This window comes from Solanum lycopersicum, chromosome 3 (assembly GCF_036512215.1).
Source record: "Solanum lycopersicum chromosome 3, SLM_r2.1".
In the NCBI taxonomy this organism is placed as follows: Eukaryota; Viridiplantae; Streptophyta; class Magnoliopsida; order Solanales; family Solanaceae; genus Solanum; species Solanum lycopersicum.
The window spans coordinates 52,810,625-52,933,642 of NC_090802.1; the positions used below are offsets into that span (position 1 = coordinate 52,810,625).

At 33.8% G+C, this 123,018-nt stretch overlaps 9 protein-coding genes, 1 long non-coding RNA gene and 2 pseudogenes across 10 annotated transcripts; 6 read left to right on the forward strand and 6 right to left on the reverse strand.

Moving 5' to 3' along the window:
* The first annotated feature begins 16,974 nt into the window (after positions 1-16,974).
* LOC101247995 (metacaspase-1) lies at positions 16,975-20,401 on the forward strand. The gene is made up of 5 exons (XM_004235157.5): positions 16,975-17,660; positions 19,061-19,391; positions 19,595-19,715; positions 19,821-20,027; positions 20,148-20,401. The coding sequence occupies exons 1-5, from the start codon at positions 17,294-17,296 to the stop codon at positions 20,205-20,207; spliced, it is 1,086 nt and encodes a 361-aa protein (XP_004235205.1). The 5' UTR covers positions 16,975-17,293; the 3' UTR covers positions 20,208-20,401.
* An 897-nt stretch (positions 20,402-21,298) lies between these two features.
* LOC138347657 (uncharacterized) lies at positions 21,299-21,799 on the forward strand. The gene has a single exon (XM_069295961.1). It carries the CDS (start codon positions 21,299-21,301, stop codon positions 21,797-21,799), a length of 501 nt encoding a protein of 166 aa, XP_069152062.1.
* A 13,932-nt stretch (positions 21,800-35,731) lies between these two features.
* On the reverse strand, positions 35,732-37,252 carry LOC112941150 (uncharacterized; annotated as a pseudogene).
* A 19,372-nt stretch (positions 37,253-56,624) lies between these two features.
* LOC101250486 (hexose carrier protein HEX6-like) lies at positions 56,625-60,223 on the forward strand (annotated as a pseudogene).
* A 1,787-nt stretch (positions 60,224-62,010) lies between these two features.
* Positions 62,011-70,083, forward strand: LOC138347269 (uncharacterized). Its single transcript, XM_069295124.1, has one exon. The coding sequence runs from the start codon at positions 68,484-68,486 to the stop codon at positions 69,684-69,686; it is 1,203 nt and encodes a 400-aa protein (XP_069151225.1). The 5' UTR covers positions 62,011-68,483; the 3' UTR covers positions 69,687-70,083.
* A 3,369-nt stretch (positions 70,084-73,452) lies between these two features.
* On the reverse strand, positions 73,453-74,600 carry LOC138347272 (uncharacterized). The gene is made up of 2 exons (XR_011220045.1): positions 74,462-74,600; positions 73,453-74,176 (listed from the first exon to the last, which is right to left on the reverse strand). It is a non-coding gene; the product is annotated as an uncharacterized lncRNA (long non-coding RNA).
* On the forward strand, positions 73,706-77,576 carry LOC138347270 (uncharacterized). The gene is made up of 3 exons (XM_069295125.1): positions 73,706-73,797; positions 73,871-74,202; positions 74,291-77,576. Exons 1-3 carry the CDS (start codon positions 73,782-73,784, stop codon positions 74,783-74,785), a joined length of 843 nt encoding a protein of 280 aa, XP_069151226.1. The 5' UTR covers positions 73,706-73,781; the 3' UTR covers positions 74,786-77,576.
* Positions 75,053-77,721, reverse strand: LOC138347271 (probable pterin-4-alpha-carbinolamine dehydratase, chloroplastic). Its single transcript, XM_069295126.1, has 3 exons — positions 77,269-77,721; positions 75,611-75,806; positions 75,053-75,415 (listed from the first exon to the last, which is right to left on the reverse strand). Exons 1-3 carry the CDS (start codon positions 77,611-77,613, stop codon positions 75,324-75,326), a joined length of 633 nt encoding a protein of 210 aa, XP_069151227.1. The 5' UTR covers positions 77,614-77,721; the 3' UTR covers positions 75,053-75,323.
* Positions 77,722-84,143: 6,422 nt separating this feature from the next.
* Positions 84,144-89,701, reverse strand: LOC138347659 (uncharacterized). The gene is made up of 5 exons (XM_069295962.1): positions 88,294-89,701; positions 87,392-88,225; positions 86,285-86,449; positions 85,694-85,864; positions 84,144-84,201 (listed from the first exon to the last, which is right to left on the reverse strand). The coding sequence occupies exons 1-5, from the start codon at positions 88,902-88,904 to the stop codon at positions 84,144-84,146; spliced, it is 1,839 nt and encodes a 612-aa protein (XP_069152063.1). The 5' UTR covers positions 88,905-89,701.
* Positions 89,702-92,153: 2,452 nt separating this feature from the next.
* On the reverse strand, positions 92,154-97,711 carry LOC138347660 (uncharacterized). Its single transcript, XM_069295963.1, has 5 exons — positions 96,304-97,711; positions 95,402-96,235; positions 94,295-94,459; positions 93,704-93,874; positions 92,154-92,211 (listed from the first exon to the last, which is right to left on the reverse strand). The coding sequence occupies exons 1-5, from the start codon at positions 96,912-96,914 to the stop codon at positions 92,154-92,156; spliced, it is 1,839 nt and encodes a 612-aa protein (XP_069152064.1). The 5' UTR covers positions 96,915-97,711.
* An 8,786-nt stretch (positions 97,712-106,497) lies between these two features.
* On the forward strand, positions 106,498-109,165 carry LOC101265812 (probable pterin-4-alpha-carbinolamine dehydratase, chloroplastic). Its single transcript, XM_004253276.5, has 3 exons — positions 106,498-106,949; positions 108,412-108,607; positions 108,803-109,165. The coding sequence occupies exons 1-3, from the start codon at positions 106,605-106,607 to the stop codon at positions 108,892-108,894; spliced, it is 633 nt and encodes a 210-aa protein (XP_004253324.1). The 5' UTR covers positions 106,498-106,604; the 3' UTR covers positions 108,895-109,165.
* LOC109119274 (uncharacterized) lies at positions 106,642-110,584 on the reverse strand. The gene is made up of 3 exons (XM_019211742.3): positions 110,421-110,584; positions 110,016-110,347; positions 106,642-109,927 (listed from the first exon to the last, which is right to left on the reverse strand). The coding sequence occupies exons 1-3, from the start codon at positions 110,434-110,436 to the stop codon at positions 109,433-109,435; spliced, it is 843 nt and encodes a 280-aa protein (XP_019067287.1). The 5' UTR covers positions 110,437-110,584; the 3' UTR covers positions 106,642-109,432.
* Between the last annotated feature and the right edge of the window lie 12,434 nt (positions 110,585-123,018).

A 123,018-nucleotide genomic window follows, 5' to 3' on the forward strand; every position in this document is an offset into this window, starting at 1 on the left:
TCTATAAAGAAGAATATTGCACCGATATTGACATCTCCAATAATATTATAATTAGCTGATAATAATTTATTAGAGGCTTCTTGTATATTAACCAATAATCATGTTTATTATCATTACAGATTTAAATATTGTTAGGTGAATCAAAGTACAAAATTAGAAGTCTTGTTATTGAGATTTTAATAGTTTGATCTCACAAACGAATTTTGTGATGAATTGATTTTAATAGTTTGATTTTATTATCATTACAGATTTAAATATTGTTAAAACTTGAGGTTATTCGATGAAGATATGATTCATTTAAGATGTAGTTTGGGTCTTTGTTTGTAGGAGATGAAATTCGATTTTTGTTATGATATTTTTATAAAATTACATAACAGTAAAAGTGTGTATAGACATCTCTTGAATACACTTTATATAAGGTTTGTTGTAATATAGGAAAGCTGTAGAATTTAGAAATAATAGAAAGGGTAGAATAGTTTTTTTACATAAATGTTAGTTATAACTACTTATCAATTAGTTAGTTAGATAGGTTGTTATTAGTTAGTTAATGTAGAAAAGAGCTATATATAGCTCATTCATTGTACATGAATAACTCAATTTTTTACACAGAATATACTACTCCTTCTTCTTCTTCTTAGCTGCTTCTTCTTAATTGTTTTCTCCTTCTTCTTATCGTCATCTAATGAATCTTTCCTTCATTAACGAACATGGTATCAGAGCTACTGCTTCTCAGTAAATAATGATGAAGCTTGAGAATCCACAGAATCAAAGAATCGTTGTTGATTCATAGATTCACAGGTTTTTGTTTTAGAGAAATCGTAGGACCAAAGAATCAGCTATTGGTTCACAGATTCACAAGGTTTTTTTGTTGATTCACAAGTTTTTTGTTGAAAAGATCTTCAAGTTTCAGAGATTGTTTCAAGCTAAGAGTTACATGTTGTTGAATTACTGTTGAATCAATTTTCAAATCTCAAATGGCAATTGAAGGTGAAAATGCAGATCCCGTTCAAAACAGACAAGGTGCATATAATTCTTCACAAGTCAGTTCTGGGCAGAGTCAAGGTATCGATTATAACCATCCTTTGTTTCTTAATCATATTGATGTTAGTGGTATGAGTATTATCTCATTTCAGTTACTTGATGTTGAGAATTACACTCTGTGGAGTCAATCTATTAAGATAGCTCTACTAGGAAAAAATAAGATGGGTTTAATTGATGGAACTGCTAGAAAGGAGATGTTTGGTAAGGAAATGTGGGGGCAATGGGAAAGAGTGAATGTTATTGTTTTGTCTTGGTTAATGAATTATGTATCCAAGAGTTTACTAAGTGGTATTGCATTTGCTTCTACTGCTTTGAATGTTTGGACTGATTTAAAGGAAAGATTTGATAGAGTAGATGGCTCTAGAACCTATAGTTTGCACAAAGATATTGCTTCATTGCAGCAGAGTACTGTTTCTGTTTCTATGTGTTATACAAAGCTGAAAATCTTGTGGGATGAATTTGAGGTGTTGGTGCCATCTCTTTGTTGTAACTGTGAAATATCCAAAGGTTTTGTTGCTCAAATGAATAGGCAGAAGTTGTATCAATTTTTAATGGGCTTAAATGACTCCTATCATCAAGCAAGGAGTCAAATCTTGATGATGGATCCATTACCATCAATTAACAATGTCTATGTTATGATAGTTGGTGATGAGAGTCAAAAGGCTGTAGTGAGTGGTGTTAATGGTATTTCTGCTGCATTGGAATCAGTTGCCCTGTATTCTAAAGCAAGTAGCAGTTCAAATGTAAGTCAGAAACTGAAAAGGAACACATTGTTGATATGTGATTTTTGCAAGTGTAAGGGTCACAACAAAGAGTTTTGCTACAACATTGTAGGTTATCCTCTTGATTTTAAGTCCAAAAGAAAGGTTCAAGGAACTTCTCCTGTATATGGTACTACTGGTAGTAACAACTACAATCAGACACCATTAATACATGCAAATCTTACCTATGGAATGAACACCAATGTTCCTCCACCAGGTTGGGGAAATATATCTAAGCAGTATCAATCTTCATCAGAAACTCCTAGTGTTAATAGAATAGTAAGTTCAGCAGAGAAAGAGGTTCAATAGTTGCTTCAAGGATGTACATTTACAAAGGATCAATATGATCACATTCTAAAAATGATTGAACAGAAGTCTGAGCCTACTAATTCTGTGTGTAATACTACAAACAATACAGGTAAAATATCTTTTGTTTCTGAACACAGTAACATGTGATTATAGATACTGGTGCAGCAAACCATATGGTTTCTAGTTTGAATATGTTGAATAAAAACACTGTGCATGAACTTGAAGTCTCTAAGCCTGTATATCTACCTAATGGTACAACTACTCAGGTGTCTCACATTGGTTCTTGTAGTCTGTCAACAAGGAGTATTATATCAAATGTGCTTCACATACCTGATTTCAAGTATAACTTGTTATCAGTAAGTCAAATTACTAAGGAACTAGGTTGTTCTGTTACCTTTTTTCCTCACTTTTGTGTCTTCTAGGAACTCTACAGTGGGAAGTTGAAAGAAGTTGGTAAGGAGGAAAGAGGATTGTACTTGCTAATAAAGCATTTAACTACTCAGTGTAATGGTCAAGAAAAGGAAGTTAAGGCTGCATTTGCTGCTCATGATGTCTAGGAGACAGACATGGTGTTATGGCATAAAAGATTGGGTCATGTATCATCAACAGTACTTGCTAGAAAAGTTTTCAGTGAATAAGCAAAGTGCCTGTAGCATTTCTAAGTGCCTTGTATGTCTATATGCTAAACAAACAAGGAATGTGTTTCCTAATAGTAGCATTAAAAGTACTGTTTGTTTTGAGGTACTTCATGTTGATCTTTGGGGTCCTTATAATACACCTACTGTTGATGGCAAGAAGTATTTTCTTACAATTGTGGATGATTTTTCAAGAGTAACTTGGCTATTTTTACTCTCACATAAATCTGCTGTGTGTGTTTCCATTCAAATGTTTCTGCAATTTGTTCAAACTCAGTTTGGAAAAAAAGGTTAAAATGTTGAGGACTGATAATGGTACTGAGTTTGTAAACTCAGGTTGTCACAAGCTATTTACAGAATTGGGAATCTTACATCAAAGATCATATCCATACACTCCTCAGCAAATTGAAGTTGCTGAGAGAAAGCATAGACACTTACTTGAAGTTACCAGAGCTTTAAGACTTCAAGCACACATTCCTATTAGATATTAGGGTCATTGTTTGTTAGCTGTTGCATATATCAGGAATAGGTTACCAAGTAGTGTTCTACAATTCGATACTCCTTATGAAAGGTTGTATGGTAGTAAACCATCAATATCTCATGTCAAAACTCTAGGATGTTTATGTTTTGCTAAACTTCTAACAGAACATGATAAGTTGATGCCTAGATCAAGACCAGCAGTACTCATGGGTTATTCAGAGTTACAAAAGGGATATATACTTCTTGATCTAACTGATAAATCATTCTTCACAAGTAGGGATGTGGTGTTTAGAGAAGATGTGTTTCCTTTTGCAAAGATAGATCACTCAATACAAGAAAGAGTGTTTGTGGATCCTATACAAATCTCAGATATACTAAGTAGTGATGTACAGTGTACAAGTCATGTGGTTCCCAGGTGTCCTTCTACTACTGTGTCTCATGATGTTAATGTGTCTCATGAGACTCATACTTTGTCTTCTGTTGATGAGGTAGATCAGTCTCCAACTGTTGGTGTGGTAGACAATGAGATGACTCAAGAGACTGCAATTCTTACTACTCATAGGAGGTCTACTAGACAGAAACTCAAACCAACTTGGATGAAAGACTTTGTATCTTTGACTATTAACAAAAATGTCATGTATTCTTTAGGAAAGTACATGAGTTATGCTCATGTTTCTCCTACATATCAAAGTTATATTGCAGCCACCTCTATTATTCAGGAACCTGATTCTTATCTAGAAGCTATTCAAGATGAAAGATGGATATAAACTATGCAGAATGAAATTCAAGCACTAGAAAGTAATCATACTTGGGAGCTCACTGATTTGCCAAAAGGGAAGAAGTCTATTGGGTGTGGATGGATTTATAAAGTTAAATACAATTCATCGGTGAGATAGAGAGACTCAAAGCAAGATTAGTGGCCAAGGGTTATTCTCAACAAGAAGGAATATATTACAAGGAGACCTTCTCACCTGTTGTAAAAATGGTGACAGTCAGAACCATTGTTTCTCTTGCAGCAGCTAGGCATTGGCATATTCATCAAATGGATGTATTCAATGCTTTTCTTCAAGGTGATTTGGATGATGAAATTTATATGCAGCTACCTCAGGGATTTGTTGGTCAGGGGGAGAAAGTATGTAGACTAACAAAGTCCATATATGGTCTGAAATAAGCTTCAAGGCAATGGAATCAAAAGTTGATTGAAGCTCTTAGCAATCTCAAGTTCAAACAAAGCCAACATGATTATTCCTTGTTTATTAAGCAGTCAGTAGAGGGAACTATATTAGTGTTGGTTTATATGGATGATATGCTGATTACTGGCAGTAGTCTTAAACTAATAGAAGACACAAAAAAGGCATTACAACAAGCATTCAAGATGAAAAATTTAGGAGAATTAAAATACTTTCTAGGCATTGAGTTTACCAGATCAGCAGCTGGTATATTAATGCATCAAAGAAAGTACACTCTGGAACTTATAGCTGAGGTTGGATTGACAGCAGCTAAGCCTGCAGGAGCACCTATTGACATCAATTTCAAACTAACATCTAAACTATATGATGAGCATGTGAATAAGAAACAAGAAGAATCAGATGATCCTTTGATTGATCAAACAACATATCAGAAAATAATAGGCAAGTTGTTGTATTTGAATATGACAAGACCAGATATATCATTTAGTACTCAGACATTGAGTCAATTTTTACAGCAACCAAAAAGGTCTCATATTGATGCTGCATTAAGGGTGATCAGATATCTAAAGAAATAACCTAGTCAAGGACTGTTATTGGCAAGTGATTCAGATGGACAAGTTACTGCATTCTATGATGCTGATTGGGCATCTTGTCCACTCACTAGGAAGTCTGTGACAGGGTATATGGTTAAAATTGGTAAATCATTAATATCATGAAAGGCAAAGAAGCAAACGACAGTGTCAAGAAGCTCAGCTGAAATTGAGTATAGAAGCCTAGCTTCAACTGTTTCAGAATTGGTGTGGTTGTTGGGATTATTGAAAGAAGTAGGTACTAAGGTTCAAGTTTACAGTGACAGCAAGGCTGCTATTCATATAGCTGCTAATTCAGTATACCATGAAAGGACCAAACATATTGAAATCGATTGTCATTTTATAAGAGAAAAATTGTAAAAGGGACTGATTAAAGTGGAGTACATTCATACCAAAGAACAACCAGCTGATGTATTGACCAAAGGGTTATCTAGACTACAACATGAACACTTGTTATCCAAGCTAGGGATTTTGAATATTTTTGCACCTCCTAGCTTGAAGGCGAGTGTTGTAATATAGGAAAGATGTAGAATTTAGAAATAATATAAAGGATAGAATAGTCTTTTTACATAAATGTTAGTTATAACTACTTATCAATTAGTTAGTTAGATAGGTTGTTATTAGTTAATTAATGTAGAAAAGAGATATATATAGCTCATTCATTGTATATGAATAACACAATTTTTTACACAGAATATACTACTCCTTCTTCTTCTTCTTAGCTGCTTCTTTTTAACTGGTTTCTCCTTCTTCTTCTTATCGTCATCTAATGAAGCTTTCCTTCATTAAGGAACAAGGTTATGCATTATTTAATATTGTATTCATTCTAATTTATCTGACATGCTTGGTTTAGAAGTTGTCTTTATCACTAATGGTGAATGAATGACTAACAGTCTCATGAAGGTCTAATGTTTCTGAGACTATAAATTTTTTAAGTCTTTTTATTCATTTTTTAACTTTATGCCTAGTCAAATAGGTAGGGATATATATATATATATATATATATATATATATATACGTTCCCGTGTCAGTACGGGGTCCAATATACTATTTTTTTCTTCAAACACAACAACAAAGAAAGCTGAAAATTAGTACTTTCATGTCTCAATTTATGTTGTAGTTTTTTGTTTTTCGAAAGTTAAACAACTTAATTTTGATGGGAAAATTGCGCATAAAATTTTTGAATTTTTTGAAATTAAATCTATATATTTGTAAATTACGTAAAAAGTACTATAAGTCACAATATATAATTGACAATTAAAAATACTTCAAAATATATATAAAAAAAAGAAGTAACGATCAAAACTAAACTTTTTTTAATCTCAAAATTTAAAAAATATCACATAAATTAAGACGAATAAAGTATAATATTACTAAACAGTGCATCTTATGGAATTTGTGTACGGAATCAAATTACATTATCAACGAAAACACGAAATTTGAATTTAAAGGAAAAATCACGAAGTACACAACTACGAAGCAAATTGTACCAACAATCAAAGCAAACCACACAGCAAAATTAGACTTTAAATTAACAAATTACCACGATGAAATTTGGAGAGTCAACAAATTTTTGTATGTTTTTTTAAAAATATTTTAACTTGTTAACGTTATTTCAGAATAACTTATAGTATTCTTAACTTTCAATCATATATATATTCCATCTATTCAAATTCATGTGTCACTGATAGAATTACAAAAGTCAACAATAATTTTTTTAAAAAAAGTTAAAGTTATTAATTATTGTAATTGTTAATTACAGTATATTACGTAAATTTATAATTAAATATTTTAAATTACTAATTGTAATAATTTATAGCATCTTAAACGTAATCTTTGAGTATATGATAAATTAAAGAGCAGCTTTCACAAATAGCAAATACAAATTTTGTATTTGTATGATACAAGAGAGTTTGCATAATTGCGCTTCATATAAAACATAAATATGTATATTTCGCTATATATACAAAAAAGAAAAAACAGTCGTATAATTCGCTATACATATACAAAGAAATCAATTGTATAATTCACTATATACATATAAAAAAAAAGTAGTTGTATACAAATCAATTGTATAATTTGTGTATGTATAAAACGAGAAAGAGAGAGACAAGAAAATTGGGCAGGGGAATATTTGTATTGTATAATTATAAGTGTATAGAACAAAGATATATGTGTATGTGTATATACAATTTTCTCTCGCTTTATACAAACAGAAACACAATTTATATATTTCGTTTCTGTTTTTATAAACGATAGAAGCGAGGGTGGAGCAAGCTGTGAGAGAGGGAAACGAAAATATATGTATATATAAATAAATTCTTTTTCACTTTATTAAACACAAACATATTTTGTACATTTGTATTTGTATAAAGCAAGAGGGAGCGAGAAAGAGAGAGAGAGAGAGTGACAAGCGAGAGTTTGAGGGAGAAAGGTAATTGATAAACAATTTACTATAGGGTACAATCAAATCAAAGTATATTTATACCATTTAATTTAATTTATTAATCTGTTATTCTATATAATTTTCTCTAAATTAAAAAGAAAAATAAAATGAATAAATTATAAATTGAATAATTGACATTTCCAAAAATTAATTTAGTAAAAAATGAAAGTGAAAGAAGAAGTTGTGAGTAATACTGGCAGCGGAACCGGTACTTACCGGATTTCGATCCGGTCCGTCCCGGTCCGGTTCGGTACTGGTACGATTCGGTATCGGTTAGTACCGTTAAGGACCGTTAATTTATGGTTCCGGTATAGGTACCGGGACGAAAATCGGTAAATACTGGAATTTATCGGTTCCGGTAATTACCGATCCAGTCCGGTTAAAATATTTTTTTAAAAAAATATATCTGTTACTAGCCGTCGGGTAGCGGCTCGTGGGCCCTCCAACGGCTATATGAGTAGAATTTCATCCAATAGAAGCCCTATCCCACCCCTAACTTTTTTAATACCCTAAAGTTTTATAAATTACACTTAACCCATTTTTTTAACTTATAAATACCCCTAAATTTCTTTTTTTTAAATCACAAAATCATCTATTCATCTTCTACTCTCTCAACTCTCTACTCTCTATCTCTAATCTCTAATTCTATAATATATAATATCTTAAATTCCGGTGTTGCCTTACTTGGTCTTTGGAAATTAGATTTGGAGCTTCAAAATTCAATTTTCAACTTTCCACGTTCGGCTTTCGGCGGTCATAAATGTCTACTTTTTTAAGTAGACGTTCGGTACATTTGTTCTAACTTTTATTTTACGTTTCATTTATATTTAAATAATTATTTATTTATTTTGTGATTTATTATTTGCATAATTGCATAACATTTTTCGTATTATATTTAATCTCACGTTTAATTTTTTAATATGAATTTCGGCAAAAATATTGTTCAAAAAGAAAAGGAGAAAAAAAGTGCATTAGAGCGTGTAAGAAATATTTGTAACTTTACATCCTCCGATAATGCAAAAACGGTAGTTCTTCTAAATCAAAAACTAAAAAATCTACTATATTAAGAATAAATACGGATGATTATACACATGTTGATGATACGGTTTTTAATATTGATAGTAATTCAGGATTAGATCCTTATCATGAACATTTACAACGTTGCTTTGATAATTTTGATGAGGATTTGCCTAGTGATAATGATAATGATATTGATAATTATACTAATATGCCTACTTTTGATGATGATGATGATGAAACTGAGCCACCTACGGCTACTAATACTCCCAGTCCCGCTCCCTTTCGTTGTCCTGCCCCAGTTCCCCCAGTACATCCTAGGCCTAAGGTAGAACGTGTTAAAAAATCGATTGTTTGGCAATTTATGACACAAAACGAAGATAAAACACAAGCTATTTGTAATAAATGTAAACATATATTAAATCATAAAACTGTTGGCAAATCTGGCGGGACGGGACATTTGAGTAGTCGTTTAATGTCTTGTTGTAAAAATGAATTTTTGCATGCTAAAGCGGTAGCGGAAGCTAAAAAAACGGTACCCCCCTTCTTGAATATATAGGAGTAGGCGGCTCTAAAATGGTACAAACACAATTAAATCCGTCTAATGTTTTTGGCTCTAGTTTACTACCTTCATATAGTAGAGAAAAAGATCTTGAAGAACTAGCTAAAATGATATGTGTTATGGGTTTGCCATTTAGTTTTGCTGAAAATTTCGGTTTTATACATTATATTCAAATTGTATATAATCCAAATTTTAAAGGTTTTGCTAGAAATACAATAAAAAAGCTGTATTTGATTATCATGCACAACATTTTCAATATCTTCGTTGTTTATTTTATCATAATACTTGTAAAATAGCTATTACTTCTTATATGGGTCGTAGTGTAAATGGTAACGATTATTTGACTGTTACTGTACATTGGATTGATGAAAATTGGTATATGCAAAAAAGAATTTTAGGTTATAAATGTTGTCAAATGCCCAAAAAACCGGTAGTTATATTGCTCAACCTATTTTAGTTATTTTACAAAGTTATGGAATAGGTGATAAAATAAGTAGTATAACCTTAGATAATGCTTCAAGTAATAATTGTGCTGTTGAATATTTAAAAACTACACTTTGTCCTTTCTATGGTGATAATTATCATATTACGTGTAGTGCACATATATATAATTTGATGGTTAGAGAATGGTGTAAATATGTATGATAACGGATGTACGAAAGTTGAAAATGCATGCCATTTTATATTTAAATGTCAAGTTAAGTCTCGGCGTAAAGATTTTCAAAATCGATGTTTTGAAAATAATCTTCCACCTAGAAAAATTCCAAAAACAATGGCTACTAGATGGAATACTTTATATGAAATGCTTGTAGTTGCTTATGAATATCGAATACCCTTACAAATGGTTTGGAATGTTCATAATTCTGATATGACATATAGACTAGATGATAATGATTGGCGTGAAATAAATGAACTTATAGATTTCCTAAAAGTTTTTTACTTAACTACAAAAAGAATTTCTGTAATTTATAGTGCATCAATTTGTACTGTTTTGCCTGATATTTGTATGATTTCTTCTAAATTATATAAATTTAAAACTAAACCAAGATTTCAACAAACCAATGAAAAATGATTATAAAATTTAAAAAATATTATATTCCTATTCCTCAAATTTATTTAACTGCATATTTGTTACACCCTAAGTATAAAGATTTTGGTTCATCAAGAATGGTTGAAAAAATATATTTTAACTTAGATATTAATGATGTATTAGAAGAAATTCCTAGTTGTCAATAAGTTAAAGATAGCATAAAAATTGAAGCTAGAAAATTGTATGATTTATATAATGCTAATATAAATTTATCAAGTGAAAATGAACCTGAAAGCTCTATGGTTAGATTTGATGAAAATAATATTGATAATTATTTAGAGGATTATCTTGAACTTTCTCACGATAATAGAAATGATTTTGCTGCCTATATTAATCAAAATACAGAACCTACTGAAGATATTCTCAAATGGTGGAGAGATCGCACCAAAGGATTTCCAAAACTAGTACCGACGGTTCGAGATATATTAGCAATGCAACCGTCGTCGGTAGCTTCGGAAGACGTCTTTAGTGCAACAAGGTATCAACTTGGAGAACATAGGCATTCACTAGCAGCCGACAGCTTGGAGATATCGGTATTATTTCGAGATTGCATTAATGCCGAGAGAAGAAATTTGGGTCGTGAACCACTACCGACCAAATTTCAAGATGAAGTTGATGAAGTAATGCAGGATTATAGTGACGACGGGATTGAAGCAATGGAAGATCTTTCTATTCAACCTATTCCCGAACATGTTACTAAAGAAATATTGAATGATTTACGAAGGGATTTATATGGTGGCATCAACTATTAGTAAAAGTATGATAATTCGAGATTTAATTCAAACTAATATTTTTGTAAATGTAATTGTAAAATCAAATAAATATTAATAAAAATATAGGCTATTCGCCTTAATTTATTTTTTTAATATTGTTGTATTAAATTTAATTTTTAATATAGTCAATTTTAAATTTTATAACTTTAAAGTTTAAATTCAAAAATTTCAAACTTTAAGAGTTTGAAATTTAAATTTTATAACTTTAAAATTTGTTTAAAATTTTTAAACTTTAAAAGTTTGAAAATTTAAATTTGAAACTTTAAAATTTTGAAAATTTTAAATTAAAACTTTAAAGTTTGAATTTAAAATTTTCAAAATTTAAGAGTTTGAAATTTAAATTTTATAACTTTAATGTTTGAAATTTAAATTTTTAATTGCTTAATTATTATAATAAAAATTATATTAAATTAAAAAAATTAATTTTTTTAATTACCGGTTCGTCCCGATTACCGGTCCGATCCGGCCCGATATACTACCGGTTCTCTTCCGAACCAGGACGGAACAGTCCTATTTTTACCGATTTCCTGGACCGATCCGGTATCGGTACCACTGCCAGCCTTAGTTGTGAGGCAAAAACAAAGAGAAGTTAATGGAATTGAAAAGGTGAGTCCATATTTATTAAAATGGACTGAAACAAATGCACTGCAAATTGAAACGGGGTAAAATAGAGAGGAAAATGAGGCCACGTGCATTGAAAATTAAAAACTTTTCGGCTGATAATGGGAAAGTACAAATTATTAAGCAGTCTCCTATAATAATGTTGACATACTAATAACTCAAATGCCCATATTACCCTTGGCTAGGAAAGCAGGCATGTTGACGAAGAGTTGTTTTCCTAGCCTCTTTTATATATGATATATGAAATTTTTTCTTTTTTTAAGTGAAAAGGTAAAAGTATCATTGAAATATTTAAAATAACTCATATTTATTCTTTATTCGTTTTTAGTACCTATCTCATCTACTTTTAGATAAAAAAATATTTTTAGATAACTGTTAAATTTGGAAGGAGGGTGTGGTGGTGGTGGTGAGGCGAGACGCTTTACTTAGCATAGGGGAGGTGTACGCCTCTAGATGTGGAGCATAAGCCTTATGACTTTTTGAATTTTTAATTTCAAATATATAATATAATAATATAATAGCAAAAAATTATATATATAAAAAATACATCAATGATTTGAAATAATTACAAAGATGATCAAGGAAACTCATAGAAAATGAAACTTCTAACATTATTATACAAATATGAATAATCTAATATCTAAAATATATTGTCACACCCCTTTTTCGCACGGCGGCGTAAGGGTTTTTTCAATTTAAGTGACGTTATTAATTAAGGTATTATTTTAATTTTTTCAGAGTCACCACTTGGAATTGATTTGTTTGGTCGAACCAGAAATTCGGGTAAGAAATTATGTTGACCGAAAGGAAGGTATTAGGAACCTTTCGAGTCCCATAATTCTACCACGGTCGCTTTATTGACTTTTATATGACTTCACTTAATTTTGAATATATTATGTTTATTACCTAACAATTTATTTATATCCCGCTTTCTTTGATTTATTTTAAATTACTTTGTAAAATTGTCATATTTTATTAGTGTGTGGTTTATCGGTAGCAGCTCTTTCCAATCTCACCACAAATTGTTTATTTGTTTGTATTTAAAGACTAAAAGTAATTTAATATTTTTTGGATCTTAATATTTTATTAGTATTATCATTATCATAAGCCTAAATTATACATTATCTTAGTTTTATTTTTTCTAAAAGGAAATGAACAATATATTAATAAGGACATAAGATAAAAATAAATTAAAATAATACACCTTTTCATATAAATTTTTTACTTTTTCTTATTTTAGTCATTAACATGAAAAGAACCCAGTAATTAAAATAAATTTTATTTATTTATTTATTTTGCACGTTTTGGGTCACTTTAATATTGTTTTTTATTTTGTTTCTCTTTCTTCTTATACTTTACCTTATTTTTCTTTTATATTTTCTCCTTCTTATTTTTATACTTTTATATTTTAAAAATTTCTTTTACGTCTTTTCCTTTTATATAAATTTTTATTTTTTATTCTTTCAACATGAATAAATTAATTGATTCTTTTTTTTAAAAAAAAAATTCGCATTAAAAGAAATGTAAAGATAGTGTAGGTTTGATTTATTTATTTTTATTCTTCTCTTTTTTTAAAATAAATAAATACAATTTTATTAAATATACAAAGTGAAAAAAAGTAACTTAACCAATAAGACTAAATTTCATCTAATTATTACTAACTGCATATTGTAGAATATTAAGCTCCGAATTTTAATAAAGAACAAGATAAAAGGAAACTTTAGAGCAAGCAAGAATAAATACATGTTATATAAATTTTACTCTAAATTTAATAATATAAAATCTCAATCTATTTCATATTATAATGTAAAAATTAAACATGCATAAATTTACAACACTTTATATCATTGAAATCATATCTTGCATGATTCTGAAACCAAATAATGTAATAAAGATCAAGTGTTACCTTTTGTGAAAATTAAATCACAAAGAAAATACCGCGATAAGGACCATGAATTTGAAGCCTCGAATTCTACTATTTTTGAGTTTTTTTTTTTTTTTGCATGTGTTCCTTAGGGGAAAAAAAAGTGAAAAGTTTTCTTTTTTTTTTCTTTTCCTCTCTTTTGCTGATTTTTTTTTCTCTCTTTGGATTTCTGAAATTTTTTCTTCTCTTTTCCTTTGTACCACTTTTTCTTCTTCTTCTTCCCCTTTTTCCTCCCACTATTAATGTATATATATTTATGTATATGTGTACATGTGTATGGAAGAGTTGAATTAGTGGAGTGGGGTGTGGGGTGAGTGGAGAGAAATGGTGAAGTGGAGGTGGGATAATGGGTAGGTTAATTTTTTTTAATTATTTTTTTGTTATAAACTAATAATAATATTAATTAAGAAAAATTAAATAGATTAAAAAAATATAAAAAAATTAAAATCACTAATTTATTGAAACTTTGAATGAATAAATAAAAATATACCTTAATTCTATTTTTTTTGTGGTTTTCATATCTTTTAAAAATAAACTTAATAAAATAAGATAAAAGTCAAAATATTTATAAAAGATATTTAAGCACTAAAAAGGGTATAAAACTTTATTCCGTCAAAAATTACGTGTCTACATATATTATTATGTACAATTTATTACTAGTATTATAATAAATGCATCACGCCATCATGAATGAAAATAAATTTACTTTCAAGTAGCTAATGCATCTTCTTTTTTCAAATCTCAAGGACATGGTCTAATCACGAGGAGATCAATGATAAGTTAAAAAAAAGTAAAATTTACTATGTATTTTTTAAGAAATTGGTACGCAATATATAATCACCCTCACAGTGTTACCAAATAGTAAATATGTGATATTACAATTTGGTATTTGAGTCACTTTCAATGTTTCTATATATTAAGAAAGACATAATACATAAATATACCCTTTGACCTTACTTCAAATCACATTTATGTCCTTCAACTTGAATGTGCATAAGTAGACACTTAAACTTGTATAAAGTTAAACAAATAGACACATATGTCGTACATGACATCCTACATGTCAGATTTTGTCCTATGTTGTTTAACGTGTATTCTTTCATGTAAGACTCATATGTCTACTTGTTCAACTTTATACAAGTTTAAGTGATCACTTGTGCATATCCAATGTTGAAGGGCATAAATACATTTGTGTATTATATCATTAAGAAACTATTGAGTATCCATTTATTACAACAATTATGAGAACAACAATATTAACTAAAGAATTTATTACATAATTTGTGTAAGATTTGTTAGGTGTCCCGAGCATTAGGCTAGACGTGCTAAGGGCGTAAAATAGAATGCTTAAGGCGTAAGTCTTATGGAACTACGTCTCACATTTGAGTCCCAAAGTGTTTTGCTAGAACCCTGCCCCAAGGAAATTCCAATAAAATCTTTTAAAACACCACTCACAATTGATGGATATCTATATAAGCCATTGAAATTTATTGACATGACAGCCCAACGTGACAAAAAAAAAACATTCAAAATCATTTTCTTTTGGTGTGTTTCATAGAATTATTATTTTTTATGCCAATGCTAAGAAAAAAATAATAATGAACTTCAGTATTGGAAAAGGAAGATGATTTAAAATTAATATATATTTTTGAATAATCACAAATTAAGTTTGAGTTTAAAATTATCCAAAATTTTATGAAACGAACTTTAGCCTGCGATGCATACAGAGACTATTTGCAAGTTGCCAAATAACAGAATTTTAAATTAAGTTGCATACACTAAAAGATGACTCTTACGAAAAAATTTCGAAAAAATCTTCGAAATATGTCATAAATTAAACATAGAAATCACATGATAATATAAAATAAAATGAAATAAAATAAAATTAACTTCTTTTTATTCAAATATATCTGATCTTTTTCCTTAAATGCAGAAATTAGACTATTTTCAGAAAATAATTTTTATTTTACGTACTATAGAAAAACATTATTTTTATTAGAATAAGATATGTTGCGTACTTTGTGTTCATACGAAGTTAAAATAGAAAGAGTTATAAATTTATATATACATTATGATACTTGGACAAAAATATGTTAGGTAAGATCACTTGTTGATAGGATTGAGACCCACCATTACGTACATAAATGTAAGATTGAGTAATTTTCAATAATTTTAAGGCAATTTTCAACTACATAAGGGTTTTTATTGTTTAAAAATAAATTGAAAAGATATTCTTTAAGGAAAAAAAGTTTGATATACTTTTATTTTGTTATTTAAAATTGATATACTTCTCGTTATAAAAGTAACTCATATATATATATATATATATATATATATAAATATAACAAAAATAACTTTTAGCGATATTAAATATTGACATTAATAAGGAATGATAAAGTCTTTACCGGTATTAGTTAAGTGTCAATAGAACCAATGTAGCTAAAGGCTTTAGGGACATATACAAAGAGTGACAATTGCCGTTAAAAATACATATTTGATCATTTTTATTATAATGCATAGTATTATACAAATGGTTCATATATATCCTTCGTAAGTGAAAAAATAATCATAAATTATTTTTTATTAAAATCATATTCATGTAGGGGTATGTGTAGTCCTCCTCAATTTTTATTTCTTTTATCTATTTTTATTAATACACTAATTTGAATTTATTAGTTTGATAATCAAATTTATTATAGGTATCACAATGTTTATTTTATAGATAGGAAAATTAAATTTAAGTATAGTTGCCAAAAATATTTTAATTTTTCAACTATTAATTTTCAATTTTTTCCATTTACATTTCCTTCACTCCTTTTCTCTCTCTTATTTTTACACTAAAGAATTAAAAAAAAAATTCAAATAATAATAATCGAAAAAGTTAAAAAATGATTTATGTGTGAAAAGATCAAGTACATGATATTTTTAATAAAGATATATAAATTACTTTTGTAATGAGGGATATATCAAGTTATTTTTTTCTTTTTTTGGAAAAAAAATAAATATATCCCGAACTATCGTAAATGATGTGCAGATACCCTTTGTCACACTTTAGGGACATTGGTGCCTCTGCGTTAAAGAACTAGAGTATATATACCCTTGATACTAATGAAAATATACATATCATAAACTATTCACCCACTCGACATCGAATTGATAGATAAGATTGCGCCACGTGCGGGGGCGGACCCACATGGTGTCCGCCGGGTACTCGAGCACCCATTAACTTTGTTACTATGTGTGTGCGCGCGCGTGTGCGTGTGTGTGTAGATTTTGATAGATATTTGTATAAAATTAACATAGAGCGTACTTAAAACTCTTTTAGTATTGTTGTACCAAGGTTCAAATCTCATTGTTAACACATATTTTTTACAGAGCACCCACAACCTTAAAATCCTAGATCCGCCACTGGCCATGTGTTTTTATTTTGTCTTCCGTTAGAGTGAAAGGCATCCGCCACTGGCCATGTGTTCCTATTTTGTCTTCCGTTAAAGTGAAGGGCATATTTATTACGGAAGATATCTACGTATCTTTTAGGATATTTATTTTTTTAATACAAACAACAAACGAGGTTAAAGTTAAGTTACTTCAAATAATCAAATTATCAGCTAATTATGGTAGCCATCAGAGTAGAGAGTAGCAGTCTGAAAGAAAGTCAACACGGAGCCTTCGTCTCCTCATCCGTTCTCCTTCTTACCAACTCCCACTTCTTTTTTTCATTTCATTTCTTTTTTCTCTATAAATAAATAAATACACTCTTTTAATTTAATCCACCAATTCCATTATTAATTCATAAAAGCATCACCATTTTCAATTTATCAAATTAATTGAAACAAGAAGAAGAAAGAAAAAACATGATGATGCTTGTCAATTGTTCCAAGTGTCACACCCCCTTACAACTCCCACCAGGTGCAAAGTCCATTCGCTGCGCCATCTGCAGAGCCATCACACTAATTGCTGATCCTCACGCTGCTCCGCCAACACCCCCTTCCGCTTACAATAACCACTACTATCCCCCTTCTTCTCCTTCTCCTGCTCTTGCTCCATCTACTTATAGTTCCGGTCAAAATTCATCGTCACGAAAGAGGGCGGTCATCGTAGGTATTTCGTATACGAATACGAGGAATGAACTGAAGGGATGTATTAATGATGCTAAATGTATGAAATTTTTGCTCACCAATCGATTCAACTTTCCTCAAGACTCTATTCTCATGCTTACTGGTATTAAATCTTTTCAATCAATTTTAACTCGTTTCATCCTGATTTTGATTTACAATTCTGACGTAGTTTTCTATTGATTATGCCTACTGTGTCCCTTTTTTAACAAAGAGATTAAATTGCATTTGATAACTTTGTGAACTCCAGCTATTAGAGGGATTCAAAAAATTGTCTAACAAAGAGTTTTATGTAGGGATGGTAAAATCTTTAACCCAACTTGTCTAATCCGTTCAATCCGGTAAAGTTTGGATTGGTTATTGATTGGTACATTCGTTAGCTCAACTCATTTTTACCCATAAAAAAGATTTGGTTGATTTGTACCTGAATTGGCTTAGGACAAATCTTGTCAAAATATTTTTGAAAATCTCTTATTTGCAATTTTTATTATAGTGATAATAAAGAAAGAGAATAATTTTATTAGATACTAAAATAGTTTAAAAGAACATATAAAACAATTAAGCTTAGTAAAAATTGAGTTGAGTTGGATTTTGACCTGATATATAACCCGTTATCTCACTCAATTTGACCAAGAAAATTGGGATTGGATTATATTTTAACCCGATTATTGTCTTTAACTCATTATGATTCGTCCAAATTTAATCCAACCCGCCGAATTGCCACCCCTAGTTTATGTTTTCTATTTGCTATTTGAACGACTGCAATGACTAATAAATGTCAAAACCAACTAATATTATTCAAGTATATTTCCTCGTCCCTGGTTTTTCTCCTTGTACAAAAACTTCTGTCTTGGTTCATCCCACATTAAGTATGCTTCATTATCAATTTTTCTTCTAAAACTGTGATTAGTATTGCATAAGAAAGACAGAAGGAATAACTTGAAGAGACAGAGGGAATATCATTTAATAAAATAATTTATTAAAAGGTATACTCAATATGCCTTTGTTTTTCTTTCTTCACACCTTTATGTGACAATCACAGCTTTATCCGAAAGAGTGTGTTAATGAAAATGCTGGAACAAGCAGCTGGTGTCTGGTGTAGTTAACTATTATGCATAACTCCATCATTAATGGAAAAAAATAAGTGTATCACATTTGCTACTTAACATCATGACTTTACAATCGGAAAATGGTGTACAGGCGTCCCCAAGACAGTAAAATACTCGCGATGCTTTGTACGTGGTGGCTGATTGTTACTTTTTTGCTCTGATGTTTGATGTCTCGTAAACAATTCGTAAAGGCTAATGTCATTTATCCCCTTTTAGTTTGATTCTGAGTTAATTTTTGCGAGGAGATGTGATGAGGAGTGAGGATTTAGATCAATAAGTTTTGTGTTTTAATTATATACCATTGCATATTCTCATTTTATATGGTAATATTAATGGACTCACTATTAACTAGTCCTAACTCTGAAATGTCCATTTCCCTGTGGAAGTATACTTTCAGAAGAAGAGAGGGATCCATACAGAATACCGACAAAACATAACATAAGAATGGCGATGTACTGGCTTATGCAAGGTTGTCAAGCAGGGGATTCTCTGGTGTTCCATTATTCTGGTCATGGTTCACAACAAAGAAATTACACCGGAGATGAAGTTGATGGGTTCGATGAAACACTTTGTCCGTTGGATTTTGAAACCCAAGGAATGATTGTTGATGATGAAATTAATGCAACACTTGTTAGGCCTCTTCCGCGTGGAGCTAAGCTTCATGCTATTATAGATGCTTGTCACAGTGGTACTATGCTTGACCTACCGTTTCTTTGTAGGATGGACAGGTCTGTAGCACTACGTACTTTTTTGCCTTATGCTAGATTGTGTCTCTCAAGAAACAACCTCTCTACCTGCCAAGGTAGGGGTAAGGTTTGCGTACACTCTACTGAGTATACTAAGTATGTTGTTATTGTTGCTGCTCTCAGTATAACCTTTTCCAGACCATTTAATGCCCTATTATATGATATTTGATGTCCTTTGGTTACAGGACTGGACGATATGTATGGGAAGATCATCGTCCTCGATCAGGAGCATGGAAAGGAACAAGTGGGGGAGAGGTCATATCCTTCAGCGGTTGTGATGATGATCAAATCTCTGCTGATACGGATGTAAAATTCCTGCATCATCTTAACTTTTGAATCAGGGATATTGAAATTTATCCGACTAAATCAATCTAACTAAGCCGATTAAATGAACCTTCTGATTGATGGCAGAATTTGTCCAAGGTCACTTCAACTGGTGCAATGACGTTTTCCTTCATCCAAGCAATCGAGCAAGGAAAAGGAACTACATATGGAGGTATTCTAAATGCAATGAGATCTGCCATTCGCAGTTCTGATAATGGTGTAGGAGCTGGCATTGTGACATCGCTATTGACTATGCTGATCACTGGAGGAAGTGCTGGCATTGGAATGAGACAGGTACGTACCTTTTGCCAAACGAAATATGTTCGTTTAATTCAAATGTTTGAAACATAAATGTCTAGTTATTTCAAATCACTGTTTTGATGTCAAAATTGTTGTTATCATCTTTTGTTTCAGGAGCCACAATTGACAGCAAATGAACCATTTGATGTGTACACCAAGCCATTTTCATTGTAGCATCTTACTCATCAAGCAACACTACCAACCTAAGGTTTTTCATATTTTCATTTAGCTTTTGGGTGTTGAATTCCTGTACAGTTACCAAGAAGGCAGTTGTAGAGTACTAAGATTCTTATATTCATCAATTTCATAAAATATTAATCATTCATGTACGACTATGATTGTTGTAACAAGCCAAAATTTTCGTCAAAGGTGTTCATACTTTAGAATAAGTAACATAATAAAACCTTGCTGGTCAACAAAACACCTTAGTCTAGGCTCAAACCCACACCCCTCGAGGCAACTTTGAACAGTATTAAGCATTGAGCTATCTTCCTTTATTAGTATTCAAGATTGTTCAACAATTATTATATATAAAAAGTAACGAACGCTAAAAACACAATATTTGAAACACATTTGACCTTTGATCGAACTTATATGGCACTAATATTGCTGAGGTGGGGAAAAATAATTGACTGCACGAGCCGCAAGTGAATATATATTTTTTATATTAAAAATAATTTAAATTTAAAAAAAATAAAAATAAACCCATCAGCCCCAATCCCACCCCACTCCCTCACCTGCAACTCTCTTCTTCCTTCAGTCCCTACCCTCACCCTCTCATTCTTCCTTCTTCTTAACATTTGCCCCCACCCCCTCATCCCACCTAACCAAATCTCTTATCTCAATCATTTTAATTTCTTTAAGTATTCTCTATGAATCTTGATCGATTTACACCCTAATAAAATCTGAATTTTCAAATTTTGTTTGTGAAAGATTGAAGTTTAGATAATTTTAGAGCCCGTTTGGGCATAAATTTTGCAAGTAAATTTAGGGGAAAATTTGGCAAATTTTGTTTGTCCATATACTTTTTTATTATTTGGCAAATTTTTCAAATTCCCAAATACTAGAAAAAACTAGTATTTGGGCCAAATTTCATTATTTGGAAAGTTTTAGAAATTCAATTTTTACCCTTAACTTTTTTTCTACGAAAATAATATATTTATTGACACCAACCAATTCAATTAGCTCCCTGCTACATGCATTCTTTTGATTTCATACATTCATTTATTACAGTTAGTCTTAATGAACTAGCTACTAAATAAAACATGAATTGCATTTATTTTATTTTGATAGATAAATATTACGCTGTTGATGCTGGTCTATGGAATACAAGAGGATTTTTAGCTCCATTCATTGGAATGCGCTATCATTTGCAGGACTATCGAGGAAGTGAAAGAGAGCCTAAGAATGGAAAAGAACTATTTAACTATAGACATGCTTCTCTGCGCAATGTAATTGAAAGAACTTTTGGTGCATGGAAAAATAGATTCAGAATACTAAGACAAGGCATGAACAACTATGAATGTGACATGCAAGTGAAAATAGTAATTGCTTGCGCTGTATTGCATAATTTTTTATGTGAACACCAAAGTAGTGATGGAATATTCAATGAATATGAAAATGATGATATGGTTGTTGATGAAAGTGACGAACTACTGGCTCAGGGTAACAACATCGCTTCATCTTCTCAATCGTCTGATTCGAAAATGCAAGTTCATCGAGAAGAGATTGTTCATAAAATGTGGGAAGATTATATTAAAGAATAGGTTGAACTCTTTCAGATGAGAAAGCATAGGTTCTTCAGTGAGTGCAATATTATTCCTTTTGTTTTCTTCTCTTTTTTCCCCCGAATTTATATTAGCTGTATTTTCATTATCATGATTTGTACCAAGACCTTTTCACTATACGAATTTTTTTAGTAATGATTCTTGTTGATTTGTTGCGGAAGTCATAAATCTTGTTACGTGATATTTCTATTGTGCTATGTAATACAAATTTATGGTTAGTTTGATAGTTTTAAAAACATATGGGGTATAAATCATATTTCTTCAAAAAAATGAAATATGTTTCTCAAATTCTGTGGCCAAACACATGGTAAAATTTCACCCAAATTTTCATCCAAATAATATTTGCCAAAAATATTTGAATATTTATGTCCAAACGCTAGCTTGAAATCTTGAATAGTAATAATATATATTGAAAAGTTTGAAAAATTTCACAAAGAAGCTTGAAGAATAACGAATGAGTTATGTGAAATTAATTTAAAATTGATAAGCTTTTAGTGTAACAAAAAAACTCATATTAAATAGGAAAAATTAGACCAATCTGACATGAATTTAGTGCTCAATTATGAACAAATATGAAGAACATGATACGGTAAAATTTAATGTGCAAACTTATCATTTTTTAAAATTACTTTTAGCTTTTAATTTCTTATGTGGCATTAAAAATGACATAGAATTTTACAAAATGACGTGAAATTTCATGTATAAGTGATTGTACTATACTAACACACAAAAAATAAGAAAGGGGTTTAAAATATTGTGTTTTAGTGAGTTTAAGGATTTAATTGGCAAATTTGTGAATATAAGGATCCTAATTGACAAACTGAGCTAAGTATAAGAATCTCCCGGTCATTCTGTCTTACTCCCTCTATCCATATTTTCTTTTATATCTGTCCCTATTTACTTGTTCATTTTAACAAATTAAGAAATGACAACAATCTTTTTTCTAATATGCCCTTATTTAATTCTAAAAAATTTCTAGTACGACTAAGTTGAAATACATGCCTTTTGGAATCAAAAAATCATTTATTATACTTGAGGAGTTGTATAATCTTTTGAGTTAAGGGTAAAATTATAACTAACCTATGATAATAATTGATATCTTAATATTTGTGTCATATCTAAAGTGGACAACTAAATAGAAACTGAGGGAGTAATAAATATCAACCATCTTTGAATATTTCTAGTAGTCCAAATAAATGTCTGTATAATAGAGAATTATTGCTGAATATTCTTAATGACTGGTTATTTGGCATTGAAACAAATTTTGTATTGCCCTTTATATCTTATTTTACTGCTTTGATTGTCACAACAACAAATATTCTTTAGTCAATATTTCACGATGATACTTTGAGTTTTTACCTATAATACTCACCTTCCTTTGGTAGCATTTCAACTAAAATAATTAGTGTGTCCAATTTACAGTAGAAGATATTGTTGAATTCTAAAAAAAAAATTATATCAGAAAAAAATATTCTTATTTATACAAAATATTCTTTAGTCTTAATAAATCACGATGATGATTTGAGTTTTTATCTATAATACTCGCCTTCCTTCGATAGGATTTCAACTAAAATAATTAGTGTATCAAATTTACAGCAGAAAAGATTATTGAATTCTGAAAATGATTTATATCAGATAAATTCTTATTTATACACTAAAACTATACAAAAATTCTCTATAGATTTCATGATCAAGTATTTCTTTTATAAGATTTACCTCCCACCAACAACCCCACCCATACCACCCAAGGCTTTTCACTAATTAAAAATTCAATATTTATTATATAAACATAAAAAAAAACTAAAAAATAACTTTATCGATTTAGATAAATTTCCTTCCACCACTAATGAAATTCATCGATGAGGATTATTCTTTTGTTTCTTTAATCAAACAATTCGAGTTAAATATATAAAAGATAAATCTTAAAAAAACGCTTCTCTCTTAACTTAATCTTATGTAATAATGAGAATTCAAATTAATTAATATTTTAATATAAATATAAAAGATAAGAAGGTCAAGACAACAAGAAATTCCAATATTTTAAATATACCTTCAAGTTTATTATCATCCGTGCCATTTGTTGTCACGATCAAAATCGGGTCGCGATTGGCACCCACACTTACCCTCCTGTGTGAGCGAACCAACCAAATCTAAACCTTAACATTTCAATGTACTATCAACATAAAGTAATGCGGAAGACTTAAACTCATTTATAAAAACCAATTCAATAACTATTATTTCCCAAAATCTGGAAGTTATCATCACAAGAACATCTACTTCGAATTACTAAATCTAAGAGTATCTAAGAAGCTAAAATACATAAACAGCTAGTCCATGCCGGAACTTCAAGGCATCAAGACATGAAGAAGAAGATCCAGTCCAAGCTAGAAGCTTTGTTTTATCGAAAAAAGGTGATTTTTCGAAAAGAGTTTGTTTTATTTTAAAGTATTTTTCGACTTTAGGAGTCGCCACTTAATTTTTAAGAAAAATCAAGAAAACTCATTCTCAAAACAATTTAAACAGAAAAGTCGTTTTGAAAATATTTTTTAGGATTCGGGATTCTTATTAGCGTCTTAGGAAGGTGTTTAAGGCACCTAAGACACTCCGTTAAATACGGTTTTCAAACGACTAACTTATTTGATTATTTTTATTTTTACCCTTTGCAAATTTATTTGAACTTTTATCACGATTTACTTAGCCAAACTTTGCAAATTTGAGATATTAATCTTTTAAGATTCCGTCTTAGTTAAACTTTCTAAGCCTTAACTCTCTAAGCAGACTTTCAAATTTTAAACCTCTATCGTTTCAAAACTTCAATTTTTATTTTTTAGTTTCATAAAGCAAAAGGCGTTCGATGAGGGGGTTTGGAGTTTTTCAAACTCTAAAACTAACGACAATTCAAACAAACGCACAAACAAGTAATAAAGAGAGAGAGAGAGAGATTTGGGTCCAAGTTTTCGGGTTCTGTTCGCCTTGACCGAAACTTGGACCCACCTGCTTTTGGGTTTTTTAACCCATTTCTTTCTTTCGTACCTGTCCTAGTCTAAACATACAAGAATAAATATACGGAAAGTAAAAATGACAAGGGCTTATGCCCAAAATAAATACAACTTAATAAATAAATAAAAAAAATCTTCTAATACTCCTTCCTCGAGCACCTTCGATCTTCATGAAGTTTGAATTTTCGCACGCCTGCTGCCATTCATATTTTTACACCTATTTAAGGTATAACGTTTCTGTATATCAGTGTATACAGGCTGTATATCAGCCTGTTTTTCAACTTTCGAGAGTTGAAAAATTCTTTTTCAGCAGCGTACTTTACTGCCATCAACCCAGGTTTCGAACTAGGCCTCCTGTACATCTTTTGATATGTATATCACGGTATAAACTGTGTATATGGTTGGTATACAGCTTCTCAATATATGCAACTGTAATTTCCAGCAATTTTCCAAGTTCTGGTGAACCAGAATCAATCTCCAGCAGTGCATTTTCTGCTGTTCTTCTGACCTGTACACCTTTTGAGAGGGTTCTATGACTCGAAGAAGATATTCTGAGCCTTTATGGCTCGATGAGGAAGTGTAGTGAGATGGAATAAAGTCCATGAGGACTCGAGGAGGGTTTCACATGCAATAAAACATACAAAAGATTAGCACTTAAAGCGATAAACTAATAGAAAGTGTCTTGAACAAGACGAAGATAAAAGATGAACTACTTGGAGAAATGAGTTAGAGGGGGGATAAATGACTTCAAAAAAAATTCCGAATGATATTAAGAAATAAAATCTCACAATAAGTAGGATAAATAACAGGGGCAAGCAATGCATGTACACATATTAATAAATCTGTCAAGTGCATGAGGATACATCACTGCTGTTAGTAAATACAAGGTGGACATGCCATACTTAACCATATTGAAACACAGTGGGGAAAATGGGAGGATGTCATTATGCCACTGTTGAAATCTAATAGAGGTCACTTAGCTAACACACTTGAGGCAGTCAAAATAATTAAATTTACATGAACTTACCGAAATACTTCAAGTTCTTTTAGTTTCTAAACATCAAACAACGAAGATATAACCAACAAAATCATAGTTAAACGACAAATGATCATGGTTAGAACCAAATTTGAGCCAACAACAGACTCCTAATGATAAGGAGAGATGCATGTTATATGAATCACATGCTTAAGAAGATAGAAAACAGACAAGCTGACACTAAAGATGAAGTTAAAAACTTTATCATATGCAAATCACAAAATGATACCTAAAGTGAGATAAGAGTTCATGAGCACGGGTGATGAGGTTCATGCACAAAAGAAGGTGGAAATTAACAAGTGATCATGAGATATATTTTTTATTTACGAGAATGTCAAATGATTCATTTGGATGTAGCAACAATCTTCTCAACGTGTAGTAATCAAACAAAAGAAAAAGTCAACTTCACCCATATTCAAATTGGAGAACAATTTTTATTTCAATAATTTGTAAATCTTAATTGGCTCAAAATAGAGTGGAAATTGGTAGCCTACTATTCTTAGCAACCAAACCAATACATTAAATTAGGGAGGAAGCTGGAGGGGAAACAATGTTGACAAAATAACTGGCAGCAAACAAAGAAAGTGATACTTGAATAGTAAATCAGATTTTTTGCTCCAACCTTACTCAAATCTCTTAAAGAAATCACATAAGAAAAGACCAATATGCTATCCCACATATGTTAGATGCACTAAACGATTAATCTCAAACCCATATTAATCATAAAATCAACCTAAGATGGTATAATGAGTAGTTGAAATTCAATGGATATGAAAGGAAAACTTTGGACAGCCCACAAACTTAAGAAAAAATAAAATAAAATAACAAGCCACGGAAATATATGCAGAAACCAGGAACAAGATTACCATTGTATCGAATACGGGCACATTTTCGAATTAACACTAAGAAGATTTGCAGATTTAGAACTCATTTCGAAGGAACACCCACTAAAATGAACTCAAAAACCATGCCCAGACAGGTTACCAGCAACTTAAAACTTGAACGAATATAGACAATGAGGAGGTACAAACATGGACCTCATTATGTCAAAGAACAAATACGTGGAAGGTAAATCCAAAGTAAATATCAATTTAAGGATGATTCACACAAGTAATCGGGATATAATCAAATAATCCAAGCAGATTTGTGACTATAACAGTAAAATACTAACAAAAGAAATAGAGAAAACGATGCTCTAGATGATACTCATTAACCAAATTCTAATCCAAAAGACATAGAACCAAAGTTGAGAAGAATAATAACGAATTAACAAAGCAAAAGAAAAACGACATTACCTCTTTTTGGTCAGCGATTGAGACAGGACGAGCAGCAGCAACGAGCTTACACCACCAAAACCAACCTCGAACCACAGCGAAGGCGTCTAGCGGAATATCACAATCGCACACCCTAGACGGAATGGAAATATCTCTCGACTTCCTTTTCAACTCCTCTCAAAGCTGGACAAGAGAAAAATCGACAGAACAATCTTACGATGAAGCCTGAAATCAGTTTTCCAGCCTAACGATTCTGCTATGGGTTGAGCGATAAACAAGAAAACTTTTCCAACAGAAAGAAGATCTTTCTGAAAAATCCTCTTCCGAGCTTTTCGAACCCAAATTTCTCAACCAAAAATTGCTAACCCAAAATCCCCCCCTTTCGTGATCAAAAAACTCCCCCTTTTTATGAAGATGGGAGGGGTTTATCTAGAGGGAGAAATTTCAGGTTTTTGGAGTTAGGAGGGTGGGTGATACGATTTTCCGCCCATTTTTTGAACTCAAAATCGAAATCCCTTTGGGTCAAACCCACAAGGCAATTGCGTGTTGGCGAGGGCGACAGAGACGTCTCGCAGACCTGCTTGACAGCGGCAGGGTATGGGTCTCTGTCGTTGCGTCTCGCTCACGCGAAATGGAGGGGGGAAGGGAGAAGATTGTGGGGTTGTTGACGCGATTTCTGAGGAGTTTGGTCTGTTTTTCTGGGTTCTGTCGAGAGGGGAAGGAGAGAGCGAGCGTGGGGGAGACGCGGGAGAGAGGGAAGGAGAGGAGAGAGCGAGCGTGGGAGAGGTCGCGTGGCTGCGCATCTGGGAATTGTTTGGGAATTTTGGCTTTTCTGTTTTGCTGGGTTCGCGTGGGGTGAGGGGAGAAGAAGGAAAGGGGAACGGGTCGGGTCGGGTAGGATGGGTTCTGGGTCGGGTAGGATGGGTTATGGTGAATTGGGTTGGGCTGGAGAATAAAAGAATTGGGTGTTGGGATTAATTTGTTGGGCTTGTTTTAAAATGTGTGTTGGGTTGGTATTTTTTAAAAGAAATAAAAGGGATGTTGGACTGGGTCGAAGAGGATGGGCCGCCTGGGGGGAATTGGGCCTTGAGTCTGTGGGCTGTTGGGAATATTGGGTGTAAGGAATTTAGGCAAAATGGGTTGAGGACGAAAGTGGGCCTCGAGTAAATTTGGGAGAAGGGAAAGAAGAAGAGGGAGGGGGGTCGCGTGGGGGATGGGTTTGGGCTAAAATTAAAAGTTGGGTTGAAGATTTAAAGGAATGGGTTTAAGATATACATATATACATATATTTTATTTTCGCAAGATTTATAAGACTAACTAACTTTAAATAATTTAAAAAACTCACGAAGTTCGATAATTAATTTATACCAACGCGGGTCAAAAATTGGGTGTCAACAAGCTTTACCTCACCCTGAAATCCGGAGTAATAAAGACTGGCTAGAGTTGCGGTTGAGTTGAAGACGATGGCACGTTTACTGCACTCCACAAATAACAAAGAAGAAAACATAAAAGTAGGGGGTCAATACAAACACAAGTAATGAGTAGGTATCATCGGCCAACTCAAAATAGAAAACAATATATACCAAGTAATATCATAAAATCAACTATGATACTCAACATGTAGCATTTACAATTACCATAACCCTTGGTTACAACACCAAGCTCATCAATGAGGACTCACGCCTCCTCATCATACTCATTTGGGATTTAGTTTCATTAGATTGAGTATATTAACGTCTTTCAAGATTCATTATCTTTATTCCTCTCGTGTCGGTACGTGACACTCCGCTCCTCATATACTATCCTGGTGTCGGAATGTGACACTCCGATGCTCATATACTATTCTGGTACCGGAACGTGGCACCCGATCCCCTAATCTCCTTCTATCAATTCATCAAACCTTCTTTCTTACCAAAGCATCATCAATCTCATTATTTTAGTTCATCACGCCTTCTTTTATACCAAGGCCTCATCATTAACAAAGAGATTAGGGTTTTTCAAGATTTGGGATTCAATAACTTCATCATGCTTATATAATCACAATTATATAATTACATCCATGCAAGCATACAATTAAGCACATAGCAGGGTTTACAATATTATCAATACATATCATTCGCTATTAAGAGTTTACTACGAATATCGTAAGAGAAACCATAACCTACCTCCACCGAAGATTTCGTGATCAAGCAAGCAATTCCTCAAGATCTTTGCTATCCTCTTCGTTTCCCTTTTCTCTCGTTCGATCCCCTCTCTTTTCTTTTTGTTCTTTCTATTTTTCTTATTCAAACCCTCTTTCTTTTACCCTAATTAACATGTAATTAAGTGTAAAAGATGACAATAATAACCCACAATTTAACTCAAGGTTACCTCTTTTATCCCCCAAGAAATTGAGTTATTAATATAAACCCACGAAATATATAATTATAGCAGAAATGGTCCAAAACGCCCCTTTAAAACTTAACCAGAAATTCGACTCCGACTGGGATTACGCAACCTGTGACGGCCCGTCGCGCCTGTGACGGCCCGTCGCGCCTGCGACGGTCTGTCATGCAGGTTCGTCAGAGACTCGATTTCCTTAAGGAGTTTGTGACGGCCCGTCGTACCTACGACGGTCCGTCCTGCACTTCCGTCACGACGTTCAGAGAATCGTTCCCTGTAGCAAATTCTCAAGAGTTGAAGTGTTTTGAAACGGCGGATCACGACGGTTCGTCGTGCCTGTGACGGTCCGTCCTGCAGGTCCGTCAAAGAGTTCAGAGAGTCGATTTCAGCACTCAAATTTCAGAATTCCCAAGTGTTTTGGAACGAGACACCCTCGACGGTCCGTCGTACCCATGACGGTCCGTCGTGAGGTCCGTCGTCTTAGCCAGTTTTCCAGAAATAAAATCTGCTGCTCAAAACGACTAAACGGATCGTTACATTTGTCCTTCACAAAGTAGTACTCCCTACAAGATCAAAATTAATATCAATACCAAGAAACAAAACATATAATAAAAGCACATGCATTTTATTCAAGAATAATAAATAGGAGTACCATTTGCCTAGCTTAATTAGCTCTTATTTAAGAGTGAGAATATTGTGTACAACTAGTGCTTTCAAAAACATGTTTGGGGCGAGTTTCGGGACGGAACGTATCAAAAATGCTTTGAGGCGTAAATTAAAAATGTAGATTTATATGGCATAAGTTTTAAAATTTGAGAGTAGACCCTGAACATAAAAACATAAGTCCTGGGTGTAAAAACTAGCCCGGGCGTTTTTAATTTTTTTTTGCTTTAAATCATATTTTTATTATTGGTGTAATGATATTTCTCAAATGATAATGATATTCCTTTTTCTTCATTATTGAATATTAATACTTATCTCACCTAAAAATTATAATTCATTGAAAAATTTACTTTTACTTATTTTATTAGTAATAAAACTATAAAATTAAATATACATGTAACTACGTCCCATAGATCCATGAGACTTACGTCCCATGTCTCGAGACTTACGCATCATCCCATACCGTATAAAGCGCCTCACATCACGCTCCCGCCTTTTAAAACACTGAGGTGCAACATATAAACCAAGAAATGACTAGTATTTATTTATTTATTAAAAAGTTTCTAGCATTTATATTTATGGTTTTACCAAAAGAAAAAAAAATAAGTTTTACTACTAGATAATGACAACAAAAGAAGAAAAACAAAAAAAAAACTTTTACAAAATTACAATTTAAACACTCTTTTAAACTAATGATATATATATATATATATATATATATATATATATATATATATATATATATATATATATATAATGACTACCTTGACTTACTTAATAGAAGATTGCAAAATAGCAAATTTTCTACTTGTTGGATTATTAAGTCAAGTTAGTCAAATTAGTATTTTTACTTTAATAATCAATTCAAATATTTATTTAAGAGATTTTTTTATTTTTTATTTTTTTAAAAAATCATATTTACATTTTTTTTTTGCAGAAATAACCAATTTTTTTTGCAGAAATAATCAGATTTTCATTTTTTGGAGAAATAACCAGATTTTATTTTCTTTGCAGAAATAACCAGATTTACATTTTTTTTCTTTTGTAGCAAAAATGACCAGATTAAACTCTTTTGCAAAAATGACTAGTTTTACATTTTTTATTTTTATTTTTTCTTAAGTTCATTCTTCAAAGAAGAAAGTTACCAAAAACCTAAAAAATTTGCGATTGTTATATTTTATTTGTTTATTTTTTTTTACTTATTAAAGCTAAAATTTAAACTAAATATGATTCATAATAAACACAATCATATGAGAAGCAATATCGAATAATAAACTAATAAAAATATACAAACTAAGTAACATATGGATAAACATAATCATACGAGAATCATAATATAAACTTGGCCAAAAAAAAATCAACAATTTTTCACAAACAAAAAAAAACAGAAAAAAGAACATAAACATTAATTCAAGATTACATTGAAATGTAAAAAGAAATACCTAGAGTTGATGACAAACAAATAATAGAAGCAAATTCAATTGAATTCCCAAGACAACCCAAGAGAAATATGTTCCTTTTTTTTTCTTTTTAAGAAGAAGAAATTTTTTTTAAGTTTTTTTTTCTGCAATTTTCTTTCTATCATTTTTTTCCTTCTCCTCCTCCTCTTTTGGAAAAAGAAGGGGGTTTAAATAGGTGATAACATTAAACCTCCCACTTTTCTTGAAAACTTAAGAGCCAATGCATGCATTGGATTCTTTGTTTTCCCAAGGTGGCATCCAAGATGGCCAATGGATTTTTTTTTTAATTTTCGTTTTAAGAAAAATCAGATTAATTGAATGATTCATTTGCCCTTTTAGATGACCCATTTACTTCATTCATTAATTGAATATAGTTATATGGATCATAAGAAAATAATAGGCCCAAATGTCATGTAGATGATCCATTTCTTTTATTCATTGTTTGATTAATAGCTGATGGACCATCTGACAAAATCTAAAATAGGCCCAAATGTTGACCCATTTCATCAAGACCCAAACAAATTGACTCACTAACACAAAATCTAAACATCTAAACAATTTTAAAGATCAAACACAACAAAATAATGCAAAAAAAAAGTAAAAAAAATAAAAAATAATAAACATAAAAAAGAATATAAAATAAATAAATAATAATAATACTTCAGGCAAATCATCAACATGATAAACTTAAAGAACATTAATAACACAAATCCGACATCAAACGACTCATATGGTCAAATCAAAAAAGATAATGATGAATTTGGATAAAGATTGAGAGGGGGAAAAAGATTGACATAACTTCCGGGTAAATGAAGGTCACTGGGAAACTTTGCCGAAATTTTTTTTGACGGATTTTGAACTTAAAATTTATATCAAATGATAGCCCTTGAAGTGCTCTACACATTTATGTAAAGGATTTGGGATGGGAATGACCGAAACTTTATAAATCTAAGGAAAAAAGTAAAAATTCATGTTTGGTTTTCCTTAGATCTACGGAGATTGGCTATAGATATGGATGAAAGGTTTGTAGATTTAGGTAGAAGAGGGTGAAAGGAAAAGATGGTAAAATTTTAAAGATTTTTCTGGCAAAAAAGGTGGTGGCCACCAGGCGGTGGTGGCGGTAGCGGTGGCCAGCCGGCGGCATGGTAGTAAGGCGAAGAAGAAAGAAAAAAATCTAAAAAAAATGCTAATTTTTTGGAGTTTTGCATTTTTGTTTGGGTACAATAATAGCCCTTGGATCAAAATATCATGAATGGTTGAGATTCAATCTTGACCATTTCTATGGACCGGGTCAAGATCAATTGGGCCATCAAAATTGATCTAAATCAACCCAATTTAAACAAAATTGGGTGATTTAAGCCAATAAAAATAATAAAAACAAATACACAAAAATGCAAATAAAAATTAAATTCCTTTCTAAAATATTATAGGAGTAAAATAAACATGTCAAAAATTAGGTGTTCACAGCATGCCCCTCTTTGCTTGGAAACATGAAGAGTTTTCAAGCAAAGAAAGTGAACGAAGTGGCTAATTTTTTACTGTTTCAAACTCCGATGAAGCCATTTTAGAAAATATGACCGAACCTTGCTTCAGAGGTTGCCTACAAATCCTTGATTAAAAGGAGATCAGATCAGTGTAGTTCGAGAAACTTTGATAGTCGAAACTATCAGAAAAGGAGGTCAAAAGATTGATTCATATTGCTTGTGATCATCTACTGCCTATAGTTACAAATAAAAAAGTTAGATAACTATGTCTCTCTATATTATAAATGTTACAAGATTCCTAATTGAAGTATCTTCTTAGGATCTTGTCTAGATCTTTCACTTGCTCTGTGCATTATCTTTGAGATCGATCTTCATGCTATCTTGGCGGCTGGTGGATCATTTTTAAGTGCATGTTTTAACTTGAGTTGGTTGTTGAAATTCAAAACTCAAGATCACAAAATGAAGAACCCATGAAGAATATGTTTCCTTTAGAAAAGAAGAAAACATATGAGAATCTTGAAATAGGAAGTATAACCCTAGAATTAATATGTTAAGTGAGGCGTGTTGCCCTGAGAGTTCCAAATAAGACGCATTGTTCTAAGATTGGATGTATCCCCAAAGTGTGAATAGGGTGTGTATAACCTATGAATGTTAGTGCGTATTGCTCCAGATATGCATATGGTGCGTATTGCCCATGAATAGAGAATTGATCTATATTACATGTGAATAAGGACTGGTGCGCACTGCACATAAATTCGGATTGATGCGTATTGTACGAAATTCAGACTGGTGCGTATTGCACATGAACAAAGGATGGTGTGTATTGCCCATGAATAAAGGATGTGTGCTTGTTGCACGAAATTGAGATAAGTGCATATTGCACGAAATTCAGACAGGTATGTATTGCACATGAACAAAGAATGACGCGTATTGCCCATGAATAAAATATGTGTGCTTGTTGCACGAAATTCAGATTGGTGCGTATTGCATGAAATTTAGACAGGTGCGTATTGAACATGAACAAAGGACGGTGTGTATTACCCATGAATAAAAGACGTGTGCTTGTTGCACGGAATTCAGATTGGTGCGTATTGCACGAAATTCAGACAGGTGCGTATTCCACATGAACAAAGGATGATGCGTATTGCCCATGAATAAAGGACATGTGCGTATTGCACGAAATTCAGATTGGAGCGTATTTTTCGATACTCTCACATTAATAGGCAAAATACGAGTAGAATGAGATGAAACACCAAACATTTAGACTTTGGAGATCTTCCTTTTTGTGATGTTTCCTTTTGACTTGTATCCCTACATTTTTTTTTCTTTCTGTGTTGATCAGATGAAAGAGAAAATTCTTAGTTTAAAATGGTGGTTGGTTTGTGGCCTTGGTTCTCCAATGACTTGACCGTACTTACTACCAATTTTTCCAACTCTACTACAACTCCTTGGTTAACCAGGGGCCTTGATCTTTTGGTACTACCAAATATCATGGTGCAAGTGATGTCCCAAAGAATGATGACCTTCATGAATTTCAAGTGAAGATCTGAGGTGTTTTTAGTCCTTGGTCAATGGCTTGTCAATTCAGATACCCAACTTTACTTTTGGGAACCCGTAGTAAGCTTTGCACTCTTTACTTTATTTTGTCAAGAGATTATATCAAAAAGAAAAGAGAGAGAAAAAAGAAAATAAAAATATCAACTTTAGAGTAGGAAAGATTGGATCAAGATGACTATAAACTTAATGACAGATATTCCTTTAAAAATGAGAAAGAGAACTTATCTGGAGACATATGTCGACTTTGATTGAACCATGACATGCACTTGGACTTGCCCCTGATCCGTTTGAGTTTTTTTTAGTTCTCAAAATCTTAGTCATCGTCAATTGATCTATGTACCCTTTATGCAGAGGTGTCCAGAAATGATCATCTTTGCAGATTTCATTCATGATTTTCTCTCCCTTTATCTTAAGGTGCCCGTAGGATTTTCACCTACAAGATTTTATTATTATTTTTTTCGTCTTATGATTCCTATGAAGGTTTTCACCGACAAGACTTTCTCTCTCTCTCTCCTTTTTTTTCGATGTTGCCTTTGATGATTATATCATTTTCAAATTTGTCCAAAAAGTCAGTTGCCAAAATAAACAGAATTACAATATGACATTATTCGACATAAAAAAAACTAAAACAATGCCCAGTTTTATGTAAATACTGGAAAATTGATTTTTTATATATATATATATATATATATATATATACATATATATATATATATATATGATCGAACCCCTAAAGGGTTGCTTACGTATTCTTTCGGAATCAGGTCAAACGTAGTTCAGAAATTTCAATGAGATCTTTTTTTATTTTTTGAAGAGGTGCCTTTGTTCTTTCAACCCCAAACTTGTCGCAGGACCTTAAAATGCATTAGATGTAGTATCTTTTGAATGAATCTGCATTAACAATTATGCCCGTGATTTTTCCTTCCACATCAGTAAGGTGAAGGGCTCCTCCTTAGGACAATACTTCCTTGATAAGATATGGACCTTGCCAATTTTGGGAAAACTTTCCCTTGGCTTCTTCTTGGTGCGGGAGAACGCGCTTTAAAAACAGTTGACCTACTTCAATGTGTCTTGGTGCACCTTTTTGTTGTATGCACGAGCCATCCTTCGCTTATAAAGCTGACCAAAACAGAAAGCCGTCAATCGTTTCTCTTTTATTAATGCGAGTTGCTCTAGTCGATTTTCGACCCATTCAGTATCTTCAATTTCAGCCTCGACAATAATTCGAAGAGATGGAATTTCGAATTCTTCTAGAATCACAGCCTCAGTTCCATACACCAGCAAATAAGGAGTTGCACCAATCGAGGTACGCACTGTTGTGCGATATCCTAAAAGTGCAAAAGGCAGTTTCTCATGCCATTGTCTAGTGCCTTGAACCATCCTTCTAAGAATCTGTTTGATATTCTTGTTGGCTGCCTCCACAACTCCGTTGGCTTTTGGTTTGTATGGAGTAGAATTGTGGTGCACAATTTTGAACTGCTCGCATACCTCCTTCATCAGATTACTATTGAGGTTTGCAACATTATCTGTGATGATAGCTCTTGGGATACCAAATCGACAAATAATGTTTGAATGAACAAAATCCACGACCTCCTTCTTAGTGACTGCTTTGAAAGTTATCACCTCCACCCATTTGGTGGACTAATCAATTGCAACCAAAATGAATCGATGTCCATTAGAGGCTTTTGGCTCAATTGTTCTGATTACATCCATTCCCCATGCAACAAAGGGCCAAGGAGCAGCCATGGGGTGCAACTCTGAATGAGGTGAATGAATGAGATCTCCATGGATTTGACATTGATGACATTTTTTTCACAAAGCGAAAGCAATCTCTTTTCATGGTAAGCCAATAATACCCCGCCCAGAGTATTTTTTTGCAAGGACATATTCATTCATGTGTGGTCCACATACCCCAGCGTGCACTTCATTCATAATTTTCTCGGCTTCTTCAGCATTCAAACATCTCAATAAATTTAAATTCGGAGTTCGTTTATACAAAACATCCCCGCTCAAAAAGAAACCATTAGCCAGAAGTCTAATAGTTCTTTTTTGGCTTCTGTTGGAATGTTGGGGGCATCTCCCTGTCTTCAAAAAATTCTTGATGTCTGAGTACCATGGCTCACCATCAGGTTTTGCTTCCACTGTATTACAATAGCCATGTTGGTCCTGAACTTGAATCTCTAATAGGGTGATGTAAGTGTTTCCATAATAGAGAAGCATTGAGGCTAAAGTAGCCAAGAAATCGGCCAAATCATTATAAAACCTGGGAATGTATCTAAACTCGATGTACATGAATCTTTTGTTAAGATCTTCCACACATTGTCTGTATGGAAGGAGCTTGAGGTCTCGAGTTTTCATTCGCCTTGAGCTTGTCGGATAAGCAAATCAGAATCTCCTAACACAATTAATTCTTGCACACCTAAATCTATTGCCATATTTAGACCCATGATGCAAGCTTCATACTCAGTCGTGTTATTTGTACAAAATAAGAGAAGTCGAGTTGTTGCAGGGTAATGTTGCCTTGTGGGCGATATTAAAATTTCCCCAATCCCTATGCCTTTTGTGTTGGTTTCTCCATCAAAGTACAATTGCCAGACTTGATTTTTATTTGAACCTACTTCCTCAATTGAGTTAATCTCTTTATCTTGAAAATATGTATCCAATGGTTCGTAATCACCATCGACTGGGTTCTCTACCAAGTGGTCTGCCAAATCTTGGCCTTTCATTGTAGTGTGACTGACATATATAATGTCAACTTCAGTGAGCAAAATTTGCCATTTGAGCTACCCAAGTTAGGGCACAAAACGGTGTACTTAACCTCATAACTAGTGAATTTCTTGCTCAAGTAGTAGATAGTCTGCTCCTTCCTTCCTGTAGCATCATGTTGATCGAGAATCGCCTAAAGGAATTATCTGTTACTGAAAGATATAGAAAGAGAGGCATGTCAGGTTCAGACGGTACCAACACGAGCGGGTTGGACAAATACTCCTTGATTTTTTCAAAAGCTCGTTGACAATCTTCTGTCCATCTGACAGCAGCATCCTTCTTCAAAAGTTTGAAAATGGGCTCACATGTGGTTGTGAGTTGAGCAATAAACCTGCTGATGTAGTTCAACCTCCCAAGTAGACTCATTACTTCAGTTTTATTTTTCGTGGATGGAAAATCTCGAATGGCTTTTATTTTGGAGGGATCCAATTCGATTCCCCTTCTACTGACAATAAAACCCAGAAGTTCTCCAAATGGAACTCCGAATGCACATTTTGCTGGAAGCTTGAGGTCATATCTTCACACTCTTTCTAAGAATTTTCTCAGATCTTGCACATGATCAACTTGTGTTTTATAGTTGATGATTACGTCGTAGACATATACTTCAATTTCTTTATGCATCATATCATGGAACATAGTGGTTATAGCCCTCATGTAAGTCGCCCCAACATTTTTAAGACCAAATGGCATGACCCTGTAGCAATAAGTTCCCCATGGAGTGGTGAAAGCAATTTTCTCAGCGTCATCTCCATCCATCAAGATTTGATGATACCCCGCATAACAGTCCACAAAAGATTGCATCTCGTGTTTTGCACAATTATCAACTAGGATGTGGATATTTGGTAATGGAAAGTTGTCTTTTGGACTATCCTTGTTCAAATCTCGATAGTCAACACAAACTCTTGTCTTTCCATCCTTTTTCGGCACAAGAACAACATTTGCCAACCAAGTAGCGTAACGAATAACTTGGATCAACTTTGCATTCAATTGTTTCATTATTTCTTCCTTGATATTTTCACTCACGTCCGAATTGAATTTCCTTATTTTCTATTGGACCAGTGGAAAATCAGGATAAACGGGCAACTTATGAACCACTAAATCGACACTCAAACTTGGCATGTCATCATAAGACCAAGCAAATACATCTTTGCATTCAAACAAAAGTTGTATTATTGCCTCTCTAATTTCCTGATTGATATGTAAACTTATTTTTATTTCCTTAACATCCTCGGAACTTCCCAAATTGATTGTCTCAGTTTCACTAAGATTAGGCTTCGGTTTGTGCTCAAACTGTTCCAGTTCCCTATTAATTTCCCTAAAAGCCTCTTCTTCATCATATTCCACCTCTTGACTTGGTGATTCAAAATTAAACAACTCTTTGAAATCAGGGAGTGAATTCTGCATGCATGTCATGTTATCAAAGCCGTCATTTACAGAACTGAAAAATAGAGAATAAGAATTAAGGGAGAAATTTTTTTTTACCATGAAACTGAAATTTCATTTCATTGACATCAAAAAGGGACAGAAGGGTTGACAATAACAAAATACTTTAAACTATTCGAACCACAACCCTGAGACCAACAAAATACAAAAGAATATAAAAAAACTACCACGACTCCTTCCTTATGGGTAAAAGAATGTCTTCCCAATTGCTTAACTCAACACCTGAGCCCACGAGCTGCATATTGGCATGATTTGTGCCTCCACCAACTTGGACCACATTTACTTCACAATACAACTGACTGAGATCCTCAATAGTTTCTTCAATGTCTTCAAGAGTGAATGAATCTTTCAATTCTGGACCCTGAGGTTTGATAAAAGAATGAGAACTATGGGGAATCGGTTATGGCAATGACCAATCAATCCTTTTGTGGTTCTCAGCTTTAACTCCATTTCTCTTGCTTTGTTTGTATCCGAGGACAGAGGTGCCTTGATTTCCTAAAAGAGTAATGGGATCCACGATTCCTTGCAAATATACTCCCAAACCTTTACCCGGTTGATAACCATATTTGAGCATCGTCGTTGCTACCATTGAAGCGGAAGAAGAGATACATGATTGGATGATAGATTTTCCTTTTTTAAAGTGATCGACTGATACAACCTCAAAAGACTGGTAAACAATAAAATCACATCCTTCCTTTGCCTCAATGTATGGGACGGATGAATCTCTATAAATAGGTGAATCATTTTTCCCATGAACAGTGATTTCTTGATTGTTGTATTCAAACTTGACAACTTGATTTAGAGTTGATGAGACGGCTCCATCCATGTGGATCCATGGCCTTCCTAGTAGAAAATTATAAGATGTTTCCATATCCATTACTTGGAACACAATCGTAAAGACTATTGTCCCAATTGTCATGTTTAACTTGATTTTACCAATGGTATCCCTCCTTGAACCATCATAAGCTCGCACAAATACATTATTGGGGCGAATTTTGTCAGTATTAACTTTCAAGCTTTGCGGCGTAGTAAGATGGCATATGTCTACCTCTGACCCTCAATCTATCATGACCCTCTTTACATAGTAACCTTCAAATGTCACTGTAAGATGCAAAGCTTTGTTGTGTCCATCTCCTCCTTGGGCAACTCATCATTAGTGAAAGTAATGGCGTTTGACTCGAAGATGCGCTTGGTCATATTCTCCAACTGATTTACTGTGGTCTATTTTTTCACGTGTGCTTCATTCAAAACCTTATTCAAAACAAGACGATGTTCTTCTAAGTTCAAAAGTAGAGACAATAGCGAAATTTGTGCAGGCGTCATTTTCAATTGTACCACGACAGAGTAATCTGGAACCTTAAGCTTTTTTAGAAATTCTACATTTTCTTCTTTAATAACTGCTTTCTTTAATGGTACTTGGATATTTTCAGTCATCTTGCGTTTTCTTAATTCTTCAGGAGAATAACATCTTCCAGAGCGTGTCAAACCCCCCGCTTCATCAACTTCTTCGACAATCTCACTTCTTCGATAAACCACTGCGGTTTTGTTATAGTTCCAAGGGATACCCTTTGAATCAATTACTGGAAGTTGTTGAACGGGCTTAACAAAAATAGGCTCTTTCAACTTGGTCAAGCCACTTTGGTCATGTTGTGTGAATGAAAAGACTTTTGATACATGCAACTTTGGCATAGCTGCTCGAACTTCAATCCCCTTTGGAACCCCCGGGACGCACAAGACTTTGGTGTCAAGATTGACAACTTCCGCACTCAGAGATGCAATTAGTTCTAAACTCTTCATTGACTTGTCTTCTTCTCCGATCTTCCTAAACAAGTTTCCTATTTTGCTAAGGAGTTTGTACTCTTGATCATCACATACCATACCCACTAAGTTGTTTTCAGGTGGAAGTGGGTTATTGGTCACATTGGGAGTGTTTTGATCATCTGTCACAACAACAACTCCATGCTCGATCAGCTTCTATATTGCTCCCTCCAAGGTCCAACAATTATCAGTGTTGTGTCTTGGGGCTCCTGAATGGTATTCACATCTTTCATTGTCTTGGAAACCTGGAGCATTTTGATTCAGATGATGTGGTGGGATACACTCAATCGCTCCTATCTTTCTTAAATTTTGAAACAAGATGAAGTACGACTCCCCCAATGGAGTGAATTTCTTTTTTAGTGCTTGATCTTGAGCATAATTCCGCATAAGATGAGAGCTTTAAGGGACCTGATAGGGTGGCCGTTGTGGGTGAAAGTTTCCTTGAGATGGGGCCCGAAAATGTAGGCGATTGGGAGGATGCACATATGACTGAGCATTTAAGACCGTGTACAGAGATGGAGATACTGGATATTTAGGGGCATAAGGGTAGTAATTCCGAGGATAGCTAAGTTGTCCCTGAACTGATGTGTAAGGACAATTAGACTTTCTCTGAGCTCCCCTTGACCCTGATGCCAGTGAAATAACTTCCTCTTTCCTTTTTTTCAACATTTCTTCTTGCTCTGACCCTGGAGTGGGCCTCTCAACATCAATGGGGGAGCCGAATTGAACAAAGTTAAGGCCCCCCAAATGCTATCCCAGGAGTATAGTACTGCTCCGGATGAGTAGTGAACTGTCCATCTTGAGTTGCTCTTTATGTCACAGTCGGTTGTGGGAGTGTATAGACCGGTGCAACTGTTGTGACAGTGGGAGTATTCCTAAATGGCATGCCTTGAGGACGTGTTGTTGATGGCCCAGCCCCACAGTTATCAAATGGACCATACCCTAGAGGGAAGAAAGGTTCTGATATTGCGACCTGAGAAGATGAAGATCGGATACTAGTGATCTCAGGAAAACCAGGAATAGATGTTGGTGGTTTTTGTCCATTGGTCCAGGCTTTCCACAATTGTGCCATAATATGTCTCAACATCCGATTTTCTTCAACAGTGACTTTCTCTCTTGTTGTTGAATCAATTGGAGTATCCGCTGGATTCACCATAGTTTCAGCATTGGTTGTCATTGACACTCTTACCTTAGACCTGATAATGTACGGGTGCTCTGGCAGTATACCACAAACCTAACCATCGAAAGCTAATTAGAGTTGATGCGAAATGAACAAACTTGTTAGGGGTTAGACAATTTTATAAATCAATCACACACTTATTAATTACATAGTAACATGTGTTCAGAAGGCCATTGTTTCATCCCATCTTTGCTTTGCTTATTGTCCTTTTTATTTTATTTTTTATTTTTTTGGAAAAAGAAAAAGTTTTGAAAAAATAAATTCTGATCGGACCCTTTGGAGGTTGCCTACGTATCATGTTACTGCATGAATCAGATCATTACGTAGTTCAAAAATTTATACAACTTTAAAAGATTAATTTGGAATTCATTCGCCAAAACTTCAAGAAAACAACAAAATCAAAAGGTTTAAACACAACCCGGTTCAACATAATATCCTTGAACACCAAATTTAAACTGAAAACCAAGTATTTCAACAAACAAAATGAAACGAACAACAAAAAACAACTAAAACTTCTCTTCAATCTTCATCACTTTCTTGGGGATTTCTTTTTCCTCCCAAGGTCTCATACAAATTCAGCAACACCTTCGGCAGATGGGGAACAATGGTCCGTGCTTGCTCAGCCATTTCTTGATCATTCATACAACGTTGATTTTTAATAACATAGGAGGTTTGCTCTGCCAGTTGATGAAATTTAAGTCTAGCCCTTCCCATGTTTTGATGACAGTCATTTAACAAAGCCTGATGATCACCCAACTTATTCCTCAAGAGGGCCTCTCGCCCTTCTGCTGCTTCAAGTTGATGACAAAGTGTTGCTCTCTCGATGATCAATTGTCTTTGCCCCTCTTCGGTATCAACATAATGACTGATTTTTCTCTTACATTCTTCTAACTGATGCACCCAACACGATCTTTCTTTCTCGAATTTTTCCTTATGGCACTTAAGTTCTCCCTTTTGATAGTGCACGACCTCTTCGGATGCCACTAAGTCCCTCTTCAATCAAGAGATCTCAAAACTCTGCTCCTATTTTCTCTGTCGTGCCAAGTGGATTCTACTATGCAAATCTCCCTTCAATCGGGCTAATCTTCCCTCTGTGTGCTTCAATTCTCCTTCCATATCTTGCAACTCTAACTTGTGACTTTTTTCTCTTTGGACATGTACTTCTTGTCGTGCAATGGTTGCTTTGGCCTTCTCCAACTCTTTTTTCAAATGTCTTATAATATGTTGATCTCTTCTTTTTCTATTGGATCCTTCGACAGTGTCACCAAACGTCATTGGATCACGAAACCACGATAGTTACCCAGGAACCACCTTTCCTTTATGTTTCTCCACAACTATTTCACTTAGCTCAGAAATAATACTCTCGTACCAAATCTTCATAATTTTTTCTCTATTAAAAGCAAAACCTGGTGGGGTGTCATATGCAAGCCTACTCATATCATCATTGGGTGGGATTTCTTGAATTCTGGCTAGTTGTCGCATAACCCGAAATGGGGCATATGGTTGAACACCTCTAAGACCAATCAACACAAGAAATGAGATATCACTAGACATGCAAATGATATCCTTAGCTGGGAACCAGTAATAATTCCACACTATTTCATCAAATGTGATCACTGAAAATTTTTCTTCACACGCTATTATTCCTTTTGAAAAATCAATTTTGGCTTCTCCTTCCTTATGAGAGGAAACATAGTTGCACCAATCTGGAGTAAACCTAGGTGCACGATTATGGTGATAAAGGTGTTCCAAAAATCATATTTGGAGCAAAATTTTACATCCTTCAAAGTACATTTTCCCACTTAAACATTTAGTCAATGCACGAAACACATCTTCCAGGATCATAGGAATAATAGTTGGACTTTCAATCGTGGTCAACGCGTTCACCACACCAGCCAAACGAATGTCAATATGCTTGTCCCTTTTGGAAAAAATAATGAGCCCAAAAAATGCGACCATAAAAGCAAAACATCCATTTGCCTTCTAAGCCTCTTCACCCCCTTGATTACTCAACTGGTTTCGATATTTCTTGAATCCATCCCTTTGGTTGTATCTCTGGTATAGAAAGATCAATGAGACACACCCATTTTTCAAACTCTCTTTCTCTATTTGATTAATTTTGAGCAGTTTCAAAAAAAATTTGGCATCAACATGTTTCGGAATTATGGGTCTTTTATTGCATAGATCATCACCTCGAACTGTAGACCCCTTCCCCATGAAGCCGACAATTTCTTCCAAAGTTGGTGTCATCTCACAGTTAGAAAAATAAAATACATTATTTTTGGGATCCCAAAAAGGAATCAATGCCTCGACCACATCCCTTCTAGGGTCAATCTCCATAAGATGCACTAAATGCCCCAAGTGTTCCTTTACTCTATTTTTCTCACAACTTCTCATGTTTGTCCACCATTGCCATAAATCTTTTGGTATAGTATCTACGATCAAAAACTCTAGAATTCCTTCACTTCTAGGCCTTTTTGAACATTGTTCTTTTGTCGATGGTGTCATTTGTACCTTTAAATAGAATACAATAAAGGTTTTTATGACAAACTCTAACAGAATGAAGAAAAAAAATTTAAAAAAAGTTTTTTTAAAAAAAATTAAATAAAACGCCAATTTTTACAAACACCAAACCCTTGAAGGGATGCCTACATATCTCTTTTTTAGTGAGAATAAGGTGTGCGTAGTTCATAAAAGAAAAACTTCTATTGGGAAGACTACCCCTTTTATTTTGAATTTTTTTTAAAAAAAAATAATTAAACTCACAAAGCTATTTTGAAGATGGTCAACAATGTCAAGGCCTTCTGAACCAACTATTTTTACATGGCATACAAAATGAACATTTTGATCTACCATGTATACATATCTTAAATTTCGCTAGGTCAAATATACATGATGAAAGAAAAAAATATCATATTAGAGACATTTTATCTAGGTTTAACATTTATGAAGGTGTCTAGACTGGTTTACTCGAGCGGATTACTCGAGTCGGGGAGGGTCAGCGTACCGGTAGTAGAGCTATTCCAGCTTGACTGGTGGTCCAACCCCACCTAACATGTGTGACAACCTAGAATCAGGAGCGTAACCGCACACTGACTCATCCTAGACAGAAGTCTTGTGGAGCGTAACCGCACACACAATGCAGAACATAATTACAGAGACTCAGAGGGTGAGAAATACTTTATATACAATACAATATCAAAACAATGAATTGCTGAAATAACACAATTAGTATCCAAACATAAATTTATCCAAATGAACAAAATAGCCCAAAAAAATGTACAAAGCTCGAATTCTAAAAGAAGTGCTCCCCAGCATAGTTGCCAAATCTGTCACACCTCTTTTATTTTTTACAATTGTTGAAGATATGATGGGTTTTTAATTATTTTTTTGTAGAGTTGCCACTTGAAATTGGATTTTATAGGTGTTCCAAGTCACCAGAAAGTTCTTAGTTTAAAATAAAAACTTCTTCTTTTGTTTTGGTCTACGAAAAACAGAGACTGGTAAGAAATTCTATTGACCAGAGGGAAGGTATGAGGTACCCCCGAATCCCGTGGTTCTAGCACGGTCGCTTTATTAACTTATATTTGGCTAAAATAGTTTATTTATTTAATGTGGATAAAAGGGGGAAAAGTGTATTAATTACTATTTTTTAAAAAAATTAATTGGCCTAAGAGCGTAACTGCACACAAGACCCTTCTTTTTAGAAAAGAATACACACCAATGATCGTAACCGAACAGATGATGGTATTTGAAGTTTTATTTTATTTAAAAAAAACACAATAATTAATTAATCATTTTTTAAAAAAAATAATGAAAAGAATGAATAAAAGAAAATGGTGCAACATATAAACCAAGAAATGATTAGTATTTATTAAAAAATTTCTGGCAATTATATTTATGGTTTTACCAAAAGAAAAAAAAATTAAGTTTTACTACTAGACAATGACAACAAAAGAAGAAGAAAAAAAACTTTTACAAAACTACAATATAAACACTCTTTTAAACTAATAATATACTATTTTTAATTTTTAATTTGTTTTATATATATACTGATAAAAATTTAAGACATAACCATAATATAAACTTGGCAAAAAAAAATCAACAATTTTTCACAAACAAAAAAAAACATAAAAAAAAATATAAACATTAATTCAAGATTACATTGAAATGTAAAAAGAAATACCTAAAGTTGATGACAAGCAAATAATAGAAGTAAATTCAATTGAATTTCCAAGACAACCCAAGAGCAATATGTTCTTTTTTTTTCTTTTTAAGAAGAAGAAATTTTTTTAAAGTTTTTTTTCCTGCAATTTTCTTTCTATCTTTTTTTTTCCTTCTTCCTCCTCCTCCTCTTTTGGAAAAAGAAGAGGGTTTTAATAGGTGATCAACATTAAACCTCCCACTTTTCTTGAAAACTTAAGAGCCAATGCATGCATTGGGCTCTTTGTTTTCCCAAGGTGGCACCAAGATGGCCAATGAATTTTTTTTTTTAATTTTCATTTTAAGAAAAAAATCAGATTAATTGAATGATTCATTTGGCCTGTTAGATGACCCATTTACTTTATTCATTAATTGAATATAATTATATGGGTCATCAGAAAATAATAGGCCCAAATGTCATTTAGATGGCCCATTTGTTTTATTCATTGTTTGAATAATAGTTAATTGGTCATCTGAAAAAATCTAAAATATGACCAAATGTCATGTAGATGACCTATTTTTTTTTATTCATTGTTTGAATAATAGCTGATGGGTCATCTGACAAAATCTAAAATAGGCTCAAATGTTGACCCATTTCATCAAGACCCAGACAAATTGACCCACTAACACAAAATCTAAACATCTAAATAATTTTAAAGATCAAACACAACAAAATAATGCAGAAAAAAAGTAAAAAAAAAACATAAAAAATGAAATGAAATAAATAAATAATAGTAATACTTCAAGCAAATCATCAACATGATAAACTTAAAGAACATTAATAACAAAAATCCGACATCAAATGACTTATATGGTCAAACGAAAAAAGATAATGATTAATTTGGATAAAGATCGAGAGGGGAAAAAGATTGACATAACATCTGGGTAAATGAAGGTCGCCGAAAAATTTTGTCAGAAAGTTTTTTGACGGATTTTGAACATAAAATTTATATCAAATGATAGCCCTTGAAGAGCTCTACACATTTATGTAGAGGATTTGGGATGAGAATGATCAGAACTTTATAAATCTAAGGAAAAAAGTAAAAATTCATATTTGGTTTTCCTTAGATCTACGGAGTTTGGATATAGATATGGATGAAAGGTTTGTAGATTTAGGTAGAGGAGGGTGAAAGGAAAAGATGGTAAGATTTTAAAGATTTTTCGGCCAAAAAGGTGGTGTCCACCGGGCGGTGGTGGCGGTAGCGGTGGCCAGCCGACGGCATGGTAGTAAGGGGAAGAAGAAAGAAAAAAAATCTAAAAAAATGCTAGCTTTTTGGAGTTTTGTATTTTTGGTTGGGTCCAATAATAGCCCTTGGATCAAAATATCATGAATGGTTGAGATTCAATCTTGATCATTTCTATGGACCGGGTCAAGATCAATTGGGACATCAGAATTGATCTAAATCAGCCTAATTTAAACAAAATTGGTTCATTTGATCCAATAAAAATAATAAAAACAAATACCCAAAAATGCAAATAAAAATAAAATTCCTTACTAGAATATTATAGGAGTAAAATAAACACGTGAAAAATTAGGTGTTCACAGTACCCAAACAAATAATATGAAAAAAAAACATTAAATTTAAAACTTAGTAAAAATAAATTGTGTTTAGCTCATTTCAATTCAAATTATATTTAAGTGGTTCAAGTATTTATTAACTTAACTCATTTTGACTATTATTTTTTTTAAAAAAAAATACTCATTTTGATATGCTCAAATCCATCGCAACACTCTCATTTGATACCTCCTAGTGACAAAATTAAAATTTTGAAATTTAAACTTCTAAACTTTGACCATACCTCCCATATGAAAGCTTCAAGAATTTTGAATTAAAATATATTTATATTTCTCTCTATATATATACATATAAACTACTTAAGAAGTACATCAATCACAATAATTTTTAAAAAAAAAAAAAAATTTGATTGACCCTAAAAAATTAACTTTCAATTTTTTTGAGCAATTATGATAAAATAATAAATATAATAATAATCAAGAAATGGATACTCAAATTAAAGTTATGATATATTAATTTCCGACATAAAAAACTTATAACTTTAACAAATCTCTCACCAAATCATCTCGAGCAATTTAAGAAACTACCAAAAAAAGAATCTACAACATCAAAATAAAAACATTAACATATAATGAAAATAGCAAATGGAAAAAATAAACATATATAAAAAAATGTGTTTCACAAAAAAATCAAGCTAACAACCTTTTGAAATATATAAAGCTGGAAATAAATAAAAAAAATCGAGTGAATTACTTGCCTGATTAAGAGAAATTATTGATGTGTTTCGATCAAGTTGCCTCCCCTCTCTTCTGAGGCCGATCACATTCACTTTTGGAGCCCCTCGCCTTTGAGTATGGCAGCAGGACATAGACCTAATTAGAAGCCTAAACTCTTGAGTAGATTGCCCATAGAAGGAAGCTTACTCCAAGATCTGTCTCCCCTGCGTAGGAGTTTGGGGAGGCCAAAAGATTTAGTGCAGAGCGGCGGATATGTTTTAGGGTTTAAAATTGACTCGTTATTTTCTAAGTTAAAGAGATGAACTTTAGACTGAATGAGGCTCAAGTTTTTGGGGTTTACATTATATAGTACTCTATATGACTTAAAAGGGTAAGAATGTAATTATGATAGTTCTATTTAAACTGTCAAAATGGGTTGACTCAACAGCACTCTAACGGGCTAGAGAGTTAAATGGGATGGGACGGGTATACCCTTTTAATCAAAGGGCCTATAAAATAGTAGCATAACCCAACTTTAAGCGGGCCACAACTTAGGACGACCCTTCAACCAAAAAATACTTTCTTAGAAGAGTATCTAATGTTGATGGTTATGAACAAGACATCAATACATACAAATTTTCACGTATGAATTACACACTTAGGTGAATACTTACAAAAATACATATATGAATCACACACTTCAGTATTTACATACAAAAATGCATGATACTCAACATAAGATTAGTGAAAAAATGTTGATCATCCTTTGATAATCTCACAAAAATTAGCTAGTTTAAAACACTTGACTTTTTATTTTTTTAAAATATTAATTGATAAAAATTTTACAAATAAAACACTACTAAAAATATATAGAAAAAATATTTTTAAATATTTCATAGCCCATGGGTTGGCTTTTGAGGCTTGCGGATTGGACCTACAAAGCTAGCGGGCCAAAGGAGGTTGGACTAAAAAACCTCGTTCCTAAATGGGCCAAAAAAATCAGGTCCAATCCCACTTAATTCAAGGGTTGGGTTGGATCGACCTAGAGGGTCAAACCCATTTTGATAGCTCCAGTTTTAAGGGATTAAATAGTTTACCAATATGGAAGTTAGCAATTCGTCCTGCATCTATAAAACACTAATTATAAAATTTTAATGTTTTCAATAACTGTTAGTCAGATTACCCAATTTAAATAAGTTAATTTTGCGATTGAATTATCAATAACGTTAGATTTTAAATAATCTTTTGAGAAAATAATATGCATATAGTTATCAACTTTTATTTTGATAGACAATTATAAAGCATAAAAATCCCCAAAGAGAAGGGAATCCCATTACTGAACCCTGTAATGACCCTTGAAGTGGTTGGACATGTTCCAAATAGTCTCCTTATCATATTAGTTGTTACATTTCGTATTTTCAAAGTATTCAATTTGATTGGGTTTCTTTTCAACTAAATTGAATTTCATTGATTTGATATTTCTAAAATTATGTTTTAGATATTTAAAAAGGGCAACTTTCACATATAGCAAACAAAAAATTCATATTTGTAATACGATAATAAATTAAGTAATTGTTCTTTTCATATTAATACAGTAATAAAATATTTATTTTACAATACTTATCAAAATTAATATATATAGTTTAACAGTGAAACTGAAACATGACAAGTATTTTGAACGGATGGAGGAAGAGATATTATTTATAGACTTCCTTATATCTAGTCATTCTTTTAACTAGGGGAGACGTAGTCTAGCGCAACTCAAAATTCAAATTTTTTGCCTATTTTATTTGAATTTTTGGATTAAGAGTTGAATTCGAATGTTAGTTTTAAACTTCATGAATTTTGAATTGGATATCGAATCAGGGTTATGAATTTTGGATATCTAAAAATTTATTTTTTTATGTCTTATATTTGCTCCTACCAATATTAATGTGCCCAATTCTGATTAACCCAATTTTCGAAGATCCATAGATTAGTACCCTACAATCCTATTTATAACAGTATTAAGTTAAACATGAAACTATACGATATGGTGAAAAGTTAGAGGCCTCAATCCTTGTTATCGTAGAATGTTATAATATTTTTTTCCATATTAATTTTTCACATTATAAAAATTATAGTTATCTCAAATTACGTATCAATATATAAAATCAAGATAAAATTAAGGGAGAAAATTAATTACATTTTTCTCATTGTATCCTTACATTTAATTGTTTTTGAAAATGTAAACAAGTTGTAAACTTCCAATAAAGTTTCCAAAGGATAATTTAATAAAACTATCCTTTTATTCATGATCTTAAAAAAATGCATATTAGAGAAAGAATCCGCCTGATTTTCATTTCTCTTATATATCTACATTTCCCCAAACTTCCTACCTAAATTATTAAACTTGTCTTATTTAAATATCAGTGTTGCATATTTTTAAGTAATCAAATGCTTTGATTATATTTCATTTGTTCACTTTTAATTTGGTATTTTCCTTTTTAGATTCATACTATAAGGACTTTGACTAATATTTTACAATATACTTTTTCATTACATTGATATATAGATAAAATTGCAATTTATAGTACTTTCATATAATTTGACTAACAAACTATAAATTGTTTTTTTAATAGAAAAATGCACAAGTATCCCCTCAACCTATGTCCGAAATCCCAGAGGCACACTTATACTATACTAAGGTCCTATTACCCCCTAAACTCATTTTATAAGTAATTTTCTACCCCTTTTCGACCTACGTGGCACTTACTTGGAAAAAAGTCAATCAACATTGGACCCACAAGATAGTGTCACGTAGGCCAAAAAGGAGTAGAAAATTATTAATAAAATAAGTTCAGGGGTAATAGGATCTTAGTAGATAGTATAAGAGTGTCTCTGAGATTTCGTGCATAGGTTAAGGGGGTACTTGTGCATTATCCCTTTTTTTATAAATAAATATTCTCACTAGAAAAGTAAGGTAAGGCCTAGCCCCCCTTTCTTGTACTTATCCCTATTGATATATTTTTATTTTCAATAAAAAGCCGCTAGACGCTTTGACTAGTGGTTGTTTTTTAAAAACATTAACTCATAATAATAAAATAGATGGATAGTGTTGATCGGTGAAAGATGCTAACAAGTTTTATGGTGGTGAATAATTTGTTAATTAGTCAGTTAGAAGAAAGTTGATGTGCATTAGTTAGTTACTGAAATTTAGTTGATTAGTACGTGTACAAATAGATAGGTAGAATGATGTGATCATTTCAATATGTCTAGATTCAATGTAACAGTACTCTCTCTGAATAATATTCTTCTTCTTCTCGTTTATAATTTGCATGGCTTAAACTCCATATATGGAGTTATCATGGTATCAGAGCTACGATCGTAGTTAGGTAAAATTAACTTTGGTTCTCAGATTCACTAACAGAAAAATGTGATTTCAAAAAAAAAGCATCCAAAGTCGTTGTAATGGCAGTTGATAGCTCGAGCGAAAGAGACAGAGTTGGTAATGGTGGAGCTGGTAGTGGTACTACAGGCACAACCTCATTTTCAATAATTGATCACAATTACCCTCTCTATCTTTAACATACTGATACTCCAGGTAGTTCCTTAATCTCATTACAACTAACATGTTCTTAAAACTATGACTTATGGAGTAGATCTTTTAGAATTGGACTGTCTGGTCGAAGCAAATTAAGATTCATCGTGGAAGGTTTCCAAAATCTAAATTTAAACCTGAGTTACATGATAAATGGGAGAAATGTAACACAATAGTGCTAAGTTGGATAATGAATGCTGTCAGACCTAGATTTATTAGCTTTGTTGTATATGCATCAGATGTAAGGAAAATATGGCTTGATTTGAGGGAACGTTTTGATACTATTAATCGATCTAGGATTTTACAATCATATAGAGAGATTCACACTCTTGTTCAAGGCACAATGTCTATTGTTGACTATCACTCTAAATTGAGGGATATCTGGGATGAATATGACTCCCTGATGCCCTGTCCTAGTTGTCCTTGTCTTGAATCTAAAAATTTTGGAGAGCACTGCGACTATCAGCGATTACTGCAGTTTTTGATGGTGCTAAATGAGTCTTACTCTCCTCCTACGAGTCAGATTCTAATGATGATCCCGATTCCTACACTTAACAAAGCTTATGCACTTTTAATTGATCATGAAAGTCAAAAAAAACTTGTTGTGAGTTCTACTACATCTGGTGTAATTGAAGGCACTGCATTGTATTCCAACAGAAGTGGAGCAAGTACATCCAAAGGTTCTGCAGGTAGCACTTATTCAAGTAATGCTACATATAAAGGTTCTGCAGGTAGCACTTATTCAGGTAATGTTGCATATGGATATGGCCCTCCAAGTGGAGGTTACAGTGGTGGTGTAGAATCTTCATCCCAAAACTAGAAAGCCCTTCGTGCAGTGTAAGCATTGTGGTTGGAGAGGTCACACCAAAGATCAGTTCTACAAAATTGTTGGTTACCCTGCTGACTTTAAGTTTAAAAGAAAGCGTCTCAATTCTGGAGTGTATGCAAATCAAGTTGAACTTACACAACACAATGAATTTGAAGTTAGAGGAAACACTAGTCAAGGCAAATGTGTTACAGGTGCAAATTCATAATCAGGAGCTTTACTTCAGACCAATACCAACAAACTTTGCAGATGTTGTCTAATCATGGAAATGATTCTACAACTCAGCCCTCAGCCAATGTAGTTGTTGTTATTGATGCATCAGGCAGTTCTCTTAAAGCATTATTATGTGCATATGAAGGTAGTAGATGGATAATAGACACTGGAGCCACTCATCATATCACATCCGAGTTGAAAACTCTAATTAATGCCAAGGCAGTTGAAACTCGTATAGATAGTAATGTTCATTTAACTGATGGTAAGGTGATTCATGTATCTCATGTTGGCACAACTGATATACCGTAGTTTCACAGTATTTTTAATGTTTTTTCCTTAAGTTTAGTGTGTCCAAAAGCCTTTTTATACTAATTTTTATGTAAGTTTCTCTTTATTTGTAGGAAATCTGTCTAAAAGATGAATGCTGAGGTTTTTGAGCAAGAAATACATAAAAGTACCACCTACGGAGCTTCTGACGATTCTTCGTGCCCATGACGGTCCGTAGGTGGCATCGTAGTGCAGCTGCTGAAGGAAGATGGGGAATTCTGACAAAGTGTGAGGTTACGGAGTGCGTGACGGACCGTCGTAGCCATGACGGTCCGTCCTCTTGGTTCGTCATGAACATCAGAGAAGTAGTCCCAGTACCCAAATTCCAAGAGTTCAAGTATTTTGGAACGGAGACCCTTGACGGACCGTTGTGCCAGTGACGATCCGTCATACCTACCATCGAGGGTAATGAAGAGAGTAGCAGAAGAAATTGCACAAGTATGGGACGATGGAAACCATGACGGCCCATCGTGACCACGATGATCCGTCGCGAGGTTCGTCGACCCAACCGCGTTATGACAGATTTTCAGCAAATAGAGTCCTTATTTAGTTAGGTTTTTATGTTTTATAAATAGTTTGAAAAACCTCATTTTTGGGGTTAGACTTTTGGTTATTTGAGCTTCTTTTGTGGATTAGACTTGGTGATTATTATTACACTTTTGGATAATCTTGTCTTTAATTAATTGTAGTAATTGATTGTTGGTGATTTTTGTTGATTAATCAAGTGAACTTTTGGATTTTATTCTTTCTCATTGAAGTAAGTGCATGAATTCTTATATCATATATTTGATATATTGTGGTTATGACTATGGGTAACTAAACTCCATAACTAGGGTTGTGGGAACCATAGGCAAATAATGAGGTAAAACCTAACTAAAATAACAATTCTAGAACAGTGTATTGCATGTATTGATAATTCTTTTGCTTAGAAGTCTTTTTAACGGATGATTAACGTTAGATTTCACCTTAATGCTACTTGCCAGACCAAGGAGGTAGATAATAGGAAAAGAATTATCAATATAGATTTAGTGTATACTATCTAATAGGCTAGTATTGATTGGTACGAGGTAATAACTTAGTCAAATATCGAATATGATGCTTAATATGAGGTAAAGGTAAGGGTTAGTATAGAAACACACGTAGCAGGACCAAGGTGCGGAGTGAAATTTTCTAGATGCTGGACCAAGGATTTAGAAATACATAACTTATCACTTTGCATGCAAGATACTAGGAAAGAATTGTTATAGTTAGAATTATCAAGTTATGAACCTGTGGGGAACACGTAAACCCTAGTTACTTTGAGTAATTGATTAAACTCCAATATTTGAAGTTGTTAGTTGTCTCTTTTAATTTAGCTAGTTATTTTCATTCATTTAGAAAAAAAACCCTTTTTATTGTCTTTGCTTTCCAAGAAAATAATTGACTAAATAATAGTAATAATAGATTGAAATTAAGTCTGAACTATTTTTCTCGTGGAAATGATTCCAACCTCATTAGTTGGGTTCTTTACTTGATACGACCGCTTTACTGCTTATTTGAGAAGTAAGTTTGAGTGTATCAACAACCAATGTATTAGCAAATCATTTTATATCCACTGTTTTGTTCTTGCCTGACTTTTCAAGTTTAATCTCTTGTCAATATCCAAGATCACTAAAGAGTTACATTGTATGGTTGGTTTCTTTCCTGATTTTTGTATATTTCAGGACCTCTCCACTGATCGGGTGAAGGGGATTGTTCAAGAGGAAAATAGACTCTACATACTATAGGAAGGACCATGTCAAGTTCCAAAAAAGCTGGTCAATAGTAGTAAAGGTCTTGATCAGTGTAATAAAACTGTTAATTCTGTTGCTTAGTCAGTCTGTTTTTATGTTTGGACAAAAGATTAGGCCATGATCCTATTGATATGATAAGGAGACATGAACCCCTTAAGAATCTAAGAAATAATGATCATTTTCATTGTACTGTATTCCCCCTAGCTAAACACACAAAACTTCCATTTCCTATTAGTTCTCATGTGTCTAAAAGTGTATTTGAATTGTTGCATTGTGATGTTTGGGGGCCTTATAGGGATTACAATAAAATATATTTTGTTACAATTGTGGATGACTTCAGTAGATATACTTGAATCTACTTAGTTTCTTCTAAAGTTGATACAGTTGTGGTGCTGAAACATTTTCTTGTTCAAGTTCAGAATGTATTTTTCACTAAGGTTAAAACCTTGAGGGCTGATAATGGGTGTGAGTTCTTCAATACTGTTGTTCAAAACTTATTGAGTGAGTTGGGAATTTTTCACCAGAGTACATGTGTTTTCACACCTCAACAAAATGGGATAGCTGAGAGGAAACACAAAACTATCTTTGCTATGGTCAAATCTGTTAGATTTTAAGCTTCTATACCGCACAGGTTTTGGGGTGAGTGTGGCATGACTGTTGTTTACATATTGAAGAGAATTCCATCAAGACTTCTTACTTACGAGTCCCCATTTGAAAAACTATATATGCATCATCCATCATTCTCTCATATCAAGATGTTTGGTTGTCTTTGCTATGTTGCCTGTCCAAATGTGCAAGACAAGTTCTGATCTAGAGCTATTTATGCAGTGTTTATGGGTTATTCTTCCACACAAAAAGGGTATTTACTCTATGATTTGCATACTCATTCCTTCTTGGTTAATAGGCATGTAGTCTTTCAGGAGCATTTGATTCCCTTCAAACATCTACAAGTTTCCTCCAACCCAATGTTTCCAGTTCTTGATAATGTTACCACCTGATGATATTAATTACAAACTAGTCCCTTCGTATCACCTGCTACTGCTCCTCTTACACTAGCTCATGATACTTCTTCCCCTACTTCTATCTCTCTTCAAGCTGCACCGCCTAGGAGATCAGGCAGAGCAAGTAGACCTCAATTATGGTACAGGATTTTGTGACACACACCAAGACTACTAGTTGTTCTTATCCCATGTCAAATCAGATCACCTACTTCTCACTTGTCTTCTGGCTATCAACAAGTGTTACAAGCTTATTCAGCTGTAAGTGAACCTACTTCTTTTAAGGAAGCTGCTTTTGAACCTGCCTAGCCGAAAGCCGTGGAACTGTAAATAGCTGCTTTGGAGAATAATCAGACTTGGACTATTGTAGACTTACCACCTGGTAAGAATCCCATTAGTTGTAGGTGGGTAAATAAGATCAAGTTCCTAGTCTTCGAAGAAGTGGAAAAATTCAAGGCTAGACTTGGTGCCAAATGTTATAGTCAGAAAGAAGGGATTGACTATGGAGAAACCTTCAGTCTGTAGCTAAAATGGTGGCAGTCAGGGTTGTTGTGGCTCTTGTTGCCTCTAAAGACTAGTACATCTGTCAGATGGATGCACATAATGCCTTCCTGAATGGGGATTTACTAGAGAAGGTGTACATGGACATTCCTCTTGCGTTTGCTATACAGGGGGAGTGCAAGAAGGTCTGCAAGTCTTTGTATGGTCTAAAGCAAGCACTAAGGCAGTGGAACGTGAAATTAACTGAGGCATTAATGCAGATGGGTTTCAAACAAAATCACTATGATTACTCATTATTCGCACAGGATGTTGATGGTGATATTGTGGTTGTGTTAGTGTATGTAGATGATTTATTGATCACTAAAAGTATCATCAACTTCTGAGCAACACTAGACAAGACATTCAAATTAAGTTCCAAATGAAGGATCTAGGGGAACAATAATTCTTTCTAGGAATTGAGTTTTTCAGGTCTAGTAAAGGTATCTTGATAACACAAAGGAAGTATGCAGTTAAATTAATTTCAGACTCTGGACTAGGGGGAGTTAATCCTGCTTGTAAACCACTAGAAGTCAACAAAACACTCACTTCTTGTCAATATGATGAACAAATTCCTAATGAATGTATTGAAGATGACAAGTTGCTTAAGACTTGTAGGAAGGCTCCTCTATCTCACAATGACAAAGCCACACTTAGCTTTCTCCACTCAAGTTCAAAGTCAGTTCATGCATTGTCCTAAGCAATTTCACATGGAGGCAACACTGAGAGTGGTTAGGTACATCAAAGAAGCTCCTAGCTTAGGATTGCTAATGCCAACAGGTGACACTGCACAACTCACTGCTTTTTGTGACTCTAATTGGGGAGCATGTTTGGAGACTAGAAGATCAGTTAGAGGGTAGTTTGTAAAGCTTGGAGATGGGTTAATCTCATGGAAATCTAAGAAGAAAGAGACGTGTCAAGAAGCTCAGCAGAGGCAGAATTCAAAAGCATGGTTGCTTGTTCAGTTGAAGTTACTTGGATAATAGGTCTATCTAAAGATCTAGGAATCAATGTGCGTCTCCGTGTGAACATGATATGTGATAGTAAAGAAGAAATTCATATTGCTATAAATCCAATCTTCCATGAAAGAACAAAGCATATTGACATTGATTGTCATTTTGTTAGAGAAAGAATTTGTCAAGGGATGCTAAGACAAAACATATAAACACCAAGGAGCAACTAGCTGACCTACTTACTAAAAGTTTGGACAAAATACAACATGATTTGCTGTTAAGTAAACTGGGAATGAAGAATGCTTTTCAACCATAAGCTTGAGAAGGGGTGTTGATCAGTGAAAGTTGCTAACAAGTTTTATGGTGTGAATAATCTTTTAATTAGTTTGTTAGAAGAAAGCTGAGGTGGCATTAGTTAGTTACTAAAAGTTAGTTGATTAGTACGTGTATAAATAGAGAGGTAGAATGGTGTGATCATTTCAATTTGTCTAGATTCAATGTAACAGTACCCTGTCTGAATAATATTCTTCCTCAGTTCTTCTTCTTCTCATCTGTAAATCTGCAAAGCTTGAACTCCATCTATGGAGTTATCAAATAGCTAACAAACTAATTGGTTAAATTACCTATTAAATTTGACAGCCAACTACTCACCCCCTTCACTTCCTCCTTATACATTGATGGCCTTATTGCTTCCTTCTTGGCCTCACCAGTCACTCGTACATATGGTTGTAGACCATCAATTACAATCGGTGGAGTAGTATTTCTGTTGAATGCCTTGAATCGGACCCGCTACAAACAAAAAGGACGGGGGTCTCGCTGCCCGGTCAGCGAGTCGGGGGGTCCAGGGGGGCGGAGACGCCCCCGGCCCGACGGTATACAATGTTGTTGTATTGGGCCCTTAATTTTCTGTCAATTCTGTATGTTGGGCCCAAGCCTGTTAGGGCGTAGCTTAGCACTATATATAGACGCTATGGCAAACCCTATATTTGGTAATTCTGTTTTTGCCTCTCCATAATAAAACTGCTCCATCTCTTCCCGTGGACGTAGCCAATTTATTGGTGAACCACGTAAATCTGTTGTCTTGTTTTTCGCGTTTATATTTTCTCGTATTATCTCAAATTCCGCACAACAATTTCATATCGGTGCTGTCCTTGGAGGCGCAACATACAATATCTACATGTTATCACTTGGTCAAAGCATGTTAGTTGTACGTGTTGGTTTTGCAAATCAGGTACAATTTCTTCTGCTGTTAACATGCCCCTTTCATAGAGTACAAATGTCCTAATCATGGTGGCTGCAGGCAGTCCCTTTTATACCTTTCAGAAATGGCACCTCCCAAGTACAGGGGATCTTTCAATATTGTGTTCCAATTATGCGTATGGATTGGAATTCTATCAGCTAGCCTTCTTAACAACGGCGTTCAAAAGATTAAAGGTGGTTGGGGATGGAGAATTTCCTTAGCGATGGCTGCAGCTCTTGCTACATTTCTAACAGTAGGAGCAATTTTTCTCCCAGAAACCGCAAACACCCTAATTCAACATGGCAATGATCATCAAAAAGCTAAGCAGATTTTGCAATGAGTACGACGTACAACCGATGTACAAGCAGAATTAGACGATATCATCCAAGCAAGTGACAAGTCAAAAGTTGTCAAGGATCCTTTCAAGCAAATCATTAAACAGAAATATAGGCCACAACTTGTTATGTCAGTAGTAATATCATTCTTCCAACATATGATGGGGATCAGTGTGATCTCCTTGTACGCTCCAATTCTGTTCCAGACCATAGGCCTAGGTGCGAGTGCATCGCTAATGTCTGTTGAGGTGACAGGCACCAGCGTGACTTTCTTAGCATTGTTGATAGTTGACAGGGTCAGACGAAGGGCTATGTCTTGTTTAGGTGGAATCCAAATGTTTGTATCACAAATGGTCTATTGGTTTTGGTGTTTGCAATTTTGTTGCAGAGTATATGTTTTCATGGGGTCCATTATCATGGTTAGTTCCAAGTGAAATATTTCCATTAGAAATAAGGTCAGCAGGACAAAGCATAACAGTAGCTATGGGTTTGATATCTGCTTCTATGATTGCTCAGAATTTCTTGACTATGCTATGCCATTTAAAATCTTGAATTTTCTTCTTTTTTGGAGTATCTGTTTCAATTATGAATGCATTTGTCTACTTTCTTTTGCCATAGACAAGGAACTTGTCAATTGAAAGTATGGAAAGTATCTGGAGGGACCATTGGTTTTGGAAGAGATTTGTTTGTGATGAACAAGACTATGACAACTACTTACTGTTGGATGACAAGTAAGTTTTGGTTGTAATTTGGAAAAGATTACAGTTCAATACTACTTTAGTTTGTCAATGTACTCAATCATATTATTTTCCCCATTCATGAAAAAGGGCTAATTTGATATTTATGCAAAACTCAAAGGTTGTTATGAAATATATTATGGTGGTGCCTGTGACAGTAATAGTTGATGTAGTGGTTATAGATACATGAAATGAATGTGAAGGTGCAACGACGGAATATAAAGAAAATGTGTATGAATAAGTGGATCCAGGCAACCGTCACTCACTTCTGTAAAAGGGTGCGTTCACTCGCATCTTCTCTCTTTTTGTGTATCAGTCTCTCTGTTTAGATAATACCTTTGTTGTCCAAAATTTTTAATGAGAATGGAAGAGAGCTTGATACCTCAATCATATTTCCTGTGAATTTAACTTGGAAATATGCACGGAGTAGGGTAGGATCAGAAGAGCCTATTGTGTGTAGCCTTATCATATATATTGTTAGGAGGCTGTTTCTACACACAAGTTCATCATATCACAATAATGCAGTCAAATACATGCTAGCGAATCTTTGCTTTCCAGCTTTTATTCAGAAAGTTAACCAAATAAAGCAACCAACAAGTTATGGTGATCAGAATACCTCTTTGAAGGACACCACAGGCAGACATGACAACCTGTACTTTTAGCATCCTAAGTAACCTGTTATAATCATCTTGACCTTTAAAGCATACACAATAATCTTCTTGACCTTCAAACACACACACACACAAGAAAATCCATAAGATGATCTCATAATAGTAATAAATCTATTTAAAGAAAAAGTATTTGTTGTGTCTCATAATCCCAAATTGACAATTCTTCCATCCATATCCACATTAGCATTGAAATTATCAAACACACTAGGAATATATTCGTGGTAAAAATGCCCAAATAGATGACTGCTACTACTACAATAACGTAGCCAATATAATCCTACAAGCGAGGTCTGGAGAAAAAGCAGTTCAGAAAAGAGAAAAAGCATGTGAGAACTCCTATCTTCTTAAAATGTAACAATAACTACAACAAAATAAGAAGATAATCGAAGTACAACAAATGTCAAATAGTGACAGAAATCAAACAACAAGAAACTACAAAGTTGTCAAAACAAAACTCAACTTCGTAACTAACCTTTTTATCCTAATTTGAGTTCTCCATAACCTGTTATCTAAGTTCATATGCTTGGTCTCGGTCAGCTGAAACTACGTCATCTTGTATCTAACTTTTGAAAAGACAAAAAGAATATCGGTTATTGAATCAGAAAGTACGAAATGGAAGCAAAAGGAAAGACGACAAACACATTAAAATTCTTTTTAGTATTACATGATTTAGATTCTGGCAAATGCAAATTGTCATGATACCACTAACTACTAGGTAACAAGGGAAACAACATAATCGCAACACCATATTTGTGTGATATATAGGAGAGCATAGGTCAAACGCAGAGCTGCTATAAGCATTGTACTGATATATTGCTTTTTAAAGACATAAAACCCCAAATTTATTTTAAAAAATAAAAACAAAAATCTAACTTATCTTGTAATCAGCAATACACAGTTTCATGCGAAATCTTTTCTATAGTTTCCTTTTGAATAAGGTCAAAATTATTCATCCAAAATACTTGTAAACTCAGAGAAAACAAAATTGTATGATGCTCCAAAAAGATTATACTTTTTGGTATCAAATAGAACCTTGTGAATCAATGGTTACATATTTTAATTTCCAATTGAGGAGCAGGTGCGTAACCTACTGCTCCGTTAAAACCTCGGTACGATGGAGATTGAAAATGCATCATATTAAAGAATTAGGATTATCAATGCTCCAAAATTAGAACTATTTTAAATCTAAACTTCAAAAATAATGGACTATTTTAAACCTCGATAAATTACGCTCGAAGAAGAAGATGAAGAAAAAGACAAATTTAACCTCCAAAAAGGCACAAATGACAACGAAGAGCAGCTTATTCTTTCAGAAGTATATCATCATATCATATTATATGATATCATATCATATAATATTATAAGTGGGAAGCTCTAAAGTAAATAGTTGAATTATCATTTTGACTTTGTACTAAATTAAAATTTGATTAATTATTTAACATTTAATTAGTTAATTTAAATATCAAATTGTATCATTTTAATAAAAATATTAATGACTTTTGTACTTCCATATATTAATTCCTAATTAAAATATCTAATTTAATAATATTTATCATCTATAATATATATGTACGTCTAATTTGATTATCATCATATCATATAATCAGGATATTATATAATAATAATAATAATAATAATAATAATAATAAGAAGAAGAAGAAGAGAAAATACATAAAAACCCCTTGAACATGGCAGCAAAACATATTTTTACACTTAAACTACACGGGCGTTTAAATTACCCCCTTAACATTTTTGAAGTGTTTTTTTCAACCCTAATACTACAATACCAGTCTCACAGTGGCAAGTATATTACAGACACGTCATTTCACTGTCACGTCATTGTCATATCAGCGCCACATTGAAAATTATAAAGTTTGAGTTTCTAATTCTTTTTTGTTTATTTTTATTTATACAATTTTAGAAAGGTAACAATAGAAAAAAGTTGAGAACTAATCCAAGATTATGAAAATAAAATAAAACTCTAACATATTCAAGACTAGAAAACATTCAATTTTTAAAGCGTATTATCAAAATAAATAAATAATACAAATTAAATAACTAATTTGAGATGAAGAAATTATAGATTTCTTATTTAAAAAGTTTCAAGTTCATCATAATCAATAAACATTTCCATATGTAAGATCTCAAAGCAACAACAAGTTGTTGGGTCGAAGAAAAGAAAAAGAAGAAGAAAAAAGGGGCGAGGCAAATATGGATGGCGGCGGAGTTCGAAATAGGAGAAAAAAGGGTGTGGGAGGGGGATTCGAAGAACGAAAAGGGTGGGGTTGTTGGTGGATAAAGGTGGTGGGGTTGTTGGTGGACAAAGGTGGTGGGGTGTGAGGAAGATGAAATCTTATTTGTTGGAAAGAAAAAGAGGGGCCTATTTAATTTATTATTTTGATGTTTTACGTTTCCACTCACTTTTTTTTTTTTTACCACATCAGCCTTTTAGGTGTATTTTGATTCACTTAAAAATGAGATTAGGGGGTACATAATTATTTGTAAAGTTAAAGTACTAAACTAAGTTTAGCAATCAATTTCAGTTTTTTTTTTTTTTTGGAAAAGAATCAAAAATACCCTTAAACTATTTGAAATAGCTCATATATACCCTTTACTTTCTTTTGGCTCAAAAATACCCTTCCCGTTATACTATTGGGTCAAAAGTGTCTTTCTTATTAACGAAAGTTGTTAAATGCCACGTGGATGTCATATGGGTGCCACATTGCCTGCCAATAGGATTCCACTGCCACGTAGACTAAATAGAAAGAGTGAAAAAACCCTTAAACTATTCGAAATAGCTCATATTTACCCTAAAACTCTATTTTGGCTCAAAACTATCCTTCCCGTCAAACTATTGGATCAAAAGTACTCTTCTTATTAATAGAAGTTGTTAAATGTCACGTGGATGCCACATTGCATATCAATACGGTTCCACTGCCACATATACTAAATCCCTAAATTCTAATTACTTCCCCCCTCATTTCATTATTTAAGAAATGATATACTCACTCATTCTTCCTCATTTCGCGGCTAGAGTTTCATACTTTTCTTCGTGGCTGGGTTTCAAAGTGGACATTCATGCTTGTAGTTTAGTAAATATTTTTTCTTATTTTATTATTATTTACGATTTCAAAGAACGATAGTTAGGGTTCTACAACTTTCTCCTAATTTCGCAGCTAAGGTTTCGTAGCTTTCTTGGGGGCTGAGTTTCAAAGTAGATATTCATGATTTTAGGTTAGTAAATAAAAAATACAAGAAAAAGTGAATTAGAAAAAGAATTAGCTAGGTTAAAATTATTATATGAAAATAAACAAAAACAAAAAGATAAAGAGCTAGAATTAACAAATGAAATAAAACAAATGGAACAGAAACTAAATGAAGATCTAAAAGATCTAAATGAAAATATTGAAGTAAATGAAATAGACGGAAATGAAAATGACCAACAATCAGAAATAAGTGATATAAGTGAAACATATACAGAAATTCTAGAACAGATAAATAAACCAAAAAAATTAGAAATAAACACAGGAGATATGAATAGACCTAGTACGTCAAGAGTTAAAACCCCAGATAATAGTCCCAGAAATAGTCCTAGGGTTAGTCCTAGGAGAACACCACCAACTTATTATACAGAAAGCTATCAACAATCAGACAGAAATAATGCAATATGGAACAGTAGACTAAATAAAAATTGGACACCTAAACCAGCAAATGAACAATACAATTTCTTAGATTTAGATTGTGTCGCAGATATAAATAAAGCAATATTGTTATGGATAGGAAATATGTCTAAACAGTTAATAGATAACAAAATAGAAACAGCGAAAACACCAAGATACGTAGAAAGAACATTCGTAGGAACAACAAAATTATGGATAGAAAATTTACCCTCGGAAAGTTTAGAAGTACTTGGGAATGATAAGAAAATGGATGGATCCGCATCAGCAACAAATATAGATATACTAGATAAATATGAATCAGCAATAAGAAATGAATTTGGAGGCATGACTACGGATATAAGAAAACAAAATAGAGAAAAAATAATAAATAGACAACTTATGACAAAATTAGCTATATGTAAAATGTGTTACTTAGAAGAATATACTTGCGCATTTAAAGAATATTATTACAAAGCTAAATATAATTTAGACGAAGCAAAAGAAATAAGAAAACAATATTATACAAAATTACCAGAACCATTTAGTACAAACGTAATAAAGGATTGGAATAATGAAGGAATGGTAGATACTTTAGGATCTAGAATAAAATTTTTAAATCAATGGTTCATACAACTATGTGAAAACCAAAAAGAAAAATTAAAAATGGAAAAAGTATTAAATAAAAATTTATCTTGTTGCAAAAATAAAATGGCACCACAATTTGGATGCACAACTAAAAAACAAAAATCTAAAAGATATAAAAATTATAGAAAAAACAAAACTATATATAAATATAAACAACCAAGACGAAGGTATTATGTAAAAAATCATAAAATAAAAAGACCATACAGACCAAAAAGAAAAATATCCCAATGTACTTGTTATAATTGTGGAAAGATAGGACACATAGCTAAAGATTGTAAATTACCCAAAAATCCAAAAAGAAAACAAATAGCAAAATTAATAATAGACAATGAAAAATATATGCAAATAGAGTACATAGATTATGAATTAAGTGAAAATGATAGTATATATGAAGTATCAGACATAGAAACTGAGAATGAAGAAGAAAATATTAACATAGATAATAACGAAACAGATGAAGAAATATAATGTCTGAAAATGAAATAAAAATAATATCTAAGGAAGAATATCAAGATGAAGAATCATCAGAACAGAAAATTATATTTGATAATACGATATTTGAACAAATAAAAGGAAAAGAATTAGATTTAAGCGTTGAAAAAGTACTAGAAATACCTATTTTAAGAAATTGGTTTAAAAGACAAAAAGAAGAATACTATGTAGTTAGTCAAAAAGAACATATCATAGATTGTAAATACACAAGAGGAAAAGCATATATACCTATAATAAATAAAAGAATGATAAACAAAGAAATACAAGATATAAAAGCTAAAACACCAATAAAATATGTACATTTAGGAGGAACAGAAATATTAATAAAAGCCTGCTTTAGAGAAGGAATAGATACACCTATAGAAATATATTTAGCAGATGATAGAATTGTACACCCTATAGAAAAAAGCATAATTAGTGCAGTAAAAGGAAACTTAATATATCAAAAATTTAAGTTTACAATAAGTGCTAATTATACAGTATCATTAACAGATAAAAATATAGATAGATCATTAGTTCTATATTGAAAAATGTCTGGAATAGAACTAGCACCAGGGAGCAAATTATTTACAGCAAGATGTAAAAATTTATATATATTAACAACAAAGAATAAAATAACAGCAAAAAATAAAATTAATAAAATAAAAATAGAAAATCCTTTTGAAAAAATAATTACTGTAATAGACAATAATGACTATAGCTATAAAGAAATTGATATAGAAGAAGATTTAGAGATAGTAAAAGAAAGATTAAGCACTTCAAGCGTACCAAATACATTGACAAGAGCTACCTCATCAAGGATGAGTACATCTAAAAGAAAATATGAAATTCCACAAAGCTTATTAGATAAAGAAGAAATAACACCATATCATTATTTCATAACAGGAATAATAGACCAAAGAAAATATAAAATATTAATAAATACAGGACAAGAAGAAAATTATATAACAAGAGAGTTAGTATTAGAAGAAGAAATTATAAGAACAGGACATACATGCCCTGGACTACCTAGTGAGATAGTGAACACGAATGAAGAAACAACAGAAAAAGAAATAATTATAGGAGGAATACCCTTAGTTATACAATTTAAAATATACCAAGGAAATCATAATATTACATTAGGAATAAAATGGTTAGAAAAAGTCAAACCATACAATATAGAAAATGAACAATTAACAATAACTTGTCAAAATCAGAAAATAATTATAAAAAGGACAAAATGATTAATGAAAATATTTATACTTGCAAAAATTATAGTAGAAGGATATCACAACAGATATTATACCCCTATGATAGATACAGGAGCAGAAGCGAATATGTGTAAATATAATTGCTTACCAGAAGATAAATGAGAAAAATTAAAAACACCTATGGTAGTAACGGGATTTAACAATGAAGGAAGTATGATTAAATACAAAGCAAAAAATATAAAAATACAAATATGGGATAAAATACTAACAATAGAAGAAATGTATAATTTTGAATTTACTACAAAAGATATGTTATTAGGAATGCCATTTCTAGATAGATATTATCCACACATAATAACAAAAACACATTGGTGGCTTACTACACCATGCGGAAATAAGATAGGAGCAAAAAGAGTAAATAGTAAACAACGAAAACCTATGGAATGGATAAAAGGAAGTGAAAAGATAAACCAAGAAATTGAAAATATAAATAATAAACAAATAACGCAATTAGAAATTATTATATTTGCTATAGACAAAGTCAAATTAATTAATGAACAACTAGAACAATTATATAGTGAAGATCCATTACAAGGATGGGAAAAACATAAGACAAAAGTAAAAATTGAATTAATAGATGAAAATAGTATAATAACACAGAAACCATTAAAATATAACTTTGATGATCTAGAAGAATTTAAAATACATATAAATGAATTGTTAGAAAATAATTACATACAAAAAAGCAATAGTAAACATACAAGTCCAGCATTTATAGTAATAAAACACAGTGAACAAAAAAGAGGTAAAAGTAGAATGGTCATAGATTATCGTAATCTAAATGCTAAAACTAAAACATACAATTATCCGATACCAAACAAAATACTAAAAATATGACAAATACAAGGATATAATTATTTTAGCAAATTTGACTGCAAATCAGGATTTTACCACCTAAAACTAGAAGAAGAATCCAAACAATTAACAGCATTCACAGTACCGCAAGGTTTCTATGAATGGAATGTTTTACCTTTTGGATATAAAAATGCACCAGGTAGATTCCAACATTTTATGGATAACTGTTTTAACCAACTAGAAAACTGTATTGTATATATAGATGACATATTGTTATATTCTAGAACACAAGATGAACATATAAGATTATTGGAAAAATTTATACATATAGTAAAAAATACAGGTATAAGTTTGAGTAAAAGAAAAGCAGAAATTATGAAATCACAAATAGAATTTCTAGGAATACAAATAGATAAAAATGGAATAAAAATGCAAACTCATATAGTACAAAAAATAATTAATATTGATGAAAATATAGATACAAAAAAGAAATTACAATCCTTTCTAGGATTAGTAAATCAGGTAAGAGAATATATACCAAAATTAGCAGAACATTTAAAACCATTACATAAAAAACTTAAAAAAGATGTAGAATATCATTTTGATAATAAAGATAAAAAACATATAAAAATTATTAAGAATCTATGTAAAAAATTATCAAAACTATATTTTCCTGATGAAAATAAAACATTTACTTACATTGTTGAAACAGATTCGAGTGATCATAGTTACGGAGGAGTTTTAAAATACAAATATGAAAAAGAAAAAATAGAACACCATTGTAGATATTATTCAGGATCTTATACAAAAGCACAAATAAAATGGGAAATAAATAGAAAAGAATTATTCGCATTATATAAATGTTTATTAGCATTTGAACCATATATTGTTTATAATAAATTTATTGTAAGAACAGATAACACACAGGTAAAATGGTGAATAACAAAAAAATTAGAAGATTCAGTTACAACAAAAGAAATAAGGAGATTAGTATTGAATATAATAAATTTTACATTTACAATTGAAGTAATTAAGACTGATAAGAACCTTGTTGCAGATTACCTATCAAGAAAAAGGAACTCAAACTGAACAAGATACAATAGAAGAAATACTCAAAGCAATTACTACACTTTCTATGAAGGTGGACAGTATGGGAAAAGAGTTAAAAAATCTGAAAGCTAACAGTCAGCAGCATGACTCTAAAAATGCGGAGCTACGTCGTTCGGCGGACGGTAAAAAGCCAGAACTAGAAGGAGACGTTGGGAAACTCCATAAAACCCATGACAATGTTTGTTTAAATGCAGCTACAGCAAGCACATCTACAACAAAAGGAGCCAGTGGAATAAGATATACAAATTTAAATATGAACAAAATCTTCGATAAACCATTTATTCCAAAGAACCAAAAAGACTCATTATTTATACCACCACAAATACATATTTACTCAGAAAGTTTAAACCAAGATAAAAAAGCCTACAACCACATAACCCGCTCATATATTGAAAACCTTTATAAAATCCAAAATTATTTAAACTCAACACCTAGATCTCCAACTACCAAAGACCCTAATACTGATTTTATAACCCAAAAGCTACAAGGATATAATAAGTTAATAGCACAACCAGGCACCAATGCAAATCTAGTAAAAACATGTTATAGTTATGGATTACTTAATACAGTTTATACCCAAACAGGAGATGAAATATCTACCATACCAGAGCTATACAAAGCCTTTATGAACTATAAAAGAATTACTAAAGGAACATTGTTTTATATAAAGTTTTATTCAGCACCAGCAGAGATATTATTTGATGAGATAAAACCAATTATACAAGTTATAAAAATTGGTTTGACCAGAAATATGATAATTCCAGAAGATACCGGAATACAACAAGAAATACAAAAGATTGAGATACCAGAATTCTACGCAAACAAAAGAGTTATAGGAATAGCAACTATCCTAAATGAACTAACTAACAATTATTTAAACGGAAATTCAGTATGGAGCTATTATGTACGAGAGCAAGTTATGATATATTCAAAAGAAATCAGAGAACAAGATATGGAAGAGATACGCCAATGGATACTTAGTCTACTCAAGCCAGAGCAAAAACCAACAACAAGAGCATTAAGGAAAGGGTTTATTTCGGAAGAATTATTGACAAGATATTGCAAAATTATTGGACAAAAATACCCCGACCATATATGTTCAAAATGTCAAGGAGAAGATAATGTCATACCAGACGTTCAAATCGAAAAAGAAAAAAGAAAAAAAAAGAAGAGTATTTTGTATTTTGTATTTTGTATTTTGTGTCGGCTGAATATCAGCCATATGTAAAAAGTAATAGTTTTTATTTTTGTCGTGTTGTGTCGGCTGTAAAAAGCCAATTATAAAAGTAAAAAAAAAAAGTATTTTGTATTTTGTATTTTGTGTCGGTTGAATATCAGTCATATGTAAAAAGTAATAGTTTTTATTTTTGTCGTGTTGTGTCGGCTGTAAAAAGCCACACATATGAAGATATATTTTCATTTCATTCAACCAGTCCCAAACATGGAAATGTGGCCTGGAAGTAGAAACCCAATGGTTGAACCCCTGAGGCAAGACAAATGCCTGGTAGGCCACCAAAGAACACAAGAAGAGAAATTGGTGAAGTGAGAAAAGCTGGAAAGTTGCCAAGAATGGGGACAGTAATGACATGTTCACTTTGCAAAGGACCAAATCATAACAAGAAAAATTGTCCAAAAAATCCTAAACCTAAGTCTACACCAATACCCACTCAAGAGGTACATTCATATTGATTTTCTTTTATAAATTATGTTAGATTACTTATTAAATTTAATGTCTTGTTGTGTTCTTTTTCCACTCATATTAGTCCATCACTGAAAAAAAGAGGGGTAGAGGTCATTATGAAAGCGCAAGCACCAGTAAGACAGGTACAAGAAGATGTGCAGAAAGTGGTTACAAGAAGAGGCCTAAAGTTGTTTGACAAGGTGTATTTGTTGCTGATACTTGATATACGTGTATTAATGTAAGTGTCTTATAAACTGCCAAAATTATATTTGTCTTCTAAATGTGAGTTCCAAAATAACTATGTAGTTGATATTGCAGCAAGGATTGTCTAATAGAAGGAGGTTTATTACTGGTGTGGTGAGTTCTGCACATGTGACAGGTGATATTGGTTTTAAACCTACCAAGGGACTGAAGTGGAAAGACAAACAGGCCATGACTCAAAGAGAACTTCAAGTCGAAAGTGTTATGCGTCGTATTCAAACCAGATCAAAAGTTGATGACATTCAAACAAGGTCACAAGCCAAAGGAAAATCACTCTCAAAGAAAACTTCTTAGTTATGTAGTTGTGTGTGTGTCCAACCAAACTTGAAATAGTGTTTTATGTGTTGATGAATCTGTGGTTGTTCAAACAAACTTAAAGTAGTTACTGTTTAGTGTTTTGTTGCTTGTGTGGTTGTTCAACTAACCTTTAAGTAGTGATTGTCTTATGTTTTGCTAGTTAACTTAGGTTATTGTGGTTGTTGGTTGAAACAATGAAACACTATGATGCTTCTTTTCTATGATCAAGAAACCACTGGTTATGTTATGTTTGTTGCCTTCATGTTATTATTTCATGGTATCATGGTACCTATTACATGTAATTGTAGATTGATCAGCAAAAACAACAAAAACATACATTAATAGATTACCAAACCAAACTAATCCACAAAATGAGTACCCTAGAACCAAATGATTTTGCCTTAATAACAATTGCATTAAAAAAAATTCAACGACACTAAATAAAAGAACAATATCACATTGCATATCAAACTAATACCCAAAATCAGTTTCAATATCCATTTACACTTGAGCAGTTCTTCTTGTTTGTTGGTTTTCTTCAACAAACCCAAAATTACAATATTCGCTTGGGTCGGAAATTCAGGATCATACCAATCGAAAAACTTACAATAATTTCTAAATGAGGACTGCATTTCATAAAATCAAAGTTAAAAAAAATGAAATTGCATAAAATACGAACTTGTCAAATAAAAAGCAAAAAAGGAGTAAGAATACATACCCCATAGTGTCTACAATCGAAAAATCTACGTCCGGGATTGTCATTTCTCCATGAAATTTTCAGAATTGGAGGAGCTCCACATAAACAAACCAGTCTCCCGTTATTGTTCATGAATTTAGCAATAACAATTAAAACAAAAAAAGTGAGAAAAATCTGAAATTTGAAAAGGGAGAAGGGATAAAGAAGAATAAATAGGTAGAGAATAGAGAGAGAAAAATTCTTAAAATAACCCAAATATTAAAGAAAAAATAAATTTTTACGTATATTACCGTTGTAACTTTATGATGTGGCAAAAAATTGCTGTCTCACGCGCCTTGTAGAGTTTGATTTCAGTTTCTATGCTAGGTGGACAGAAAAGGTGTACGTGTAGGATGAATAAGCAAGTTCAGGGGGGTAACTGAAACAAAATAAAGTTTAGGTGTACATTGAATAAAAAACTTCAAGATCAGGAGGGTAATGAATATTTTTGCCTATTTATTAAATTGAAAAATAGAAAGAAAAAACAAATGAAAATTTCAGGACTACCAATCCCATCTATTGCTTTAGTACATATAAGATATATTAAATTTTGAGGTATGTAATGATGAACGAACTAATCTGACACCCAAATACTAGCAAAGATTTTTGATAAAGTTCTCTTACTTAAGCCAGGGGTTTTAGAAGACTAGCAGATTTCGTCAATGTTGCACAATGAACACATTTGAATCAGTTGATCATAAAATTTCTACTTGAATTTAGATATCTAAGAATCATAATTTCAATTTGCTTTTAATTCCCTCTATGTGGGATTTGACCTTGTTGGGTTCCTATGTTTTGACAACAATCATTTAATTCATATTTGAGGATATAATTTGCTACATTAAAATTTTAAAGTTATTGCCATTTTAGGTTGTAATTTGAGTGAAATTAAAAAATTTAAATCGTTATGTTTAAATTATAATTTGTAGAAATTTATTAATAAACTGTTATTTTAAAAATTACATTGATTGTTGTTTTTGTCCATTGCAGTATATATCCATTGTTGGTTCAACTTGATCCATAAATAACTATGAAATAATTAGATAATAATGGATGAAGCTGCCACGCTACCACAATTGCTGTAACGAAACTGGATCTTTGAAATCATTTGACCTCTATTAGTGATTGAAAATACAAATTTCATCACGATCGATATGCAATATACATTTCGAACATGAAAGGATTGTTCTATGGTCTTCTCTTAAAGTTACGAATAAATATATAAAAATATATAGTTGAAATACATCTATCATACAGATTCTTATAGTTTTTTTTAATTATTTTCATTCTCGTGAAAGAGAAACCAATTACATAATAGCAACAACATTTTTGAAAATATTCACTTATCTAAGCAAATTAATATCAAGTCAATTTAGTAAAAAATTATTATTGAAACTCATTAACTATCAAATTATTCCAAATTATTCATAGAATAGTTTAATGAGAAAAAATGAGTTAATAGACCATATATTATAAATTATGGTGCATATACTCTTAACAATATGTTTGATTTTTGATAAAATCAAGTCGTTATAAAAATATTTTTTAGATTTATATTGAGTTATTTGTTATTTTATATTAAAAGTGTCTCAATAAAATTAATGGTCTAAAACTAAATTTTATTAAAGGATCGTAAATAAATACATAATAATACTAATATAAGTAATTTAGAGTAATCTTTTTATTATTATATGGATTTATTTATAATTTTTTTCATTAAAAAAATTAATTTGACTTATAACTTATAAAATTTTTTTTTTCTTATTTAAATAATAGAGTATATAAGTGATTTTAAATTATTTTAGTTTAAAAACATTTAAATAAGTTGACCCAAATATGCTCTAATTGTTAACAACTACTTGTTTTTGGAGATAACATTATTATTTAATAAAGATAGAGATTAATTCTAGTTAATAAGATGTTAGACATTTAGTTGTAATATATCATTTTTGATGTTATTGTAAAAAAGATTTTTTAATAATAAAAAAATTGAGTAATTTAATTCAAAGTTCTAAAATATTTATAGGAAAAATAGATGAGTTTTATGATATAATTTTTTTAAATTATCATTTTCCATATTATTTTAAATACAAATAAAATCATAAAACTAATTAATTAAATTTTTTTTTGGGCGCCTAACTAACGTCTTTTCCGTCTAAATTGCAAAGCATCGTCTCTGTTGGCGAAAGTTTGCCACCGTTTCTTCTCTTTAAAAAACTCAACTCCGATGGCTTTTTCTCCTCACTATTTCTCTTCTTCTCCGTTGCATTGTAATTACAATTTCTTCGATAGTTTGCGTAAAATTTATCATTATCAGGGTTCCTCTGTCGAAGAATTGATTTGCAACCATGCCTCCCAAACGATGTTCGTTTCAATTTATTCATTTTTTTGTTGGTCAATTTAACAGAGTGGTAACATGTTTTTGAATTTGGTGCAGCGGTTCGTATTGATGCAAAGAATAAGAGAAAGATGGAAGAAATGAAAGAGGAACCTTCTTCTGTAGCAGTATCGCAGCAGAAAAGAACAACGCCCGCGAATCGATTGCCCCTCAAGCCTTCCCTCCAGAAATTTTGTCCTACCCCGTCCTCCTTCAACTTCAACACCCAGCAGCAGATGCAGCCCCTTACCGAACCTGAAAATGTGGAAGTACTTTTGAAGAGGCCCTTCACTTCCTTCACCGCCTTATTAACTGAAGAAGATGATGACTCTGTCGTCCCTGGATCTATCAGACACATGTATGATTCTGTTGATCAAGTTATCGAATCACATGTAGGTTATAACCTTATTCGTTTATTTCTATTATTTTGAACAAAAAAAGATATATTTACTGAAGATTGATTGATGTGATGCAATGCAGAGTGGTCAAGTGAAAAACATGTTGATTGATATTTACATGAGACACTTCAATAGTATTTCAAGCGCGGCAAACAGGGAAGCAGAGAAAAAATTGGTAGAGAAAGAGGAAGAATTAAGGCAGGCGAAGATGAGGATAATGGAATTGGAGAATAAGGTAAACTTGTTAACTAACCATTGCCGAAAGCTGCAAAACAAAGTTGCGAGTCTTGATGTGAGGTGTGCAGTGCTGGACTCTCGTCTTTACGCGGCGTATCACTTAGAGGCACAAATGAAGCAGGAGTCGGTTGAGTCCTCTCATGTTGATCCTCATGTGGTGGAGCTCCCACCACCAACTATGGTGGAGCCACCACCAAGTGTGGGCGGTAACTGTTATGCATGCCGCAAAAATGCCGCTTCTATTATTTGGCCTTGTGGCCATTTTCGTGTCTGTGCAACATGTGCTTCTCATCTCCGTGCTTGCCCTGATTGCCATACTCCCAAGAATACTGTAGGCTAGAAATTATTAGTATAAAGAGAAAAACAGAGTATTCTTTTTGTTGTTCTTTCACATTTATAGTAATTTTTGTGTATGTAATAGTGTACTTATTTTGCTACTACTATGTGTTCTGGAGGATTGAAGATAAATATATATGTTTTGTTTCAGAGTTATGGTGGAGAATTATCATCTTTTATAGTATCAGTTATTCTCTCCTTTTCTTTTTTTCATTCTGTATTCAATATCTACGTTGAATCTGATTCGACTAATTACAACATGTAAACGTTATTTAGAAAAAATAATTACCTTTTACATTAAAATAATAAACAAAAATTAAATACATGATATGAGGATTGTTATACCTTGGGATTTGAATCCCATAGTTCAGAGGATTTGATAATAAAGGTGGCTTTGTTTAGAATCAATCATAAAACTAATACAGAATCATGCAGTAAAAATTCCCTTGCCATTGCTTATCAGACAAGGTTTTTATCACTGACGATAAGCGACTGCAATTCTGGAAACTGTATTTGGTGTGATTCGTAATGCTATTATCTGATCATGCCCAGACTCTTTTTCTTGGTACGAGGTCCGATGTCTTTACTTGATCTATTTTAGCAGCTATGATGAAATCATTCATGCTCAAACCTCCTGCAATTAGAATGTACCACTATGATCATTAAAGAATTCCAACACAAGTAAAAGAGATTGAGAATAAATGAACTTAATTTGCCAAGTGTTTTACCCAATCTTGCTGTAAGTCAGTACAGTTATCACATAGAACGCGCTACAGATGAATTCTTAAATAATGCTAGAGGAAAGGAGTGACTGAGGAAGCGTACTCACCAATCGAAGGAGTCCACAGCTCAGCATGAACTTGATTAGACTGTTGTAATTGATGAAGAGTGGGGAGGTGCCCTGTGCCTTCCACCACCTTGCCTATTCTATTGATTAGTTCAACCCCACAATCAAAGTCTTTTAATTTCCATGTGCATTGTAGTTTAAGCACCCCATCTTCATTTGCTATTCTCCAGCCAACAACCTGCAACCATATGGGATCAGTGAACAATTGAAGAACGAATTTGGAGCAATAACTTGCATGCTTTTCGTTTATGGACAACAGTGTGTGCTATTTTATCCAATTCAAACCTAATAAAGATCTTAGATTTTACTTATTAAACCACAGATTTCAACAGTGGCTGAGTTAGATTTTTGTTAAGATGATTCGAAATATGAAAGGTAAACTCACTAAGAAGACATAGAGGGTTCAACGTCGCATAAAAAAATAATTTCAATCATACATAAATAGTGTATTTTCTATCGAAGGGGGGTCGGCACTACCTGGCTCCGTCCTTGGTTCTTTTCCTATATAACCAGGTTTACGTGAAGGCTGAACCCAACATTACAGTAATTCACGCAGCCAAACCACGGAGAGTGATTGATCTATTATTACCTTCTGAATTTCCACCTTCCTAGTAATTAAAGGATATTCTGTTAGGACTAGGTGATTCTTCCCACTGTCCTAGCCTTGGTGGACAGAGTTACCTAATACCTTGCTGGTGGTAGGTGACAAATATCCCGTGTGGAATTATCAAGGTCGACCTCACGGTCATAAAAAAAGGTATTCTATTAGAAGAAAAATAACAGGAGCTTGGCTTTAGCTTGTCACGTTATTAATTTTTTCCAATTTCTAGAATTTCCAGGGGAAAGCATGCTTCTCCAGTCCTGGCCCCTGGCTAAATGATTTGCAAATTTGAAATTCTTGGCGTGAATCTTATAAATCGCCACACTTCCAAAATTCTAGCTATGGAACAAGAAGGGATATACTAAGGCTACATTCATATCTCTCAATTGATAGTCATTGATTGTCGAACAGAGCATAACCTTGTGAAGTCACCCAAGAGCAAGCACGGAATATTCTACTGATGAACTTCAACATAAAGACTTCCTTCACCCGCATACAACAAATAATTTTATTTTACCCAAATTAAACAACTTTCAACAATTCAAGTGGATTAAGCATTCCACTATGAAAGAAATCATCCCGTCAAATCAAATAGTATTAGATAAAAATAAAATGGTCCGCTGTTTCAATTCATTGTGTTTTACTTATTTATTAGTTTGTGTTGTTAAATTTTTAACGTCAACATCCTAAGTTATTTTTTCGAAGTGTTTATAAAGTATAGTAATGTATCCACATTTGGATGAAGGTACTCTTTGGATTATTTTTACCATCATTTGACTGAAGTAACTTGTTCCCGACCAAAAGATAGGACCACACGATTAAAAGGTCTATTTTATTTTACTAAACTTCATATCTAGTCAAACTAAACGGGAAAGAGTAGTATGTATTCTACGTGGCCTATATTTCGATTCAATCAACAAACTAACTACAGACAAGATGAAGAATATACTGAGAAGAGGCATAAATACAAGGACAGAAACGAAAGGGTGCGTTCAATTAGGGTTTTCAAGGGATGGGATGAGTAATTGGTACATCTAACCTTGAATAAAAGCTGTTTAGCTTCAAATTCGGACAAGGGAGTCTGATTGGGTGAGATATCAGTGCATTCCTGATTAGCAAGGGACAAAGCAGAGGCAGCTGGGATGAGAATTTTGTGCTCCGTGTCAGGATTACCCAAAACCTTTTCACCAAATTTACTCTCCACTTCAGCTGGAAATGGGTCTCTGGCCCCAAAATCACCTAATAAGTTAGTATTGCAACGTATTCTTGTGCAAATTCGAGATTGACTGGTCTGGAGATTGGGAGTAACAAAGTTAGGTTTGCGTAAAGGGAGAGAAGAAACTGAAATTGGTGGAGAAAAAGAAAGATGAGTTGCAGCAGCCATCTGAGAAAGAGAAGAGGAGTTCACTGCTCTGCTCTGCTCTGCTCTTATTAGAGAGGATATGTGTGGTGATTTTATCTAGAACCGGTCGGTCTGAAAATTATTATCCGGTTCACAAGACTTAAGTGGTTTAGTTCCATATTTCCTGTCCTACGTGGTAAATTGTAGGCCGTATGTCTACCTGGACAACCACAGATTGCAGGCCAGATGAAATATTACAATTAGTCATCAACGTTATTTATTACTCTATTTATTTTATCATAATTTATTTGATAAATAGAATTTCAAGACTAATTTAATTTTTTTACATAGTTTTTTCGAGGAAAATTTATGCGATTAAGTAAATTTATACTACTTAATTACTTATCATAGTTATAATGATCACTCACAACTAACATTATATATTAATTATGTGGGCTGATTTTGAGTTTGTATAATTAGTCATATTTGTATATGTATAGTTCGTCAGAATATATGATTACATATGTATAATATACCATTATCTAATCAATGTACATATACAATTCATCTCTCTCCCACTCTCCCCACTCTCTTGCTCGCATCTCTCCTCCCTATCCCAATCTCACTCGCCTCTCTCCTCTCTCTCTCTCTCTCTCTTCCAATTTCGCTTACTTTTTATACAAATGCATATGTAAAATATACAATTATCTAACCAATATACATATACATTTCACTCTCTCCCAATCTCTCTCGCCTCTCTCCTTCCTCTCCTAATTTCGCTCGCCTCTCTCCTTCCTCTCCCAATTTCGCTCGCCTCTCTCCTCTCTCTCCCAATATCGCTTGTCATATATACAAATACATATGTATAATATACAATTATCTTACCAATATACATATACAATTCACCTATCTCACACTTTTTGCTCTCTCTCCCAGTCTCGCTCGCCTCTCTCCTCCCTATAACATGTAGCTACGAATTGTAATTATCAAACTATAGCTATGGAGATTAATTAGGCTATTTTAGTGGCTATATGTGAAAGTTCCCCCCTTTTTAAAATAATTAAGTTGTAAATTATTGTGGCCTATTAAATTTACATAATTTTAAAATAATATATTATTCTCTTGGCTCCAACTTGTGTGAAACAAATGCAATTTAGAGAGTCGGTCAATTTTCTTATATGGTTTTGAAATTTTTTAAGTCGTGATTTGTAGTATTTTACGAAAAAAAATTATAATTTTTTTAGATTTCTTACTGTAATGACCCTTATTGTCATTTTTAGTGTTTTATCTTCTGTACATCGTTTAGAGCGTTCATATAGCGATTCCAAGTCATTTATGACTTGCTGGGACTGACAGATCGGTCACCTGGTCATTCGTTTGGTTATTGTGTGAGTTTTAGTATTTTTGGAGCTTATGAACCTTGAACGGTCATTCTCGATCAAAAGTTCAAGAAGATGACATCAGAATCCAATTCTGACGATTCCATCAGTTCCGGAAGGGTCATTTTAGTCTAGTATCATTGTCGACATGACTCCCAAAGTTTTCAGTGTGAGTTGGTGGGATTAGGCGTTTTAACTTTAAGTTTAAAGGCTAAGTTTGACTTTAGTCAACATTCTGAGTAAACGCGCTCGGATGAGAATTCCGTCAGCGCGGTTAGCTCCGGAATGTTGAGTTTGGTCTAGTTTGACCCTTCTTTCGGGTTTTGAGGTTTTTGATATTTTTTCGAGCCCTTTTGTGGTTTTTGACTTAAAATGGCCAATGGAAGTGGGACCCACATTTTATCGAGATGACTTCTGATGAAAATTTCGACTGCGCCTTTGAGTCCGGAATGTCGACTTTGGTAGGGTAGAATATCTAATTTATTTTTATCAGGTTCCGAACGAATTCCGAGCACCCGTCGGAGACTTTAAAGAAAGTAGGCAAAGCTGAATCTGGTGCAGCCCCTATAAAAACCCAACTTTCAGCTTTGTATCTTACTTTAGAATCTTGATATCTTGAGCTATACAACTCCAAATTGGGCGATTCAAAAGGCTAAGTTGTGAGATTTTTCGAGGGCAACGCATTGGTGAGCTTGGAATCTGATTTGAGGACCCGATTTGAGGTAAATTTTGGGTTTTAACTGCTGTCTAGCTCATTTTCGAGCACAAGTTTTGAGAAATTTTAGAAGGTGATTTCTTGGCCATTTTAGGTCCGAATCAAGTGATTCAAGAGCTTATATTGTGTGGTTTTTCGTGAAGATCATCGTGGTGTGGTTGGTTTTGGCTGTTGGAGCTTCATTTTTGGTAAAATCTTTTAAGTAGCTGCTGCCATAGTTGCTGATTTTTAGCTTAGAATTTGGGTTCTTTTGTTGCATGTTCATGTTGGGACTGTTTTGAGTCCTGAATTATGCTCCATTATGGTATACAAGTTTCGAGAGTTATTTAGGACTTTTATTTGGGGTTAATTCGGGATTTCTCAACGCGGATCCCACTTTTTCCATTTTGACCATGAAATTGACCCGTCTACGTTTCTTGCGATTTTAGTGTATCAACGTTTCGAGGCCTTTTAGAAGGTAAAAGATCCGGGGAGTGAATTTTGGAGCGCGCGTGATGTGCGTTCAGGTAGGCTATGATTTCTCTTCTTAGATTGAACTCGAACATGTGAATGCATATTGATTAGTTGGGATTTGGGTTGGGTAGTTATTGGATCATGCATAGGTGTTACAAATCATATTTTCGCCTTTTTTCTGAGAATTATCGGGTAACTGTGAGTATGTTTATTGTTATTAATTGACCTTCTTTGCTATATGAATTACTTGTATGTTTGAATACTGGTTGTCAGAAGTATGTTGGGCCTTAGTTTAGGTTTGACTAGGGTTTTCCTTAGAAATGCATGATTCAAAGTCGGTAGGACTTAGTTTAGCCCCGACGTCGCTCAGCCGGCTTAATCCTTGTAGACTGATGTAGCAGACTTGAGTCTGATAGTTGGGTATTTAGAAAGACGATGAGCTTGCTCTAGCGATTGTTACTCTTATTTCTTCGATGTTATGGCTTCTCGAGTTACGTCAGTGACAATGATTTCCGCTCCGTGATTCAAAGTTGAGTTTCTATTCGACTTTAAGGTCTTACATTGATTAGCTAAGTCTGGATGGTGTTCCATGGGTTTATATGATTACGGATAGATAAAGACTCTTTCAGCAGCTATATCGACATCTTTGTCAGGTATCCGGATTTAAGGTCCGTGTCACGACCGGAATCTAGACCCCAGACGAGACCGGCGTCGTTGACCTCTCAGAGGTCGCAGACAAGCCTGCTTACGTCATTCTTACTTTACATAGATTAATTTTAGCGGAAAATTTGAAATTTTTGATTCTTTAATCATACTTGCTGAACATTCTTAACATTTCGTAATCGTTCATCATCAACCATCTAACATTTAAGAGATAAGCAACTGAAAGAAATAATTCATTAAGTATTAATTGTATATCGGTCAAAATAGCACCAATACAAAGTTTGAACCAAAACAGGAAAGAAACGCTAGTGGAACATGTTCCGCTAGCTCAACTCTAAAACTACGCTAGAATGTAAAACAGTAGCATCCTCGAAAGCATGAGGACCTACCAAACTCCGGATGAATACTGATGTCCGGATAGCTGCAACAACGAACCTGTAGCTCTAGCGTCCACCTGTGCCTGCACCTAAAAATAGATGCTCGTATGGAATTAGTACACACTTGTACTAAGTATGAGTATATGCAAGTACACACCAGGGACATGCATGAGGAAGAATAGCTCTTTCCTAACAACATGATTTTTGGAAGTCAAGTCAGTGGACTTGCCAAATTGAGATTGGGAAAGTTATGCCATGAGAGTGACATGCATCATTATAATTATCGTATAGCACACAAAACATAACATATTCATATAACACATAACATATAACACATACTTTCTTTCATATTATTCATTCGTATACCATGAGACCTTATTATCATAGACTTAACTTTAAGACTTTCCAAAATGAGGGCTCAACATATGGGACCTCAACTAGGGAGCCTTCTTTAGCAAACACAGAGTCTGCTTCACTCATTCATTCGTATTTCATTTCAATTCATTCATAGGCCAGTGCGAACACCAGCTATACCTAGGATGTAGTTTAAGACTTTCATCGGGTTTGCTGTGCAATGATCAGGAATGACCTAATGTCATTACCTGAATCTAGCTCACCTCTTGATTATCCTATCCTAACACCTTCGGTATCATTCATTTCTTTATATGATTCATTTGAGGCTGGCCTCATTCATTCATTGGGAACTTTAACTTTAACCGACATAGATCATGTGAGCATCATGAAATCCAGTGTCTTCCCCACACCGAAAAGAGGTGGAATCACCGGCCAAAGCGATTCAAATAACATGCTAGCGTATATGGGAATTTAACCCCGCCAGATCCCTATAGTGGCAATATAGGTTCAAAGACTAGGAGATGTGTGGAGACCCATACCCGGCAAGCCGGACAGTCTCATCTCATGAGAATTACGTGAACCTCCGCCCTTCCCGAAAGAAGGCATCACCACTCATAGCTAGCCTATCGGTGCTCGGTATAAAGTTCCATTACATGCAACTCATACATCATAGAAGTTTGCTTCTAGTATGAAGACATCATAGCTCAATAGATGATTTCTCATCTCATCATTAGTATTAAGTGTTTTAAACTCAATATTTTTATTAGAGTATTCATAGAGACTGGTCTCTTCATTATCTTACACTCTCATTGGTGAGTATGTATCGGTAACATTTACTTAAGCTCATTTAAGATTGCTCTCATCATACGCATTAACCTCACATCATGATTGTCACCACATTCTTCATTTCATTACGTATATCTTAGGTTCACTTATTCTTGAACGTATGTTAAACTTATATATCTATACATACAAGCCATGAGGCTTCATTTATAGTTCGTTAAGTGAATTCTTGTTTTTCTAAGATTATGTATTACAAGACTTATGTATCTTGTATATATGCCAAGATCTTTGATTTTTGATCTACGTAGATGACATTATTCTTGAATATTTCACTCACGTATGACTTATGTATCAATACGGAGGTTTGGACACGAGAACCCAAATTTTGAATTATTTGGATATCATTTATATTTTTCATTGATTTTTGTTCTAATATTCATAAATTTAGAACTCTAAGTTAAGTCTCAACATTTTCGTGAAATAATAAATTTTCTATTTTAATTAGAATTCTAAATTAAATTTCAATCATTTACATGAAAGAATAATTTTCTAATTTAATTAGAATTCCAATTTAAATCTCAATATTTACATAAAAGAATTAATATTCTATTTTTAATTAAAATTCTAAATTAAATCTCAATGTTTACATAAGAGAATTAATTTTCCAACTTTAATTAGAATTTTAATTTACTATTATTATTATTTTTAATTAAATTCGCTTGAATAGGGAGGTTGTGGGTTCGAACCCCCACAGCCCCCTTATTTTTCCTCTCATTTTCGCTGAAGAGGAGGCTGTGAGGTGGTGGGTTCGAACCCCCACAGCCCCTCTATTTTTTTTTTTAATTCTTTGACATCCAAAAATTTCCAGATTCTTTTTAAACCTATTTCTATGTTTTTTGGAAATTTATTCCACTATTTTTTCTGCACTTTTTCATCAAGTTTCACATTAGTTCTTAGGGAGATTTCATGGTTCATTCACTTCACTATGCTTCATCAAAATGAACATCACATTGCACACCCATTTCACACATAAAATACATGATAAATAAACAACTTATATACCCCAAAACAATGCCTAAAACACTGCCCTATACACACCCATACATCAACTTTTTCCGGTCATATTCTGATGATCATTATCGCGATTTCCCGCACATAAACACACTCATATTTAATTTAAACACATCATTCATGCAAAAATCTAGCAGCACAACATACCCATCCTACAAATTCATTAGGGAGCTAAGGACAAGGACATACGAAGGGGAACAACCTTAGTTTCAAGAGTTTAAGAAACGTCCGAAAGAAAGTACTCTTGGAGAAAGAATTCCATGAGAGAAACTCATACCTTAATCGATGTTCAAACTTTAATGTTGCTGCCCGGAAAACTCCTCCAAACCACTCCCAATTCACTTCAAAGTATACCTCTCTTAGCCTTGACGTTTTGATTACTTTTTCTTTTGCTTAAAAAAATTTTTTGTGAGTTCTTCAAGCATGAAAATTATTGATATTTTGGCAGAAATAATGTGAGGAAGATGGAGAACGTGAGAGAGGGAGTTTAGAAGCGTGAGAGAGAGAGGGCTAATTGGATTAGGAGACTAATTCAAGAATTAGTCAAATAACATTAAAATAAATAAATACAAATCTGTTTTATTTATTTATTTATTTATTCATTTAAAACGTGAAAGGACAATTATGCCCTTAAATACCTATTTATTCTTATTTACATAATTCTCTTTTTTTTTTGAATCGTTACATTATCCCCCCCTTAGGAACATTCGTCCCCGAATGACACTACCATTTCACCTCATAATGCCAATGAGATCATAACTTAATTGCTATGTACAATCAGCCAATAGCAACAAATATGAAGAGATAAGGAACTATAGCCTTACGAGTAGGAAGCCTAACCTCAAGAGTTGAAAAGATTTGGATATCGGGATCTCATGTCGGCCTCAGCCTCCCACGTAGCACCCTCAACAAGATGGTTTCTCCACAATACCTTCACTGTGGCAATCTCCTTGTTCCTCAGCCGCTTGACCTGTCTGTCTAAGATCTCAACAGGTACTTCCTCATAGGACAAGTCTTCACCAACCCCCAAACCTTCTACAGGTAGGATTGATGCTGGATCACCTAGGCACTTCTTCAACATAGAGACATGAAAGACTGGATGAACAGAAGCTAGCTCCGCAGGCAATGCTAACTCATAGGCCACCTCACCCACGCGCTGTAGGATCTCATATGGCCCCACATACCTCGGACTAAGCTTCCCTTTTCTACCAAATCGCATCACACCTTTCATAGGCGATATCTTCAAGTAAACCTGGTCACCAACGTTAAATTCTAAGGGTCGCTTTCTGTTGTCTGCATATGACTTTTGTCGGCTGTAAGCGGTAGCCAACCTGTCTCTAATCATTCTAACTTTCTCCAAGGCCTCATGAATGATCTCTGGACCCAAAATAAATGACTCTCCAACCTCGAACCACCCAACTGGAGATCTACACCTCCTACCATACAATGCCTCAAATGGTGCCATCCCAATGCTGGAGTGGTAGCTATTATTATACGAGAACTCTATCAAAGGTAGATGGTCATCCCAATTACCTCTAAAGTCAATCACACACGCTCTCAACATGTCCTCCAATGTCTGAATAGTGCGCTCTGCCTGCCCATCTGTTTGAGGATGAAAGGCAGTGCTAAGTTTCACCTGCGTGCCTAAGCTTTTCTGGAAAGATCTCCAAAAATGCGAAGTAAACTGAGCTCCTCTATCTGAAATAATAGACAAAGGAATCCCATGCCATCTCACAATCTCATCAATGTAGAGTCTCGTGTAATCCTCGGCCCTGTAAGTGGACTTCACAGGGATAAAGTGGGCAGACTTAGTCAGTCTGTCCACAATAACCCATATAGAATCATGCTGCCTCCTAGTCCTCGGAAGACCAACAACGAAGTCCATATTAATGGCCTCCCATTTCCAAGTCGGAACCTCAACAATCTGAGTCAGACCACCAGGCTTAAGATGCTCTGCCTTAACCTGCTAACAATTAGGACACTTAGCCACATAGTCTGCAATATCCTTCTTCATGCCATTCCACCAATAAATCTGCTTAAGATCATGATACATTTTTGTGGAACCTGGATGTATGGAATATCTGGAACCATGGGCCTCTGTAACAATCTTGGTCCGTAAATCATCTACATCTGGTACGCACAACCGGTTCTGGTATCTAAGTATGCCATCATCTCCCAAAGCAAAAGACTCATTCATTTTTAACAACACTGAGTCCTTCATCTCCATCAACACAGGATCGAGATGCTGACCCTTCTTGACTTCCACTATCAGGGATGATTCAGAACTAGGGTGAACTGATACACCTCCACTAGTAGAGTCAACCAACCGTACACCCAGCCTGGCCAGTCTGTGTACCTCTTTCACTAGCTCCTTCTTCTCATCCTCAACGTGGGCTGTACTCCCCATGCTCATCCTGCTCAAAGCATCAGCCACAACATTAGCCTTACCTGGATGATAGTGCACATTCATGTCATAATCCTTCAACAGCTCCAACCATCTGCGTTGCCGTAGATTCAGCTCCCTCTGCGTGAACACGTACTGGAGACTCTTATGATCCGTGAACACATCCACGTGTACTCCATATAGATAATGCCTCCATAACTTCAACGCAAACACCACAGCTGCCAACTCCAAGTCATGAGTGGGATAATTCTTTTCATGAACCTTGAGCTGTCTGGAAGCATAAGCTATCACCTTACCAGCCTGCATAAGAACACATCCCAAACCGACCCTAGATGCATCGCAATAGACAGTGTAATTCTCGCCACTCTTAGGCAGAGTAAGCACCGGGGCTGAAGTGAGTCTGTCCTTGAGCTCCTGGAAACTCTTCTCACAAGTGTCCGTCCATTCAAACTTGGATTTCTTCTTTGTCAAGGTTGTAAGTGGGGCAGCAATGGAAGAAAATCCCTCCACGAACCTGCGGTAGTAACCAGCCAATCCCAGAAAGCTACGGATATCGGTGGGTGTAAGAGGCTTTGGCCATTTCTTAACTGCTTCAGTCTTTCTGGGGTCCACTTCTACACCTTGATCGGACACAACATGGCCCAGGAAGGTCACTGATCTCAGCCAGAATTCACACTTGCTGAATTTGGCATACAGCTGATGCTGTCTAAGTACCTGCAAGGTTAGTCTCAAATGCTGTTCATGCTCTTCCTTGGTCTTAGAGTAGATGAGAATGTCATCAATGAATACTATGACGAAAGAGTCAAGGTATTCACGGAAAACTCTGTTCATGAGGTCCATAAATGCAGCAGGTGCATTCGTGAGACCGAATGACATAACCAAGAACTCATAATGACCATAACGGGTACGAAAAGCTGTTTTTGGGACATCCCTATCCCTAACTCTAAGCTGATGATACCCTGAACGAAGATCAATCTTAGAGAAGAAACTAGACCCTTGGAGCTGATCGAACAAATCATCAATTCTGGGAAGTGGGTACTTATTCTTTATAGTGACTTTGTTGAGCTGCCGATAATCGATACACATTCTAAGGGTCCCATCCTTTTTCTTTACAAACAACACTGGAGCGCCCCAAGGGGATATGCTCGGCTGAATGAAACCCTTATCCGTGAGATCTTTTAACTGCAGCTTCAACTCCTTGAGTTCTGCTGGAGCCATTCTATAAGGAGGAATTGAGATTGGTTTAGTATCAGGTTCTAAGTCGATACCAAAGTCAATCTCTCGAAGGGGAGGGACTCCAGGCAAATCTTCAGGAAACACATCTAGGAATTCATTTACTACAGGCACCGAGTCTATGGAAGGAACATCATGATCTAAATCATTAACACTCACTAGATGACATAATAACCCTTTGGCCATCATTTTATTGGCCTTAAGATTTGAAATCAAGGGGTTAGGACGAATCGGATTGTACCCCTCCCAGACTAACTCTTCTTCATTAGGGAAACGAAACCTCACCACTCTACTACGACAGTCCAAGCAAGCATAATGGCTGTGAAGCCAGTCCATGCCAAGAATAATATCAAAATCATGCATGGGTAACTCAATCAAGTTTGCACACATAGCCTTGCCACTCACAACTATTGGGCAATTCTTGTATACCCTTTCGGTTCTCACATTTTCTCCTAAAGGCGTACTAACCACTATAGGATCATGCAGAACTTCAGGTAGTATTTCAAAGGTAAGGGCAAGCAGAGGAGTTACAAAGGAAAGCGTAGACCCTGGATCAAGTAAAGCATAAACAGAAGTTGAGAATACTTGCAGCATACCTGTGACCACATCAGCGGACTTCTCCTGCTCCTCCCTACCTTTCAAGGCATAAAATCTGTTCCTCTTCGGAGGTTCGGCTGCTGCTGCATTATGTGGGGTAGGCCTGGGCTGAGCATTACCCCCAGCCTGACCTCTGTTCTGGGGACAGTCTATGACCATGTGTCCACTCTTACCACAACCGAAACAGGCATTAGTGCCCTGTCTACATTCTCCAAGGTGCATTCGGCCACACTTAGTACAAGTCTTCCTTGGACGCTGCATCTCACCTCCATTGCCCCTCTTGGGTTCGGGTCTGCCTCCTCTAGGCGTTGTATTTCTCTGAGGGTCAGAATTTCCAGCACTCTGTTGCCCCTTCTTGAATTTGGGCTGCTCGCGGACGCTAAAATTGTTTCTATGGCCTCCATGACTGGGACCTGCCTGATCTTGAGGCCTAGGCCTCCTAACATCACGTACACCTCTCCTCTTTCGGCTGTCCTCTACCTGCTGGACATGCATCATTAATCTAGAAAGGTCCATATTATCATGGAGCATCGCAGCCCGACAATCTTCCTCCAGGTCTCCATTGATTCCTGTGAGGAATCTGCTCATCTCCTCCCTGCTGGTAGAAACCAAGGGAGTAGCATACCTGGATGATTTCAACAAAGTTAAGTACTCTCATCATTCTTGTTATCAAATACTAAGGGAAGTACATACCTTGATAACTTCACAAACTTCAGGGAATACTCCCTGACAGTCATGGATCCTTGCTTGAGGTTGATGAACTCCTCAACCTTGGCCTCTTTCATCTCTCTAGGGAAGAACCTTTCCAAAAATGCTGTCTTGAACAGCTCCCAGGTGACTGGCACCCCTCCTAGGACACGGCTATCTCGCCACATTTTGCACCAAGTCTGTGCAACATCTTTGAGCTGGTAGGAAGCCAACTCAGCCTTCTCAATATAAGTGGCCCCCATGGCCACCAGTATCTTATGCAACTCGTCTATAAATTCCTGGGGATCTTCTGAAGTCTTAGCCCCTGTGAAAATTGGAGGATTCATCCTCGTGAAGTCTCGCAGTCTGTCAGCTATGCTGCGAGCCGGTGGGTTTTCCCTTAGAACATCCTGCCGGTTGACTTGGGCAGTCATAGCTTGGGCCTGCATCGTGATGGCCTGTGCCATCTGGGCTAGAGATGCCCTCACCTCCGCATCAGTCAACCCAGCTGGGTTCACTGGCATGGCCACTCCTTCAGCTGGAGCCTGGGGTGGATTCTGATTACCCCTAGCTGCTGCTGCTCCCGTCCTCAGACCCTTAGTTCCCCAGGTATTCATTCTCTGAAAACAGCAAGGTTGATGTTAGACACGTTCGTAACACCAAGAATTTAAACATTAGGAAGAGCACAATAAGATAAGAAGAAGGGAAGTCTTTCCTACGCATCATGCAGTCTCTAATCCAGGATAGTGGTGCACTTCACTACCATGACTTAGAAACTACTCAATGTGGTTGATGTGAACTCATTATTCGAGGAATTTAACCTAGCGCTTTGATACCAACTTTGTCACGACCGGAATCTAGACCCCAGACGAGACCGGCGTCGTTGACCTCTCAGAGGTCGCAGACAAGCCTGCTTACGTCATTCTTACTTTACATAGATTAATTTTAGCGGAAAATTTGAAATTTTTGATTCTTTAATCATACTTGCTGAACATTCTTAACATTTCGTAATCGTTCATCATCAACCATCTAACATTTAAGAGATAAGCAACTGAAAGAAATAATTCATTAAGTATTAATTGTATATCGGCCAAAATAGCACCAATACAAAGTTTGAACCAAAACAGGAAAGAAACGCTAGTGGAACATGTTCCGCTAGCTCAACTCTAAAACTACGCTAGAATGTAAAACAGTAGCATCCTCGAAAGCATGAGGACCTACCAAACTCCGGATGAATACTGATGTCCGGATAGCTGCAACAACGAACCTGTAGCTCTAGCGTCCACCTGTGCCTGCACCTAAAAATAGATGTTCGTATGGAATTAGTACACACTTGTACTAAGTATGAGTATATGCAAGTACACACCAGGGACATGCATGAGGAAGAATAGCTCTTTCCTAACAACATGATTTTTGGAAGTCAAGTCAGTGGACTTGCCAAATTGAGATTGGGAAAGTTATGCCATGAGAGTGACATGCATCATTATAATTATCGTATAGCACACAAAACATAACATATTCATATAACACATAACATATAACACATACTTTCTTTCATATTATTCATTCGAGGCTGGCCTCATTCATTCATTGGGAACTTTAACTTTAACCGACATAGATCATGTGAGCATCATGAAATCCAGTGTCTTCCCCACACCGAAAAGAGGTGGAATCACCGGCCAAAGCGATTCAAATAACATGCTAGCGTATATGGGAATTTAACCCCGCCAGATCCCTATAGTGGCAATATAGGTTCAAAGACTAGGAGATGTGTGGAGACCCATACCCGGCAAGCCGGACAGTCTCATCTCATGAGAATTACGTGAACCTCCGCCCTTCCCGAAAGAAGGCATCACCACTCATAGCTAGCCTATCGGTGCTCGGTATAAAGTTCCATTACATGCAACTCATACATCATAGAAGTTTGCTTCTAGTATGAAGACATCATAGCTCAATAGATGATTTCTCATCTCATCATTAGTATTAAGTGTTTTAAACTCAATATTTTTATTAGAGTATTCATAGAGACTGGTCTCTTCATTATCTTACACTCTCATTGGTGAGTATGTATCGGTAACATTTACTTAAGCTCATTTAAGATTGCTCTCATCATACGCATTAACCTCACATCATGATTGTCACCACATTCTTCATTTCATTACGTATATCTTAGGTTCACTTATTCTTGAACGTATGTTAAACTTATATATCTATACATACAAGCCATGAGGCTTCATTTATAGTTCGTTAAGTGAATTCTTGTTTTTCTAAGATTATGTATTACAAGACTTATGTATCTTGTATATATGCCAAGATCTTTGATTTTTGATCTACGTAGATGACATTATTCTTGAATATTTCACTCACGTATGACTTATGTATCAATACGGAGGTTTGGACACGAGAACCCAAATTTTGAATTATTTGGATATCATTTATATTTTTCATTGATTTTTGTTCTAATATTCATAAATTTAGAACTCTAAGTTAAGTCTCAACATTTTCGTGAAATAATAAATTTTCTATTTTAATTAGAATTCTAAATTAAATTTCAATCATTTACATGAAAGAATAATTTTCTAATTTAATTAGAATTCCAATTTAAATCTCAATATTTACATAAAAGAATTAATATTCTATTTTTAATTAAAATTCTAAATTAAATCTCAATGTTTACATAAGAGAATTAATTTTCCAACTTTAATTAGAATTTTAATTTACTATTATTATTATTTTTAATTAAATTCGCTTGAATAGGGAGGTTGTGGGTTCGAACCCCCACAGCCCCCTTATTTTTCCTCTCATTTTCGCTGAAGAGGAGGCTGTGAGGTGGTGGGTTCGAACCCCCACAGCCCCTCTATTTTTTTTTTTAATTCTTTGACATCCAAAAATTTCCAGATTCTTTTTAAACCTATTTCTATGTTTTTTGGAAATTTATTCCACTATTTTTTCTGCACTTTTTCATCAAGTTTCACATTAGTTCTTAGGGAGATTTCATGGTTCATTCACTTCACTATGCTTCATCAAAATGAACATCACATTGCACACCCATTTCACACATAAAATACATGATAAATAAACAACTTATATACCCCAAAACAATGCCTAAAACACTGCCCTATACACACCCATACATCAACTTTTTCCGGTCATATTCTGATGATCATTATCGCGATTTCCCGCACATAAACACACTCATATTTAATTTAAACACATCATTCATGCAAAAATCTAGCAGCACAACATACCCATCCTACAAATTCATTAGGGAGCTAAGGACAAGGACATACGAAGGGGAACAACCTTAGTTTCAAGAGTTTAAGAAACGTCCGAAAGAAAGTACTCTTGGAGAAAGAATTCCATGAGAGAAACTCATACCTTAATCGATGTTCAAACTTTAATGTTGCTGCCCGGAAAACTCCTCCAAACCACTCCCAATTCACTTCAAAGTATACCTCTCTTAGCCTTGACGTTTTGATTACTTTTTCTTTTGCTTAAAAAAATTTTTTGTGAGTTCTTCAAGCATGAAAATTATTGATATTTTGGCAGAAATAATGTGAGGAAGATGGAGAACGTGAGAGAGGGAGTTTAGAAGCGTGAGAGAGAGAGGGCTAATTGGATTAGGAGACTAATTCAAGAATTAGTCAAATAACATTAAAATAAATAAATACAAATCTGTTTTATTTATTCATTTAAAACGTGAAAGGACAATTATGCCCTTAAATACCTATTTATTCTTATTTACATAATTCTCTTTTTTTTTTGAATCGTTACATTATCCCCCCCTTAGGAACATTCGTCCCCGAATGACACTACCATTTCACCTCATAATGCCAATGAGATCATAACTTAATTGCTATGTACAATCAGCCAATAGCAACAAATATGAAGAGATAAGGAACTATAGCCTTACGAGTAGGAAGCCTAACCTCAAGAGTTGAAAAGATTTGGATATCGGGATCTCATGTCGGCCTCAGCCTCCCACGTAGCACCCTCAACAAGATGGTTTCTCCACAATACCTTCACTGTGGCAATCTCCTTGTTCCTCAGCCGCTTGACCTGTCTGTCTAAGATCTCAACAGGTACTTCCTCATAGGACAAGTCTTCACCAACCCCCAAACCTTCTACAGGTAGGATTGATGCTGGATCACCTAGGCACTTCTTCAACATAGAGACATGAAAGACTGGATGAACAGAAGCTAGCTCCGCAGGCAATGCTAACTCATAGGCCACCTCACCCACGCGCTGTAGGATCTCATATGGCCCCACATACCTCGGACTAAGCTTCCCTTTTCTACCAAATCGCATCACACCTTTCATAGGCGATATCTTCAAGTAAACCTGGTCACCAACGTTAAATTCTAAGGGTCGCTTTCTGTTGTCTGCATATGACTTTTGTCGGCTGTAAGCGGTAGCCAACCTGTCTCTAATCATTCTAACTTTCTCCAAGGCCTCATGAATGATCTCTGGACCCAAAATAAATGACTCTCCAACCTCGAACCACCCAACTGGAGATCTACACCTCCTACCATACAATGCCTCAAATGGTGCCATCCCAATGCTGGAGTGGTAGCTATTATTATACGAGAACTCTATCAAAGGTAGATGGTCATCCCAATTACCTCTAAAGTCAATCACACACGCTCTCAACATGTCCTCCAATGTCTGAATAGTGCGCTCTGCCTGCCCATCTGTTTGAGGATGAAAGGCAGTGCTAAGTTTCACCTGCGTGCCTAAGCTTTTCTGGAAAGATCTCCAAAAATGCGAAGTAAACTGAGCTCCTCTATCTGAAATAATAGACAAAGGAATCCCATGCCATCTCACAATCTCATCAATGTAGAGTCTCGTGTAATCCTCGGCCCTGTAAGTGGACTTCACAGGGATAAAGTGGGCAGACTTAGTCAGTCTGTCCACAATAACCCATATAGAATCATGCTGCCTCCTAGTCCTCGGAAGACCAACAACGAAGTCCATATTAATGGCCTCCCATTTCCAAGTCGGAACCTCAACAATCTGAGTCAGACCACCAGGCTTAAGATGCTCTGCCTTAACCTGCTAACAATTAGGACACTTAGCCACATAGTCTGCAATATCCTTCTTCATGCCATTCCACCAATAAATCTGCTTAAGATCATGATACATTTTTGTGGAACCTGGATGTATGGAATATCTGGAACCATGGGCCTCTGTAACAATCTTGGTCCGTAAATCATCTACATCTGGTACGCACAACCGGTTCTGGTATCTAAGTATGCCATCATCTCCCAAAGCAAAAGACTCATTCATTTTTAACAACACTGAGTCCTTCATCTCCATCAACACAGGATCGAGATGCTGACCCTTCTTGACTTCCACTATCAGGGATGATTCAGAACTAGGGTGAACTGATACACCTCCACTAGTAGAGTCAACCAACCGTACACCCAGCCTGGCCAGTCTGTGTACCTCTTTCACTAGCTCCTTCTTCTCATCCTCAACGTGGGCTGTACTCCCCATGCTCATCCTGCTCAAAGCATCAGCCACAACATTAGCCTTACCTGGATGATAGTGCACATTCATGTCATAATCCTTCAACAGCTCCAACCATCTGCGTTGCCGTAGATTCAGCTCCCTCTGCGTGAACACGTACTGGAGACTCTTATGATCCGTGAACACATCCACGTGTACTCCATATAGATAATGCCTCCATAACTTCAACGCAAACACCACAGCTGCCAACTCCAAGTCATGAGTGGGATAATTCTTTTCATGAACCTTGAGCTGTCTGGAAGCATAAGCTATCACCTTACCAGCCTGCATAAGAACACATCCCAAACCGACCCTAGATGCATCGCAATAGACAGTGTAATTCTCGCCACTCTTAGGCAGAGTAAGCACCGGGGCTGAAGTGAGTCTGTCCTTGAGCTCCTGGAAACTCTTCTCACAAGTGTCCGTCCATTCAAACTTGGATTTCTTCTTTGTCAAGGTTGTAAGTGGGGCAGCAATGGAAGAAAATCCCTCCACGAACCTGCGGTAGTAACCAGCCAATCCCAGAAAGCTACGGATATCGGTGGGTGTAAGAGGCTTTGGCCATTTCTTAACTGCTTCAGTCTTTCTGGGGTCCACTTCTACACCTTGATCGGACACAACATGGCCCAGGAAGGTCACTGATCTCAGCCAGAATTCACACTTGCTGAATTTGGCATACAGCTGATGCTGTCTAAGTACCTGCAAGGTTAGTCTCAAATGCTGTTCATGCTCTTCCTTGGTCTTAGAGTAGATGAGAATGTCATCAATGAATACTATGACGAAAGAGTCAAGGTATTCACGGAAAACTCTGTTCATGAGGTCCATAAATGCAGCAGGTGCATTCGTGAGACCGAATGACATAACCAAGAACTCATAATGACCATAACGGGTACGAAAAGCTGTTTTTGGGACATCCCTATCCCTAACTCTAAGCTGATGATACCCTGAACGAAGATCAATCTTAGAGAAGAAACTAGACCCTTGGAGCTGATCGAACAAATCATCAATTCTGGGAAGTGGGTACTTATTCTTTATAGTGACTTTGTTGAGCTGCCGATAATCGATACACATTCTAAGGGTCCCATCCTTTTTCTTTACAAACAACACTGGAGCGCCCCAAGGGGATATGCTCGGCTGAATGAAACCCTTATCCGTGAGATCTTTTAACTGCAGCTTCAACTCCTTGAGTTCTGCTGGAGCCATTCTATAAGGAGGAATTGAGATTGGTTTAGTATCAGGTTCTAAGTCGATACCAAAGTCAATCTCTCGAAGGGGAGGGACTCCAGGCAAATCTTCAGGAAACACATCTAGGAATTCATTTACTACAGGCACCGAGTCTATGGAAGGAACATCATGATCTAAATCATTAACACTCACTAGATGACATAATAACCCTTTGGCCATCATTTTATTGGCCTTAAGATTTGAAATCAAGGGGTTAGGACGAATCGGATTGTACCCCTCCCAGACTAACTCTTCTTCATTAGGGAAACGAAACCTCACCACTCTACTACGACAGTCCAAGCAAGCATAATGGCTGTGAAGCCAGTCCATGCCAAGAATAATATCAAAATCATGCATGGGTAACTCAATCAAGTTTGCACACATAGCCTTGCCACTCACAACTATTGGGCAATTCTTGTATACCCTTTCGGTTCTCACATTTTCTCCTAAAGGCGTACTAACCACTATAGGATCATGCAGAACTTCAGGTAGTATTTCAAAGGTAAGGGCAAGCAGAGGAGTTACAAAGGAAAGCGTAGACCCTGGATCAAGTAAAGCATAAACAGAAGTTGAGAATACTTGCAGCATACCTGTGACCACATCAGCGGACTTCTCCTGCTCCTCCCTACCTTTCAAGGCATAAAATCTGTTCCTCTTCGGAGGTTCGGCTGCTGCTGCATTATGTGGGGTAGGCCTGGGCTGAGCATTACCCCCAGCCTGACCTCTGTTCTGGGGACAGTCTATGACCATGTGTCCACTCTTACCACAACCGAAACAGGCATTAGTGCCCTGTCTACATTCTCCAAGGTGCATTCGGCCACACTTAGTACAAGTCTTCCTTGGACGCTGCATCTCACCTCCATTGCCCCTCTTGGGTTCGGGTCTGCCTCCTCTAGGCGTTGTATTTCTCTGAGGGTCAGAATTTCCAGCACTCTGTTGCCCCTTCTTGAATTTGGGCTGCTCGCGGACGCTAAAATTGTTTCTATGGCCTCCATGACTGGGACCTGCCTGATCTTGAGGCCTAGGCCTCCTAACATCACGTACACCTCTCCTCTTTCGGCTGTCCTCTACCTGCTGGACATGCATCATTAATCTAGAAAGGTCCATATTATCATGGAGCATCGCAGCCCGACAATCTTCCTCCAGGTCTCCATTGATTCCTGTGAGGAATCTGCTCATCTCCTCCCTGCTGGTAGAAACCAAGGGAGTAGCATACCTGGATGATTTCAACAAAGTTAAGTACTCTCATCATTCTTGTTATCAAATACTAAGGGAAGTACATACCTTGATAACTTCACAAACTTCAGGGAATACTCCCTGACAGTCATGGATCCTTGCTTGAGGTTGATGAACTCCTCAACCTTGGCCTCTTTCATCTCTCTAGGGAAGAACCTTTCCAAAAATGCTGTCTTGAACAGCTCCCAGGTGACTGGCACCCCTCCTAGGACACGGCTATCTCGCCACATTTTGCACCAAGTCTGTGCAACATCTTTGAGCTGGTAGGAAGCCAACTCAGCCTTCTCAATATAAGTGGCCCCCATGGCCACCAGTATCTTATGCAACTCGTCTATAAATTCCTGGGGATCTTCTGAAGTCTTAGCCCCTGTGAAAATTGGAGGATTCATCCTCGTGAAGTCTCGCAGTCTGTCAGCTATGCTGCGAGCCGGTGGGTTTTCCCTTAGAACATCCTGCCGGTTGACTTGGGCAGTCATAGCTTGGGCCTGCATCGTGATGGCCTGTGCCATCTGGGCTAGAGATGCCCTCACCTCCGCATCAGTCAACCCAGCTGGGTTCACTGGCATGGCCACTCCTTCAGCTGGAGCCTGGGGTGGATTCTGATTACCCCTAGCTGCTGCTGCTCCCGTCCTCAGACCCTTAGTTCCCCAGGTATTCATTCTCTGAAAACAGCAAGGTTGATGTTAGACACGTTCGTAACACCAAGAATTTAAACATTAGGAAGAGCACAATAAGATAAGAAGAAGGGAAGTCTTTCCTACGCATCATGCAGTCTCTAATCCAGGATAGTGGTGCACTTCACTACCATGACTTAGAAACTACTCAATGTGGTTGATGTGAACTCATTATTCGAGGAATTTAACCTAGCGCTTTGATACCAACTTTGTCACGACCGGAATCTAGACCCCAGACGAGACCGGCGTCGTTGACCTCTCAGAGGTCGCAGACAAGCCTGCTTACGTCATTCTTACTTTACATAGATTAATTTTAGCGGAAAATTTGAAATTTTTGATTCTTTAATCATACTTGCTGAACATTCTTAACATTTCGTAATCGTTCATCATCAACCATCTAACATTTAAGAGATAAGCAACTGAAAGAAATAATTCATTAAGTATTAATTGTATATCGGCCAAAATAGCACCAATACAAAGTTTGAACCAAAACAGGAAAGAAACGCTAGTGGAACATGTTCCGCTAGCTCAACTCTAAAACTACGCTAGAATGTAAAACAGTAGCATCCTCGAAAGCATGAGGACCTACCAAACTCCGGATGAATACTGATGTCCGGATAGCTGCAACAACGAACCTGTAGCTCTAGCGTCCACCTGTGCCTGCACCTAAAAATAGATGTTCGTATGGAATTAGTACACACTTGTACTAAGTATGAGTATATGCAAGTACACACCAGGGACATGCATGAGGAAGAATAGCTCTTTCCTAACAACATGATTTTTGGAAGTCAAGTCAGTGGACTTGCCAAATTGAGATTGGGAAAGTTATGCCATGAGAGTGACATGCATCATTATAATTATCGTATAGCACACAAAACATAACATATTCATATAACACATAACATATAACACATACTTTCTTTCATATTATTCATTCGAGGCTGGCCTCATTCATTCATTGGGAACTTTAACTTTAACCGACATAGATCATGTGAGCATCATGAAATCCAGTGTCTTCCCCACACCGAAAAGAGGTGGAATCACCGGCCAAAGCGATTCAAATAACATGCTAGCGTATATGGGAATTTAACCCCGCCAGATCCCTATAGTGGCAATATAGGTTCAAAGACTAGGAGATGTGTGGAGACCCATACCCGGCAAGCCGGACAGTCTCATCTCATGAGAATTACGTGAACCTCCGCCCTTCCCGAAAGAAGGCATCACCACTCATAGCTAGCCTATCGGTGCTCGGTATAAAGTTCCATTACATGCAACTCATACATCATAGAAGTTTGCTTCTAGTATGAAGACATCATAGCTCAATAGATGATTTCTCATCTCATCATTAGTATTAAGTGTTTTAAACTCAATATTTTTATTAGAGTATTCATAGAGACTGGTCTCTTCATTATCTTACACTCTCATTGGTGAGTATGTATCGGTAACATTTACTTAAGCTCATTTAAGATTGCTCTCATCATACGCATTAACCTCACATCATGATTGTCACCACATTCTTCATTTCATTACGTATATCTTAGGTTCACTTATTCTTGAACGTATGTTAAACTTATATATCTATACATACAAGCCATGAGGCTTCATTTATAGTTCGTTAAGTGAATTCTTGTTTTTCTAAGATTATGTATTACAAGACTTATGTATCTTGTATATATGCCAAGATCTTTGATTTTTGATCTACGTAGATGACATTATTCTTGAATATTTCACTCACGTATGACTTATGTATCAATACGGAGGTTTGGACACGAGAACCCAAATTTTGAATTATTTGGATATCATTTATATTTTTCATTGATTTTTGTTCTAATATTCATAAATTTAGAACTCTAAGTTAAGTCTCAACATTTTCGTGAAATAATAAATTTTCTATTTTAATTAGAATTCTAAATTAAATTTCAATCATTTACATGAAAGAATAATTTTCTAATTTAATTAGAATTCCAATTTAAATCTCAATATTTACATAAAAGAATTAATATTCTATTTTTAATTAAAATTCTAAATTAAATCTCAATGTTTACATAAGAGAATTAATTTTCCAACTTTAATTAGAATTTTAATTTACTATTATTATTATTTTTAATTAAATTCGCTTGAATAGGGAGGTTGTGGGTTCGAACCCCCACAGCCCCCTTATTTTTCCTCTCATTTTCGCTGAAGAGGAGGCTGTGAGGTGGTGGGTTCGAACCCCCACAGCCCCTCTATTTTTTTTTTAATTCTTTGACATCCAAAAATTTCCAGATTCTTTTTAAACCTATTTCTATGTTTTTTGGAAATTTATTCCACTATTTTTTCTGCACTTTTTCATCAAGTTTCACATTAGTTCTTAGGGAGATTTCATGGTTCATTCACTTCACTATGCTTCATCAAAATGAACATCACATTGCACACCCATTTCACACATAAAATACATGATAAATAAACAACTTATATACCCCAAAACAATGCCTAAAACACTGCCCTATACACACCCATACATCAACTTTTTCCGGTCATATTCTGATGATCATTATCGCGATTTCCCGCACATAAACACACTCATATTTAATTTAAACACATCATTCATGCAAAAATCTAGCAGCACAACATACCCATCCTACAAATTCATTAGGGAGCTAAGGACAAGGACATACGAAGGGGAACAACCTTAGTTTCAAGAGTTTAAGAAACGTCCGAAAGAAAGTACTCTTGGAGAAAGAATTCCATGAGAGAAACTCATACCTTAATCGATGTTCAAACTTTAATGTTGCTGCCCGGAAAACTCCTCCAAACCACTCCCAATTCACTTCAAAGTATACCTCTCTTAGCCTTGACGTTTTGATTACTTTTTCTTTTGCTTAAAAAAATTTTTTGTGAGTTCTTCAAGCATGAAAATTATTGATATTTTGGCAGAAATAATGTGAGGAAGATGGAGAACGTGAGAGAGGGAGTTTAGAAGCGTGAGAGAGAGAGGGCTAATTGGATTAGGAGACTAATTCAAGAATTAGTCAAATAACATTAAAATAAATAAATACAAATCTGTTTTATTTATTTATTTATTTATTCATTTAAAACGTGAAAGGACAATTATGCCCTTAAATACCTATTTATTCTTATTTACATAATTCTCTTTTTTTTTTGAATCGTTACAGTCCGGCCTCGAACATCCACATACTTATGTAGAGCATCCGGTTAGAGGTCCGGCCTCAAGTATGTAGAGCATCCGGTTAGAGGTCCGGCCTCAGTTACTTATATTTTGCAATTGGCTACTTGTGTAATTCTGGTGAGTGTCCGGTTCAAGGCCCGACCTCCGTACCGTCAGATTTTACTTTTTGGTTCAGTGTTCTTCGGCCTCGAGTTTTATTCTCCTTAAGTTATAGTTATTTTGTGTACTCGTCGGGCTTATGGGGGTCCGTTCGAGTTTTTATTTAAACTTGTGCACGAGTGTACCTTCTGGGCTTATGGTGGGTCCAGTTAGGTGTAGTTAGCTTATTTATATTAATTTAGTTAGATTTTTATACACTCGTGTGCATTATTGTGTTACTTAGCCTTCTGTTCTTGACCTCTAGTTTTGTGATTCCGTCTTTTCATAGTGCTTTACTTTTCTAGTTCAGTCGGCCTATGATGCCTACTGGGTACCTGTTTTTTTTGGTACTCATGCTACGCTCTGCATCTATTTTCGTGATGCAGGTCCGAGCACCGGTAGTCAGCGTTGATCGAGTTTGGAGAATTTCTAGTCTGGAGACAGGGGTGAGCACACAGCGTTTTGTACTATTTCAGTCTCCATCTGTTTATATAAAGATTTGTCTTTTACTTTTCGAGACAGTCTAGTTTCGGTGGTCCACTGTTGGGACTTGTACTCGTTTTGTTGGTAGCTCTGTATTAGTGACTTCCAGGTTCTGGGAGGGATCCTTTATTGTATTTATGTTTTGGTTTGCTTATGTTGTTATAGTAATTTTTCTTAGTCTTGTTTAGTTTCTACCCTCACACCCAGTATGTGTGGTTCTGTGTTGTGGTTTGGCTTACCTACTGATGGGTTATAGTAGGTGCCTTCATGGCTCGAGAAATTGGATCGTGACACTTACTCCATCAATTTAACTCTTTTTCAATATTCAATAAAATGATTCATAGTATAAATATTTATGAGATTAATTATGATACGCACATATGAAATAAGCATTCACTATATTATGATGCTTTTTTTGTTTTGATGTAAATGAGACATATGAAATTAAAGAGCAAATCAAAATATTTTCAATTGATAATTATTGTAACTTATAATATTTTTATATAATTTTTAATAATATATATTATTCCATCTATTTATATACATGTGATACTGATAAAATTTCAACACTCAACTAAATCTTTTCAAACCCCCATGCATGGGAAATCAAATAACCGATTGCAGCAAAGTAAAAAACAAGACACAGAAGGGCTTTTATGTTAATTGATGGAAATACACGTCATAAAACAGTTATGTACAACTGTAGTTAAGCATAATACTTGTATAAATACCCATATTACCCCTAGCCTTTTAATGCTAATGCATGTTATACTAGTTTCTGGATACTTGCAATGCACGTGTGTCTCTTATGATATTTTATAGATCCAATTCCTTTTAATGATTAAAACTAATTCTATTTGAGCAATCAATTATAAATTTTGGACTTTGATGAGTAGTTAACAAACTTCCAATAAAATCCTAGGTGGTTAATAACTTTGAGAATAAATAAAAATACAAATTTACAACAATTAAAAATTAATAGAAAATCAAATTAAAGAATTTTAATAGAGAAAACACACAAAAAAAAATAAAGAAGAAAAATTCACAACATACACATCCTTCTAAGACTTTATTCATAGCAATATATATGAAAAGAGAAATAAAGAATTATATTATTACACAATTTTCATTACTATTTTGTAACATGTGCAGAAAAGCAATAGTCAATTGTGATAGAGATGATATTTATATTCTGCAAATTTAATTTATAACAGTTAAAAAAGAAGGTAAAAGAACATAAAAAAGTGCTCTAAAAATAAGAAAGCATAAACTTAACAATAAAAAAGCAAAAACTGAGAAAAGATTTTGAATGACAAAGAGATAAAAAAGATATTGATCAATTTTTATCTTTGGACTACACATGTAAAAGATTTATCCATAAATTTCATGTGTATTACTACTTAATGATGTATGAACATTAAACTTTAGAAATCAAATAAGCACAAAAATATTACTAAGCAACAACAACAAATGAATATATTAAGAACGATCTATTATTCATAGCTGCAAAGCTTTATGGTATCTACTAATATTGGATAATAGTGAAGAGTGTTGCTTGATAAAAGATTGACAAATTTTTTTTTATACAATTTCATGACCAATAATAAAAAATAATAAAAGAGAAAATAACATATAACTTATTAGTTAAATATGTAGCTTTCATCTTACTGTTTCCTTTTCTATTAAATTGATAGCTATATATATTGTTGATTTATCATTTCATTATGGATAAATATGTCATTGATGAGAAGATCTGATAGTTATCATCAATTAAAGTTGGATAAATGACAATTTTAAGAAAAATATGTAGATAAGAAAAATTCAAAATATTCACTGAACACATGTGACTCTAACTTTCAAAATGATAGTAGGTGAAAAGGTGAAAACATTTTCTTTTCAGCGAACACATTTATTATACTAATAATTCACCATTTAATAAATTTCTACCCAAAATCGTTTTTTAGCATATACTTTCTCCATTAATTATAAAAATTTTGACTAATATTTTAGGATGTATTTTTTCATCATATTGATATGCAAAAAATTACAATATATAGTACTTTTCATATAGTTTTTTCATATTTTTTTTTTTTAATTTAAAATATCAAATTAATGTAATTCAATTTAACTTTAAAAATTAGTCAAATTAATTTTGAAAAGCGCAACATGACAAGTAAAAGTGGACCGAAGTAGCAACATGTAGGAAGTAATTTTTAACAGTATAAGGTAAAAGGGTTAATCAGGTTCCCATTTAATTAATTTGATTCATTTATTAGTAAAGGTAAATTTATTATTTAATACCAAGTATTATAAGAATAGTATTAAGGTGAAGGGTAAAAATTTAACTTAACTACTTAGGAATATTTTGTAATTTAATTTTATATGTTTGGGGCTTCCCAATTATTATTAAGATAATGTTTATAATTACTATACTATTAATAATAATAATAATAATAATAATAATAATACACATTACCTTTATAATAATAATAATAATAAATTTTTGATTTAACACATTTCCACTTTTAGTATTTAGTATAACATGATGTGAGTAATATTTAACATTTAACCAATTAGATGTTTTACTATATTTTATTGTAGTGTTCTCTATTTTATTATATATTTCAAGAAAAGTAAGAAGTCTTCTTTCTTCTCCCTACTTTATTCTTCTCTTATTTTATATTATTTCATAACATTATCAACACGAGTCTTTTGACGAATGATTATTCATCACAATACATCGATGGTCGAGCTTTGATCAGGTAAGTCTAGGCGTAAAGCCCTAAACGTATAAGGTATGTGATTCGTGTTTAAAGACATAAACGATCCATTATAAAATGAGTCGTGTAATGTTTTCTGACAATAGTCACTATATAAATTTAACATATAAACTCATAATTATAATATTGCCTAGACATGTTACACATCTTTTTAAAAAAATTATTTTTGATGAGTTAATATTAGGTAGAAAATTTTATGAAGGTGTTGATCGGCTAATGGCTAGACAAGTTTTTACCGTTCTCAGAACATTTTCTTAATTCAGCACTAAATATTTCGATGTTTTTCTTTAACAAGTTCTCATTGAAGGCTGATATTAAACCTATTTGGGTGTTCACGATCTTTGGATGAATCGCCAAACTCCATCTAAGAATTTAATAGCAAAAACTCAAATTTATACCAAATTGAGATATAACATTTCTATATAGAAATTGAAATTGATGATGTGATATAATGATAATTAATTCATTTTTTTACATTAGAAGGACTCTATTTTTCTCTTATTTCACAACAATGCTAGAAGTCATAAAGATCTAAAAATGGGGTAGGGGTAAGGTGGGGAAAGGCGGTCAACAACAACAATTCTAAATTCTTGAATATTTTTAACTAAAAAATTAATTCTTTTCTCGATGGAGTCAAAATGAAAAGGAAGACTTACAACTTTGTGATTAACGCCGACTTTGTGATTATCGCGCTTTCAAAATGTTTAATAGATTGACATCAGGAGTGAGAAGAATGAGAGTGAGATGGAGAACCGTATGAGTTAAGAAATTCTCATGTACGGTTCCAATGAAAGTAATTGAACTACCTATTCCAATTGGAAAGAACATGCCATTCAATAGAGAGATTATGAAACTGCAGATGTTTCCTAAATGAAAGTTATAGAGATGAGTTGAATTCTCAAAATCTGAAAATAATTTTGGATATGTCTGAAGTGATATCAAAGTAAATATTTTAGGAGAAATTACATTATTCGATATACTTCACTATCATATATACTATTTTTTCATTTGCTTTTAAAACGCTAGTTTCTGAACATATGCATTGAAGTTGTATTCCAATTATATGAAATAGACATTTTTGAAATTGTAAGACAATACTAAAATATGGTTGTGATGATTAGTTATGTATGAGATCAATTTGATTAAATATGTGTGAGACTTTTTTTCCCATTTGATGTTCCGCTAATTCAAATTCATGTGTGACATTCCACTTTGAGGGTACTTTCTATAAGGTCTTTCCTTTATCAAGAATTGAATTAAGAACGAACGAATATTTATTAATCAATCAACATATTTGATGAAAATATATATGAATTTCGGTCTGCACATATTATAAAAGAGCAAACTTCAAATTTATTTCAAATTAATTAATAAGGGTTCTTACTAACATGTTGATGATATTTCTTTCTTACTTATTAAGAGAAAGATATTTGAGCCTTCAGTAAAAAAAATAACCTTTCCAAGAAAGAGTGAACAAATACATTGAAAGTTTAGAATGATTACTCCAAAACATACCATACGAAAAATAATAGCTCATAAGTGAGAACAATCATTTTATTTTAGAAAACACTTGCAAGTGGGTAAATCCTTTCACTTTAACATTTCATTTATAATGATCGGAGAGTACCCCCTAGACGTTACCTTATTAGCGAAAGTTGTTAAATTCCACATGTGCCACATTGACTAAATCCCTAAATCTTAATTACTCATTTTCCCCTCATTTCATTATTTTCTAGAAACGATTTCACCCCTTCTCCCTCATTTCGCACTATGGTTTCACAGTTTTCTTCGTCGCTGGGTTTCAAAATGGATATTCGTGGTTATAGGTTAGTAAACTTTTTTCTTATTTTATTGTGTTTACAATCTCGAAAATCCACTTTGATGTATTTTGTGTCGGCTGAAATCTAAAAAAATTATAATTTTTTTCGTAAAATACTACAAATCACGACTTAAAAAAATTCAAAACCATATAAGAAAATTGACCGACTCTCTAAATTGTATTTGTTTCACACAAGTTGGAGCCAAGAGAATAATATATTATTTTAAAATTATGTAAATTTAATAGGCCACAATAATTTACAACTTAATTATTTTAAAAAGGGGGGAACTTTCACATATAGCCACTAAAATAGCCTAATTAATCTCCATAGCTATAGTTTGATAATTACAATTCGTAGCTACATGTTATAGGGAGGAGAGAGGCGAGCGAGACTGGGAGAGAGAGCAAAAAGTGTGAGATAGGTGAATTGTATATGTATATTGGTAAGATAATTGTATATTATACATATGTATTTGTATATATGACAAGCGATATTGGGAGAGAGAGGAGAGAGGCGAGCGAAATTGGGAGAGGAAGGAGAGAGGCGAGCGAAATTAGGAGAGGAAGGAGAGAGGCGAGAGAGATTGGGAGAGAGTGAAATGTATATGTATATTGGTTAGATAATTGTATATTTTACATATGCATTTGTATAAAAAGTAAGCGAAATTGGAAGAGAGAGAGAGAGAGAGAGGAGAGAGGCGAGTGAGATTGGGATAGGGAGGAGAGATGCGAGCAAGAGAGTGGGGAGAGTGGGAGAGAGATGAATTGTATATGTACATTGATTAGATAATGGTATATTATACATATGTAATCATATATTCTGACGAACTATACATATACAAATATGACTAATTATACAAACTCAAAATCAGCCCACATAATTAATATATAATGTTAGTTGTGAGTGATCATTATAACTATGATAAGTAATTAAGTAGTATAAATTTACTTAATCGCATAAATTTTCCTCGAAAAAACTATGTAAAAAAATTAAATTAGTCTTGAAATTCTATTTATCAAATAAATTATGATAAAATAAATAGAGTAATAAATAACGTTGATGACTAATTGTAATATTTCATCTGGCCTGCAATCTGTGGTTGTCCAGGTAGACATACGGCCTACAATTTACCACGTAGGACAGGAAATATGGAACTAAACCACTTAAGTCTTGTGAACCGGATAATAATTTTCAGACCGACCGGTTCTAGATAAAATCACCACACATATCCTCTCTAATAAGAGCAGAGCAGAGCAGAGCAGTGAACTCCTCTTCTCTTTCTCAGATGGCTGCTGCAACTCATCTTTCTTTTTCTCCACCAATTTCAGTTTCTTCTCTCCCTTTACGCAAACCTAACTTTGTTACTCCCAATCTCCAGACCAGTCAATCTCGAATTTGCACAAGAATACGTTGCAATACTAACTTATTAGGTGATTTTGGGGCCAGAGACCCATTTCCAGCTGAAGTGGAGAGTAAATTTGGTGAAAAGGTTTTGGGTAATCCTGACACGGAGCACAAAATTCTCATCCCAGCTGCCTCTGCTTTGTCCCTTGCTAATCAGGAATGCACTGATATCTCACCCAATCAGACTCCCTTGTCCGAATTTGAAGCTAAACAGCTTTTATTCAAGGTTAGATGTACCAATTACTCATCCCATCCCTTGAAAACCCTAATTGAACGCACCCTTTCGTTTCTGTCCTTGTATTTATGCCTCTTCTCAGTATATTCTTCATCTTGTCTGTAGTTAGTTTGTTGATTGAATCGAAATATAGGCCACGTAGAATACATACTACTCTTTCCCGTTTAGTTTGACTAGATATGAAGTTTAGTAAAATAAAATAGACCTTTTAATCGTGTGGTCCTATCTTTTGGTCGGGAACAAGTTACTTCAGTCAAATGATGGTAAAAATAATCCAAAGAGTACCTTCATCCAAATGTGGATACATTACTATACTTTATAAACACTTCGAAAAAATAACTTAGGATGTTGACGTTAAAAATTTAACAACACAAACTAATAAATAAGTAAAACACAATGAATTGAAACAGCGGACCATTTTATTTTTATCTAATACTATTTGATTTGACGGGATGATTTCTTTCATAGTGGAATGCTTAATCCACTTGAATTGTTGAAAGTTGTTTAATTTGGGTAAAATAAAATTATTTGTTGTATGCGGGTGAAGGAAGTCTTTATGTTGAAGTTCATCAGTAGAATATTCCGTGCTTGCTCTTGGGTGACTTCACAAGGTTATGCTCTGTTCGACAATCAATGACTATCAATTGAGAGATATGAATGTAGCCTTAGTATATCCCTTCTTGTTCCATAGCTAGAATTTTGGAAGTGTGGCGATTTATAAGATTCACGCCAAGAATTTCAAATTTGCAAATCATTTAGCCAGGGGCCAGGACTGGAGAAGCATGCTTTCCCCTGGAAATTCTAGAAATTGGAAAAAATTAATAACGTGACAAGCTAAAGCCAAGCTCCTGTTATTTTTCTTCTAATAGAATACCTTTTTTTATGACCGTGAGGTCGACCTTGATAATTCCACACGGGATATTTGTCACCTACCACCAGCAAGGTATTAGGTAACTCTGTCCACCAAGGCTAGGACAGTGGGAAGAATCACCTAGTCCTAACAGAATATCCTTTAATTACTAGGAAGGTGGAAATTCAGAAGGTAATAATAGATCAATCACTCTCCGTGGTTTGGCTGCGTGAATTACTGTAATGTTGGGTTCAGCCTTCACGTAAACCTGGTTATATAGGAAAAGAACCAAGGACGGAGCCAGGTAGTGCCGACCCCCCTTCGATAGAAAATACACTATTTATGTATGATTGAAATTATTTTTTTATGCGACGTTGAACCCTCTATGTCTTCTTAGTGAGTTTACCTTTCATATTTCGAATCATCTTAACAAAAATCTAACTCAGCCACTGTTGAAATCTGTGGTTTAATAAGTAAAATCTAAGATCTTTATTAGGTTTGAATTGGATAAAATAGCACACACTGTTGTCCATAAACGAAAAGCATGCAAGTTATTGCTCCAAATTCGTTCTTCAATTGTTCACTGATCCCATATGGTTGCAGGTTGTTGGCTGGAGAATAGCAAATGAAGATGGGGTGCTTAAACTACAATGCACATGGAAATTAAAAGACTTTGATTGTGGGGTTGAACTAATCAATAGAATAGGCAAGGTGGTGGAAGGCACAGGGCACCTCCCCACTCTTCATCAATTACAACAGTCTAATCAAGTTCATGCTGAGCTGTGGACTCCTTCGATTGGTGAGTACGCTTCCTCAGTCACTCCTTTCCTCTAGCATTATTTAAGAATTCATCTGTAGCGCGTTCTATGTGATAACTGTACTGACTTACAGCAAGATTGGGTAAAACACTTGGCAAATTAAGTTCATTTATTCTCAATCTCTTTTACTTGTGTTGGAATTCTTTAATGATCATAGTGGTACATTCTAATTGCAGGAGGTTTGAGCATGAATGATTTCATCATAGCTGCTAAAATAGATCAAGTAAAGACATCGGACCTCGTACCAAGAAAAAGAGTCTGGGCATGATCAGATAATAGCATTACGAATCACACCAAATACAGTTTCCAGAATTGCAGTCGCTTATCGTCAGTGATAAAAACCTTGTCTGATAAGCAATGGCAAGGGAATTTTTACTGCATGATTCTGTATTAGTTTTATGATTGATTCTAAACAAAGCCACCTTTATTATCAAATCCTCTGAACTATGGGATTCAAATCCCAAGGTATAACAATCCTCATATCATGTATTTAATTTTTGTTTATTATTTTAATGTAAAAGGTAATTATTTTTTCTAAATAACGTTTACATGTTGTAATTAGTCGAATCAGATTCAACGTAGATATTGAATACAGAATGAAAAAAAGAAAAGGAGAGAATAACTGATACTATAAAAGATGATAATTCTCCACCATAACTCTGAAACAAAACATATATATTTATCTTCAATCCTCCAGAACACATAGTAGTAGCAAAATAAGTACACTATTACATACACAAAAATTACTATAAATGTGAAAGAACAACAAAAAGAATACTCTGTTTTTCTCTTTATACTAATAATTTCTAGCCTACAGTATTCTTGGGAGTATGGCAATCAGGGCAAGCACGGAGATGAGAAGCACATGTTGCACAGACACGAAAATGGCCACAAGGCCAAATAATAGAAGCGGCATTTTTGCGGCATGCATAACAGTTACCGCCCACACTTGGTGGTGGCTCCACCATAGTTGGTGGTGGGAGCTCCACCACATGAGGATCAACATGAGAGGACTCAACCGACTCCTGCTTCATTTGTGCCTCTAAGTGATACGCCGCGTAAAGACGAGAGTCCAGCACTGCACACCTCACATCAAGACTCGCAACTTTGTTTTGCAGCTTTCGGCAATGGTTAGTTAACAAGTTTACCTTATTCTCCAATTCCATTATCCTCATCTTCGCCTGCCTTAATTCTTCCTCTTTCTCTACCAATTTTTTCTCTGCTTCCCTGTTTGCCGCGCTTGAAATACTATTGAAGTGTCTCATGTAAATATCAATCAACATGTTTTTCACTTGACCACTCTGCATTGCATCACATCAATCAATCTTCAGTAAATATATCTTTTTTTGTTCAAAATAATAGAAATAAACGAATAAGGTTATAACCTACATGTGATTCGATAACTTGATCAACAGAATCATACATGTGTCTGATAGATCCAGGGACGACAGAGTCATCATCTTCTTCAGTTAATAAGGCGGTGAAGGAAGTGAAGGGCCTCTTCAAAAGTACTTCCACATTTTCAGGTTCGGTAAGGGGCTGCATCTGCTGCTGGGTGTTGAAGTTGAAGGAGGACGGGGTAGGACAAAATTTCTGGAGGGAAGGCTTGAGGGGCAATCGATTCGCGGGCGTTGTTCTTTTCTGCTGCGATACTGCTACAGAAGAAGGTTCCTCTTTCATTTCTTCCATCTTTCTCTTATTCTTTGCATCAATACGAACCGCTGCACCAAATTCAAAAACATGTTACCACTCTGTTAAATTGACCAACAAAAAAATGAATAAATTGAAACGAACATCGTTTGGGAGGCATGGTTGCAAATCAATTCTTCGACAGAGGAACCCTGATAATGATAAATTTTACGCAAACTATCGAAGAAATTGTAATTACAATGCAACGGAGAAGAAGAGAAATAGTGAGGAGAAAAAGCCATCGGAGTTGAGTTTTTTAAAGAGAAGAAACGGTGGCAAACTTTCGCCAACAGAGACGATGCTTTGCAATTTAGACGGAAAAGACGTTAGTTAGGCGCCCAAAAAAAAATTTAATTAATTAGTTTTATGATTTTATTTGTATTTAAAATAATATGGAAAATGATAATTTAAAAAAATTATATCATAAAACTCATCTATTTTTCCTATAAATATTTTAGAACTTTGAATTAAATTACTCAATTTTTTTATTATTAAAAAATCTTTTTTACAATAACATCAAAAATGATATATTACAACTAAATGTCTAACATCTTATTAACTAGAATTAATCTCTATCTTTATTAAATAATAATGTTATCTCCAAAAACAAGTAGTTGTTAACAATTAGAGCATATTTGGGTCAACTTATTTAAATGTTTTTAAACTAAAATAATTTAAAATCACTTATATACTCTATTATTTAAATAAGAAAAAAAAAATTTTATAAGTTATAAGTCAAATTAATTTTTTTAATGAAAAAAATTATAAATAAATCCATATAATAATAAAAAGATTACTCTAAATTACTTATATTAGTATTATTATGTATTTATTTACGATCCTTTAATAAAATTTAGTTTTAGACCATTAATTTTATTGAGACACTTTTAATATAAAATAACAAATAACTCAATATAAATCTAAAAAATATTTTTATAACGACTTGATTTTATCAAAAATCAAACATATTGTTAAGAGTATATGCACCATAATTTATAATATATGGTCTATTAACTCATTTTTTCTCATTAAACTATTCTATGAATAATTTGGAATAATTTGATAGTTAATGAGTTTCAATAATAATTTTTTACTAAATTGACTTGATATTAATTTGCTTAGATAAGTGAATATTTTCAAAAATGTTGTTGCTATTATGTAATTGGTTTCTCTTTCACGAGAATGAAAATAATTAAAAAAAACTATAAGAATCTGTATGATAGATGTATTTCAACTATATATTTTTATATATTTATTCGTAACTTTAAGAGAAGACCATAGAACAATCCTTTCATGTTCGAAATGTATATTGCATATCGATCGTGATGAAATTTGTATTTTCAATCACTAATAGAGGTCAAATGATTTCAAAGATCCAGTTTCGTTACAGCAATTGTGGTAGCGTGGCAGCTTCATCCATTATTATCTAATTATTTCATAGTTATTTATGGATCAAGTTGAACCAACAATGGATATATACTGCAATGGACAAAAACAACAATCAATGTAATTTTTAAAATAACAGTTTATTAATAAATTTCTACAAATTATAATTTAAACATAACGATTTAAATTTTTTAATTTCACTCAAATTACAACCTAAAATGGCAATAACTTTAAAATTTTAATGTAGCAAATTATATCCTCAAATATGAATTAAATGATTGTTGTCAAAACATAGGAACCCAACAAGGTCAAATCCCACATAGAGGGAATTAAAAGCAAATTGAAATTATGATTCTTAGATATCTAAATTCAAGTAGAAATTTTATGATCAACTGATTCAAATGTGTTCATTGTGCAACATTGACGAAATCTGCTAGTCTTCTAAAACCCCTGGCTTAAGTAAGAGAACTTTATCAAAAATCTTTGCTAGTATTTGGGTGTCAGATTAGTTCGTTCATCATTACATACCTCAAAATTTAATATATCTTATATGTACTAAAGCAATAGATGGGATTGGTAGTCCTGAAATTTTCATTTGTTTTTTCTTTCTATTTTTCAATTTAATAAATAGGCAAAAATATTCATTACCCTCCTGATCTTGAAGTTTTTTATTCAATGTACACCTAAACTTTATTTTGTTTCAGTTACCCCCCTGAACTTGCTTATTCATCCTACACGTACACCTTTTCTGTCCACCTAGCATAGAAACTGAAATCAAACTCTACAAGGCGCGTGAGACAGCAATTTTTTGCCACATCATAAAGTTACAACGGTAATATACGTAAAAATTTATTTTTTCTTTAATATTTGGGTTATTTTAAGAATTTTTCTCTCTCTATTCTCTACCTATTTATTCTTCTTTATCCCTTCTCCCTTTTCAAATTTCAGATTTTTCTCACTTTTTTTGTTTTAATTGTTATTGCTAAATTCATGAACAATAACGGGAGACTGGTTTGTTTATGTAGAGCTCCTCCAATTCTGAAAATTTCATGGAGAAATGACAATCCCGGACGTAGATTTTTCGATTGTAGACACTATGGGGTATGTATTCTTACTCCTTTTTTGCTTTTTATTTGACAAGTTCGTATTTTATGCAATTTCATTTTTTTTAACTTTGATTTTATGAAATGCAGTCCTCATTTAGAAATTATTGTAAGTTTTTCGATTGGTATGATCCTGAATTTCCGACCCAAGCGAATATTGTAATTTTGGGTTTGTTGAAGAAAACCAACAAACAAGAAGAACTGCTCAAGTGTAAATGGATATTGAAACTGATTTTGGGTATTAGTTTGATATGCAATGTGATATTGTTCTTTTATTTAGTGTCGTTGAATTTTTTTTTAATGCAATTGTTATTAAGGCAAAATCATTTGGTTCTAGGGTACTCATTTTGTGGATTAGTTTGGTTTGGTAATCTATTAATGTATGTTTTTGTTGTTTTTGCTGATCAATCTACAATTACATGTAATAGGTACCATGATACCATGAAATAATAACATGAAGGCAACAAACATAACATAACCAGTGGTTTCTTGATCATAGAAAAGAAGCATCATAGTGTTTCATTGTTTCAACCAACAACCACAATAACCTAAGTTAACTAGCAAAACATAAGACAATCACTACTTAAAGGTTAGTTGAACAACCACACAAGCAACAAAACACTAAACAGTAACTACTTTAAGTTTGTTTGAACAACCACAGATTCATCAACACATAAAACACTATTTCAAGTTTGGTTGGACACACACACAACTACATAACTAAGAAGTTTTCTTTGAGAGTGATTTTCCTTTGGCTTGTGACCTTGTTTGAATGTCATCAACTTTTGATCTGGTTTGAATACGACGCATAACACTTTCGACTTGAAGTTCTCTTTGAGTCATGGCCTGTTTGTCTTTCCACTTCAGTCCCTTGGTAGGTTTAAAACCAATATCACCTGTCACATGTGCAGAACTCACCACACCAGTAATAAACCTCCTTCTATTAGACAATCCTTGCTGCAATATCAACTACATAGTTATTTTGGAACTCACATTTAGAAGACAAATATAATTTTGGCAGTTTATAAGACACTTACATTAATACACGTATATCAAGTATCAGCAACAAATACACCTTGTCAAACAACTTTAGGCCTCTTCTTGTAACCACTTTCTGCACATCTTCTTGTACCTGTCTTACTGGTGCTTGCGCTTTCATAATGACCTCTACCCCTCTTTTTTTCAGTGATGGACTAATATGAGTGGAAAAAGAACACAACAAGACATTAAATTTAATAAGTAATCTAACATAATTTATAAAAGAAAATCAATATGAATGTACCTCTTGAGTGGGTATTGGTGTAGACTTAGGTTTAGGATTTTTTGGACAATTTTTCTTGTTATGATTTGGTCCTTTGCAAAGTGAACATGTCATTACTGTCCCCATTCTTGGCAACTTTTCAGCTTTTCTCACTTCACCAATTTCTCTTCTTGTGTTCTTTGGTGGCCTACCAGGCATTTGTCTTGCCTCAGGGGTTCAACCATTGGGTTTCTACTTCCAGGCCACATTTCCATGTTTGGGACTGGTTGAATGAAATGAAAATATATCTTCATATGTGTGTCTTTTCTATACCAACTAGATATTGCTTGTGATGCATCCATGTTCAAGTGGTCCATTACTGCTATACCATGTGCACATGGGATACCTTTTAATTCTCATGACCTGCAACTACATTTTTGTTGACCCAAGTTCACAGTATGCTTGTATACCCCTTCTAACACTTCAAATCCAACATCACCATTCCATTCAATGTTGCACTGCATTGATCTTGTTACATATGTATTGAATACCATCATTGCCATTGGAGATATTCCGTTTCAGCAAATGCTCTTGACTTACTCACTCTACTCATAACCTTAACTCTAATTTCTCCCAACATAGTTACAATGGTCTTGTTCCTAGGTCCCAAGATCTAAGAATTGAAACTCTCTGCCATGTTGTTATCTATACTATCACACTTTGAAAATGTTTGAATAAAAGCTTTGCACCATGTCTCCTTGTTGTATTTGATAACGGATTCAACAATACCTATTCCCAGCTTGGACAGGGCATTTATATTGTACTTAAATTGTGCCTCAAATGTTGATCTAGCACAAGCCCAAAATTTATTTCTTCTCTCTAAGCCTCTGAAGTTTTGTGACCAATTTGCTAATATATGTCTAGCACACATAATGTGCTCACATTCTGGAAATAGTTCATCTACAGCAGCTATTAGTCCCTGTAGTTGCAAAGCAAAAAAAACAAGTTAAATTTTAGTCAAATTAAATTAGCAATTACATTAAACATAAACAAAAGAAAGATATTCAATTACCTTTTGCATATCACTAATGATAGTTAGCTGGGAACCATTTCCTAGATTAAGATCATCTTTCAGAATGGTTATGAACCATTTCCATGTCAACTTGCTTTCAGTATCAATTACTGTCCATGCTATTGGATACATTTGGTTGTTTGCATCTTTAGCAACAGCTACCAAAAGTTGACCCCTACAAATTCCCTTTAGAAAACACCCATCCAGCCCTATACATCTTCTGCATCCTTGTTGAAAACCCTTTTTCATAGCATCAAAACAAATATAAAAAGAGTGAAATTGATTCATCCCATTTCTTGATTCTGAATCTTTAAGCTTCACAACACAAGTGCTACCAAGATTTGTTTGGAGTAACATATCCTTGTAGTCTAGGATTCTGTTAAATTCTGCCACATGATCTCCCATAATTTTCTTTCAAATAAATTTTCTTGTTTTTAAACAAACTGTCTTGCCTACATGAACATTCAACTCTTTCCTCACCAATTCTTGTATCTCCCACCCTTTTATACTAGGTTGAGAAATAATCCTACCTTTCAGATACTTGCATAAGAACTTTGAATTACACAAAATATTATTGGTGGTCCTGGTACATTTGTGCCTTGGATTGTATGTCTTGATAGTAAAGTTCTCACTCCTTCCTTCCTTGCTTGCATACAACAGCCATGGACAACCACTTTTACACTTCACTCTCACTCTAGTACTCTCATTCACATACTTATCTAACTCAACTCCTTTTTTTATAGCATATTTTGTAACTGCCTCTCTAAATTTTTTTACACTTTCAAATATCAAACCACACTGCCATATTAAAATATCACAAGAAGAATCATATACCACCCTATTACTCTTCTTTCTCCCCCTGAAACTCCCTCCTTCAAGTTCATAATCAGAAACAGGTTCTTCTTCATCACTTTGAAAACTATCACAGTCAGAACTGTCATAGTATGGCTCATCCTCTGTTAGTTTACCCTTGAAATTCTTTTTTCCTTTTTCAATATCTTCGTACCCTTCATCAAATCCAACTTCACCTAAAAAAAACCTTTTGATTTTTCCTTCTTCTTTCTCCTCCTACTTTCTTTAAGTTTTCTCACACCTTCCTTAACAATTCTCAAATCCTCATGCACATCACTTCCATAGTCAATAGATTGGTCAGAACAGACAGAATCACTGTTTATGTCTTCCTCTGCATTTTCTTGGATAATTGGCTCAACTTCTTGTTGAATAGAAGGTTCAATTCCTTGTTGGATAGTTGGTTCAACTTCTTCTTCAGTATCAGTCCAATCTATTGAAAAATAATCATCATCACTTTCTTGTTGGGATTCTTGTTCGACTCTTGCAACCCTATCATTTTCAAGTCTTTCAGTAGCTGGAAAGGAAGAAGAGGAACCTAACCTAGATCTGATTTTTTTGGTTGTGCAGTTAGAGATTCCCCATGTGAATTAAAAGACTCAACCACTTGACTTAAATATTGACTAATTTGATCTTCACTGGGACCCACATCATCCAGAATAGTGTTATCACACACATATATTTCTATTGTGTCCCCATCATGCATAAATAATGTCATGCTACTAATGTCCATGTCATTTTTCAATTCCACCAAATCACCCCCTAGAGATGGAGCTGCATATGTTTTTCCTAACTTACTAATCCCAAAAGACTTAGCATAATCTGCAAGTTTAGGAATTGATAAATGATCTTCATCCACATTGTCTACATATTCAGTCCTACCCCCAACATATACTGAACCTACCTCACTCACCAAGATACCCCCAAATTTGAACCTTAAACTGAGGTACTTATTAGTCATAGTGTTAACCTATAACCACAATAATAATCAGTATATTGTACAATGCAAGCAACAAAATCGAAACATATATAATAACACCAAAACATAACCAACAATTGGTACTTAGTATAGTAGATGTATTACTCATCAACATACAATAGGCATCCCACACAATATACTTAAACAAATTATAAAATACCCCACCATTTAACAATACCAGAAACCCTAATACTTAAAATCTTAATTTTATCAAAAAGCCTAAATTTTTAAACTGATTATCAGAAACCTTAATGTTGATGCATGAATAAGGCAAAAATCTTCATAATAATACATTCATTAAGTGAAAATTCTAGTTGAAAAGTATTAGACCCCTAATCGGAAACTCAATCGGAAACTATGGCGAAACGTTAAACGAAATAGGGCAAAATAGGCAAAATATGAATGAAAAAGTAAAGAAAACAGACAACAATACATCAAGCCTATGCGAAATCGAGTGGATAATCACTTACTTATTGACACAATTTCAGACAAGATCCAAAGAAAATCGACTAAACACTTAACGAAATCTAGCAACTCTTTACTCTAGAACTGCAACTGGCACAAATCTACTCGTCACTTTGTCGATTACACTTGTCAAATCTACTCGTTACTTTTACACTTTCGTGAGAGGTTTAGAGAAAATCAAAAAGAGATTTAGAGCAAAATCAAAGAGAGGTTTAGAGAAAATCGAGAAGCTTCTTTCAGAATTTTAAGATTTGTCAATTTTGAAGGTCAGTATTATCTAGGTAACAAAATATTTATCTAGGTGGCAAAATATTTATCTAGGTGTTGTGCACGTGTAGACACGATCATATTGAGTTGACAGTAAAAGTGTACGTGTAGGATGAATAAGCAAGTTCAGAGGGTAATTGAAACAAAATAAAGTTTAGGTGTACATTGAATAAGAAGCTTCAAGTTCAGGGGGGGTAATGAATACTTTTACCTAATAAATATGATATCAGAACCGTTCATTGATCTCAATAAATTTGTGAGAGCATTAAGAAAGACCTTCAATCACCTTTTTAATCTATTTTATTTTTAATTCGTGCTTTTATTTATAAAGAAGACTATTTTTAATTGATTTTAAACACATTATTTTTAACCTTGTGCTTCAACCATGACAAGCAATATTCTCTTTCTGTGCCTCTCAAATCTTCATTAGAGAAAATAATCAAATATGAAGAGTTAAGATGAAATTTTATTTTGAAACTTATAATTTGTGGAATGTTATAATGAAAAATTACTCGTATGTATACCTTTCAATATATAATTACTGTACTTTTTATTTATTATCATTTATAACGATATTTTTTATTTATTATCATTTATAGCGATACTATATTAAATTTGTAATATGTATTAAAATAAATTATGTATACAATATTTATGTATTATAAATGCTTTATTAAAATATATTTTTTATAAGATAAAGTTATTGAAGATACCCTTTACGTAAATTACCGAAAAAATGTTAATTATGTTTGTGAGATTTGATGCATTATGTGAGAGTCGCAAACAAACAAGTTATGTTACAAATGTGTGCAAGTTCAAAGACATTCAAGATATTTTACAAACACTAATTTTGTTTTGATAGAGTGAATTAGCAGAAATAATGCATTTATTAACTCTGTGTATTAGTAATATCTTATTCGATTTACTTTTTCATGATATGTTTATTCACTCGGTGTATTAAGGTGTGTATAACTAACAATGTAGATTTCTAGGAATTAGTATTGCAATAATTTTAATTACATGCATTAACATGGTTAGAGACCTTATTATTTTTCAAAATCTCTTTTACATCTTTTTCATCATAATTGCAAAGGATATCTTTATAAATAAATACTTTTATGCGATACATGCTATTTTTTATATATCGAATCAAACATTACATAAAAAATAATTAATATACATATAAATAATATAGCACTATTAATATACTTTATTTAGTATTATTTTTATATGTTTTGAGTTTTCACCAAACACGCCTAATAGTAGAAGAAAAATGTGGGGAACCCACTTTATTTGATTGTCACAACAGATTCAATTAGAAGAGCATATTTAAAAATTAATTAAGTAATTTAAAAAAATTTGTTAGAAATTTACTTTTCTTCTACTATATGGTTAAACATTAATGATAGAATATTTTTATTTTTTATTTTAAATTTAAATATTTATGGTATTTATTTTCACATCAAGTGCAGGATTTATATTAATTATAAATTGTTTTTTTTTAAAAAAAAAATTACTTATAAATAAAGAGATATACCATTCTATTTAAATCGATGAAAGAAGGATAATTATATAAAACGATAAACTAATAATTTAAAATAAATATAGTAGCTATTGTTTGATTTGTTTGTGTTTCATAACAAACTGTTTGTCAGTCGCCTCTCTTTCTCATATTCTCGCTCGCCTGTCTTGCTTTTTACAATAGAGTAAAAATTGTATAAAGCAAGAAAAAATTGTACATAACATACAATTGCATATATCTTCGTCTTATACAAGTGTAGTTATACAATCCAAATATTTTCCTGCCTTATTTCATATTGACTTGCTCTCTTTCTCGTTTTATACATTCACAAATTATACAATTGATTTGTATAAATTTTTGCATTTGTATAAGGATATTTTTGTATAATGTTCATTTAGACATATACAATTGCACAAACGTATACACATACATAAGTTGAATCTGTTTGTATAATGTATATATACAAAATCATACACCCAAACTAAGAACGAATCTTCACTATCTAATTATATAAACAAATGTTTTCTCTTTTCTCTTTACTTTATACAATTTCTTCTGCACTGTATAAATATACTAATTATACAATTCACCAAACAACGATTTATCCGTAGTTCACAAACATATGTTTTCTCTTTTCTCTTTACTTTATACAATTTCTTCTGCATTGTATAAATACACTAATTATACAATTCACCAAACAGCGATTCATCTATAGCAAACTACAATTTTGCTACAAAATGCAATTTTGAAAAGTTTGTCATTGCATAAAATTAAGAATTTTATATTTGCTATATCTGAAAGTTGTCCACGAAAGAATGATTACAAAATAGGAATAATTGTAAAGAATGACAAACTAATAATAGATTACAAAATAGGAATAATTGTAAAGAATGACAAACTAATAATATAAAATAAACATAGTAGTTACCCTTTGATTTATTTGTGTTCCATAACAAACTATTTGTCAGTCCCTCTCTTCCTCATATTCTCGCTCGACATTCTCCCTCTCTCGCTCGCCTCACTCGCTTTAAATTGTATAAAGCGAGAGAAAAGTGTATAAACTCATGTAAATACATATATCTTCGTCCTATACACTTATAATTACATAATACAAATATTTCCCTAGTCTCTTCTGCATGCCTTTCTCGTTTTACACAAATTCAAATTGTATATAATTTCTCTCTTTGTCATTTTATACAATTCGATTCAATTGTATATTCCCTGCTCAGGTATCTGTCTTTCTCTCTTTCTCGTTTTATACAAATTCAAATTGTATATAATTTCTTTTTTTCTCATTTTATACATTCAATTCTGCTTTTTTTGCTTTCTATTTATACAATTCAAATTGTATATTATTTCTCTCTTTCTCGTTTTATGCAATTCGCTTCAGTTGTATATGTATAGCGAATTATACATATATAAATTTGCTAAGTGCAATTATATATGTAACGATTCAAAAAAATATTTTTATATAAATAAGAATAAATAAGTATTTAAAGGGCGTAATTGTCCTTTCACGTTTTAAATGAATAAATAAATAAATAAATCAAAAACAGATTTGTATTTATTTATTATTTGACTGATTTTTGAATTAGTCTCCTAATCCAAATAGTCCTCTCTCTCTCACGCTCCTTAACTCTCTCTCTCACGTTCTCCATCTTCATCACATTATTTCTGCCAAAAACATCAACAGTTTTCATGCTTGAAAAACTCACAAAAAAATTTTCAAGTAAAAGAAAATAAGTAATCAAAACGTCAAGGCTAAGAGAGGTTCGTCGAGAGAGGTGTGCGTTGAAGTGAATTGGGAGTGGTTTGGAGGAGTTTTCCGGGCAGCAACATTAAAGTTTGAACATCGATTAAGGTATGGGTTTCTTCTCTCTTGGCTCCTTTCCCAAGAGGCCCCTTACGATTCAAGTTATTCATCTCGAAACTAAGGCTGTTTCCCGTTGCATGCCCCTGTCACTAGCTCCCAATGAATTTTAGGTTGGGTATGATTGCTGGTAGATTTAGGTGTATATTATGTTTTCGCGATGAATATGATTATGTTTGTGTACTTGGAATCGTATGAAAGGCAACCATGTTTTTCTTGAAATTATGTGTAAGTATGTTACAGTGAATGAGGTTCTTTATGTAATGCTCCAAAAGTTTAATGTAATATGATTGTATATTTTTCGTGAATAAAATGGGGTAAGACGTGAAGTTCATATGAAATGTTAGGTGGCTTGATTGAGGGAGTAATTCTTGGTTAGACGAATCTATAAAAAAAAAATATAATGTGTAATTAAAACATTATGAATGAACCATGAAATTTCCCTAAGAATTAATGTTAAACTTGATGAAAAAGTGAAGAAAAATCGTAGAATAAATTTCCAGAACTTGAAAACAGACTTTAAAAGAATCTGGAAATTTTTGAACATCAAAAAAATTAAAAAAAAAAGTTTTGAGGCCTGCAGGGATCGAACCCAGGACCTCCCTGCAGCATGCCTTAATTAAAAAAAAAAATGGGGCTGGCAGGGATCGAACTCGCGACCCCAGCCACGCGCAAAAAAAAAAAAAAGATTTAAAAGGGAATGCTGGGGGCGGGGATCGAACCCACGACCCCCAGTTCGCGAAAAAAAAATAAAAAATAAAAAGGGATGCGAGGCGTGGGGATCGAACCCACGACCTCAGAGTTGAAGGGAGGGGTACAAATATTAAGGAAATAAAGGTGAGGCTGTGGGGGTTCGAACCCACCACCTCACAGCCTCCATTTCCAGCGAAAATAAGAGAAAAATAAAGGGGGCTGTGGGGGTTCGAACCCACAACCTCCCTATTCAAGCGAATGTAATTAAAAATAATAATAATAATAAATTAAATTTCAATGGGGGTTCGAACCCACAACCTCCCTATTCAAGCGAATGTAATTAAAAATAATAATAATAATAAATTAAAATTCTAATTAAAGTTGAAAAAAATTAATTCTCTTATGTAAACATTGAGATTAAATTTAGAATTTTGATTAAAAATAGAATACTAATTCTTTTATGTAAATATTGAGATTTAAATTAGAATTCTAATTAAATTAGGAAATTATTCTTTCATGTAAATGATTGAAATTTAATTTAGAATTCTAATTAAAATAGAAAATGTATTATGTCACGAAAATGTTGAGATTTAATTTAGAGTTCTAAATTTATGAATATTAGAACTAAAATCAATGAAAAATATAAATGATGTCCAAATAATTCAAGATTTGGGTTCTCGTGCCCAAACCTCCGTATTGATACATAAGTCATACGTGAGTAAAATATTCAAGAATAATGTAATCTACTTTGATCAAAAATCAAGATCTTGGTATATATACAAGATACATAAGTCTTGTAATACATAATCTTAGGAAAATAAGAATCACTTAACGAACTATAAACGAAGCCCCATGGCTTGTATGTATAGACACATAAGTTTAACATACGTTCAAAAAATTAAGTGAACCTAAGATGTACGTAATGAAATGAAGAATGTGGTGACAATCATGATGTGAGGCTAATGTATATGGAGAGAGCAATCTCAAACGAGCCTAAGTAAATGTTACCAATACGTATTCATCAATGAGGGTGTAAGATAATGAAGAGACCAGTCTCTATAAGTACTTTAATGAAAAATATTGAGTTTAAAACACTTAATACTAATAATGAGATGAGAAATCATCTATTGAGCTATGATGCCCTCATACTAGAAGACAACTTCCATGATGTATGAGTTGGATGTAATGGAACTTTATACTGAGCACCGATAGGCTAGCTATGAGCGGTGATGCCTTCTTTCGGGAAGGGCGGAGGTT

Excerpts from the sequence above, each read along its gene's own strand:
- LOC101247995 (XM_004235157.5), top strand. The coding sequence starts at position 17,294 with ATGATGATGCTTGTCAATTGTTCCAAGTGTCACACCCCCTTACAACTC. Across the intron at positions 17,661-19,060 it reads CTCTATTCTCATGCTTACTG|AAGAAGAGAGGGATCCATAC; the intron begins GTATTAAATCTT and ends GTATACTTTCAG. Across the intron at positions 19,716-19,820 it reads AAATCTCTGCTGATACGGAT|AATTTGTCCAAGGTCACTTC; the intron begins GTAAAATTCCTG and ends GATTGATGGCAG.
- LOC138347657 (XM_069295961.1), top strand. The coding sequence starts at position 21,299 with ATGAATTGCATTTATTTTATTTTGATAGATAAATATTACGCTGTTGAT.
- LOC138347269 (XM_069295124.1), top strand. The coding sequence starts at position 68,484 with ATGAAGGTGGACAGTATGGGAAAAGAGTTAAAAAATCTGAAAGCTAAC.
- LOC138347270 (XM_069295125.1), top strand. Across the intron at positions 74,203-74,290 it reads ATCAAGTTATCGAATCACAT|AGTGGTCAAGTGAAAAACAT; the intron begins GTAGGTTATAAC and ends GATGCAATGCAG.
- LOC138347271 (XM_069295126.1), bottom strand. The coding sequence starts at position 77,613 with ATGGCTGCTGCAACTCATCTTTCTTTTTCTCCACCAATTTCAGTTTCT. Across the intron at positions 75,807-77,268 it reads CTAAACAGCTTTTATTCAAG|GTTGTTGGCTGGAGAATAGC; the intron begins GTTAGATGTACC and ends ATATGGTTGCAG. Across the intron at positions 75,416-75,610 it reads GCTGTGGACTCCTTCGATTG|GAGGTTTGAGCATGAATGAT; the intron begins GTGAGTACGCTT and ends TTCTAATTGCAG.
- LOC138347659 (XM_069295962.1), bottom strand. The coding sequence starts at position 88,904 with ATGAATACCTGGGGAACTAAGGGTCTGAGGACGGGAGCAGCAGCAGCT. Across the intron at positions 86,450-87,391 it reads GTTGTGAGTGGCAAGGCTAT|CAAGTGTGAATTCTGGCTGA; the intron begins GTGTGCAAACTT and ends TGCCAAATTCAG. Across the intron at positions 85,865-86,284 it reads TTGGCTGGTTACTACCGCAG|ATGGTTGGAGCTGTTGAAGG; the intron begins GTTCGTGGAGGG and ends ACGGCAACGCAG.
- LOC138347660 (XM_069295963.1), bottom strand. The coding sequence starts at position 96,914 with ATGAATACCTGGGGAACTAAGGGTCTGAGGACGGGAGCAGCAGCAGCT. Across the intron at positions 94,460-95,401 it reads GTTGTGAGTGGCAAGGCTAT|CAAGTGTGAATTCTGGCTGA; the intron begins GTGTGCAAACTT and ends TGCCAAATTCAG. Across the intron at positions 93,875-94,294 it reads TTGGCTGGTTACTACCGCAG|ATGGTTGGAGCTGTTGAAGG; the intron begins GTTCGTGGAGGG and ends ACGGCAACGCAG.
- LOC101265812 (XM_004253276.5), top strand. The coding sequence starts at position 106,605 with ATGGCTGCTGCAACTCATCTTTCTTTTTCTCCACCAATTTCAGTTTCT. Across the intron at positions 106,950-108,411 it reads CTAAACAGCTTTTATTCAAG|GTTGTTGGCTGGAGAATAGC; the intron begins GTTAGATGTACC and ends ATATGGTTGCAG. Across the intron at positions 108,608-108,802 it reads GCTGTGGACTCCTTCGATTG|GAGGTTTGAGCATGAATGAT; the intron begins GTGAGTACGCTT and ends TTCTAATTGCAG.
- LOC109119274 (XM_019211742.3), bottom strand. Across the intron at positions 109,928-110,015 it reads ATCAAGTTATCGAATCACAT|AGTGGTCAAGTGAAAAACAT; the intron begins GTAGGTTATAAC and ends GATGCAATGCAG.